At 40.8% G+C, this 127,914-nt stretch overlaps 1 protein-coding gene across 16 annotated transcripts; it reads left to right on the forward strand.

Moving 5' to 3' along the window:
- On the forward strand, positions 14,530 to 121,554 carry LOC109728471 (DNA repair protein REV1). Of its 16 annotated transcripts, none has more exons than XM_020258931.1 (23): positions 14,537 to 14,761; positions 14,850 to 14,982; positions 19,704 to 19,819; positions 19,894 to 19,970; positions 20,352 to 20,818; positions 21,499 to 21,642; positions 21,763 to 21,895; positions 21,972 to 22,060; positions 22,171 to 22,221; positions 38,533 to 38,736; positions 49,258 to 49,377; positions 61,972 to 62,064; positions 78,618 to 78,677; positions 78,760 to 78,846; positions 78,942 to 79,025; positions 85,446 to 85,518; positions 94,891 to 94,959; positions 108,381 to 108,485; positions 108,659 to 108,832; positions 108,920 to 108,993; positions 112,007 to 112,569; positions 119,820 to 119,880; positions 120,984 to 121,554. In XM_020258931.1, the coding sequence occupies exons 1-23, from the start codon at positions 14,559 to 14,561 to the stop codon at positions 121,035 to 121,037; spliced, it is 3,234 nt and encodes a 1,077-aa protein (XP_020114520.1). In that variant the 5' UTR covers positions 14,537 to 14,558; the 3' UTR covers positions 121,038 to 121,554. The 16 variants fall into 16 exon arrangements, with proteins under 16 accessions (XP_020114555.1, XP_020114487.1, XP_020114480.1 ...); XM_020258943.1 differs by having other exon boundaries at positions 108,725 to 108,832; XM_020258918.1 differs by having other exon boundaries at positions 14,536 to 14,761; positions 108,725 to 108,993.

Raw genomic sequence — 127,914 nt, forward strand, 5'->3', positions numbered from 1 at the left:
TCACCACCTCATCAAGATACACCTGCGCTAGCTTCTCACCTGCCCAAGTGTTGTGGATCGGCAGAAAGTGTGCCGATTTCGTCAAACGATCCATAATCACCCAAATCGCGTCGTGGCCACCCGTCGAGCAAGGTAAACCGACGACGAAGTCCATCGATACGTCCTCCCATTTTCAGACGGGAATAAATAAACTCTGTAGTTTCCCCGTTGGAAACCGACGCTCTGCTTTCACCTGTTGGCATACCAAACACTTTGCCACGAAGCGCCCAATATCAGCTTTCATTCCCGCCCACCAATAAAGCGTCTTCAACTCATGGAACATCTTGGTGCCGCCCGGGTGGCCGACGTCAGAAGACCAATGCGCTTCTTGCAAAATTAGCTTCCGAAGCTCCTCGTCGTTTGGCACACACCACCGGTTTCGAAACCGAAGTGCACCACTAGCATCTATGCTAAAATCTCCACCATGGCCACTCTCAACATTGTGCCGCACCTTCTGGAGAACTGGGTCCGCCGGTTGTAGACTTTTGATCCTCTCCAACAAGGTCGGTTGGATCACCAACATCATCAACCTAGCCGGAATTTCTGGAGCCACCACCTCAAGATCCATCTTCCCCATTTGTAATTGCAAGGGCGTCTGATTTGTAACCCACAAAGCTAGGTTCTCCGCGGATTTTCGGCTAAGTGCATCCGCGACCACATTTGCTTTTCCGGGGTGGTAAAGGATATCAACATCATAATCCTTAAGCAACTCCAACCACCGCCGTTGTCGCATATTCAGCTCCTTCTGGATAAATAAGTACTTTAGGCTTTTATGGTCGGTGTAGGTCTCGCAATGAGCACCATATAAATAGTGTCTCCAAAGCTTCAAAGTAAAGATCACCGCCACCAATTTCAAATCATGAATGGGGTAGTTCTTTTCATAGCTTTTCAACTGACGGGATGCATAAGCAATCACCCTCCCGCCTTGCATCAGCACACACCCCAAACCCAGATAGGATGCATCGCTATATACTACATAATCTTCACCCTGCACCGGCAAGGCGAGTACCAGAGTCGAAGTTAATCTTTCCTTCAACTCCTTAAAACTCCGGTCGCACTCATCGCTCCAAACGAATTTGGTGCCCTTCTGCGTCAGACGGGTGAGTGGAGTCACGATCTTCGAAAATTCCTCCACAAACCGTCGATAATAACCTGCTAGGCCCACAAAACTCCGGACCTCAGCAACATTCGTTGGGCACGGCAAACTCTCAATCGCCTCTACTTTCCTCGGGTCTACTGAAACACCGCCCTCGGAAATAACATGCCCGAGAAAAGTGACTTCTCGGATCCAGAAGTCACACTTCTTCAGCTTTGCGTACAATTTCTTCTCCCGAAGGATTTGAAGTACTACGCGCAAATGCTCCGCATGCTCTTCTTCACTGTGCGAATAGACCCAAATGTCGTCTATAAAGACTACGACAATTCGGTCTAGACACTCCCTGAACACTCGGTTCATCAAGCTCATGAACGCAGTCGGGGCATTTGTAAGCCCAAACGGCATCACAGTGAACTCGTAGTGTCCATACCGCGTACGGAATGCGGTCTTCGGAACATCCTCCGGCTTAATCTTCAACTGATGGTAGTCGGATTGAAGGTCAATCTTCGAGTACACTCGCGACCCCTGTAACTGATCAAACAAGTCGTCGATGCGGGTAACGGGTACTTGTTCTTCATGGTGACCTTATTCAACTCGCGATAATCCACACAGAGTCGAAAAGATTCATCCTTCTTGTGCACGAACAATACCAGGGCTCCCCATGGTGACACGCTCGGCCTGATGAACTCCTTGTCGGGAAGATCCTGCAACTGATCTCTCAACTCTCTTAACTCAGCCGGCGCCATACGATACGGGGCCTTTGATATCGGCACGGTTCCGGGAATCAAGTCTATCATGAACTCAATTTCCCGGTCCGGCGGCATCCCCGGTAACTCTGCCGGAAACACATTAGGGAATTCCCGCACAACCACCAACTCTTCGAGAGTCGGAACTACTCGATCAACTTCTACAACGGTCGCCAGGTAAGCCGTGCAACCGCTGTTAACCAGCTTCCTCGCTCTTGTCGCCGATATCGTCGCGGCGAAACACGAACTCTTGCAAACTCGATACGTGAATTCCTCATGTCCCGGCTCCCGAAATGTGATCACTCTAGTTTTGCAGTCAATAGACACATAATACTTCGAGAGCCAGTCCATGCCCAATATAACATCGAACTCCTTCAACCTTTTTAGCAGCAATAGGTCGACCGACATAATCCAGTCGCCTACTTGTACTGGGCACGCCAAACACCGCTTCCTAAGAAGGAATGATCGTCCGGGTCCTTCTACACGCCAAACATTCTCCCCCAGACGAAACTCAATGTCATGCACTTGTGCGAATGATCGATTAATGAAGGAGTGAGACGCGCCAGTATCAAAAAGAGCTCTTGCTCGAACACCGTTAACCAAAATCATACCTGCCACCACATTGCGCTCCTCAGCTTTGGTGGGCTCCTCTTCTTGCACTTGAGCGGCATACATCCTTCCGCTCGGAGCCGATCGTATAGGCTCGGGTTGACGTGGTGTTGTTGCACGCCCAGCCGACGCCGCAGCAGGCGGAACTCCATAACGGGCTGGAATTGCCGGAGCCGACGCAACAGATGGGGCCGGTGAGGCCCCTTCTTGAGTACAGTCACAGATGATATGCCCGGCTTGCCCGCACTTGAAGTACCTTCCTCGGCGCTGCTCACACACACCGGCTCAGTGGTCTCCGCCACAAAAGATACACCGCTGCGCTCCACGGCCCTTCGATTGCGATCGTGGATACTTCGGGGGCCTTCTAGAACTCGACTATCCCCCCGAACCATCGCCCGGCCGCTTCTTCCCTTTATCCTTCTCGTACGTCTCACGGTCCTCACGCTCGCAGGCGTTCCCGTGCTCGACCCACAAGGCATGGTCCAAAGCCTCTGCAAAAGTGTGAAACTTGAAGGCATGCACCGTCTTAAACACTTCGGGTCGAAGTCCTCTCACGAAGCAATCCGCTCGGTCTTGCTCCATTGTCGCCACGAGGACGCAGTTCAGAAGATGGGTGAACTCCCGCTCATACTCCTGAACCGTACGGTTGCCTTGCTTCAGCTTCCTGAAGTCTTCCCGCATCTTTTTCTTGCCGCTATCGTGGAAGTACTCCGCGAACATCAATCTTCGGAACTCCTCCCAATTAATTGGGGGAAGATCCGGAGATCGATCCTGCTTCACTCTTTTCTACCACACCCTGGCCCGCTTATCGAAATAATGAGCGGCCAAATTCACCTTATCCCGTTCCTCGGTATAAATTTCCTCGAACAGAGTCTCCATTGAGGCCAACCAAGTCTCCACTGTCCAAGGATCTATCACTTCTCCGTCGAATGTAGGCGGGTGGAACTTCGTAAACCTCGTGAGAGCCGTGTATCCACGCTCTCGCTCTGCCTTCTCAGCCGCTGCTCTGGGCGTAGGGGATCTAGACGCCGCAGGAGGAATATCCACCGGTGGTGGTTGCGCCGCCACCGGAACCGGCGCATCGTCCACACCCTCAGCCGCATTAGGAGCGCGAACCGAAGGCGCAGGTGGATCGCAGCCTTGACCAACTGCCGCAGCCACCGCCGCAGCTTGACGCTCCATAAGCTCCTGGAGCCGATCAAACCGCCCTGCTAGCGCAGCAACTTGCGCTCGCAACTCTTGTACCTCACTAGGCCCAGCTGGCACTTGCGCCACCGAAGGCACAGCTGACTCGGGCACCACTGGAGGTGGGGCCGGAGCAGTCCTACGCACGTAGTGTCTCTTCGGTGCCATAGCTCTTGAAACGCAAATAATCGGTTAATCACTTAACCCAACAACATCTTCGCAATTACGAAAACGACTTAGCTCAATTACATTAATCAGACGGAAGCTCATAAGTGCACTAGCTCTCGGCTCTCGGCATTGTATTGTCGGCCGCCAACACAACCGCCTCAAACCAAGGACTAGTATCACTAAATTCATTTCTAGCAACTACTAGAATATCAACACCAATTTCGACCTAATCTGTCAACTTCTGTCGCGTCACAGGTTCACGTCGCGCTCACGCACCTATAGCCTTATGGTTCACCATCCTAGAGTCTCCTAGGTCAGTCCTAGACTCTCTCTTTTGCTTGCTCGTACTCGCTCTGATACCATGACTGTCACGCCCCCGCCCCGAGACCGCTACCGATTTGGTCCGGTTCGGACGCGGCGAACGGACCGCCGAACGGACAACAACTCCCCTATCTGCCCAAGGCTTCAACAAAGAGATCATGTACACAAGTTCCCAGGAATCACACTTGTTTACATACATGATCTAACAATGACGACGGAGCACAAACAGTGCTTAACAACCAAGAGCAAGCAACACAGGTAAGCATACAAGTGATAAAAAGAGAGAAGTACCTAACTATTAAACTTATTTAACTTTATACAATTATTTCATCTTTTACAGTCTTCCAAAGCATATGTACAATCACTCTCAAATCCTCACCCTATACAACATTTACTCTCAAACATAAATACAGGGTAGAGCTAATGCCAAAGGAAGTAGAGCTAGCTATGTACATATGCCACTATGGCGCTAGGCCCTTGCCGTGATCCTCACCGGGGCTACTCGAACTCGAACCTGCAACAAAGTGGGATGAGAACTACGAATAGTTCCCAGTGGGTTCGGCCGCCGACTCCGCCGATCTTCCTACTAAGTCTAAGCAGGCACAGATAGATATGCAGATAGATAGATATAACTGAAAGCATTAACAAGGAATAAGCAAGTATAGGTATGAACATCTAACTATGCCTCAATATGGAATCATGCATGCATGTCATTCACACTGAATTCGTAGCTACCATACTACTATGCTCAATAATAAGGGTTGTTTATTATTTTACCCAATCATTCGATCAATCCGGCAACACAATCTCACATTAATAAGTCTAATAGGGAGAAGCCTCGCTGAACTATTCCCCGAGACCGCCTGCGGACAGATACACTGACTGTCCAGGCAGCGCATAGCGACTGCCCCTCGAGTGACAAATACTCCGGAGTGCACAGTTTGTGGGGAGCGACCCCGATAAGCGCAGACAGGCTGTGTGAGTATAATCTGAACTCACGAACTGGTCCTACAAACTAAGGTTGGTGTCAACATAGAATCAAGCGTTCCAATACCCAAGCTCATAGTGTTTTGCTACACTAGGGTTCTCATGTTCAATATCAACTAGATGCCACTCGTTTGTGTTTATGGTTAACTAGATGCCACTCGTTCTTTTGACAAGTTCTCAACAGGCTAGATCCTTATTCATCCAAGCATGTTCATCACATATAGGGTTAATCATCTCATATTCAGCTCATGCATCCTAGGTTCTCATTCACTATATCTGCGAAACTAAACTGACACTAGTATGCAATAATGTGTAATAACTGCATAAAACACCCTATAATGCTATATTACAATATGTAATGGATTGACGATAGAACTCAGACATAGAAAGCAGCTCGACTGCTTCGAGATGGCACTCTCCTACCTTTTGGTAGCGCCACGTAGTTAGCAGACTCGACGTCGCGGTCCCTGTGCGTCGCTTCAACTCCTCGGGGCAAAGCGAACCCTCAAGTATCAGTTTCGGCGATATCTTCGCGCTCACTCGTCGAATCGACGAACCGTCTTCGCCTACGCTTTTAGAGATCTAACAATTAGGTTTGCGACCTCTTAAACGAGATCAAAATACTAGATTTCCAAAAATCCCAAAACCGTGCCCTAGGTTGGCAACGGTGAGGAAATCTGTGGTGCGAGCTTCAAATGCGAGCTCGAACCGTCTCCTCAACCTCAATAGGTTCCAGTCGAACCATCTCTAAGCAAAAAAAACCCCAAACCCTAGAAATACCATTAAAGGGTTTAGAGCTTACCTCTATACAAAGCTCCAAGCTTGAGAGAGGAAGAGAAGAAGATACTCTTCTTCTTCTTCTTAGTCTTCCTCTTCCTTCTTCTTCTTCCTCTCCTTCTTCTTCTCCTTCTTTTCTTTCTAGAGAGAGAGGGAAAGAGTGTGAGAGGGAGAGAGAGCAAATGAAAGGGAGAGAGGGGTCCCCCAGCCTCTCTTATAAGCCATTTTGTAAATAAGCCCCTCAACTTTTCATCTATGAAACAGCCCTGCCTGTGCATTTCCCGCAGTGAGGGACCGGTCCTAGCTTGGGGAGACCGGTCCCCGAGAGCCTCACATTCTGGCAGAGGGGATTTCGCGTTCGGGAACTGGTCCTTACCTGAGAGACCGGTCCCCAAGAGACCGGTTCCCGAGAGTTGGATTTTCGGGACAGCCAAATTTCGGCCTATCTCACTGGGTTAACGTTTGGGAACCGGTTCCTACCTGCCAGAGACCGGTTGCATCAAGGATCCCCGCCGACCGAGCCTGATGGACCGGTCCCTCCCTGCCAGGGACCGGTCCCCGAGAGCAAATTCTGCATTGGTGCAGATTTTACACTGCTGCTCTCACGGACTCTTCCTTAATGCACTTTATGCATTCTAAGCATCTTCAGACTTTCCGAAGCTTATACCCTCGACGATTAGTCGATTCTAGACGAAGTCTAATCCTTGGATTTCGAGAATTCACTTCCTTACACGGATCTCTACTTTTCACATCATATTATGTCGAGGGCACGTGAGGCTTGATTTTTAAACCTATTTGCCATTTGCAACGTTGTAGCCTATGGTTGCCTAATTGAGCTTGACAAGTTCGCAACTATACTCGTTTAGGTCGAGCCCACAAGCGCTACTCTGAAGACTGGCTTTTGTGCATCACAGTGGTCGTGGTTGGGCACTGTACTTGGACCGTTCACTGCCGTGGGTTGTGTACAGTGTAGCATAGGCTGGATAGGCCAGTTGGCAATCCCTTGGATTAGATCAATATTAACTGTTTCTCAAATAGTGGTGTATATGTACACAAAAAACATGACATGAATAGTAGTAGGGTAGTAGCCTTACAGCTATAGAGTTTCTTCCAGCTTATTATCTTGTTTTCCTTACCCACCAGCTATATTGTTTGTCCGGTACACTTAATGGGTAGGTCATTGGGGTCAGCAACCGTACCCACTGATAACTATGTAAGTTATGAGGAGCCTAAGGATCTATCTAGATTGTATCAAATACCTAAAGGGGGGTGAATAAGTGAATAGGCCAAAACTACAAATTTCAATACGAGAAAATTAAATGTGAAAAATAGAAATCACATCGAGATTTACGTGGGAAAACTCTAACTCGAAGTAAAAACCCACGGGACCAACACGCGATAACAATCTACTAAGAAATAAAAGATTACAAGAAGATTTACCGAATCCACGGACTCAAACCTCTCTTCTATCTTCTCCGGATCTCGCGCACACCAACGGGTTGTCCACCCCCCACGTCCGACTCCACGAACGCCACGTCCCGAATCCACGAAACACCAACACTTCGAATCCACAAAGCTTTGATCACATCGAATCAACGACGCCCACTCGAATCCACGAGCGCACTCCGTCCGGAGCAAGAACAATATGATCGATGATGATTTATTGCTTAGATAATCATAAAGAACCGTAGAAGATATTTCTAAGCAATAGTCGGATCAATTCTCCATGAAGAACGAGAAGTTAGGATTTCAAGAATTGATCTGATAGAAACTTGTTATTGGAGAGAGAAAGAAAGCACCCAACAAGCTTCTAGTGTTTCAAAAAGATATTCTATGCTTAGCCCTTCTTTAGAAACACCTCTACATCTTATTTATAGGTTTAGAAGACTTAGAGATAGACTAGAATTTGAAAAACTGATTTTTAAAACAAAAAGACGGTCTCAGAGTTCGGTCCTCCCGAAGGGTCCGGTCTTTCAAGGTCCAATCCTCGAAGCCAGGGACCGGTCCCTCTCTGCGTATTAGAAAATACAAGCTATGGGTTCCGATCCCTCGCTCCAGGGACCTGTCCCTCACTGCGTAACAACAATTCCAACTTACGGGGACCGGTCCCTCTGCTTCAATGACCGGTCCTTCGCTGTCTTCACGCAGAGAGGACCTACGGGGTTCGGTCCCTCTGTCCAGGGACCAAACCCTGAACCTTGAAAGGCTCAGTTTTGTCCAGATATATATTTTAAAACCCTCTAAGTCTTCCAAATACTTGTAAATATATATAAATTATCATCAACAATATTTAAACTTACCGAGTATTGTGGATCTGTGTTTTGAGTTTTTGAATCTTCGATCTTCGTCTCTTCTTCTTTAAATCTTCAAGACTCCGACTTACTTCACGAAATTTGCCAACATAAAATCCGTAACAAACTACTCTGTTTTACAATAGTTCTCACACCTATTATTGCCATTTTTTCTTGTGGAGCCTTCAGTTGCTGCAGCTATTTTCAATCGAGGTAAGGGTGTCACAGCTAAATCCCTGTCTACCCCGATCAATGAGCGAGAGGAGTACTATTTTGGGATAGTAGTTGTTTTTAATAATGTTCATACAATTGTATTTTGTTTCTTCTATTAAGAATTTTGAGATGTTGTACTTTTGGGTTTATGTTATACACCTTGCATTACATGTATGTACAAGCGACTATTTACATGTATGCATTCTTTTGTATTGATCATCATGTTTAATTGCTCAATTGCATGTCTTCATATGAAATTTAAATTTAGAGCTTAATCTAATAATTTTAGATAAAGTTAATAGATTTAGCTTCGGAAGCTGGTTTCAGCTTGGTATTATCGTTATTCGTGAATCGTGGATACTTAGATTAGTGTAGGTTGAAATTACATTCGTGCTAAAATGTCGAGCCCACTTTTACAGCAGAGTTGAGACTGTTTCGTATCAACTGGTGCCGTTCGGATTGATAGTGGCCTCGGATCTCTACTTTTTGTATCAACGGGTGCTGTTTTGTATCAACGGGACAGTAGTTGTTTTTAGTTATATACATACAGTTGTATTTTTTTTCTCCCATTGAGAGTTGTAAGATGTTGCACTTTTGGGTTTATGTTATACACCTTGGATTACATGTATGTACAGATGACTATTTATTTCTGTTTTAATAGCTTTATTACTCTCTAGCAATAGTTCTTGTGTTGTTTACAGGTGCTTCCATCTCTTCGTGTATACATGGCTTTTGGTATATGCGGCATATTTGTTTGTGAGCCTGCTGGATAACTCTAGACCCCGGGGTGTGACATTCACCCTCTCCCGTCCCACCAAAAGAAAAAACACTACTAGCCACCCCCCTTCTCCTCCCCAACCCCAACACTTCCAACAAACAAATAACAGAGGATTTTTAATAGAGAGAGGTCTACCTGCACGTGGGAGAGATCTGGTCCGTGAGGTCGACTGTAAGGGCGAGGGCAAACAACGAAGCCGCACGTCGACGACGATTGGCATAATGTGGGACGGAAGAGAGAAAAAAAAGAGTAAGGTGCAATACAGGGCCGCAGAGGGACAACGCCGAGGCCGACGTTGCACGGCGAGGGTGAGCTGCATGGTTTCAGCGACGACGACTAAGGAGCACTGAGGGAGAGAGTGAGAGAGCAATGAGTGCTTTAAAGAGAGAGAGTGTAATATTCGAGATTTTGACAGTATAACTAAACCCTCTGTTGATGATGTTTTTGTGTGTAATGTAATTACATAAGGACTCGTCAAGTTTCAGGGGAAAACGAGTTAGCATGGAGAAGTTACGCAACTGGTATTAATCACTTAAAGTGAATAGTAACTTCAGTTTTCCGGAGAAGCCAATGACTGGAGAAGGCTTCTGGTGCGTATTGAACTCCGATCATAGTGATCCAATAGCTCGTTTTCAATGGTTCGACTATCCTAGACCCAATGGCACTGATGGATTGGGTTTTGATGCACGGTTTTCGAGAAAAAGAGTTTTATTGGATCTATATGTATAGGTTTGGTTTTTGAAGATTGGAGTGGGTTGGTTTGTCGCTAATCGGCGATCAAATCAGACAAAATGAAATGCTAGATTCGATGCCCTAGTCGTGCTGAACGCATTGGCGTGATACGATCGGAAATCCGACAGACGGATCTTCGGAAAATGTGAAAAGTTCGTTGAGGGGTCGAATTGGCAAAACGAAAATTTCGCGAAAGGTCCAATATTTTATGCGTTGTTTTGCGTGAATTCGAACGTCGGGGTGCATACGCGCGAAATACACGTGCAGTGAGGGACTGGACTAAAAATTTATAGCTTTGGAGGACTAAACTACAATTAAACCATCCTATATATAGTAGCTTTAGGGTTTCCATGCTAATCCTAACCCTTGTCGACTCCTCCACAGATGAGCTAAGCCCTAGCCGTCATCAGCAGACCCTTGCCCTAGCCGTTTGCGCACCCCAGCCGCCGGCAAGTGCTCCAGCCGCCGGAAAACTAGGTTTGGCCTCTCCTCCATCACCTTCTCCACCTATCCACCACCTCCTCAGCCTTTTGTCCTCGGGGAAGCCACCCCTTGGGTCGAGCCTGCAATCTCTGGCCGAGACTTCTCCTCCGACATTATCCTCGCCTGCCCCCGCCTTCCGCGCGCGCCGCCGGTGCCGCCAGAACTCGCTGCGGCCACCCAAACCTGGTGCAGGCCGGGCCGAGATCACCCTGGCCTCCGTGCGTTGCCTCTGCCTCTGATCGGCCTTGCCGCCCTTCGACGACCTCCAGCAACCCTCCGCTCGCCGTCTCGTCGTCTTGGAGCACCGCCGGCCGCCGCCCGTGCTCTCTGCAGCCGCCTAGACCCGAATCAGATCGAGGTCGAGTCCCCTCAGCCACCGCACGCCACGCCCACCCAACGTCGGGTGCACCCCCCTCCCTCGGCCTCCGGTGACGTGTCGCCGTCGCCTCGGAGCTCCCCCGGCCGCCGGCCCGACTGCCGTCGCCAGTGAACCCGAGATCAAACTCTCGAGTCTGATCTCTGCTGCCGCGCCACCGGCTGCCTCCCGCCGCCGGCCAGCAGGTACCCTGGCCCCCACTGACCAGCCGCACCCATCCTCTGCCGGAGCGCTCGCCGTCCGGCCACCGGTGACCAACCCATGCTCCCATTGGTCCGGTAAGCATTTATTTATGTTTGTTGTACACTTTTGGGGGTTCCAGTGACTATTCCGGCGACCCGAGGACACCCCGATAATCTCGGAACTGAGCACGATGATCCCTGCATCGTGCTGAACATCGTGCTTACCTTCGTTAAGGTCAGAGATGCCCCGGTTTGCGGGATTGACGCGATTAAGTAGCTGTGCGCGTTGTTTCGCTGAAGTTCGCATAGTTCGTGCCCTTGCCACAGCGGCCGGCAGTGCTCCGAAAGGCGAGCACGGCCCTTGGCACGCTGTGACCTGTCAGCAGGTGTCTCGGCTTGGCTGAAAGATTCTCGGTTTGCGATGTCGGACCATAAAAGCCTGAAAATCACTTAAAATAATGTGATTTTATGCAATCGGGAGGACTTTTATGCAATTGCTTTTTTCGTGGCTGCTGTTGGTAGCATGTGTAGGTAGTGGGTAACCTCTGGACTCGTTGTCCAAGGCTCCCGACCTTTTCAAAGATTGAAAACTAATTTTTAATGCGTTTGTCGGCGAAATCCGCCGATGGAACGTATTTTCGATTCAGAATTTTTCCAACGGTGCCTCGTGGTAAATTGTTTTGTCGCTGAGCCTTGTTGGCTGGTTACCTACGTCGTTTCGAGGTTCGAAAACGACGGGTGAGCGACGGTGGGTTCCAGTGTCGAAATTAACACTCCTGGAAACCCGGATCGGAACGATTATCCAACGATAATCGTTTCGATATGAGGCGATGTGTTTGCTGCCAAGTCCCATGAATATTGGTGTTTAGTGACAGCGGGTGACTCGTAGTATGAGTCGGTGAGTTTCGGGATAGTTCGTGGGTCCCGGCGGAGTCCCGGTGCAGTTTTTGGGACTCCTGGTGAGTTACGATAATCGGCTTTGGAAACCGATTTTCGTAGGTTTATTAGTGGGGATTTTGAGCTAGTGTTTGGTGATCATGGTTGGATTCTAACCCTGTTCGGTTGTTATTTCCTCCGCAGTCAGAAGATTCGTACCATATTCGTACAGGTGGGTACTTCGACCCGAAGTCGGTACAGTGGTGCATGCTCGGTGACGTTTCTTTCACCCCTTGTTGTTTATATTGCATATTATATATATTGAGACTTACATCCATGTTGTTCCCGTATTACTCTAGTCGGTTGTTTCCATGTTTAGTATCATGAGTAGGAGTAGAGTAGATTTATCTGCATATGATATCTATGACCTGGTTCGTCGGTTCTCGTATCTTGTATCTGTGACCTGGTTGGTCGGTTCTCATATCTTGTATCTATGACCTGGTTGGTCGATTTTCGTATCTTGTATTTGTGACCTGGTTGGTTGGTTTTCCTATACTGTATCTGTGACCTAGTTGGTCGGTTTTCCTATCGCGTGTCTGTGACCTATTTGGTCAGCTTATTACATGGTATTGTGACCTACTTGGTCGATTGGACTACTTGATGACCTATGCGGTCAGTGTGCCCTGAGGGGCAGGATTGTCGGCTGGTTGCCGACGGTTGGCCATTAAGCATATCAGCATTGATCGCCCGATACTCGTACGCATTTCATGAACACCAGCGATCTGTTCCACAGCAAGAGGGTGTTCTTTTTGGGAAAAGCGGTTGCAGGTGCCAACCCGTGAGCCCAAGAGGGGTTATATGCATGGTAGAGTAGCAGTGACACAGGCTTGAGGTTTGCGGTGCAGACCAACAGAGCATTGGTTTCAGATTGGATATTTTTGAACTAGTTATCCGATTGATGCATGCATACAGTAGTTGTAGTGTTTATATACACATATTGTTTTACTTGTTTATCATGGCTACTGTATTACTACTATCTATACCTATGTTTGTTCTCTGTGAATGGTGAGTACTCCTCGCCCTCGTCGGCTTGCAGTACCCACTGGGAGGGGAGACATATTTACATGTTCTCACCCCCCCGCCTCCATTACAGGTGACGTCGCTGGTCCTAGTGGGACAGTTTGTGAGGAGCGCTCATAGTGGTTCGGTAGAGCTTTCGGACCCGTCCATTGGTTTAAACTCTAAACTCTTGTTTCCTTTAATAATTGAAATTAGACAATTTATATGGTTTAGCATTTTATTACTTTTGAATTTGGGATTTCATGCATGTAATAAAGGATTTATGAATTTTCGTGAAATGAAAATGGTTTTCTGTCCCTCGTGGTAGCGTATTTTAAAAAGAAAAGAGTTTCCGTGTTGAAAACAGTTTTAAAAGGTTTTCTCATGGTTTTTCATGATTTAGTATTTCAAAACCAGTTTTCGGGTAGGAAACATTTTAAACTAATAGTCGTGGATTTATGATTAAGACTCTGAATGTGAAAATATTGGTGAATAGTGTATGAATGTATGATTGTTTATATATCAGTTATGGCGGTTGTGTTCTCTTATGTATCTCGTACTTGTGCAACGCCGTGCAAATATATGAGAGACTCTATCCGTGTGAACAGTGGACTCCCTATATTTGTGGCAAATCTGGCATACCCTGAGGGTCAGATTTTTATTTTTTTTTTAGACGTTTCCACTTTGTTTTTAAACAAAATGGGACCCCGGGACGTGACAGAGTGGGAGAGAGCGAAACGGTGCAGAGTTTGAATACTTAATGGATGAGGTGAATGGTTCACCGTCTTAACGAAGCGGTGAATCATTCATCGGATTCATAAGGCAGTGAACGGTTCACCGTCTTCATATTACTCCAGACTTTGTGTGCTAGTGATGGAAGTTTGTGGGTGGGCTAGTGGTATTGAAGGCAGTGAATGTTTCACCGCCTTTAGAAGGCGGTGAATCGTCCACCGCCTTAGGAAGTCATATTACAAAGAAGGTGAATAGTTTCAGAGAAGGCAGTAAACCATTCACCTTTTTTTTAATATGACTTACAAAGACGGTAAACGATTCACCGCCTTTAATTCACCACCTTTTTGTTCACCGCCTTAGTAAGTCATATTACAAAGAAGATGAATAGTTTACTGTCTTCTCTGAAAGCGGTGAACGATTCACCGTATTAAGAGTGATAATCGATGTGATTATTTTGCCGATTTTAGTTTTTATACGAATATTTTTTATAACTAATCCCATCAATTTTTGTAATTATAAAAATAATTTTCTTAAAAAAATAATTATAAAAATAGACCTTTAAGTGCGGTGAATGATTCACCGCATTCATAACTTCTATTTAGCAGGAGAAAAATAATAAAAGCGGTGAACCATTCACCGCTTTTACCATCGTAAAATTATAATAAAAAGGAAGAAAAAGAAAGAAAGCGGTGAATAGTTCACCTCTTTTAAAAGACTATATCTACAAATAAAATTTTAACAGGTTTATTTTTAAAATAAAATTTTAGAAGAGGACTATTGAACTAAAAACCTCTTTTTATATGGTTAATTTTTTAATTACCAAATTTTACAGGGTTATTTTTGAAAATGGCCCCCTGCTAATCGGTGTTCTCGAAAGTTTCTTCCTCGGCCCCGCCTTTCCCCCTAACATGTTACAATTCCATGCTTCATTTTTCCCCGACCTTGCGCAAGTTCGTACGGCGCGCGTGACCATGAGCTCCTTGGAAGGTCGTCATCCGTCCTCCGCTGCCACTATTTCTTCTTCTTTGGGAGACTCTCGTAAAAGGGGGAGACCCGATTCCGCACGCAGAAACCCTCGCAAGAGGAATTCCTCTTTTGCGGACTTTGGAAGGTTTTCGTCCTTCTTCTTCTTGATCTTAATTTTTCGTCGTCGGCGTCATCGTGGCTTCTCCTATTAATTTCGCCTTCTTTGATTCCAGTTACATGGCAGAGAAGAACAGGAAGCTGAGGGATCAGTTCGAGACGGACGCCTCCACCTCATCTGCAGACGGGAGGGGGATCTTCCGTGGTATCTCCATCTTTGTCGACGGATTTACCATCCCCTCCAGTCAGGTCTGCTTAAACTTCCTTATTCTCACCATTATGCTCTCTGCCTGTTTTGTCTTTCCACTTTCCACTTCTTAAACATTGTTTAGAGCTGTGAAATTCGTCTAATTAATTTAACAAAATATTCAATTCAATTAACTAAAATAACAAATTGAAGTCAAGACTTATCGGTATAATTTAGGTACCTATGTTTAAAAGGGCGAATGTCATCATCGGTCACCAAATTTCGGGAAAAGTTTTTATCTAGGTTATTGAACTCTAATTTGTTTCAATTAAGTTCTGTTGTATTCGGGTCATTTTACTATACTCTATATATAGTTCATCAACAAACGGCAAATTGATAGCTAATTCAGTTATCACATCATCTTCTAGTGATGACTGATGACATGACTACTAATTTTATATCTTGGAGATCATTAGACAGCTAATTTAATCGTCAAATCACTTTTTAAGATTATGTAATAGTTGAATAAAGAATATTTTGAGATGATATAGTAGTCTACATGACTAGAATTTACTGCCATTTGATGCAGCTTAAATTCGAGTTGTGATCAATTTTGAGTTATTTCTTGATCAACTTAGTTGATTTAGTGTTTTTTTTGAATCTATCAAGTGTCTAATTAGGTCGATCCTTTTGTTTTAAACTACTTTCAGATGATTTTTGTTCATATTTTTAGGGTAATTTTTTGGAACATCCTATTTGGTCTCTGTTAAGGCTAATTGGGACATTTAGGATGGGTTTGAACCTATTGGATCTTGTTTCTTTATAGGATCCCTAGTCCGGCTTATTTAATGTCAAGAAAGTCCTATATGATACAAGATAATTTGGGATAAGTTTTGAAGGATTAAAAATGTTCTTTTAGGTCCGATTTGGTGCTTTGACATATAGGACAGTAGGGATTTGGAATCAAAACTATAATGAAATTTGTTGCTGAGAATTAATTTTTCTTAGGGTCGTATGCATGTTTACGGTTTACCCCTCTCTTTCTTCTCTGTGCCTTGATTGGCCGTTCCTTCTTCTGTCCTGCGCACCTCTTGTCCTATCTTTCCTAACTCTAGATTGGGTTCTCTTCTTAATTTTGGTATCAGTATTAAGAATAGACCTAGTTGAATTTATGTTTGCACCTATTTAGTATTAGAGCAAGTTAGGAAATCCTGGACTATGTTTTATTATCCCGAATATTGATAGTTCTTCAGCTGAGCAGCAAGTTATGATCATGTTTTAGAGTTAGAAGATTTTGATGGTCAATTTTCACCCAAAAAAATCTTTTGAAGTGGTTTGACAACATAAGATATTACTTCTATTACCATATGTCGGATGAAAGAAAGTTAAAACTGTACAACAAAATTAATTGATGGAGTGTAGAAGTGGCGGAGGCAATTATTATTGAAGAGAATGTAAAAGAGAAAGATAAGATTAGTTCATGGGATCGCATAAGAATGCAAATGAAGGAGAAATTCTTACCAATTGAGTTCAAGCAGAAGCTTCTTCAAAATTTTTATAGTTTGAAACAAGACTCAAAGTGTTTAAAAATATACTGAAAAATTCTTTTATTTGCTTGAATTGAATGATTTTGAAGAAGATGCGATAGAAGATGCCAATTTCTGCATCAACAGGCTACAATATGGGATTCTAAAATTGCCCATTATGAGATCCCACATGTAGATGCTATTTATTCATATGCCATTGAAGCAGAAATTAAATTAACTGGACGAAAAATTAGAAATTGTTTCAAAATAGAGAAAGAAAAGATGGAACTACAAATTTCAATTAAGGTTTAGAGATTGACGCAGTTTTGCCTCAAGTCTGTAAATAATTGAAGAAGTTGTTGATTCCCCATCAGATAAGTTGATTGAAAAGACGCATAAAATTTCAACAGATCGATGTGATGAGGTATCTCCAACGAATTCAAATCAATATCAAAGATTCCCAAAGTGTTCTTTTTTTTTTCCTCTTCCGTATCGCCTCTACTGTTAAGCGAGAAGTTTTCAATTCCTTAATCACAAGGATTGCTTGTGCCGCCCTTGCTGTTAAGCGAGAAGTTTTCAATTCCTTAATCACATGGATTGCTTGTGCCGCCCTTGCTGTTCCATGCTGAGGCCGTGTTGGCACGTGGCATGAGGTCATGCTAAACTGTATTGAGAAAGGATGCTTTTTAACACTTGTTGGGTACTTTTTGGTTTTTTTTTTTGAGATAAAAATGTTATATAATGGTTCGTTTGACATTAAAACTTGTAGAGCTTACAAATCGACTAACCTTTTTGTGCAAATAGAGGGTCCATTACATAACTAGTCCAATTTGCTTTGAAGTAACACAAATTTGACGATTGCTTCTAATTTCTTTCATCATTTTTGATTTAGTGATGGTAGTGTCTTCCTGTAAGTTTTTCTTCATATGTGACTATAATTTTGCCTTTGTGAGTGCAATTTCATATCATGTTAATTTTTTATTCTTGATTTAGTAAGATATCTATTGTTCTATTCATGCTAAACTTTGTAAATATGAACATTTGGACTATTTTTTAAGGTAGTTGAGACATTAAAACACTCTAATAAACTATTTTTTCTTGACAAACTAATAAGACTAACCTATGCCAAATCATGCGAATGTGTCAATTACATGCCACTGGTACAAAGAGCTATGCCAACATTGGCACGGGGCGTGCTGTTGTGCTGTGCCCGTGCCGATCGCACGATGGCACACTCTGTGCCACTGGCATGCTTTGCATCATGGACTTGGGGTGGAAGGCCCGCTCGTTCGCGTCAGACTCGTGTTTGACGCAAATACACATCCATGGGGCATTGGCGCATCCCACCAAAATCATATTCTCACTGAAAAACATATTAAAATAAACAGTGATGTGTAAGATGAGGAAAAAACCGAGATCTACGAGGCCTATCTACGAGGCCTATTAAAATAAACCTGCGGGACGGGTAGGGTCTACGAGGCCTATTTACGGGGAGAAAAAAAATAACTTGAAAGAAAATTAAGAAAAAGAAAAAAATCATCCACCCTCCTCTCTTTTTTCTCTAGAATCTCCACTCTTCATGCTCTATGCACCAATACGATTCCTCTCTCGTCCTCTCACTTGAGCCTTTGGATGGTTTGAAATCTTCTAAAGGTAATCTTTCTCCACCTCTCTCTCACTCGTTCTCTATTTTGCATAGGGTTACATTGAAATCAGATAGAAATACAGTTTTTTTTTTCATTTTACTTTTTTTTGCGCACAAACAATATTTGACAGTAAACTTTTAGGCCTTTTGGGAAATGCTATGGACTCATTTTGGGTAATATCAATAAATCATATGTGGTGGAGAACTTCTAGAACTTCTTTCTTAAAATATGTAAACTATCAATGAGAATCGTATTAACTACCATTTGTATGAGAAATTTAGTAATATTTTTGCAAATTTAATATTTTTTGCATAATGAATATATATTGTCATATTAAAAATATTATATTTAATTAGTTGTGTTCCTGACATTTTTTTGGAGATGGCGAGTTGCCATGCCCATGTTGTGTTGTGTCCTATGTCCCGTGTTCGTGTCATGTCCTGTGTTCGTGTCCGTGATGCCTAGTTGGCATGACGATCCTTGCTCCATCAGAGTTGTTGTTTGCACCCAATTCTTTGCATTCACAATTGGAAGACCTCTATAATTTGCATATATTCTTTAACCCTTAACGTTCCACTGAAGAAAGTTGACCATGCTCTGATAGTTGGATTACATAATCTGGTTATAAAAATTTCAGAATTCTATCTAAGGCGTGAAAACATTGAGCTTGAGGGCAAGATCTTCACAGTGGAAGCAAACTTATTCTGTTCAAATATGACGGCGATTAATTTCGAGTTATTACTTGTTCAATTGAGTCGATTCACGTTTATTTGAGTGTTTTCGATGTTTAATTAGCCAAACCCTTAAATTTTTAAACAATTCTCTAATGATTTCAGTTCATATTTTAGTGTAATTTTTGAATATCCTATTTGGACTCTGTTAAGGCTGATTAGCACTTTAGGATGGTTTGATCCTATTTGATCTTGTTTCCTTAATAGGAGCCCTTATCTGGCCTATTTGGTGTCAACAGATTCTATTAAAATAGCAGATAAGTTTAAAGGTATTGAAGGATTAAAATTGTTCTTTTTGGCCCAATTCGGTGCTTTCACATGTAGGCTAAAATAGGGATTCAGAATTAGAACTATTATATAATAAAATTTGGTCAACAAGAATGATTTCTTCTTAGGGTTTTATCCTTGTTTACCCTTCTCTTTTCTTTGTGTTTGGATTGGCTGTTTCTTCTTCTTTCTGTCCCTGGATTGGGTAGCTCGTATCTATCTTTTCTAACTCTAGATTCGGTTCTCTTCTTAATTTAGTATCAGACTATCAAGAGGCGGCCTCTTTGAATTTAGGCATTGGCATCAGAGCATCAAGAAGCAATCTGATTGAATTTGGGTCTGCATCACCGTCTCATGCTGAATTAGTTGTCATGTCATTGGTTTATTAGAAAACTAATCGAAATTTTGGTAGTAATTTGATTGAAACAAAATTAATGTTCAATGACTTGATTGTAACAAATTAAACTTTGATTACCTAAATGAAATCTTACTAAGCGTTATATACCCATTACAAAATGACCCATAGTTGTGGGAAGCTCTATACGTTTTTACCTTTTACTTTCTTTTTTTTCCCTCCCCCTTTTCTCTATTGGCTGGTGTATTGGTCAATTAGGAGCTCAAGGAATTTATGCTGAAGCATGGGGGAGGCTTTGTGAACTACTTCTCGAGGCATACTGTCACCCACATCATCTGTGGCAATCTTCCCGACAGTAAGATGAAGAACCTGAGGTGAGGTGTGGCCTTCTCTGCCCAATGCTATTTTTGCTCTTGCTTTGACCTTGGATTTGGCATTGTTGTTTCAGGGCATTCAGCCGAGGTCTCCCGGTCGTTAGACCAGCATGGTTGGTGGATTCCATTGCTGCTAACAAACTTTTGAGCTGTGAGTTTTATTCCACTACAGACAGTACATTCATCTATTGGTATCATTTGCTTTCCGGCTTTTCAGTGTGTTGTATTTAATTATGAGGTCATTTAAATGATAATACTGTTGGTATTTATAGGTTGGAAATGGGGCATTTTAATTTATTAAAGTAACTAAGTGTGTCGGAAAAACTGTTATCAAGAATAAAAATGCTAGTGATAGGAGTACTAAGATTAGTATCCTAGACTGGGTGTATCTTCCTGTAACGTCCGTTTACATCTGAATTGCAGTAGCAACTTAGGTGTATTTCTGTTTATGCTTATTAGTTTGAAGTTGGATTTGGTAGAAGGTCAACTTTTTTTATGGATGTTAATGTCTTTCTTTCTTTCTTCATTGAAGGGTTTCCTTACCAACTGAGTGATGGTGTGAATGAAAGATGTAAACAACAGAAACTATCTACTTTCTTTACTCAAAAGAGCATTTCAAATTCAAAAAATGTTGAGACATCTGCAGATCAACAAGGGACTGTTGGTTTGGAAGGTTCATCGTCCAATGATGAGGTGCCTAAAAACATAATTTCATATGCACAACTTCAAGCGTCTACTGATGAAGGGCAAGATAGCGAAGAGTTTGGGTGTTATGAATCTGAGATTGACTTTGATGCAAAAAGTGTGGAGGCAAATGATGCTGTTTATGCTATCTCATGCAGTGTTCTAGGGGCATTTGATTCCAGCAAACCACATATACATAATACAAGTTGTTGTGGGAATACAAAAGAGGAAATATTGGATACAAAAGGTGCAAAAGCTTCCAATATGCCCCACTCAACTCTCACTGATCCAAAATTTGTTGAGAATTATTTTAAGGCAAGACTCTAGTATCTTTTTTGTCTACTATTATGTCACATTGCTGAAAATTGTCTTGTTATAAAGATTCGTTGGTTTTTTATTTTTATTTTTATTTTTTGACTTGTAGTTACATTTTGGGACTTTCTTTACTCTTAATGTCGAATTGATTCATTTGACGTTTCACAAAAAACATGTTATTTTGTCATCAATAGTGTCATAATGCAAAATATTTTTATTGCTTTTCTTTCCTGCACCATAAACTTGGATTGCAAATGGATCATTACATAAGTGATTCATTCTATTTGTTTGTTATGATTAGAAACACTTGTAGTTGTTGTTCAGCTTTAAACTTTCATTCCTCTCAATTTAGTTTAGCTCATGTTATCCCTCCTTATATCTCTCGTTTATTCACTTATGTTCCGATGATATATCTTTCTTATATTCTTTCTGGACTGAACCTACCGTTGGTTTTTTTTTCTTTTTTGAAAATTTACAATTTTTATTTTAAGTTTTATCCAATGTTTTGTGTATTTGTGCCATGCATTGCTTCTAATTAAATCTGTCAGATGGTATAACACTGTTTACAATGTGATTTACTGCTACACCATTTTGTTTTATACGTGGTCTCTTTAACTTTGTCATATAACTACTGTTTATGTTCCTTCTGATCTTTACATTCTATTTTTTGATATTAACAGAATTCGAGGCTGCATTTTATTGGAATATGGAGGAATCGGTATCGTCAACATTTTTCGGATTTCTTATGCGGAGCTAAAAGCAGCAATGCCAACATTGACTCCTTATCCGACAGGAAGAAAACCATTATTGTTCATATAGACATGGTAATTTTTTCTACCTGCAGAAAGCATCATGTAGCATGTAACTTCCTTTTAGGTTTGCTTATCAAGATATCTGGCTTAGGTTTCTTATTCCTGAAGTTAGAGCTTTCATTTGCCTTTTAGGACTGTTTTTTTGTCTCAGTCGTCATCCGGAACTTTCGTGATTTGTTTAATAAACCAGTAGCAGTATCTCACTCAGATAGTCTGAACGGAACTGCAGAAATATCATCTGCAAACTATCCTGCACGTGACTATGGTACGTATTCATTTCACCCTCAAAGGGAATATGATGAGTTCAATTTGCTCCCACCTAAACTTGTGCTTCCTTCCAGGTGTAAAAGCTGGCATGTTTGTTAGGGATGCCAAGGCTTGCTGTCCCCACCTAGTTATAGTTCCTTACAATTTTGAGGCATATGAGGAGGTAATGCTTGCTTATTGTTGTCAATTTGTTGGGTCATGTTCTCCTTTTACTCAGTACCGCCTTAGAATATTTATATATTCTTTGCAATATCTTGCCTTCTTATATTGCAGGTAGCAGATCAGTTTTATAGCATATTGCATAAATATTGCAACAAAGTTCAGGTATATTTTGGCTATCTTTTTATGCTCAAGTACTTCAGAAACCAGTGGAAATGCTACTGCAGAAACTTTATGTTATGTCCCGGGCCTAATTTAGAATTGGCTCAATTTTTAAAATTGAGGTCAATTTTTTTCCCTAGAAAGGGCTCAATTTTAAAAATTGTGTGGAAAAGCTGGATAAGGCGTGAATAGACCCGCCACATGCAAAAGATTTTGTCTACATGGACAGAGTCCTCTCTGTACATGCACGACGTCGTGATGCAAAGCAACCATATAGTACAACACATAACACATCCATATGAACAAAACATACAGAATAATTAAAACTTCCACTTTATTCCCCACAATCAAATAATAGACAACTTTTTCAATTCACCTTATTCTTGACAAATAAAATATTTGAAACCTCCATTTTATGAATTCTTTTAACATCATCAATCATAACACTGGAAGAAACATTAACCATACTTCAGTATAAAGTCATTTGAGGTATCATACAGTTATTTAACTAAAGAACTAGTTCCAACATCCACGACCAAAATTGGTTGATGTTTACTGAACTACTCTGTCACGCCCCAATCCCGGCCAATTTGGTCGGGTTCGGATCACGTCAACAGACGCCGAACGGACAGCATCTCTCCTGTCCGCCCAAGGCTCCAACAACTAGTATAATTAAGCAATCAACAAGGAGATATGCAATTATACAAGGCTTGCACGAGGGCAAGCAACAACGGAAGCGAAAGCTCTAAGCTAAGCATACAACCATACACAATATTTGATTACATTTAAACCAAATACTTGTAACTAAAACTATTACATTCATTTTGCTTTCATCCATATTTCTTTACATTTCTGTCATTCTCCAAAATACATGATATGTTTTCAACTGTACAATTCTAAATCAACAAAATAAAAGTTGATACATATAGGTAAAAGGAATGACTAATGCATAAGTCCCGGTGGCCACTAGCTATGGCGCAATACCCTTGCCACGGTCCTTCGTCGCCCCGCTCGCGCTCTGACCTGTAGGGTTAGTAGTGTGAGAACTACAACGAAGTTCCCAGTAGGTTCGGCAACCGACCTCGCCGACTTACCCACTAGGTCTAATTCAGGCATAAGTATTTCAAAGAAATAGAAAGGTAACCAATACTAATGCTAATACTATGCTTGCAAGAAAGATGTCAGTGGATATATAATCGAGCAATATTAAATATGCATGCATGCTTTTCCATGATTTTACTTTGGCTTTTATCTAATCTTACCGGTTAATCTTGTTAACCCAAATAACTTACAACCCAAAATTCCTTTTGTTCGGGGAGGCTCTAAGCATTACAAGACCCGAGGGACCGTCTTCGGGGACCGCTCTCCCCGTGGTGACAATTCCGGAATGCACCGCTTGAGGGGGAGCTACCACCCTCAAGCCAAGACTTATCGCGAGTATCGATCCAATTCCCACTTAGGGAATGTATAGCCACTAGTCACAATGCCACTATCATAATAGGTTTTTACCTATTTATTCATGCCACTCTCTAGGTCATTCTTGCCACAATGCTACAATTGGTTAAACTATGTTTAACAATTCATCTCTCAATGCCAATCATGTCTCTAATATCAATGTCACCTTTATTTACTATTGTCCAAGTTCAAGTCTCACATTCATACAAGTTTAGGGTCTCAACATACATGTCCATTATAATTCTATCATTCTCTATGTCCAACTACATTAGAAGTATACAAATGATGTCTAATCAAGTTTCACATGTAAAATTATCCTACATGCATGAATGAAGCTATATACAAATATGCTCAACAAGGTGAAAATAGACATAAAGGGGAATCCGATGATTCCGGCGTGCACCCCCCACCTCAAATAGTGTAGAAGGGTTGTAGTTCGACTCCCGGGATTTTAGGAAGCCTCTCCAGCAACCTAAACCCAAAATAAAGCCAAATTAGGTCCTATATACTAGATCTCATACTAAACCTTTTCGTAACGTTAAACCGAGTGGACGAATGCGTCGGGAATACCCCCAATTAGGTTTCTACACGATCAATTTTGATCTAAACCCCTCTAATGCAAAAGCCCCAATTTGGGTGCCCTAACAATGCCATATTCAAATTTCTCCTAGATTGATCTCATCTCTAAGCAAATGATAGCTTAGAATCATCTGGAAAGCTCTCTAATACCATTACCAAACCCCTAAAACCATTTCTAGGGCATCTACTTTGGATTCTAACAATCCACCATGAGAGCACCTTGAGAAAAACATGTTTTCATGGTGTTCAAGGCTTTATTACACTTCTAAAGCCTCTAAAGAGACCAAAACTCCAAAACCTAAGGTTAAAATCCAAACCCTAGAGCTCTACTTGCAAGAAACTCACCTTGGCCAAGAGTTATCCCAAGATCCTTCTTGTAGGAGAGCTCCAAGAACCACCAAAGCCACCCAAAATTCACTTCTCCAAGCTTCTTCTTTTTCTTCTCCTTCTTCTCCTTCTAGAGAGAGAGAGAGAGATATGAGAGGGTGTGTGTGAGGGAGAGAATGAGAGAGAAGACTCTCATAACCCTATACATAACCCAATTGATGCATAAATGCATTTAAGCCCCTCAACTCTCATCTCTTTGCACTGCCCAGACTGGGCCCTTTTCGGGCACGGGGACCGGTCTCTCTAGCAAGGGACCGGTCCCCGAGAGCATCCTTTGCAGTTTACGCAGCCGGGATCCGGTCTCACCCTGAGGGACCGGTCTCTCCTCGCAGGGACTGGTCCCCGACAGCAAAACTCTTAGGACTTAGCCGATTTTTTTCTCTTCTCGCTAGCTGCGCGTACGGGAACCGGTCTCTCCTTCAGGGACCGGTCCCCGAGAGCACAAAATCTGCAATGGTGCAGATTTGCTCCAGGTTGCTCTCCGAGACCTCCTATAATGCACTTTTGCTCTTTTTGACGCCTTCGGCCTTTTCGAAGCGTACCAGCCTCGCACTTTGGTCATTTTGACTAAAGTTCGATATTCGTTGATCGAGGTTTCGGTATATTACATACTCGGACACAGAAGAAAGTCAAAATTGGGCCACATAACTAGCTATTCGTCCTCACGACAAATTTTGAGCTACACCTCGAGCGTCATCTATAAAAATGGTGAGGTGAGAAACATACGAAACATCTCCAATTGGGTGCGACTGACCGACAAAGGCGGGCCGTACCAACTGGTCAACGGAAAAGGGGGTAACAATAAATATAATGTAACAACTGGATGAATAAATATAAAGTGAAGTATTGGTAACTGAAAAGAGTATGATATAAATAACTAGAATGAATAGTAAATACTGAACTAAAACAAAGACATGCATCAACTGTGGATATGTTACCAGATATATCTATCCAAACTGTTGGTCTTGGAGATCTTAGGTTAATACTACGTCTGAGCTTGATCACTTTGGTATATAACTTGTACCACAGGCTAGGCCGCTGTTGGCAAGGTCTAAGGTATTGCCCCGTGCCAGTACGACACGGGGCGATACATATCGTGCCCCTTATTAGGGGCCACGGTATAGGGGGGTCTCTGTTATACCCCCCCGTGCCACTTTAAGACCCGCGCGATACCCTTTGGTAGCGTTTGGTTCGGGAACAAAGGGGGAAATAAGCCTTTATTCCCCCTTTTGTTCCAAAATGCTATGTTTGGTTTTCGGGAACAATAGTTTCCGGGTTCCTGGAATAAGCTATAAGATTGGAACTGTTGTTCCACCTTTTTTTCTGGAACAAGCTTGTTCCCGGATGAGAACAATGTTAATTAAAGTCTAAATTTAATTTTAATGATAGTAAATCTTTAATTAATTTAATTAATATATTTAAATTATTACTTATTACTTAAATAATAAATAAATTAATTTATTATTTATAATTAAAAATTATTAATTAGATAATTGTTATTATTAATTTATTATTTATAATTAATTTATAATTAATTATTAATAATTATTATTCTCAAGAATTAGATAATCGATATTATTATTAATTTTATATTATTTATAATTAATTATTAATAATTTGATAATTAATATTATTAATTTATTATTTATAAATTAATTATTAATATTTTTTATAATTATTATTATTTATTAATAAATATTATTATTATTATTAATAATTAGATAATCGGTATTATTATTAATTAATAATTATTAATAATTAGATAATCAATATTATTATTAATTTATTATTTATAATTATTTATCAATAATTATTATTTAATAATAATTATTATTAATAATAACAATTATTAATTAGACAATCGATATTATTATTTTATTATTTATAATTAATATTAATAATTATTATTATTTATAATTAATTATTACTAATTTATTTATATTTATTTTTAAGTAATATTTTGATGTTAATTAATTAGATAATATAATTTTAATTTTAAAGTATAACTCTTATTCCTTTTGTTCCAATCTAACCATTCAAACACTATTTACTTTATTCGTAGGAACAACCCAATTTTCATCCAAATGCAAAGCTGGTCTAGTTCCTGCTTATACCTGAACTTGTACCTATCCCTGGAACAAGCAGTTCTTAGTTATACCCGATCAAACGCAGCCTTTGGGTTGCCGCACTATGCCACAAGGGCACGCATCGTTTTAAGTTTAACTTTTCTTTTTCCCTTAGCGCTTCTTTTGGTCCCCTCCCCTTACAAACATCTCTCTCATTCTCTTCTTTTTTTTTTTTTCTTCTCAACTCTCTTTTTAGTATTTTCTTTTCTTCTCACATCCATTCCTCTATTTTTTTTTCTTTCTATTTTTTCCTCTCTTTAATTATTATAATTTTTCTCTAATTTCTTCTTTCAATCTCTTTTATTTCCACTTTGATCACTTCGATCTTAAGAGAAAAGGCAAAAAAAAGCAACCGAAAATGTACTTGTTAGGTAAGTAAAAAAAATTTCAATTTAAATTTTTTTTCATATATTTTGAATATTTCTAACTTGTTAAGCTCATAGTTTGAAGAAATATGAAATTATGCAAATTTTTATTTATAGTTTACAAAAATTTAAAAATAGATCTACTTGATTAAGTCATTATATGGTCCGATTTTTAATTATTTTGGATAAATCTAGCATTTCGTATGAGATTTAAGACAAAAATATTTTAACTTCGAAAATTCTTCTTTGGATTTAGAAGATGGAAAATACTAATAAGATAAAAAACTAAATTGAAGCAATTGATACTTAGATTCGCTTATTTGTCTGTCATATGATTTGTTGTTGAAGTTTTATGAATAGATCTCACAATTTTTCTTGAAAATTTCAATAAAAAGTAACTTTTTTCAATTTTTAATAAATATTTTTAAAAGAGTCAAAATTAAAATAAATTATTGTGGCAATTATAGTGCTATTCTAATTAGTCTAGTTATCATGCAGTCTCTTGTCGAATCAATATGGATGAATGTTGCAAATTCCATAAAATTGTAAGGACTTTCAAAGTTATACGATTTTTAATTTTTATTATTATGAGCTATAGTTATATTTTACTTAACATATAAAAACAAAATCTATCACTATATTTATTGGTGTGTAGTAAGCTATACATAGCTGATATTCATAATTATTTTCCTAAATTTTTCAAAAAACATTATAAAAGTTTGTTGGGACCAAATAAACTTAAATAAGATTGTGTCAAAGCGTGCTATTAGGAGCTCATGCGTATCCATCGGCACCCAAGCGTGCCATGTATGGGCACGGAGGCGTGCCTGTGCCGTACCATGCCAGGCAACAACTAGCAAGACCTCGTGCCACGACACTTTAATTCTTGATGTTGGTACGCCAAAGTGCTCAAGGGTTGGAGTTTGATCACTTTTCAAAAAAGAATTCCTATGCGGTTGATCAGACCGCCGGTGTACATGGAAGGCGTAGTGATCGGTGTTGGTCATAATGTGATAATGCCCAAGCAATATGTAGCTAACCAGTGATGGCAAATCAATCTCATGAATGTGTCTTGAGTCCAATAATATAATAATATAATGTCCAGAGATTGTAAATCAATTATGTATCAAGGAGGTTATTAGACAATATTATCTAGTGATAGATGAACAGTCATAACTAGAGTAACTATCAATTGTGTCCTGTGATTATAATCTTGTGAATGCCTATCAATATATATTAGGTGCTGAATAGTAAAACAAGTACGATTGTAATCAAACATGCAGAATAAAGGAGCAATTAGGAAAGTGCTAGAGAAACCAAGTCACTAAAATTGTACCCACACCGGACTGAAGCACCCACCTATGCTTTGAAATAAGTCAAGCTGACGCAGGACGGGATATAGAGTCCTACGTTTTTAGAGGGCTCTAAAATATAATTTATGATTTTGAAAGCGTTTTGAAAATTTGAAAGTTTTGAAATACTTTTTTTTAAGAAATTTGTGTAATTAAAAAAAATAAATAAAAATTAAAGAAAAGGTAGAAGACAATGACGGTGGACACACTTGGCGACGGTAACAACAATGGGAGTTGAAGGAAGTGCGGATGGAGCCGGCGTTGCTATCAGCAGATAGCGTTGAAGGTGCTCGCAGTAGGTGTATCGAGTTCTTGATAACATTGGCAGTAGGCAACGGTGATGTGCTTGCAGTAGGCGTATTAATGGTGTCGGGTTTCAAGTCGGAGAAGAAATTGCAAAAGGAAAGAATAAAGATAAAGGGAATCGTTTCCTACGGACTCGCTCCGGTCGACACATAAATGCGAAGGAATATTAGAAGAAATTGCAAAAGGAGAAGATAAGATAAAGGGACTCGCTCCCTACGGACTAGCTCCGGTCGACGCATAAATGCGAAGGAATATTAGAGAACACATCTCATAGGAAATAATAAAATTCTTCTTCATTGATTAATTATCGTCGAATGCATAGAATATTTAAAGAACTTTCCTTACAGTGATAAGCTCAAAACAAAATCCTAACAATAAAATCTCTACTAAATTAACAACCTTCATAACAACTTCTAGATAAAATCCTAACAATAAAATCAACAACTTTTATATAAAATCTCTACCAAATTAATAACTTTCCTAACAACTTGATGAACTAAATCGGTTTAGTCCGATCAACATAGGTTCAAGTCTGTTCTGCATCATTCGCTTCCGCTGTGCAGGAGCTTGTCCTCGAGATTAGTTGGATTTGTAAAGAGATAGGAAACAACCAAGTGTGTAGAATAAAGTGATGCAGCCCAATACCTGCATGTCGAACCACTTGTATCATCTGAGCTTCCAGTTTGGTATTGAAGTAGAAAGGACAATTGACAACTTCATGAGATTTCGTAAGGTTTGATACCAATAAGAAATATGCTTTCAATAAAATCTGAAGCTCTAGTATAGTGGACTCATATTGCTGGGGCAATAAGAGTAAATCGATCTGTAATCTTACCTCCTCAACACACTGATTTACCTTATCTTCATGAATCAACTCTGGATTTTCTAAATCTAACTCGGGCTTGGCCACATCTGGAACTTCTTGGCAATTGGATGGTGTGATGAAACTGGATCAAAATTGTCGACTTCCAACTGTGCTATAGGTTGTGTACTCTGTTGAGCAACTAGGGTTTCCGGTTGAACTTTTAGTTGGATCCATCGATACTCATCTCTGACATTACCTATCCATCGAAAATCATCTTCAGCAATTTTAGCACCATTTTCAATATCTTTCAACCTTCTTTCTTTTTCCTTCACAAATATTATGTTAAAATCAAGATGAGATATTTGCCTTTGTCCATACCACCATCTCAAGTCATTTAGTATTTCCATCCGAATATCATTTCTTTTTCTCTCAAAATATGACCTTTTATTGTATAGCCATTCATCAAACTCTATTCCAGTCATCTCGCATATCTCTTTTAAAGACTCAATATGAATTTCTTTTATTCTATCATATTTTTGAAAAGCATTTTTAAGACATTCTTTTGCATCCATAATATTTTTTTTTTCCTTTTTTTTTCTTTTACACACTTTCCATTTTTTTTTTCTCCACACTTTTGTCATGCCCCGGGGTCCTTTTTTGATTTAAAAGCAAAGCGGAAGTGCCTAATTTTTTTTTTTTTGAAAACCCGACCCCCAGGGTATGCCAGATCCACCATAAATATAGGGAGTCCACTGTTCACACAGACAGAGCTCCCCTGTATTTGCACGGCTTTGCATAGTACAAGATACATAATACAGGATACAACCACTACATATGAATATACACACATTCATACACCATTCACATTCAGATTCACATTCAGAGTTTATCCATAAATCCACACCTCTTAGTTTAAAATGTTTCCTACCCGGAAACTCGTTTTAAAATACTAAGTCATGAAAATCAAGAGAAAACCTTTAAAAACTGTTTCCAATATGGAAACCTTTTCCTTTTAAAACACACTACCATGAGGGATAGAAAACCATTTTCATTTCACAAGATTCCACAAATTCTTTATTATATTCACAAGAACCCAACTATTCAATTCACATAAAAGTATTGAACTATAAATGCTGTCTAAGTTATTTAGATAAACTGAGTTTAGAGTTTAAACCAATGGACGGGTCCGTAAGCTCTACCGAACTGCTAAGTACGCTCATCGCGAACCGTCCCACTAGGACCTGCGATGTCACCTGTAATCGGGGTTAGGGGGTGAGAACATGTACACATGTCTCCCCTCCTAGTGGATACCGCAAGCCGACGAGGGCGAGGGGTACTCACCAGTCAAGGAGAATAACAAAGGTAGGGGTAAGTATAATATAGTAGCAACGATAATAAATGAACAAGAGATCTAATGAATAACTACCGCTATTGTATGTATGCATCAATCGGACTACAATTCCAAATACCCAATCTGAAATAGCCATATTGGACCGCAACACCTCAGGCCTGTGTCACAACTGCTCAACCTATACATGACCCTCGCATAAAGCACCAATAGTTCACAAGGATGTCATATCATACATCGGTAATATGCGTGCGAGCAGTGGCGATCAATGCTAATATGCTCAATAGCCAACCGTCGGCAACTAGCCGACAATCACCGCCCTTCGGGGCACACTGACCAATAGGTCATCGAACTATAAGGAACACATGTACTTACCACTCAGGTCAACTAGGATGGAACAACTCAATATCCCTTCGAAGACATGCAAGTATCGACCACTCAATGCCAACTAACATTTATATACACAAAAACCGACCAATAGGTCACAAGGATGCCACATTGTCACATCATACATCGGTATAATCTAGAACTAACCGATAGCCACTAGCCGACAATCCTGCCCCTCAGGGCACACCGACCGAAAAGGCCATCAAGTAGTCCAATCGACCAAGTAAGTCACGATAACAATGTAGTAAACCGACCGAACAGGTCACAGGTACGGAATACAGCAACCGACCAATTAGGTCACAAAACAGATGCAACGCACTGACCGACTAGGTCACAATCTTACAAATAATCACGAAACCGCTCTACTCTAAACATGATACAGGATATGCAAAACAGCTAAGTAGAGTAACAAGGAAACATAGTATAGGTGCTAGGCTCAACATATATTTTATGTATGTGGAGTAATAACGGGAGAACAAGGGTAAGAAGATATCACCGAGCGTGCACCAGTGTACCGACTTCGGATCGAAGTACCTGCCTGTACAAATATGGTATTGGCCTTCCAACTGCGGACGAAGTAACAACCGGACCTACGAAGGGTCCACCGGATTAGTGTCCAACCCACAACACGAATCACTAACTCACAAACCCCACCAATAACCCTACGGGAATCGGTTGTCAACACTGATTGTCGCAATACACCGGAAGTCCCGAAAATCACACCGGGACTCCACCGGGACCCAAGAACTGTCCCGGAACTCATCGACTTGTGCTACAAGTCTCCTGCTGCCATTAAACACATATATTCGTGTGACCTGGCAGTAAATACACTATCTTACTTTGAAACGATTATCATCGGATAATCGTTCTGATTTAGGTTCCCAAAAGTGTCCAATTCAACACCAGAACCTACCGTCGCTCACCCGTCGTTTTCGGACCCTTGAAACGATGCGAGTGCCCAGCCAACAAGGCTCAGCGACGACACAAATTACCGTGAGGCACCGTTGGAAGAATTCCGAACCGAAATCGCGTTCCGTCGGCGTATTTCGCCGAAAAATCAACATCTGATTTTCGAGAAGGCCTGGGGCGTTGGACAACCAGTTTAGAGGTCACCCGCTGCCCGCACACGTTGCCAACGGCAACCACGCAATGTACAATTGCCTTGCAACTACATAAAATCACATCATTTTATGTGATTTTTTGGGTTTTACGGCTCGTCAGCGCAAACCGAGGATTTTCAGACCGTGCCGAGACACCCTCTGTCAGGTATCGACGTGCCAGAGGCCATGCTCACATTTCGGAGCACGGCCGACCACTGTGGAGGGCGCGGATACGACATAGAATTCAGCAAATACCGCGCACAGCATGAAAGACATGCTTATCTCGTAAACCAGGGGCTCGCAGATCCCAACGAAGGTGATCACGATGATCAGCACTGATCCAAGATCATCGTGCTCACCTTCGAAAGTCTCGGGATAGCCTCAGGTCACCAGAACAGTGACCCGAACCTGAAACAGTGCACAGAAATAATAACTTAAGCTTACCGGAGCTAGGTGGAGCACGGGCAGCCGGCGACGGCTGGATAACGGGCGCACCGGCAGGGGATGGGTGCGGCCGGTCAGTAGGGGTTAGAGCTCGCGTCGGTAGGCGACGGGAGGCGGCGGCGACGGGAGGCGGTGGCGACGGTAGGCAACGATGCCCTAGCTGCAAGGGATCAAAGGAGGCTTCGGCTAGTTCCGGCCCGACAAGGGCTCCGGCGGCGGAGGCGTCGGCGGCAGCCGAGTGCGCCCGACCTTGGGGAGGCGGCGTGCGGGTCGGCGGGCAACGGAAGGCGGCGGCGGCTCTGGAGCAACCCGGGCCCGCTTGGGCTCGGCTCGGGTTCAACCGGTCACATTGCGGGACGACAGCGGAGGATCGCCTGAGGCCGGAGAAGTGCCGCGGGAGTGTCTCCGGGCTGCAGCGGCGAGGGGGAGGTGCGAGCTCAGCTTGGACCGAGCTTGTCCAGGGAGCCCGCACAGAAGCTGCGACGCGGTGGCGGCGCTTGGGGCGGCTGAGGCCGGTGGCGAAGGTCGCCGGGGCTTCGGGGGAGGGCAGCTTGGCCGACCCAAGGTGGCGGCGGCAACGCAAGAAGGGAGCTGAAGCTCCTAGGCCAGATTACCCAGATCCGGCTGCAGCCTGCTAGGGCGGTAGTGGCGGTGCTCGGGGGTGGCGGCGACGGACGGGGATGGTCGCCGGGATCGGGGCCTTTTGTCAGAAGTGGAGCTCGAAGGTCAGGGGCCTCCCTGGCTGCAGCACAAGCAGAGATGGGAGGGGGTGAAGTTGGAAACAAAGGTGGAGAGGGAGGAAAAGCCTCTCCGGCGGCCGGCGGCGTGCGTAGGTTGCCGAGGCGCGCGCGGCTATGGCAGAGGGAGGTGCTGAGGGTGGCAGGGAGGTCGGCTGAGGGAGGACGACATCTAGGGTTAGGGTTTCCACTTGAAAACCCTAGATGCCATATATATACAATATGGCCACATTGCAAAATAGTCCTCCGACACTCATTAATTTTTTTTGAGTACCTCACAGCGCGTGTAAAATGCGCGTACGCATCTCTACGTTCGATCTCACGCGATTCGGTACATAAAGTATAGGGGGTTTCGTGCGAAATTCGAAAATGATCCATTTGACCCTTCCTTGACAAACACGTGATATCTAGCGATCCGTCCGTTGGATTTTCGAACGGTTCACACCAGTGCGATCAGCACGACAGAGACATCAAATCCACAATTTTGTTTCGCCTGTTTTGGTCATAGATTTGCGACGAAACCCATCCTCTCTCCAACTAGCAAACTCACACGCAAATACATAAATTATATGCATCTCTAGTTTCCTCAAAAATCGTGCGTCAGATCTGAAATCCGTCAGCGCCAATGGTTTCAGAACAGTTGAACCATTGAAAACGAGCTCTTGGAGTGCTATGAACGGAGTTCGATACGCACCAGAAGCCATCTCCGCTGATCGGCCTCTCCGGAAAACAGAGTTACTATTCACTTTAAGTGATTAGTAATGATCGCATAACTTCTCCATTGTAACTCATTTTGTATTGAAACTTGACTGCTTTTGTAATTAAATTACACACAAAAATATCATCAACAGAGAGTTTGGCTACACTGCCAAAATCTCAATCCTTACAACTTTTCTTTCAACATTTTTTTTTTATTTTCCACTTTGTTTTCGTCGACAGGCCCAAAACGTTTGACAAGATAGAACCGTCAAATAGCTTAGGCTCTGATACCAAATCTGACGCAGGACGGGGTATAGGGTCCTACGTTTTTAGAGGGCTCTCAAATATAATTTATGGTTTTGAAAGCGTTTTGAAAATTTGAAAGTTTTGAAATACTTTTTTTTTTAGAAATTTTCGTAATTAAAAAAAAATAAAAATTAAAGAATAAGGTAGAAGAGAACGACGGTGGACACGCTTGGCGACGACAATAATAATGGGAGGTGAAGGAAGTGCAGATGGAGCCGGTGCTGCTATCAGCAGATAGCGTTGAAGGTGCTGGCAGTAGGTGTATCGAGTTCTTGATAACTGTTGGCAGTGCGTGACGGTGATGTGCTTGCAGCAGGCGTATTAATGGTGTCGGGTTTCAAGTCGGAGAAGAAATTGCAAAAGGAAAAGATAAGATAAAGGGACTCACTCCCCACAGACTCGCTCCGGTCGACGCATAAATGCGAAGGAAAATTAGAGAACACATCTCATAGGAAATAATAAAATTCTTCTTCATTGATTAACTATCGTCCAATGCATAGAATATTTAAAGCGCTTTCCTGATAGTGATAAGCTCAAAGCAAAATCCTAACAATAAAATCTCTACCAAATTAACAACATTCATAACAACTTCTAGATAAAATCCTAACAATAAATCAACAACTTTTATATAAAATCTCTACCAAATTAACAACTTTCCTAATAACTTGATGAACTAAATCGGTTTAATCCGATTAACATAGGTTCAAGTCTGTTCTGCATCACATGCCCTCAACTGGTCACAAGTCCACTACCACTACAAATTACCTAGACCTAACCAACAATAGGTATTTAAATCAGTCCTAAATTGTCAATGACCAATCATGGCGTGATCGGGGCATCGCTGAAGTAGCATAACCGCCGAAACTATCCCTGAGCGCTGTAACCACTGCCTGGATGACTAACTAAGGCTTCGCTGTCCAAACAACCCATAAACTGTTCCAAAATGCGCTCGTTGGGCATTGGGACAACAGCACACCAAGTACGTGATGACAAAGACTTTTGGTGCCAAACTACGTCGAAACAGATTTCGATTTTCACCGTTTCTTGTGTGGAAATGAACGATACCATACAAATCTTCTCGTTGTTGATTGTGAGTTGTGACTAACAAAGGCCCTTTGGGAGACCTCAAATGAGTTTCGGAGTTCGAGAGCACCCTGCGACGGTGAAATTCCACCCCAAAAACCTTCAAAAAGCTCGAAAACTGCTATTTACAGTTCCCAGACAGCAACTCACATTTAGCCCCGAGGGACTAAATATTCATGTAGCATGATGCTAACAAAGCCTCGGCCATTAATAAACACGGCGGGAGCCCTATTCTAATCAATATTCATGTAGCATGATGCTAACAAAGCCTCGACCATTAATAAACACGGCCGGGAGCCCTATTCTAATCGCTTCAGCCATAACAGCCCTAAATCGATATTCGGCATCACTTTGGTGTCTGAATGTGAACACAACCTATGCCAATATTCATGTAGCATGATGCTAACAAAGCCTCGGCCATTAATAAACACGGCCGGGAGCCCTATTCTAATCGCTTCGGCCATAACAGCCCTAAATCAATATTCTGCATCACTTTGGTGTTTTAATGTGAACACAACCCATGCTTCACGTCGTGATGCTTCCAACAAGCCCTCTAACCATGCTGGGGCATCAAGACATCATCTTGTGCAACTGCAATCAGCGACACACCCAAAAGTCTTGAATCCTTATAAATTTTTCCGTTTTCGGTATCAGGAAAGTGATAACCTTCCAATCAGGCCTCGTAGTCTTTACATGCCATTTAGTGAGTTGGGATAGCGAGATAATAATCTCACTCGCACATGGAGTGTTGCTCCGTTACGAAAAAAAGCCGCTGAAATCTCGAAATTCATCGATTTTGGCTTTGAGGACATCACAAGCATACTTCAGCCCATTTGGGCTTAATCGATGCCACATTTGCACTCGTGGGATACTACGGGACAACATTAATGCTTTCTCAACCCTTCACAACCAGCGGCTTGCCTGAATCAGTTCCGTTTTGAAAGCCGCCGTTTCACACTTAGCTTCGATACCAGGTAGCAGCCTCCCAAAACCGATTTTCGGAGATTTTCGACATCGCAAGTTATGGCCATTAGGCCCTATTAGCACACAACCGACCGGCAAAGAGCTTGGCCAAGACTTTTGGTCAGATCCGACGCGGATCAACCATCCGATTTCTACAACAAAAATAAAAGCTGACAAATGTGAAAAAACCAAAATTAATGAAACTTCCTCTTTACCTTAATCTCGTTCCTGCGACCAGAGAGTGAATGGAGGTTTGGAGGTTCGGCACAGACTTTGCCACTTTGGATAGCAAGGGAGGCACGCGAAGGGTCGCCATCCGCTGGAGATTGAGATTTGGCAAGTTTGAGAAATCTCAGTCCAATTTTCTCGATCTCGACTGCAGCGAAGAGGCTGCGATCGTGGTTGAGGGGATCACGGAGGTGCAGGGAGGTTATCGGAGTAGTTGACCGGTAGCGAGGCTTATGGTTAAGAGAGCTCGGCTGAAGAGAAACAGAGGGGGAAAGACGTATGTATAGATCTTGGTTCCAGGTAGATCTCTTCAAGGTGGCCAGCGGCGAGGGAGATGATCGGTGGTGGTTGGGATTGTTCAGGTGAGGGGAGAGGATGGCGGAGGAGAGGGAGAGAATGGGAGAGAGATCGTGGGAGAGAGATTTGTGTATGTGATTCTTGGGTGAACCCGCTTGGTGGTTGGGTTTAGTCCGTCAAACCTTGGTTTTTGGTCAGGACGATTGCGCGACGATCCTCGGACTAGACCTTCATTGTGACGACTCGCATACTAGCTACTTCTATGGCAAAATTTTGCGAAAACATTAAAAAATTATCGGGTTTTAGCTGCAGTCTCCCAAACTGCGCACGTAAATCAACTTTAGGATGCCGTGGTTTCACAAAGAGAAGTCCAATTTCGGCGAAACTTGGTCTTGCTTGTTTGTCTTTGAGTGTAGATATTGGGCTTTTTTATAAAACGACCCTCTAATAATTCGAAATTGGCAAAATAATCCTGTCAAAATTTTATTTGGAAAACTAACTCTCCTTTCGCCACGTGGGTGCCACGTCAGAATTTTGCTATAAAGACGATGAATGATTCACCCGTCTTCACATATATATTATGAAGGCGGTGAAAGACAAATTTCGATTAATTTGGGGTGTTTTACACTAAAGGCGAGGATTCACCGCTTTCACTTCACACCCCAAATTAATTGAAATTTGTCTTTCACCGCCTTCATAATATATATGTGAAGACCAGTGAATCATTCACCGCCCTTATAGCAAAATTCCAACGTGGCGCCCACATGGCGAAAATAGGGTTACTTTTCGAAATAAAATTTTGACAAGGTCATTTTCCAAATTTCAAAATTTTGGAAGGTTCTTTTATAAAAAAGCCCGTAGATATTCATAGTCCTTTTTCTAAATTCCGTGGAATATTTTGCAAGAAATCGCATTCTGAAAACGAAGTGGTCAGTGTCCTGCAGAAAACTGCGCGCATAGTACCGATTTTGGAAACCCGTAATTTAGTGCTCACAATTTTGATTTCAACGAAACATGACTTCAGAAGTTCGTCTTTGAGTGTACTTGCGCAAGGATTTTTTGTTTCCATAAGATGTGGCAAATTCACATAAAATGATTACTTGATCGTGAGATGGTCGATTTTCCGAATTTTCTCTGCTTTAGGGGAAAACTTTGAAATTCTGAAAATGCACGAAGGTGGTTATTAGACCTCGCAGACAAGTGCCCATGAGCACTAGAGACCCTCATTTACCAAGAAACTTAAATTCGTTGAATTTTGGGTTGCTTTTTTACTTGAGAAAAGAAAAATTATAAGTTAGTCCCAGAATTATTGCAATTTAATTTTTTTTTATTTGATGGAAATTGCAGGCGATAAGCTGTGACGAAGCATTTCTCGATATGACTGAATGCAGCAGAGATGATCCCAGGAAACTCGCATTAATGATTAGAGAGGAGATTTCTAAGAAAACTAGATGTACTGCCAGTGCAGGGATTGCTGACAACATGCTCTTGGCTCGTTTGGCAACTAGATCAGCTAAACCAAATGGTCAATGTTTCATCCCATCTGAGAAGGTGACATCTTAGCAAAATTTTGGATTTGTTATTTCTTACGACTTGGTTAATCAACTTTCATAGTTGCAGTTTCGTTAATGTTCATCCTTTTGTTGCAGTTGCAGTTGCAGTTAGGTGTGTGCATAAGGGGCTGTTTGGTTTGACGTAAAACTGGGAACAAAAATTTTCGGTGGAAAAAAATTTCTACGTAGCTTAGTGTTTGGTTTGTAGGAAAAGAAAAATTGTTTTCCATGATGATTGTTTGGTTGAAAGGAAAAGAAAAATAGATGAAAACATGTTTAATATATTTTTTATTTTATATATTATTATTATATAATAATTAATATACTATATATATTATTATTATTATAATTTTTATATAGAGATTAAAATATATTTAAAATTATAATAAATATATTACATAATATATAAGAGTTATATATTTAAAAATATTAATAAATATTACAATTTATAAATAAAATACTATAATAATAATTTTCTATATAAAAATAAATGAATATATAATAAATAAATATATATTTATAACTAATATATATATATATATATATATATATATATATAGAGTAGGGCTAGAATACTTGTAAAAGTATCATGGGTGATACTTGTGTGTTTTAGCCTTGGATGGAGAGATGTGAGGTTGCGATGATGGTGGTGGGTGGTGGTAGGTGAATAGTGTTTAATCCAAGGGCTATTAATAATCAAAAAGTAGATCCAATGACTTAAATCTAATAGCACATGATGGTGATATTGTAAAAGTATCATAGCTCACTCTATAATATATATATATATATAGAACTAGGCTGGAATACTATTAAAGTACCAATGACTTGGTGCTATTTAGTTTTCCACCATTAGATCAAAAGGATGTGCGGTTAGGATGATGTGGGCCCCCTAGGGTTGAGTGGTGGTTGTTAATAGTATAATCTACGGGTAACAATAATCAAAGGGTTAATCTAACGACAGAAAACTTGATAGCACCAAGTAGCATAGTGCCGGACTCTATATATATAATATATAATATATATATATATATATATATTATATATATATATATAGAGCTAGGCTGGTACTATACTATCGTAGCACGGAGGCCTCCGTGCTACCAAGTTGTTTTCAATGATGCGGCTTCTAAATCGACGATTGGCTCCGTTAGAATTGATCTACACTATTAAAAGTATTTGTAACTAAATTTCATAATTTTTCGGCATCATTACTTATCAACGAGTAGTCTAAAAATGAACCGTTGAAAATAAAAATCTAATAAAAACAGTGATAAGAATTCAAATTTTAAATCGGAAGTATTGTCTTGCTATTGATGTTAAGTAGAATTTTCTATTAAATTTTCATCTAATTTGGATACTTCTACACCTTGAACTTAAAAACGCATCATATCTACCATTAAAATTGTTAATTTTGGAACCTTTTGATCACTAGCCAAATGATGTCAAAAAATTATGAAATTAGTTTCCAAATACTATTAATAGTGTAGACAAGTCTAAATGGAGCCGATCGTCGTTTTAGAAGCCGCATCATTGAAACAACTTGGTTAGCACGGAGGCCTCCGTGTACGATAGTATACCAGCCTACTCTATATATATATATATATATATATATATATATATTATATATAATCTATAATATATGAGTGAGCTACTATGCTATCGAAGCACGGAGCCTTTCGTTAAACTTGATCTAGAGTATTTGAAGTACCTAAAAATAAATTTTATGATTTTACGATATCATTTGCCTTGTGAACGAAGAGGCTCAAAATCAACGGCTGAAAATAAAATCTTACAAAATGTAATAATATGACATAAAATTATAAATCAAAGATATTGATCTTGTTTTATATAGTATAAAGAATTTTCTATCAAAATTTCAGGTGATTGTGATATTTCTACACCGTTTAAACTTGCAAACCGGTCACTGACGGCCATTGAAATTTGTTGATTTTGAGCCCATTCGATTACTAGGCAAATGATATCGAAAATAATAAAATTTATTTTCTAGGTACTCCAAATACTCTAGATCCAGTTGAGAGAAGCCGATCGACGATTCGAAAGTCGCAACATCGAAAAAGAGCTGGAAGCACGGAAGGCTCCGTGCTTCATAGCATAGTAGCCTCACTCTATATATATATACTATTATAATATATATATATATATATATATATATAACTAGGCTGGAATACTATCAATAGCACCAAGTTATTGGTGCTATTAATTTTTTTGCCCTTGAATTGAGAAATGTGTGGTTAGGATGATGTGGACCCCTAGGGTTGAGTGAGTGGTTGGTTGAATAGTATAATCTAACGGGTAAAATTAATCAAGGGGTTAAATCTAACGGTGAAAAACTCGATAGCACCAAATCATTGGTGCTATTGATAGTACCCCAACCGGACTCTATATATATATATATATATGGCCATGGCTACTATACTATTATGAGTATTGGAGCCCTCGTACTCATAAGTTGTTTTCAATGATGGAGCTTCCGAATCGACGATCCACTCCGTTAAATATGATCTAGAGTATTTGAAACTTCTAGAAAATAAATTTCGTAAATTTTCGAAATCATAATAAAGTCCATCAAGTGGGTATAAAATGAACGGTCAAAATCGAACGACGTCCTAAAAAAGGATGATCGGATCCTTCAATTCAAGATCGGAGTTATTGATCTTTATCTATGTAGTGAATAGAATTTTCTATCAAAAATTCAATAAATTCCGATTCTTTTACACCGTTAAACTAGCAAGTATCCCATACCGGCCGTTAGAAATTGTCAAATTTGTGACCTCTTGATCGTAAGGTAAATGATATCGAAAATTTATAAAATTTGATTTCTAGAAGTTTTAAATGCTGTAAATAACGTTTAACGGTGTCGATCGTCGATTCGGAAACTCTATAATTGAAAACAACTTATGAGTACGAGGGCGATCGTACTCATAATAGTATAGTAGCCGGACCCTATATATATATATATATATATATATATATATATATAATGAGAGGGACACGCGGTCCGCGAGGCCGACCGCGCTATTCCACTGCTCCCCTCCGCGCCAAATGCTGCACCATTTCCATCTTGCTTTTCGTTTTCCGCGGACGGAACGTGAAAAACAGAAACTCGATTTTTTCCGAGAAATTTGTAAAATAACTTTTCGAAAAAAAATGTTACGGACAACCAAACAATGGAAAAAAAAGGTTTTACAGGGATCAAAACACACCCTTAAGCTGAAACCGAATAACCGAACAGAACTGATATTATTCGATTAATATAATTTGTGGTAATTTGGTTTTGTTTTAGAAACCAAGTGTTCTATTTTCGGGTTTTTGTTTGGTTTTTGAAGAATGACCCGATTTAACAGAACTAACCAAAATAAACATATATTTTTTGAGAAAATTTCATGTACTTTTAAGTGTAGTATTATACTCTTACATATCTAAGGGTATGCACTAATATTACGTCCATTAGATGTCAATTTGTATGTTTTATTGTTTATTTAAACATCATAATAATCAAGTGCCAATGATTACGATCAAGGATTGCCGCTAGCACTTCCCGTGCCGTTGTGCCAGTGGCACGGCATTGGCATGGCCCATGCCGGTGGCACTTAGGCAAGACGGCACGGATTTATTTTATTAAAGTATCTTGAACAATTAGTTTTTTATAGTGTTTTCACAGCTCTAATTGTTATAAAATAGTTTATATATGATATCCCATGCTATTTAGTAGAAATGGTCATAAAAATAGTAATAACTAATGATATTATTTATATATATTATGAAAGTATGAGCATTAAACAAATACCAATAAAAGGTTTGTAGGAAAGCACTACCACGGGTAAATTCATTAGATCTAAAATAATAAAGAGATTGGAGGAAATTTTATTATTTGTATTTTTTTATTTCAAGCAGGTCTTATTATGCAATGGAGTTTGCTAATTGCTTCAAATGTAAGTAGCTTTACAATATCTACATATTTAAGTATGAAAAAACATTTATATAACTTTTGACCTCAAAACTCAATTAAAAAAAAACAAAAAAATGCAAAAAAAAACCATTTTGTTGACATGTTGTTGGGTTGACCTCGTGACACGTGTTAGCACGACCACGGCATAGTACGGCAGTGGCAATCCTTGATGAAAGTAATTGAATATAGGCCAAAAAGCTAGGTAAAGAATAATTCAAAGGCACTTAAATCAAACCAAGCCTAATTTTCTCAACTCAGTTCAATTTAGATAATTTAGGTTATGTAGCAATTCATTCGTTGTAGTCTATCATCATAGAGTTTGATTATTTGGTGTCATGCCTTGGGTCCTATTTGGAAAAGTTATTTTTTTTGGTAATAATTTTTCTTTTTACATCAATTGCAGTGGAAAAACTAATTTCAAATATTTATAGAATCTGGCCCAAGATGTGACAAATCCACTGCACGCACAAGGTTTCCAGTCCACATGAAAAGAGTCTTCCTTGTACCTGCACGTCATTGGATTATAGAGCATACACAAATAACCTAAACAGAGATGATATATACATCCTACACCGGTTACTATAACAACAGTAAACAATTAAAACTAATATTGGAATCATACATCAACTAATAGAGCACCAAGTAAACCTTGATATATCCAATATAAAAAATATCACTGTACAACAATTAATCCAAATGATTCATACGTTCAGTCGATAAATTGACGATAAGAGATAACCAGAATACTAGAATAAAAGATGAACTAAACAAACGGGTAGCTACAACCCCGATCGATGCTAGCTAATAAGCTATATCTAGGCGCAAACCTCTCACCATGTCCTGTATTTTAATGATTGCCGTATCGTCTCAATAAAGTTCAAAAGATTTGATAAAAATATATAACAAATAATTTGCATATTTTGTTGCCAAAGAAAATAAATATTTCATGCCATTACGTGTCGGCACACATATACCTTTTGTGACCGCCACTCATTGGCGCGGCCCGACACTCACCGTACTGTATCGTGCCGGCAAGTTTTCGGCACGACCCCGTGCTACGACACTTAAATCCTTGCTGTATTTCACCACCCAAGTTGCCTGTAAAAATACAGTGTGAGCGCATAAAATGTTTTCCAGTGTGTACAACATTGACAAAGTGATGCAGCAAATAAACCTAATTTTATTTTCGAATGCGATTATCTTTTATTTTGTAGGTTCGTGTTTGATTCGGACTTAAATCATTTAGTTTTCGTTGATTTGGCTAACCCAAACCCTTTTCTCCAATAAACAAAGAAACAATTCCAAAAGGACCTTTGGGATTCCCCAAAAAGATCTTTGGAATTCCAAAATTGCTTCTTCTTCTATGCATGACCCTTTTGTGTTGAAAACGAAAGGACAATAATTTATTATAGGAGGGCTCTCAACACTATAAATATGTGGTTCTTGAAGCTTTAAGGGCATATATATTGATGAATAGAAATTTCTAATCTTGTTCTTTATCCTTGGTGTTCTACTTCCCGGTGAAATCATCGACGCTTCTTCCTCGCGCCGAGATCGACTTCTTCCTTGACTTGATCATTGTCGCTTCTTTCTCGTGACATGATTGACTTCTACTTCTGCGTCTCCTCTTCTTTCGGATCTCTGCCTCATATCCTTCTTCCCTATTGCCGAAGTTCTACTCGTGGTGCATCGCCCTCCTCGTTGATCGTGGATCCCCCACAATTATGTAAATGGTGCAGTTTTTATATCTCTCATCTTTTGGTATCCTATTATCTCCTTCATTCTAGCCTTAAACCATTACCAACCATATTTGCCAAACAACCAAATCTAAAAGCTTTTAAGTCTGATAAAGCTGAATTTACCTTTTGGAACTATTATATGTATTTTCAGTTGATGTATTTTCAGTTGGTTGTTCTTATCTCATATATTGAAGTTTTATCATCATCTTAGTATTGCTTCAATTTGATTTTAATTTGTCTTGCTGAAATTTTTGCTTCCTTGCTTAAATTATAGTAAAGTTCGTTGGAATCCATAAATTGAATATAGTTTGTTTCAAGGAATACCTTTAAAACAAAAGCAAACTTGAAAATTTAGTTTTGGCAACCTCTCTGTTTGCATCACGAAGGCAAGCCGCACCTACTGGTTAACAAGGATAAGGACTTGTAATAAATAGACGCATGATTATAACAATGAAAGATCTGGGTACCTAGGTCATAATCTGATAAATGAACTAGGATCTGCAGAAGTTAAAACAAGAAATGGCATGATATCAATGCAATATAATAAAATCATAATTGGAGCAGAGCAATGCCGCTGCAATACAAGATAAAGTCATAGTATATGTGTCAAGGTAACGAAGTTGCTCTACACAACTATTATAATGAGAGTAATCAATAGAAATGTCTCAAGTCATAGATATATATCCATAGAGCTACAGTTCACCAAGTTAATCATTGCCGCTACTATAGGATAGTGGGCCTCTAATAAACTATAAGGTTACGATATGCTATTATGCATCAATTAGCTAGTAGAAACCAAATAACCTAATCAGTGCTCGTTATCATAGGATCTTGGGCTGCCCGTTATCATAGGATCTTGGGTGAGCGTGATATCCGTTATTGTAGGATTTTGGGCAAACGCTAAGCAGCTGGCGTAAACTGTATCTAACTGATCTAGGCTCGCGGGTCGGATCCCAACCATATTTTTTATAAAAGAGCACCTTTGGCCACGGGGTTGATCAAATCGCGGTGCTGGTGTACGTGAAATGCGCAGTAGTGTTAAATGCGACGTGATCAAATACAGTAGCGTCCAACATTGACATATAGTTGAAGAAAGTGCAAAGGAGTGGCAGCGAACCCAAACAAGGTCTATATCATACGTATATGTCGAACAATAGAAGATACATCTAGACTCTACTTCTCATGTAATCTAGCAAAGCAATGCAACATATACGAGTAAACGACATGTATGAAATAACCTAAGTAAATCAACATGAGAGGTAAGAAGTAAAGGACATGTGAAGTAGGTACAAATAAAGTGAATCATGTATAACAAGTATGGAAAGGACAACCGAAAGTGACTATATTACCAATTTTGGATCGAAGCACCGACCTATACTGTGAAGCACTAGAGCCCACGACTTATCCCAAGTCCATGACCATTAAGTGTTGCTTGAACCTAACCAACAACAAACATGTCACGAACAACTCTGATAAGCTATCGATCGACGACAACACGTCTGAAGCCTGGTTTTCGCAAAACGACCTTCGATATCAACACGAGTCAACAAACTGACTACCAGGTTGACAATGCAACTAGGCACATACGTGACAATCCCCCTACGCTATCCTAAAACTCACCAATGTAGGTGTTGGGATAGCTGCACACATAGTGTGACAACAGAGGCAACAGCCACCAAACTAAGCCGTAACAGATTCCAGTGTACGCCGATTTTGGAATAGGAACCAAAGAGACATCATACACGCTCTAGCTACTGATTTTAACTAGCGTAGGCTCTTCGGAACAACTCCCACAAGTTTTGGAGCCAACGAGGCTCCACCTACATGATCAGTCGGACGAAGATTCCACCAAATCAAAGCTAATCCATGTGAAAATGGTCATATTTAGCCTTAGCGTGTTTGATTCGCACCAAATCTGTGATATACTTGACCTTACCAAATAAGCAAGGTTGCAATATGGATTGTTAGTCAGCATTTCTTTTATAGTGCTTGACTGAGTTGGAGACGTTTTGGTACGAAATGGATGCGAAAACGAACTCAAAAACCCAAGATTTAGCTTATGGGGGACTAAAGTTAAAGTACTTGAAGGGTGAGGGACCTTTTGGCATTTGTGCATATTATTGGATTCCACCTAAACATACTTAACCTTTACATTGAAGCTTTAGAGAGAGAGAGAGAGAGGGAGAGAGAGATTGAGTTTGGTTGGGAAAAAAAAGAAGCAAGCACCGGTCGATCGTATCCACTAGGGACTATTGAGTATAGTTCTCATATCCTCTTCATTGTTATTTTATTTTAGAGCCTTCAGCATCAGTGACTGATCGAGATAAGGGGATCGAGGTAAGGGGATCGCGGATAGTTAGCATCTCCTATTCTTATTGTGTATGTAGTTGGACCACTCATCAGTGTATATAGCAACGTGTACTATATTTTGAGGTTTGGACTGGTCAGAGACATTGTACCCTTTTGAGGATTGGTGTTGTGATGATCACATATTTACAGTGTTGTAGTACATAGTTTTTATTCTACTCTGATGCCTATTGTTGTTGGTTTTTTGTAAACTTTTTGGGCAGGTTTTGTTGACGTTTCGTATGTATAAAATGTATCCTTTGTGCATGCGGTGTGTCTGTTGACGTAACCCGGGCTTTTGTTGTAATTCGGGGCGTTACAAAATCAGCCTTGAGGGTTTAGGGTTTAGTCTACACATCAAACAATGGTAATTAACACCAACCAACACCCAACGCAACGCGAAAAGAATCGACACGTCCAAATCACACTATAATTGCATATTACTTAACAAATCGACAACAAAAAGGATTTCGGGTTAATTTACCAAACTTTTGCAATTAGGAAGTAAATCAATGGCGAAAAGGGTCAATGACGTGCCTCAAGTCGCAACATACCAATACTTCGCTCACGACGATGATCGCATCGATCGGGAAGTGAGAAATCAAAAGTGCGGAGAGGATTCGGGTATTACTCGATTGCACGCTCTAGCAAGGTGAGCATGACGTCGGCGATGGCCAAAGAATCGCCGTACTCCCAAGAACAAAGTTCATCGACAACAGATTACCCAGTCTCTCGAGGACTCACATAAAGTAAAATCCTAGCTTGCGTCGTGCCTCATGGTCCCGTGGTAGTCAATATCTCCACCCTTGAGATGAGCCTCTCCTATGACATCCCAATTGGTATTCAATCAAGCATGGGTGATCATTGTGTCGCAATGGCTATACCTCTGGATCAAGGTTTAAAGTGCCGTGGCACGGGGGCGTGCCGTTATGTCTCTGGCACGGTACGGCACAGGCACGCTTGCGTGTCGATAGATACGCGTGACCTCCTACTGGCACGCTTTGGCATGGACCTATTTCAGTTTTTTTGGTTCTAATAAACTCTTATAATATTATTTGAAAGATTTATATAAATAATTATGGATATTTATTATATATACCTTACTACACTCAACAATTAATATGCATGTAAGCTTTTTTTAAATAAAATACAACTATACCTGATGTAGAATAGAAATTAAAATACAATAATAAATTTCACAAGTACAATAATTATTTAAATTTACATCTTTATATAGAGATGACTGTTTAATTCGACATAGATCGTCACGCTTGATCATATGGCGTATTGTCATCTGCAGATACAAGATTTATTTGACAATATTGATATAAGCATTGCTGGTATTGTGAGAAAGTCATATATTCCAGATATTACATCCATATTTTGTTCTTTTATTCTTTTTAAAATTATCTGATCAAAACTTGTTTAGGAGATCGATTTTTATTCCCTTGATTCACCGAAAGCTTCGTGGTGTGACAATTTTTGACAAAATATTTTGCGAAGAAAAAATGGATGTCTGTGGTGGAAGCAGAGGGCTCGGGCAATAAAGTGAAAAAAAAAGTCAAAAAAAAAGTTGACAAAAAGACAATAAAGTGAAAAAAAAAAGACAATATAGGTGGCCTTGGACGGGGGCTCGATACCCCAGAGAACAAAAGAAAAAAGAAAAAGCCAAAAAAAAAAAAAAAAAAAAAGACACTAATTTCTATTCCAAGTAAGCATAATTTGTACACCTGCGATTAATACTGTTTCTTGACCAGAGAAAAAAGAAGATCGAATNGGCCTTGTGCCGCGGCACCCGGGGGGGTCCGAGACCCCTCTTGTACCGTGCCCCCTTCTTGAGGGCACGGTATGGCACGGCACGGGGCGGCACTTGAATCCTTGCTCTGGATGTCCTCGGCTTGAAGGAAGAGACCCTCTCAAGTCTCAAGCATATGTGGATTAGCTCTTGCAAGTTTTGGTCTCCTGCATCATGTCTAAAGAGAGTCTCAATCTTCGACCCTTTGGTCATATTCATTTTCAATTTTGCCATTCCTTTTGCCTCAACTCGTTTTTCCAGGAGATGCTATAAGTACCATGAGGGAGAAAGAGAGGAAGATGGAGATAGAGAAAGTAGATGAGTTTGGGGCTGTTTTTGGTCGCCAGTGGCGACCGAGGTAAACACGAGCTTGAGAGTATCCTGGTAGAGGTGATGGCTGGGCGTAGGGAATGAGTAGTTAAGTGCAACATTCTGAACCACGGGGTGGCAAGGTGACAATGTGGGGCAAATTGAAGTTTACCCTATTCTTCTGTCATCTATCTAGTAGATGGACCGTAATTGTGGTGGCTTCTTGACATTCTACTTTTAATTGATCAAGCTTGTAGTTAATTCTTGGTTCAATTTTGTTGTTCACTTTCCTTGCTTCATCATTATTCGATGGTTATTTGGTCGTTTATGTCCTTACCCAATGTTTTACCTTGATTTTAGGTTCGAGACTTTTTGAATGATCTTCCTGTCAAGGCTCTTCCGGGCATTGGGCATAGCCTAGACGAGAAGCTAAAAAGTAGGCAAATTCAGAGTTGTGGTCAATTGCAAAAGATTTCAAAGGTCTCTCTAATTGATGCATAAATATATGTTAGCTGCTTTTAATTCAGTTTATCAAATATTTGTTATAAAACTTATTGTACTTTTACGCATTTTATATTCTTTTTTCTAAATTTCTTTTCCTTGTGAAGTGATTATTGGTACAAATGGTACATTATATCTAACATGAACTTTTGTGCAATTATACTCTTCTTCTTATTTCATTCTTAGCTAAATTTTTGGATGGCTCTATGGCTTCTAGTTCAAAATGCATGCTTCAATGGCACCCCAGTAGCGATTGCTGATGTATCCTTATTTTGAATTCTTCTAGAACACATGAATGGTGCAGCCTTTTGCTATGGTCCCTCTTCGGCTTCTTTGCTTTATGTAGTTTACTTTATCTTGTCTTTTTTATTTATTTATTTTTACTTTAAGCTAGGGAAAAATAGTTTGTCTGGGCTAAACATTGTATTGATGGAAATTGATTTTGTGACGCTGATGAATGAAAGGCTCAACTTGATGGCAAGATGATGCCTAATAGAAGCAACATTAGACCTTATGGTGGTTTATTTAGGCTCTTTTTGTTTTGCTTCTAAAGATGTTGACTTTTGAGGACTTCTTTAATTAAGTTTGACGTTATTTACTCTTATTCTAAAACTACCATATATTTTCTATCAAGAAACCGTAAGTAACAAACTCTATCTAAGTGATTATTATGATTTGAGGGTCAACACTTAGCATGTAGTCTTGAAAACAAGCTTCTTATAGCATAAAAATTAGGCAAATTGTTAAACTGAAAGTGCTTTGTAAAATGACAATATTATCCTAATCTATTGCTAAAAACCAGTATAGTTTTTGCATCAAGCTTTGACCGTCAACTTGTTTGTGTTGGAAAAAACCGTTGTATTATTACGATAATTGTACATTTCAAAGTATCTTTCCAATTTAAAACTCCTAATCTTTTTGGGCAGGCAGTAGTCAAATCCAATTTGCATTCAGCTTATTAATGAAATAAAAAGTGAAGTTAATTTATGATTAGGGAGATAGGACGTTGTAACCACAACTTATATGTCACACCTCGAGCCCGCAACGAAAGCTTTAGGGGGCACGCGCACAGACCTGCCAAACGGGCAGAGTTTTTCCTGTCCTCCGAAGGCGTCATAACTTGTATGTGTGTGTGTATATATATAGATAGATAGATAGATAGATAGATAGAGAGAGAGCTAGGCTGGTATACTATCGGTAGTACGGAGGCCTCTGTGCTACCAAGTTGTTTTCAATGATGTGGCTTTCAAATCGACGATCGGCTCCGTTAGAATTATTAAAAGTATTTGGAAATTAAATTTCATAATTTTTCGATATTATTTGGCTAGTGATCAAAAGGTCTCGAAATTCGACAATTTTAATGGTAGGTGTGATGCGTTTGTGAATTTAACGGTGTAAAACAATTGAAATATGATGAAATTTTTATAGAAATTTTTTTTCACTATTTAGAGTAAAATCAGTACCTCTGATCTTAAATTCATTTTTTATGAGATTTTTATTTTCAGCCGTTCATTTTTAGACTACTCATTTGATAGGTAAATGATTTCGAAAATTTATAAAATTTAGTTTCTATATACTTTCAAGTTTGAATAGTGTAGATCAAGTCTAACAGAGCCGATCGTCGATTTGGAAGCCGCATCATTGAAAACAACTTGGTAGCACGGAGACCTCCGTGCTATCGATAATATACCAGCCTAGCTCTCTCTCTCTCTTTCTCTCTCTCTCTTTCTCTCTCTCTATATATATATATGTTACGATATATTTTATCTATATTAGGATGTTACGATATATTAGGATATTGTGTGTTATTACCTTATATAGAGTAGTATCATTGCCTTCTATAGAGTAGGATTATATAGTATGTAATTCTAGTTATACTCTTACTATAGTAGTCATTGTTACTATAGTAAGACAATCTCTTCTACTATATATATTCATTAATACAACTCAAGACGGTATGCACTTTAGCCCTTCTTTCATGGTATCAGAGCGGGAACCCTAATGTGGGGATATCGATCCATAGCCACCATCCACCATAAATCTCACCTTTTTCTATAGGTGTCTTTTCTTTTGGTTTTCTATCTTCCCAGTGCTGCTACAGTACTATTGCTACAGTACTGCTACAGTACTAGCGCTACAGTATCAGTGCTACAGTACTGACTCTACAGTACCGGTGCTACAGTGCCTCTGCTACAGTATTTTCAGCCTTTCTGTGATTCCTCTTTGCTCCTCTGGTGCCGTTCGGACTGTCCTACTGTTGGTTGCTCGTATCGTTCGGTTCTTTCCTTGGTGCAGTCGATCTTATTTGGTGATAAGTGGTTCCTCTCATGTGATAGAATTCAGGTTCTTTTTTTATTCACATCCGCTACATTCCGATTTATCTTTCTTTCTTATCTAGTGGTGGATCCTTATCTTAAGGTAGTAAACATGTCTTCTTCTACCTCAAATTTGCCAATTGTTAATATCAAAACTCTCATACCACTAGAACTCACCGATTCCACATATCTTGTGTGGAAACAAGTCTTTCTTAATGTTCTAGAAAGTTTTGGTGTTACAAAACATGTGGACGGAACTAGTGTTATGCCTTCTCAGACTATCGATACTGTTGATAAGGAGGTTATAAATCCTGAATATGTGAGTTGGAAAAAGAACGATACTACTATACTTTCATGGATTAATGCCACTTTATCTCTTAGCATATTACATATGGTTGTTTCTAGCTCATCTAAAACTGCATATGATGCTTGGAGAATTATTGAGGCATATTTTCTTGATAAGACTGCTTCTACGGCTTTTTCTCTGAAATCTGAATTGTGGAGCATCAAGAAAAGCTCAATGAGCATGAGTGATTACATGCAAAAGATCAAGACGATTGGTAATGCTCTTCAGGCGATTGGTGAAATCGAGTCAGACCATAATTTGGTCATGATTGTTCTTCTAGGGCTACCAGGAATATCGAGGTTTTGTTAGTGCTCTAAACACACACAGAAATAAGCCAACTTTTGAACAACTTCGTCCACTCTTGATGCAAGAAGAAACAGAAGTTCAGCGTCGCACTAGTGTGACTACGTCCTCTGCTATTCCCACTATTGACGGTGAAGCTTTTTATGCCAATCGTGGACGTGGTAATCGTGGAGGCCGTGGAGGTAGATATCGTGGAGGCCGAAGACAACGTGGTAGACACTATTCTGGTCGTGGATCTCCTGGAATCTACCCACAGTCTCAACCCAATTATCCTCAACAATCTTACACTCCAAATCAACAACCATACATTCCGAAGTCCGGCATATAATGTCAGATATGTGGAAAGTTCAATCATTCTGCTCTTCAGTGCAAACAACGCTTCAATCATTCTTTCGTTGCTGATGAAGTTCCTCAGACCTTTGCTGCTATGAACCTTCACGAACCCGGTGAGGAAGTCTGGTATCCGGATACCGGAGCATCAAATCATATAATCGCAAACTCTGGTATTCTCTCATCTTCTAAATCTTATAGTGGGTATGAAAAAATTCTTGTTGGTAATGAAAATTTACTTGATATGACTCATACAGGTGAAATTCAATTGAATACATCTTCTAACTCTTTTGCTCTAAAAAATGTTCTTGTTGTTCTACTATTAAGAGAAATTTACTTTCAGTGCGTAAATTCTGTCAAGATAATAATTCTCTTTTTGAATTTGACTCTACTGGTTTCTCTGTGAAGGACAAGGAAACAGGGAAGGAGCTTCTTCGATGTCCTAGCTCGGGAACATCACTTTATCCAATTTCTTCTAGACTTGCAAGTGTAGGGAATAAGCAACAACTAGCTCTTATTGCATCTAGATTTAGTGGAGATGTCTGGCATAGACGGTTAGGTCATCCTAGTCTTCCTGTTCTTTCTACATTTATTAAAAATAATAAAATTGTTTCTGATTCTGCACTGAAATTATCTGTCTGCAATGCTTGTAATATGGGAAAACATGTTAAACTCTCATTTCATGATTCAGAATCTCAATCTGCTTTTCCTTTTCATATTGTTCATTCTGATGTTTGGCAATCACCTGTGCCCTCGGTTTCTGGATACAAATATTATGTTATTTTTATCGACGATTATTCTAGATTTTCCTGGCTTTATCTTTTAAAATTTAAACATGAAGTTTTTGACAAATTTTTCGAGTTCAAGAAGATGGTTGAAAATATATTTCATAGCTCAATAAAAATTTTTCAATCTGACAATGGTACGGAATTTGTAAATGACAAGTTTTCTAGTTTTTGCTCACAAAATGGAATTATTCACCGATTTTCTTGTCCTTACACTCCTCAACAAAATGGCCTTGCTGAGAGAAAACATAGGCATTTATCTAACATTGTTAGAAGTCTACTATTCCAAGCTGGCTTGCCTCCTCGTTTTTGGGCTGAGGCCATTCAAACTGCTGTTTTTCTTGTAAATCGACTTCCGTCTCTTACTGTTTTAAATGGGCGGTCACCATATGACATTCTCCATGGTTGTGCTTCTCCTGACTTGCAACTTATCAGAGTCTTTGGATGTTTGTGTTATCCCGATGTTCAGGACATTGCAGATCACAAGCTCTCTCCCCGATCACTTCCTTGTATTTTCTTGGGTCTTTCTGACAAACATAAGGGCTTTCGCTGCCTCTATCCGAGCACTGGTAAAGTTTTTATTTCTCGCCATGTTACTTTTGTTGAAACTGTTTTTCCTTACTCTTGTCTGTCCAAATTTTCTTCCTCATCTTCCCCCACTACCTCAAATTTTCAAATGTTTCAACATTTTCTTTCTAATCCTCCCTTATTGGGCGAAAGTCCTTCCTCTCTTGATGCCATCTCTGGTTTTTCCTTCACACGCCTTTCTCCGGATGTTAGTTCAAATGCATCTGTTTCACCATCTGAGACTGTATCGACTTTTCCTTCCACCTTGAATCATGATGCCACACAGGTTAGTGATGAACATGCTGCCACTGTTGCTGGTCCACCTGAACTCCGAGTCTATACCAGACGACACACCCTCCGACCTTCTGCTGCTACAGCTTTACCTTCTCCTGTTGAGTTGACGCCTTCCACATCGGACAGGCCACCTTCACCTCAGCCTGCAGAGCCTTCCTTACCAATCCGGACACACTCTATGCTTACTCGATCTATGGCTAAGAATTTTGCTGGGTCTACCTCCTTCCTAGCTTCTACACATACTACTCTTCCTACTGAGCCTATCACTTTTCATGAAGCTTTTCAGGATGCAGATTGGCGTGCTGCCATGGCTGAAGAATTTGATGCATTACTCACCAATGATACTTGGGAGCTTGTTCCTGCTCCTCCTTCTGTCAATCTTATTGGCTGTAAATGGGTCTACAAAGTCAAACAGAAGGCGGATGGCTCTCTTGAGCGTCTCAAAGCTCGACTAGTGGCTCAGGGTTACAAACAACAACAAGGCATTGATTTTGATGAGACTTTTTCTCCGGTTGTCAAGTCGACCACTATTCGTACTGTTCTTTCAGTCGCTCTCTCCTCTGGATGGTCTCTCCGACAACTTGATGTGAAGAATGCCTTTCTTCATGGCACTCTCTCTGAGGAGGTTTATATGAAACAACCACCTGGCTTTGTGCATCCTTCGCTTCCTAGTCACGTTTGCCGCCTACGTAAAGCGATATATGGTCTCAAACAAGCTCCTCGGGCTTGGTTTCAGCGTTTCACTTCTTTTCTTTCTGAGATTGGTTTTGTTGGCAGCACTGCTGATCCCTCAATGTTTGTTTGTCATTCTTCCTCTGGCACTCTTGTTCTCCTCTTGTATGTTGATGATATTATTGTCACCGGCAGTTCCTCATCTCTTCTCGATGCTCTTATCGTTACTTTACAACGCGAATTTGCCATGAAGGATCTCGGACCGCTGCATTATTTTTTGGGTATTGAGGTTCATCGCTCTCCATCTGGTCTTCATCTATCTCAACAAAAATATGCGCATCAATTGCTTCAGCGACATGGTTTTCTTGACAGTAAGCCCGTTTCTACTCCTCTTTCGCCAACATCTCGTCTCTCTTCCCATGAAGGGCATCTTCTTGAGGATCCATACACTTATCGTCAGATCGTTGGTGCTCTCCAGTATCTCACTTTCACCAGACCGGACATTTCATATGCCGTCAACTCTGTTGCCCAGTATCTTCATGCACCTCGTGAACCACACATGCAAGCGGTCAAACGTATTCTGCGTTATATTCGGGGGACGCTGACTTATGGCCTTCCTATCTCTCGCTGTGACAATCCTTCTCTTGTGGCCTTCGCTGATGCTGATTGGGCTGGTTGCCCCGATACACGTCGCTCTACTTCTGGATATTGCATTTTTCTTGGGCCAAATCTTATCTCCTGGTCCGCTAAGAAACAACCCACCATTTCTCGTTCTAGTTCTGAAGCAGAGTATCGTGCTGTAGCCTACACACTTGCTGAGACAGTCTGGATTCGTCGTCTCCTTCGTGACCTTCGTGTTTTCTTATGGCGCTCTCTATCAGTATTTATTGCGATAATCTCAGCACCACCTACCTTGCGGCCAATCCTGTTCTCCATGCTCGCACGAAGCACATTGAACTTGATCATCAATTTTTGCGGGAAAAAGTTCAGTCTGGTGATTTGGCCTTAATTCATATCCCTTCTGACAAGCAACTTGCCGACATTTTCACCAAGCCCCTGTCATCCTCTTGGTTTTCGATATTGCGGCTCAATCTTCGCATCCGACCACCGGATGCTTAGCTTGCAAGGGGATGTTACGATATATTTTATCTATATTAGGATGTTACGATATATTAGGATATTGTGTATTATTACCTTATATGGAGTAGTATCATTGCCTTCTATAGAGTAGGATTATATAGTATGTAATCCTAGTTATACTCTTACTATAGTAGTCATTGTTACTATAGTAAGACAATCTCTTCTACTATATATATTCATTAATACAACTCAAGACGGTATGCACTTTAGCCCTTCTTTCAATATATATTTATCACATACCAAATAGGAATAATACACAAGGATTGTATAAGGAAGATATCAACATGACATAAAATAAAATTATTTATTACATCATTTCCATTTCATTACATTGTTTCCAAATGCAACCAAAATGTGCTTTGCATTTTCTTTTTCATTTCTATTCATTTCCAAAATGGTTTTTCTATCGGGTACATCAAAAGCGGAGAGGATCGCTTATCTACTGCGCTACACCCTTTCCTCGCTCCGTTGCATCTCCCTCGGATGGACCTGAAAAATATAGAGGTGAGAGCTATAAATATAGTTCCTAATAGGTACGGCCACCCAAGGGAAGAGCGCAACGTACCAGGTCTAAAAGAGGCAACATAATTTTATGATATACTGAATAATCAATTGAAGCATGTAAACGTATATCTCTACTGTATGCAAAGAAAATCAACTATGCTTATGGCTCAATCATATGATAATAAAATCTAATCATGTAATGTAAACCATGCTATATTCACTATTTTATTATCCGGTCCATATCACGACTCCGGTTATAGGTAGCGGACTCGCCGCTCTTGATCTCATACAAGGTGCACAAGCATACACTCGGAAAGTCTAGTGGAATCGCAGTTTGGATCTCTATAGAGTGCACATATCTACAACCAAGAAGTCTTGCGGAATTGCTCCATTTGATCTCATACAAAGTGCACATGTAATACTCGAGAAGTTTAGGGGAATTGCCCCTTTTGATCTTGTACAAAGTGCACATATCTACACCTGATAAGTCTCCATCCAGTTCTCAACCCTGATTGTCAACCCTCTTAGGTTCCACAACGTTGATGTTCAAGTAGCGCCCAAGTCTTTCGACTACCCTTAGACCTTTTCCTCTCTGGATCGTTCTCCGTCGCTCTTCTTGATCGTTCGCTTGGCCCTCTTCGCACCTCCTCTCTTCCATAGTGTCACCCCTTGTTCGCTATTCTACTTGTCCCTCGCCTCTTCTCCCTTTTTCCCATCCTCTGCTAGAGCAACGGTTGTTCTCAGCTCGGCGAGGGCTGCCTCCACTCCTCTTCGCTTCACCTTTCCAAGGTCTCTGGCGACAACACCCTTACACGAGTCATCGACTCCGAGATCGACGGTGGCCTCATTGCATTGTCCATTTACGAGAAGAAAAGAAAGGAGGGAGTGAGAGAGAGAAAGTGGGGAGGAGACAGAGAGGGCAATTTGGTCATTCAGTCATCATAATTAACACCGTAACCCCTTGTGAAAATTTTTAATTTTTGAGAGGGTAAAATGTAAGTTTTTAAAAGTCGGGAAAGGAAAGTGAAAAAGCGGGTGGGGTTTCTGTAATTTAGCCTATATTTAATTACTCTTGAGGGAAGTGACCAATCCACTTTGGTAATGCACAATCTATCTCGATTGATCTTTAATTGCTCATAGACACTTGCAATTAGAAAGCTATGGACGAATTGCCCCTCCTCGAGTCAATCTGCCAACAATCTCCAAATCGGCCAGAATCCTCTAATTGGCCGCCAAGACCTCGTCGTTCCTCAACTTGTTATTGTCCCGCTAGTTTCTTTAATCTTCAATTAGAATTCTCAAGAGCAAAATTATTTTAAAACCTCAAAACACAAAAATCCTAATTTTTGATCTAGACCTCTAGGGTTTCCAAAACATCGAAAAAAGCCCAATACAATGGCTAATCCATACAATTTGTAGCTTAGATTAGCTTAGGGCTTGTGAAAATCCTATTTTCTAGGATTAAATCCAAGGTCTAACTCAAAATCCCAAAGACACACCTTAGCCTTTTGCCTCCCCTAGCTTCTTCTTGCCAAGAAGCTAGCTCTCCACCCCCAAATCTTCTCCTAGCTTGATCTCTTCCAAGCAGGTAGGAGAAGGCTAGAAGGGTTCTAGAGATGGGGAGAAAGAGAGTGAGAAGGAGTGTTTCTTTTGTGGCTGTACAAGCGAGGAAAAGGGACTGAGGTCCCCTTAAATATAGGGTTGTAACATTTGCAACTAAGTCCCCTAACACCCCACACTTGCTCAAAATCTGCACCTCATAGTGTTGAGCACCTGTACTCAACTTCCTAGTATTGGTACACGACCAATAGTACCAGTACTCCAAACCAGTTCTGTAGAACCTGAATGTTGGTTTTTGCTGCATTCTAATGCGTACTAGTACTCATCCAAATCAGTATTGGTACTCGACGAGAGTTCCGCAAAACTTGAACATGGGTTTTAACACTTCGCAATTGGGTACAAACACCCTTTTTTAGTATTGGTATTCAGTGTAGAATCTACAGTTCCAACATAATTGACTCTCCAAAGTCCATNGAAGATTTAGAATTTTCTGTGAGAGACAGGGCAGACGAAAAATATCTGTACCGTGCTGCTAAACCGAATGTGAATAGTGTTCTTGGTAACTTGGAGGCCAAGTTTCCTAGGAAACTTGGAGGCCAAGTTTCCTAGGAAACTTGGAGGCAGAAACTTGGCCTCCAAGTTTCCTAGGAGGCCAAGTTTCCTATATATATATATATAGGGGACTTGAGCCTTTTCTTTCTTTCTTCCTCACACTTGCAACCAAAGAGAAATATCTCTCTCTCTCCAACAATTTCTCCACCAAAGAGAGGAATTGGAGGTGCATTTGGAGAAGAAAAAGGTTGCTTGGAGGTGAAGTCTTCATCCTCTTCATTACTTGGTTTGAGGAAAAGCTTGTGTTTGACGTGCTTAAATGCGTGTGAAGCGTCGGTTCGTCGATTCGTCGAGCAGGTGCGACGTTCTGGCAAAAACAAGCGCAGGCGGCCTTGTGTAGACCGATGAGTAAAGCGGCGACTAGGGAACGTGCAATTGAGAACCTAGCCTCGTGATAGCGGTAAAAGGTGGGGGGTGTCATCCCGAAGTATCCGGGTTTCCTTTTATGTCTAAGTTTTATTTTGATCATATTCATATATTGATATTGTGCACTATAGGATTAGTAGATGATTACATTCCATTTCCTTGCATGTTTCCTATGGTAGTGTAGCATTGTGGGCTTGACACTAGAACTTAGGTTGCATGAGGATTGGGGCATGCGACAAGAATCCTATGAGTTGCGGTGATTTCATGCTTAGTATGAGGGATGATGATCCATGATTGCATGATACTGGTAGGAATATCTATTTGCATGATGTTGAGGTAGATGTGGACATGTATATTGCATGAGAACTTTTATATGATGCCAATATAGATGTACTTATGCATGTTGCATTGAGTTGCTAGCGGACATATGCATGAGGATATGATGTGAGAATAGACTAGATCATGAAGAGCTAGTATGTGAACCAATGACATTGTAAAATTAGAAACCATTGCATATGTGGCCGACTTGAACATAGCATGCCTTGTGATTGTTTGGGGTGTGCGATCCCCGATGTCCTCGGGCGGGAGGACTAGATCATACTCGTTTCGTCTGTTGTATTTGAGGAGGTCGCGCCTCCCATTTCTGTGAGCTCCGGAGTTGTATCACAGTGAGATTGAGACGGGGGAGGTGGTCACCACGGTGTGCCCCCGGCAGACGGTCACGGTGGCGTGACGGTGTGGACCGAGTCGTGGTTCGACCTTTGGGCGAACCGATTGGATTGAATCCAGGCATGTTCATGGCATTACACAGAGTGCATACATGGTAGAACTTATACTTGTTGTCATGATTAGTAAAGGCATAGCTACACATTTGAGCATGATATAGATGTAGATGAGCAGAGTAGGCTTGTTGTTATATCTATTATTCCTTTGACATGTTGACCTCTGTATTATTTCTATGCCTTTCTTAGACCTAGTGGGAAAACCGGCGGCGTCGGCGGCCGAACCCACTGGGAACTATATTTATATAGTTCTCACCCCGTGTGGTTTTGGGGTACAGGTACACATAGAGGCGAGCCGAGCGAGGACCGCGGCAAGGGCATAGCGCCCTAAGTGAGCCTAGTTAGTAGCTTTTCCTTATGCATTAGAATAACCTCGTGTACTAGTTGATATTTTGGATAGATATCAGAGAGCTACTTGTATTTTGAAGAAAACATGTACTTACATTTTGGAAGATGAAAATATAATATATTCAAATAATGTAAATGTTGAATGATTGTGATAGTTAGACTATCTCTCTTTATACACTTGTATATCACTTGTGGTTCTTGCTCTTAGATGTATTGCACTTGTGTGCATCGTATTTGATCATGTATGTTATTTAAGCAAATTCCTGGGTGCTTAATTGTACATGATCTGGTTGCTTGGCCTTGGGCGGACAGGAGAGGTACTGTCTGTTCGGCGGTCCGTCTGATGTGCCCGAACCGTGCCAAATTGGTAGTGGATTCGGGGCGGGGCGTGACAATTATTCTGGCACGTGGTTCATTTAGAATGTCTATAGATCGACATATATTGAAATGTCAGTAACTTGTTACTGTAATGTTCTTTTCTCTCGTTAAGGTTGGATTGGATAATCTCTATGCTAATAAAGAACAGCTTAATTTTTTCCTATATGATATGGCTCTTTTGTAATATTCTATTTAGTAAAACACATTTCTTTCAGATAGCTAAACAACTTAGATCTAGAAAAATCGAAGTACTTCTCAACTATTCTGGTTTGCACTTATTTTTTTTATCCAGATCAAGAACCCACCATGAATCGATACGTGCGATTTGGATAGCAGTTCGGAGAGGCGGTCTGCGATCTTGGTAACTATGCAACTAAACACAAAATTACTTCTGAAAAATCACTTTCTTCTATAGTCCGCCAAACGCTTTACAACTTTTAACCCAATAGCGATTCTCCAAACCAAAATCAATTTAGTAGAAATAACTTATCCAACAGCTAGGCCAAACAGGCCCTCAGTCTAGAAAAATTATTTGGTGAAATTCTAAGTTTAAATGTTATGTTTATGGCACAGTGTGCTTGCAATTAAGTAGCTGGTAATTTATGTCACCAAACTATGTCAGGTGAGACCTCTTCACTAATTCATTTAGGATCTTCTTCCTTGTGTCTGAACTTATAAGTAATTTACAGGATCAGTTACTCCTAGGATCTGATCATCCATTTGTTTAAAATCTCTCACTTCATTTGTGAGCTACTCGCATCTCTTATTGAGGGTCATAGATGAATACACTCTCTTCTCTTCAATGGCAAGGGCTTCCTTGGGTTCAGCTTAGGTATTAGTTGATTCCTTCTGTATTCTGTGCCAAGGCAAATTTGGGCATGAGGCGTTTGTCAGGGTTTGCTGATTTACGATGATGCTCCATCAATTTGAATTTCTGGCTCGTATGATTATCATTCAATTTTTTACCATACGCGGATCTAGAGGTAAAGGGGAAGGATTGACGGATTGTTAGTTTTTGTTTGTAGTTATTGCCATTTGAAGGGAATAGATGAAGGAAGAAGCTTTCAAGTTGTAGCAGTGTGTGGTCGTATAAATTATTGTTAGTTACTGTTAATGATTATTCTGCATGAAATAGAATGGTTGCATCTGTCTGATTCCTGTTGCTAGATGTATACTTCTCTCTTGCTACAGGTCATTCTTTCTTGTATTTTTCAAATATTGTTCTGCTTTACATAAGAGAAACTTAATTGTTGCATTTTATTCTTTTATAGGAAGAACTTCAGAATGAGTTTGGTAAAATGACTGGTGATATGTTGTGGAGTTATTGCCGCGGAATCGATAATCGAGCAGTTAAAACTGTCCAGGTTTGCCAGCAGGATTCTGTCCGAATTTTCTTTATTTTCTTTGCAGTACTTGTTGACTTGTTTGTTTGTGATAAGCAATCTATTTCCTGAACAGTTCTAACTGTTATGTTATTTACTTTATGAAGTGTGTCATCGTTTCGTAAGTGCTCATCCATGAACAGAAAAGAAAGTCATAATTTTAGGGAGAAAGGAATAAAGAATGGTTCATAGCAGATAGAGAACGCTGTCAAGGTATAATTAGAATGGACTTTTTGCTGAAAGTTCTACAAGAAGCAAAGAGTCTGTCTGAATAAAACCCGACTTGATATAATTGAATAAATAGCAGTTTATAATGGAGCATTTAGGTAGTGCCTCGTTTGGCCTGGCTTCGACTTGTATAGCTTACACAAGCTGACCATTTATGGCCGTTAGACAGGGGAAGCCTTGACTGCTTCTGCCTCAACAGAGCTCCCAATGGCACCCACTTCATGGCCCCCAAGTTAAGTACACAAGCTCCTTGTAAGGTATCAAAATATGCCTAACTAATCAGAATGCCCCTAATTTCTGCTCAAGAAAAATTATTGCCTTTACCCAGGCATTAGTATGTTCATGCGCTCCACTATCGACCTTTTTCCTAGCTTAATGTTTTAAATCCAGCCAGTCAATTGCGTTCACATCCGCTAAATGTTGTTGTTTGAAATAACACACGCACAACAATCTTCTTTAAATGCTTTGATGATCCACAATATTGTAGTCACCACTCAGCTATTCAATTAAAAATTAGAATTATATCAAAATAGATTTATTGTCAGATATGAAATATTCAAATTATTGAGTTACTGGGATCGGTGGTGTCTCCCATTGATTGCGCTCGCTTCGCCAAAGGTCCCAGAGAATTTACGAAATATGTTTTTCTTTATTGTGATATTATAATAATGAGCAATCAGCATATTAACATATAAATTAATACTACATAGAAAAAAGTAATTGTAACCTCATGTATGGCAAGAGCGGCATGCGTTGGATGCCTCTCCAATCTATTAATGACATTTAGTAATGCCTTCATCAGTACATCATCAAACTTAAGATTATAACAATGGCGGTACGACAGATTAAGATAATAACCTACCATTAAGAAAGAAATCACTCCATCAGCAAAGCAAGAATACAATGAAATCATCCATCAGCAGTGCAAGAAAACAATTGAACAATTACCGATAAATAGTTTTTTATACTTTATACTTACCTGCTAGATGGAGATCCCTACCCATTTGAACACCCCAACGTTTGTCGATAATCTTTAGATAAGATTGACACCGCAGTAAATCTGCTTTCTTAATATTCTCTTTAGCCATCCTCGGTTTATAACAGACATGTCCTATTTGAGGTTTTTTTTTTTGGTCCACCAATCGAAGGGTCATGTATAGCTGCTTTACAGTCTCAACAATCTCTTCCACATAATCCCAAAATTTGGTGGACAAAATTATTTGCTCAGTTGATTTTCCATCAGCTGTGGAGGCATAACAAGATGTTTGCCATTCATTTGATGCAAACATGGACACTAAACCATTTTTATTTTGAAGGATACTATTTAGAGCGATAAAGTTTGTGGCAAATCGTCTGATACCAGGACGTGCGAGCTCCCGTCCAGTGAATTTCTCTACTAAAGCATGAACCTTAAAGATAATCTATACAGATACTTAGATACATATTGTGCAGTATCGACAATCTTTATCACTCGATTTATCTTACCAAAGTCAGACATCATTAGGGTGATGCATATGTCCAAAGTAAGTGCGGATGCCTGTGCATCAGTAGTTTGTGGGCTTGTTTATAAAATGATCTTTTAAAATTTTATTATTTGCGAAATAACTATGTCAAAATTATATTTAAAAAATTAATCTTTTAAAGACGGTGAATGATTCACCGCTTTTATAGAGCCTAATTTCTGAGAAAAGCGGTGAATAATTCACTGCCTTTCACTTGTTTATTATTCTTTTTCTATAATCCTAATAACCACATAAATATTTCAACAAATCACATATAATCTTAACAACCTGAAAATTTTAATAATTTATCCATACAATCCTAACAATCAAAAAGATCCTAATAATCTATCCGTGCAATCGTAATAATCAAACATCACATATAATCTTAACAAATTGAAAATCCTAATAATATATCAATATAATCCTAATAATCAAAAAATTTTACTAATCTCTCCATACAATTCTAACAATCAAACAAAAATTCTAATATTCCACACACAATCCTAAGAACCACAATTCTAACAACCTCACTATTTTTATTTCCCGTATAATCTACGTACAATTTTAACAATCTCATTTTTTTTGTCTCTCCCAAAAAATTATGAAGAAGACGGTGAATGATTCACAGCCTTTAAAAGACCTTAGAGCCTTTCAGAAGGCGGTGAATGATTCACCGCATTTTGAGAGTTAATTTGCCAAATACAAATTTGATAGGGTTATTTCGCAAATTATAAAATTTTTGATTGTTATTTTGTAAAAAAGTCCGTAGTTTGTCTACTTTCTTGAAGTGTCCTCCATTGTCCGATACTACTTGCACCACAAATTTCTCATCAACCTCTTCTAGAACTTGCTCCAGTAATCCATATATGTATTCAACATCTTCAAATTGACCGGTCGTATTTACTGACTTGTGGAAGACGGAAGATTACCTTGCCATTGCAGTCAATTAAGAAATTTATGTTGATAAATTTTGTCAGCCCTGTCCAAGCATCACACATCAAGTTAACGCCATTCATCTCCTATTGATATTTGAAGTTTTTATCCATGCATTGATATCATTGACCTCCGTGTTAAGATATTTGTCGATGATCTCGAAAGGCTTTGGGGGTTCAAATCTTGGACCTCCTTTTGTACGACAGTGATCGTTGATCTATAATATGGATTGCTTGTTGCATGGGAAGGAATATGACTGAGGAGAAAAAACTTCGATATTGCTCGACCAATTTTGCCTTTTTTATTTTTATTTTAGCCTTGTATCTATGCGTGATTGTTCAGCATTTGGGTAGGGAAATGTTATTAGGTCTATATCTATAATATTTGGAGCTTTTCCACTTTTTTCTTTTGGCCCATTTTAAATCTGTCGAACATGTGGCCAACAGAACTATTTCGAGCTAAACCTTATGGTGCATAACCAGATTCGGACCACAATTGGCATCAAACTGAGAGGGCCCAAATTGTGCTCTATGTTGTTGGACTTCATCTTGCTTCCATCTTTCTTGTAGAGATCTTCCATGGCAGCTTTAGTATCAAAATTTGCCCAAATTGTGCTCTATGTTGTTGGACTTCATCTTGCTTCCATCTTTCTTGTAGAGATCTTCCATGGCAGCTTTAGTATCAAAATTTGCCCAAATTGTGCTCTATGTTGTTGGACTTCATCTTGCTTCCATCTTTCTTGTAGAGATCTTCCATGGCAGCTTTAGTATCAAAATTTGCCCAAATTGTGCTCTATGTTGTTGGACTTCATCTTGCTTCCATCTTTCTTGTAGAGATCTTCCATGGCAGCTTTAGTATCAAAATTTGCCCAAATTGTGCTCTATGTTGTTGGACTTCATCTTGCTTCCATCTTTCTTGTAGAGATCTTCCATGGCAGCTTTAGTATCAAAATTTGCCCAAATTGTGCTCTATGTTGTTGGACTTCATCTTGCTTCCATCTTTCTTGTAGAGATCTTCCATGGCTGCTTTAGTATCAAAATCCAATTCATCACCTATATCTTTATATAGGTCAACATCAGCCGTTCGTTTATCTAGTTCATCTTGATTGTCCTTTGCTTTCGTTTTTGCTGTCTTTGTTGATTCTAATTCAATTTTCATTGCATGTCTTATCTCATAAGGAACTTTAGGGCATTTGGTTACTCCAGAAAAACCGCCAGCGACATGTTTCTTTAGGTGAGTGAAACCTTTACCCATTCTGACCATTTTACAATAATTACACTTTCAATGAAATTTATTCCCACCTACTACTTGTCCGTGCTGCCAACCATAATCCTCTATTCTCTTCTAGTCTTAGGTGGCACAATGATCTACACAATATTTTTACATGAAGACAAGTATTGTAAAAGAAAATTAGAAAAAGGACTACATGATAAGAAAATTGTCTATCAACTTTGAAAATTCTTTGATTTTATCTTTTCCTTTTTCAAATTTTTAAAAATTATAAGTATAAAATAATAGAAAATTATATTTTTTTTCCTCAAATTTTATGAAAATTTGCAAGATCCATATATTGATTCGACGAGGATCGTACAATGACTAGAGCAACTAGAATAAAACCGTTACAGCGATAATTTCTTTATATATTTATTAAAAATTTGGACAAAATAATTTTTTTGTCATAATTTTGAGAAAAATTGGGAGAATTGATTAACTTCAAAAATTCTTTTGATTTTACCTTTCTTTTCTTAAAATTTTTAACAAAGGGTTAATTGCATATAGCTCCCTGTAAACATCGCGGATTGCAAATATATCTCTGCAAAGTTCAACTTTCTTATGTTAACCCTACAAAAGTCTTGTGATATTCATATTTGTCTCTTTGGTTTGTTACCGTTTTAGAGAATTGTTTATTTTTTAATAGCAGATAAGTGAAATGTCAATTTTGCCATCACAAATATGTTCCTATAAAAGCCCTAACTACTATAATCGTGCAGAAATGGCCCCCCAAAAAAATTTTCAATGGTTATCTTCTTTCTCATCTTCTTCCTCTTTAAAACTCAACCTAATCTACCATTGTTGCAACTTATTCTCTCGCTCATTTTCTTCCAAACCACTGTTTTTGAGCAAAATAAGAAAAAATCATATAGGAAATTGAATGGCGAAGCAACATGCGTTCGATTTGGCGAAGCAACATGCGTCGTGGATGAATGAGGATGGAGAAAATTTAGTTATGTGTTCGAAACTAGCATGAAGGAGAGAGAGAAGAGGAAGAAGAGGAATTCCCATTGCTAGGGTTTTGATTGAGAGAAGGTATAATATAAGAGGGGTAAAAATGTTAATTTACCTCATTGACTAATTTGGGTTAAGTATTTTATCTATGATTAACTAAAATTTTCTAACGAATCCTAACGGCAGGGGCATATTTGAATTTTGAAAACATCAGGACTTTTGCAGGGACAATATAAGAAAGTTGAATTTTGTAGGGATATATTTATAATTCGTTATGTTTACAGAGAGCTGTATGCAATTAACCCAAAAAAATATATAAAATACAAAATTAGAGAATCATTTTTTCTCTATATTTTAACGAGCATTTGCAAGATTGATCTATATTGCTTTGACGAGGGATCACATGATAATTAGGTTAAGTAAAATAGGACCGCAGTTCCTTCAATTTCTCCTTCCATTTTGAATCTTTTAAAACTATTTATCAAAGATTTGAACTTTGAAGAAAATTATTTTTTTCAGTAAAATTTTTAAGATCTATCCATGAAGTTTTGACAATAAATTATATAACAAAAAATTAAGTAAATTTAAGTATCAATTGATTTAATTTAGTTTTTGATTTTTTCAGTATTTTTAATTTTCTAAACCAAAAAGCCGAATTTGCAAAGTTGAGAATATTTTTGTCGCAAATCTCATATAAAATACTAGATCTATCCAAAATAATTAAAAATTTGACCATATAATAAATAAATCAAGTAGATCTATTTTCAACCTTTTTGTAAACTATTGATAAAAACTTGCCTAATTTTATATTTCTTCAAAATAAGCTTTACAAATTAGAAATATTCAAAATAATACGAAAAAAATAAATTGTTAATTTTTTACTTAATAAGTAGATATTCTATTTGCTATTTCATTTTCTTTTCTTTTTTTTTTAAGATCAAATCGCTGAAAGAGGAGAAAGAAGGTAGTGAAAAATATAAAGAAAAAAAGAGAAGAAGATATCTAAGAAGGGAAAGAAAGAGAGGAGTTTGTTTAGGGAAAAAAAAGAGTAGAAAATGAGAGAGATGTTTAGGGGAAAAAAATATAAAAGAAAGCCCAAAGGCCAACCAAAAAAAAGAAGCAAAGTGTGCTCGTGATTGCACACTGTCGAGATATCCTTTGGGGTATCACGCTATCCAAAGGGTATTGAGGCAGCGGGAGTCACGTGAGACGCCCTAATTTGGGGGCATGGTACGTACTGCTGTAAGGACTGAGATTTTTGCAGTATAGTTAAACTCTCAGTTGACGATGTTTATGTGTGTAATTTAATTACATAAGCACTCGTCAAGTTTCAGAAGAAATTGAGCTAAAATGGAGAAGATACGTGATTTTTAGTTTTCACTTAAGTGAATAGTAACTCCGGTTTTCCGGAGAAGCCACGGAGTAGAGTTGGCTTCTGGTGCGTATCGGACTCCGTTCATAGCAGTCCAATAGCTCGTTTCGACCGGTTCAGCTATTCTGGAACTACTGGCACTGACGGATTTTGAGTTTGACGCTCGGATTTCGAGAAAATCTGAAAATACGTGTTTTATATGTAATTGTGCGTCATTGCGGCCTTTTGGAAGAGAGTGGATTTCGTCGTGAATCTGTGGTCGATCGAGGTGAACCAAAATCGTAGCTTTGTTGTCTCTGAGGTGCTGATCGCACTGGTGCAATCCGTTCGCAAATCTGACGGACGGATCTACGGAGATCGCACGTTGATCGAGGAGAGGTCGGTGTGGGCAAAATGGTATTTTCGCAAAAGTCGCGACATTTTATGTACCGTTTTGCGTGAGATCGCACGTGGAGGGGTATTCTCGGGTTTTACACGCGCTGTGGAGGACTCGTTATGTAATACTGAGGTTTGGTGGACTTATTTGCAAAGTTGCACCTTGGTATTTATAGCTCTCTAGGGTTTGCTCATTGGAAACCCTAAACCTAGCCCGAGCTAAACCCCCCAGCCGCCTCCTTCTCTCTCCCCTGCCCCTGCCGCACGCCCCCGGCCGCCGCTGACTGAACCCCGGCCGGCTAGCCACCGCGGCAGCCACCTTTCTTCCTCCCTCTCCATCTCCCTCTCAATCTATCCCTCATTTTCTCTCGGGTTGGAGCCAGGCCGAGGCTGCAGTTGCCTCCCGGCCCTTCACCGGCGCGCCATCGAGCCGCCGTCGCCGCCTCGGCCAGCCTGTGGCAGCCCAGGTCTGATCGGGCCGAGCAGACTTTGGGGCTTCTTCCTCGCGCCGCCACCGCCCGGAGCCATCCGTGCCGCCTCCTGCCGACCTCGGGCGACCCTCCTCCGCCGTCCCCGACCGGCCCCGGCCGCCGCCGTGGCCGCCATTGCCCGTGGAACCCGTGCCCTAGCCGTGCGGGCTTGGTTTGTTCCACAGCTGCCGCCGCCGCTTTCAGTCGCCAACTGAGGTGAGCACCTCACTCTTCACCTCCCCCGCACCGGTTCCTGGCCGTCGGGCGCGCCGCCGTGCCGCCGAAGGCCGGCCAGAGCAAGCTTGCTTCGGCCAAGCCCGAAATAGGGTTAGGATGGTTTACTGTTCCGAGCTTCCCGGGGCTTCCCGATCTCTACGGAAGGGAGCACGATGATCCTGGCAAGTTGCTGATCATCGTGCTCACCTTGGTTTCTGTCGGGGAGGCCCCGTTTCGCTGTTTCGGCGATGTCGCTTCGTTTCAGCCTTTTTGGCTGTGGTTCTGTGTTTGTGCGTGTTTTGCCGGCGATCCGAGGTTGTTCTGATGCCTCCGGAGGTGAGCACGGTGACCGCTGGTCAGTGCTGATCACGGTGCTCACTTTTTTTTGGATCAACAGTGTCCGGTTAGTCTGTTCGGTGCGTTTTTCCGTGGCTGCGCGCTGTTCGCTGAACCTTCGGGTTGCTCCCGCGCTTCCCACAGCGAGCCGTTGTGCTCCGGATCGTGAGCATGGCCTCCGGTACGTTGAGACCTGTCAGTACGTGTCTCTGTGGACCTTGGGAGTTCTCGGTTTACGTGAACGAGCCACTTGATCGCTCAATTTACATGAAATAATAGGATTTTATGTAAATTGAGGGTCTTTTATGCATTTGTGCTCCTTGTGGCTACTGTGGGCAGTGTGTATGAGCGTGTTTGACCTTTGGACTGATTGTCCATGATCTTATAGCTTTCGCGGAAATCGAAAAGTCGATTCCGGTGCGTTTTTCGGCGAAATTCGCCGAAAGAACACGGTTTCGGTTCGGATTTCTTCCGACGTGGATTGGTTATCCTGTAAATTGCCGCTGAGCCTTGTTGGCTGGTCACCATCATCATTTTGTGGGTTCGATGATGATGGGTGAGTGACGGTGGGTTCCGGTGTCGAAATAGACACTTTCGGGAACCCGGATTCGTACAATTATCCGACAGTAATGGTGTAGTTGCGCTATCTTGTGTTTGCTGCCAAAACATCCAAATTGGAGTGTTTTGGGGCAGCAGGTGACTCGTGACACGAGTCGGTGAGTTTCGGGACACTTAGTGGGTCCCGACGGCGTCCCGGTGTGGTTTGCTGGACTTCCGGTGAGTTACGATGATCGGTTTTGGGAAACCGATTCGAGGATCTGTGTGGGGGTTTGTGAGATAGTGTACTTCAGGTGAGTGGGTTGGTTACTGACCCGTTGGATCTTCGTAGGTCCGGCCGACTTGTGCGTACCCAGTGTTTCGACACGACAGTGACAGGTGGGTGTTTCGAGCTGGTAGTCGGTGAGATATAGGCAATTATCCCTACTATTTAATGTGGGGTAAAAGGAAACTCAAAACGAAAAACAAAATAAAAAAAAATCTGAAATCAAACTAAACAAAAGCTAAAGTAATGAAAAGATCAAAACAAAAGACATGAAAAATAGATCCATGCCCAATTAAGCCCCGAGTTCTTCCTATTTTGTAGGATTCATAGTCATACCGATGGCTTTACGAAGGTGAATGAAACGTTTTTGATCAAGTAGTTTGTTAGGATGTCGGCTAGTTTTTCGATGGAGATGTAATCAAGGTAGTGTGTAGCATACTGAGCAAATTGTATGGTTCTAGTGTAAGTGTCACGCCCCGGGACTCAGCGGATGCCCGCCCGCGCGTGCCCAGACCCGCTGTATGTCTAAAACATACAAGACGTCTAAAACAAAACGATAAAGAAATAACGAAGCGATAAATAAAGCAACAAAAGGAGAATATCTAGAAGTATCAGAGCAAAGTATATCTATAAGCTACAATAAGGGAAAAGAACATAAGGCTAAATCCACTATGTAAAAATATAAAGTAATACAATAGGAGTCCCAAATATAAGAGCTAAACAAGGTACATAGGTGGTCTCTATACATGGTACAAAACCTCCCTCTCACAAAAACACAAAAAGAGAGTAACCACCTAGGAGCAAAAGCGAGCTCCGCTATCTATCAAGCTAGGCGACACCCTTGCCGCGATCCCGTGCCTCCGCCGGTGCCGAAGGCTTTGAAAAGAAAATATAGAAACAGGGGCGTGAGAACTATTAAATAATAGTTCTCAGTGGGCAATTACTGACTTCAGTGAAATGCACCACTAGGCCCAGAAGCTACAAAAAGGGGGTCAGTAAACAAGTAGGAGTAAGAGCGATATGTACAACAGGTAAATAAACATGAATGCTTGCTACCACAAGATGTCTCTACTTAGCATGACTTAGCATAAGTAAGAAAGCTATTCTACCAAGAATACGAGCGAATATGTAACCTACATAAAGTCCACAATGTAATAGTAAAATGTCCAGTCTACTATTCTAGTCAATGTCCACATGTCATGATGAATGCTCAAAGTCAAATCTGAAGAGACCCGCTCGAAGGCTGTCTGGCCGGTGCCGAGCCTAATGGCCCCGTGGTAGTCAACATCCCCACCCTAGGGATGAGCCTAGCCTACGGCAATCCACTTCGGCGCCCAATCCCACATGGCGAATATGTATCGCGATGGCTATCTCCGAAGTGCCGTCTTGTAGGGAGCGACCCTCACAAGCATGTGCGAATGAGCACAATGGCAAGTAACGTAAGATCCGTCTCAAGTACCAAGTCCTCATGTCTAACAACATGGAATATGTCACATATCTCAATGGCCTATCTTTAAGTCATCATGTCTAAAACATGGAAGTAATAGATATCAATGGCCTATCACTATGTCTCACTATAGCAGTTTCATAGTTACTAAGTCAAGTGCCCCTTTATGACACTTTATTCACTAAGTCCAATCATAGTGTAGTGTTTACAATTACACAATTATGAGTTAACATAAGGGACATGATTCCTATTGCTATCTCGAACACTTCTCACATGCATGAAAATTACCCAGTATGCTCTACTATATAGAGTGAAATTTATTTTACACATAGCACATGCATTTTAAGTGTTCTAAAATTCACATAAATTCTATCTAGCATGGATTTGCATTCAAAAAGACTTTACGATAAGTATAGGAAGTATAGGGGCCATTTTGTCCCGTTTTCATGAAGTCAAACCCACCAAAAACGGAACTCTTCGTTTCGCCGAATGGAGGTGTCCACTAGTCTCCTAGCACCCTAAAGATGTAGGAACAAGAGTTACACAAACGAAACGAATATCGAAAAGCTCAATCTTTAATCATCTAGGCATAGAGGGCTTAACTCACCTCTTGTGTAAAAATCTCTTCTCAAGCTTTCAAAGAGAGCAAGAACCCTTTCAATCCAACCTAGAGGAAGGTTCTAAACCAATCAATTGGGTCCCAAAACCCTCAAATCAAAAATCCCCAAAATAAATCCTAAAATCCAAATCTAGGGTTTCATCTAGTGTAAAGCTTCAAAACTAAGATCTAGAGGAAGGAAGCTAGTCACTTACCTCTAGGATGCTCCAAACCAAGCTCAAAATCCTCAAGGGTTGAAGATTGATTCTCTACAAAGCTCCAAGTCCAAGCTCCAAGCCTCCAATGGTGAGAGGAGAGGTTGAGGAAGAAGTCCCAAGTCCACAAAGCAAGCTCTCCTTCTTCTCCTCTTGTTTCTCCTTCTTCTTCTCTTGTTTCTCCTTATTTTTCTCTTTCTAGAGAGTGTGAGAGAGTGAGAAGTGAGGGAAAGAGAGAGAGGAAATGGCCTAAAAGCCCTCTCATGTAACAAAATCCACTTAGGTCCCTCAAAAATCCAATATGTGCATCAGCCCGAACTGGGCAATTTTTGCCCAGAGGGACCTGTCTCTCCCAGTTGGGACCCTCCCGCAGAACACGCTCTCGGGAACCGGTCTCTCCCTGCCAGGGACCGGTTGCCTCAAGTCTGCCGCAATGTTCCGGGAGGGGACCGGTCTCTCCCACCAGGGACCGGTCCCCGAGAGTGAAAACTCTCAGGACTGAGCCGAAATCGAACTTTTAGGTCGGAATACCATCCACGACCTTCCACCAAGTGTGGAAAAGCTCGGAATCTAACTCAAACACTCGAACCTCGCAATTGCACAGGTCCAGTGTGTTACAGTAAGAGTAGCAATTCAAGCTATTCTAAAGTTTTGATGGTTGTCTAGAGAGTGTTGGCTTATTTCCGAAGCTTATTGAGCGTGAGAACGGACTTCGACATAAAAATCTGTGAAATTTCAGTTTTTGGTGTTGAGTACCAGTACTGGATTTGAGGTACCGGAACTCGGTAGAGAGCAAATTTGGGCAGCTCTTGGGTTTTGCGTAACCAGGTTGTGTGTACCGGTACTGAGCCGAGTAACCGATACTACATCGGGCGGGTACCGGAACGTAGTAGAAAATAGAATTTCCAACATTCGGGTTTTGCGGAACTGGACCCTGGTACTAGTACTCAATGCTGCAGAGACTGTTTTGTACAGTTTGTAATTTCTGAGTTTGTGAGGGGCCTTAGGGGATATTGTTACATCATATAATATACCCCTTCACCCCTCTCATTTCTCTTGGGATTTCATCTTCAACACCTCTCTAATCCTTGAATTTTTCTTCTCTTCATCTCCACCATGGGTACATGCATCTAGGACCTTGAAGGGAGGTTGAAATTGAAGGAAGGAACTTATTTGAGGCTTGGACTTCAATCCTAGCATTTTGTAGCTTGTTTTGCTAGTTTGGAGGAAACTGGGGTTTGTTTTGGGGTTTCTTTATTTTGAGCTTTTGGGGTTGAATTGATGGGTGTAAAACTCTCCTCTTGGTTGGATTTGAAGTATTCAACAAAATAATTAATAGTATTCACTTTCTCATGTAAAAAAGCACACCAGATAAAGCGACTAAAATCATCAACAATAAAAAAGATGTACTATTTTCCACCAATGCTTTGCATCTTAGTTGTTCCCATCAAGTCCATGTGAAGTTGCTCTAAAGATCGATTTGTCCCTAAGTTGTTCAAGTTTTTGTGTGCGTAGCTAATTTGTTCTTCCTTGTCTCCGCAAGTGTTGCAAATGAGTAAGAAAGATGTTGGAAAGGTGAGGTGTTGACAATCGATTGGAAGTAGACAGTTGAGCTTCATTTACAATTTGCTCGCAATGCATCTTGAGTTCATGTCGAAGACACACCTTGTTAGCCATTATGCGCGAATTTGCAGTGGAAGTAGATGAAATAGATGTAATGACTTTGGGTACCACGATTTGTTCTCTGCGTAGGTGCGCTCGTACTCAAACAACAAGCCAATGCGATTGACCAAAACCAAGCATGTGATCCAACTTGTTGGACCTCGATGAGAATTTTTGAACATTGGACTTGAGTTGAAAGATTTGTTTCGTCAATTCGACTCACGCACCTTGGTGTACTGTTTTCGAAGGAAATTGATCTTGTCGCCGTCCTGACTAAATAAGCTTTTTTTGGAGAGGAGTTATTCTTTACTAACGTATGACGTTCCTCGAGTGTTTTTGCAATGAAGTCATCACTTTGTTCTTCTCTTCGAGCTCTAGAAGCCGCTTCTGAAGTTTCTTGTTATGATTCGTCATCTTCTTTGATTCTATAGGCTACTGTTGATATGCGGTAGCAAGATCCTCATCATCTGACAGCTCGTTGCTAGAAGTGCTGTAACAAAGAAGAACTAGGACAAGTAGAGGTTAAGCACATAAAAGAAGCTGGTGCATAAGTAGTAGCTAGAAGTGCCGTAGCGAAAGCATCCTCATCACTTGTGGTTGACCCTTCAGAAGAAAAGTTATCCCAAGTGATGGTTTGCATAGCCTTCTTTTCGAGGTTTTCTTATTTGGACAATTCGAGGCATCTTTTTCGAGGTTTCTTATTTGGACAATTCGAGGCAATATGCCGAAAGCCCTTGCATTTGTAATATTTGATTTGTGTATCAAAATTCTTCTTTTCTTTTGAAGACTTCACATTTTTCTTAGGAGTTTGAACGTGAACCTTCTTTCAAGTAGAATTTTTTGCTTTGAAGATGAAGAAGATTTAATGGCTCTATTTTTTTTTTTTTTGAAGTTTCGACAAAATTTCTTTGTAAGAAGAGCCAATTGCTTCTCGAGTTCCACCAAGGAAATCCGAACTTGTTTCTGAAGAATCCATGTCTTCTGTCTTGATCAATTTGAGCGCCATACTTTCACTTTTAGAAGACTTGGAGAAAATACAGTAGTAGGGTACGACATTTCATAAGTTTGTAAGGAGCCTACTAATTTTTTTACTTTCATTGTGTCCGGATATTTTACTTCTTTTATGGCCGCAACCTTCGGTCTAAATCGTTTAGGAAGAGTTATCAAGATTTTCCTAATAACCTTATGTTCCAAGATCTTTTCTCCCCAGTCAACATGCGTGTTTAAAATATCTTGAAGTCACGTGTAATATTCAGTGAAGGTTTTATGTTCTTCCATTCTAATAGAATCGAATTTATTAGTAAGCATTTGGAGATTTTGAACCTTAATTAAATCTGTTTCTTCGTGTGTAACTTTAAAAGTATCCTAAATCTCCTTAGCCAACTCACACACGGAGACACGTGAGCATAGTTGAAGAAAGAGCATTAAACAAAGCGTTTATGTCCTTACCACTATAGGATGATGCATCCATTTTTTCCTTAGACCATTTAGTCTGTGGTTTAAGGATCTTAATATTATTAGCTTCCTCGTTCCGTTGCGTCCATCCTAATTCGACACTTTGCCAAACTTGCTCATTCATTGCGATGAGAACCACTCTCATCCAAACTTTCCTATAGGCATAATTCGTGCAATCAAAAAGTAGAGGCCTTTTAATATTACCACCCTTGCCCATAGTTGTGTTAAAATTCTCTCTGATACGTCTTGGAAGTTATATAACCTTAGGATCTAATAGGTAATATTATGATGCTGCAAATAAACCTTTATATTATTTTTAAATGCAATTTTCTTTTATTTCGTAAGCTCGTGTTTGATTTGGGCTTAAATCGTTTAGTTTTAGTTGATTTTGCTACCCAAACCTTAATCTCCAATAAATGTTGAAACAATCCCAAAAAGACCTTTCGATTCTCCAAAATTGCTTCGTCATCCATGCATGACCCTTGGATGACTGTGTCGTGTTGAAGACGAAAGGACAATAATTTATTATAGGATGAGTTCTCAACACTTTAAATACTTGGTTCTTGATGCTTTGAGAGTGGATTTTGATGAATAAAAATTTCTACTCTTGTTCTTCAACCTTTCTATGGTGTTCTTCTTCTCGGTGTGATCATCGACGCTTCTTCCTCACGTCTAGATCGTTTTCTTCCTCAACTTAATTGTTGTCGCTTCTTCCTCATGACAAGATTGGCTTCTACTTCTGCTTTTCTTTCTCTTTCGGGTTCCTGTCTCATCTTCTTCTTTCCCATTGCCGAAATTCTACCCGTTGGGTACCGCTTTCCTTGTCGGTCTTGGATCCTTCGCAATCGTGTGATCGGTGCACTTCTTGTAATTCTCATCTCCTGATATCCCAATATCCTTTTCAATCTAGCCTTCTTACCATTACCAATCATATTTGCCAAAACAACCAAATCTAAAAGCTTTTAGTTTGATAAAACCGAAATTGTTTTTCAGTTAGTTGTTATTATCTCATATATTGAAGGTTTATTACATATTAGTATTCCTTCACTTCTATTTTAATTTTCTGTCTTGCTAAAATTTTTTGCTTTCTTGTTTTAATCAAAATAAAGTTCGCCGGAATTGATAAATTGAACCTTGTTTATTTCAAGAAATACATTTAAACGAAAACAAAGTTAGAAATTTAGTTTTGCCATCCTCTCGGTTTGTATCAGACTAATACATAGAGGTGGATGAATAGGCGAGACATTTATAACATGATAAACTTGACAAATAAAAATTAAATGCGGAAAAGTAAAGGAGCACACTGAGATCTAACGTGGGAAGACCTTCAAAAAGGAGTAAAAATTCATGTCACCAATCATGCGAAATAATCCACTATAAAAAAGTTGAGCACAAAGTGATTTACCAAATCTATGAGACTATGAGACTATGCTTGTAGAAGATCTCCTCTCGTGGAAGATCTCCTCTGGCCCCAATCGATCAAAATCCTTTGATCGACCATGATTTGCCTCCACGTCGCGTCGCTACTCTAAATCCACAAAACTTTCACTGAGTCCATGGCCTCCACATGAATCCTTGTGCCCAACACTTCGTCTGGAGCAAGATGAAATGTGTTGGTGATGATTCGTTGCTTAGAGTAGCATGAAAATACTAGGGAAGTGGACTCTTAAACAATTGCCTGATCAATTCTCCATGAAAAAGAAACTTGCTTTCGTAGATGAGAGGAATTGCAACCAACAAGTTTCTAGGATTTCTAAAGGCAGTAATCTCTTAATTCCATGTTTTGGAGAATCTCCATATCTTTTTTATAGCTTTGGAACAGATAGAATTTGTATTAGAAGTCAAAATCACAAATTTGAAAGTTTGACTCAGGTTGAAACTCCGAAGTTTGACTCAGGTTGACTGAGGTTGGAAGGGGAATTCAGAGTCTGACGTTTAGAAAAAACTTCAAACTCTGGAGTTTGAATGGGAACTCCGGAATTTCAATGCGAAACTCCTAAGAAAATCTTTCGGGTTCTGGAGTTTGATGGGAAACTCCGGACTTTTATGTAAAATTATGAAAATCCATTGTTCGAAGTTCCAAAGCCAACTTAACTCTTATAAAATAGTTCAGGAAGGTATAAATAATTGTTAAGGTCACCTCAAACACTATAATAATTCACCAAGCGTCGTAAACTTGAATTTTGGGTCTTTGAGTCTTCAAAATTTGATCTTCTCATCACAGACACTTTAAGACTCCCACTTGACCACTCACAAATACGCCAACATGCAAATGCGTAACACTGTGAGTTGTGCTTCATGCTGATTGACTCGAAGAATGTTGTTTTAGTAAGTCCTGCTACGCCATACAAATACAAGAGAAAGTGGGCTTAGCTTTCTGCATTGTTGTTATGCCAGTTCAATCATATTTGCCTCTCTATATCAAACAATATATGCAATCTAAACTAATCTTCCATTTTCCCTTCTTGTAGTTCCTAATTTTGCAATTGCAAATACTTCTTCCCTTCTATTATGTAATCTCTTTCTATAGATCGTCACCTCTGTCGAACCTGTGTCGTCAATCTAATATCATCATTTTTACGAACTAAACTGTTGTGTTCTGTGCTGATTTTTGCTGTTTTTACTGTAATCGTGTGCACTTTCTGCTCATTCTTTATTCGGTTGCTCATGTGCACAGGAAACAAAATCGGTTGGTGCTGAAGTGAATTGGGGAGTTAGATTCAATGACAACACAGATGTCAGTCTAGTTAATGTTCCTATTCTTCAGATTCTGTTGCATCACATACTGCAAATCTGTAACTTTTACATTGCTATTTCAGTTTGAAAATTTTCTTGTGAACCTCTGTAAGGAGGTCTCGTTAAGACTGCAAGGGTGTCGAGTGCAAGGCCGCACCGTAACACTGAAGGTATTTTTGCGCTGCTAGTTTTTCTTTATAATGGAATAAACCTTCGATGCTCAGAGTCTTGGTATTAGATGTATGTTTTCAATATGTTTTCTTAGGTGAAGAAGAGAAGGAAAGGAGCTGAAGAGCCAGCAAAGTTTCTGGGATGTGGGGACTGTGAAACTATGAGCCGCTCTATGACGGTATGCACAAAATAATGTTCAATCTTATTTGTACTAGTGGTCGTGCATGTGGAAATAGAATCTTGATCTTGAATTTAAGAAGAAAGCTGCTAAACATATCGAATTCATTCTATAACGCAGCGACATTACAATCTAGGGCTTTGTTAGATCCTTACCGAATTCATTCTATAATTTGAGTATTTTTCTCGTTCATTCCCAGCTAAAATAGTTGATTAGCTTTAACGAGGGGTTCAACCAATGTCATGGCCTCGGCATAACCGCAACACGCACAAGCTATTTCCTGTCCACATGGACAGAGTCTCCCTGTACATGTACACCATACGGCGTAGGAGCATAAGCAATATAACTACTGCACAATCATGACAAACAACAACATGAACAACCTTTGTAGGGACAGTTTGATAAGCAGCAAATAGAACAATTACATCACTACACCAAGTACAACCGGAAGAGAGAGAGAGAGAGAGAGAGAGAGAGAGAGAGAGAGAGAACCAAAACCAAATAATTACAACTGATTTACAACTGATTTCAAAATCCAAGCCCAAAATGTTTTATCATAAGAAAACCAGAACCGGACAAAATCCCAATCCAAGGGTTACAATTCACATCATGAAAGCATAACTACATTATGATATTGTACAACATTAAATAAAGTTTCGAAATTATTGGAGTTCGAAGTTAACTAGGGAAGCTACCGAGGTCTAGATAGTCTATCTATCACACCCTCACATATCGTCTTAACCTTTGCCACCCTCATCACTTGTAAAAAAAAAAAAAAAAAGAGAGGTGAGAATCATACAACAAGCTGTTGAGGGCAAGTCACACTTATCGGTCAATAGAAAAGGAAAACAAGATAACTATATGGTAACCAACTACAATAGTACAAGAGTAAGCAAGTAAGAAACATGCAAGGCAATAAGCAAGAAATGTCGCTACTGTACTCAAATCAGAATAGTAAGTATGCCATGCGTTAATTGGACAAACAATCCATCAAGTAACCAATCCATAGCCACCATGTTGGTCCACAGACATCGGGTAAACGCCAAAACTATACGAACGTAACTTACGGGTCATTTTCGACCTTTTTTTTGAAAAAGAACACCTTATCCATTGCCAAACCGACTGGTTTACGTGAATGCCCATTGAGTGGTGGCAAGTCATGTTGTATACTCAAATAACCAAACCATGCTAGAAAGCCGCAAAGCTCACGAGAAACAATTTGCCGATTAAGAAAGTTAAATCTAATGATAGTATCCAGCTGTGATGCCTTGCTTCCCAAGGGTCACCAATCTTGAAACTACTCTATTTCTAGCACGCTTAACGCTCTTAACCTCTTGGGCCTACCCACTGACCAAAATTTATAGTCGGATTAAGAGGTTTAGCCCTATTATATCTGATATATAAGACTATTCAAAATCTAGGAGTGTCGTAGTCCTCTCTTCTTTAAGCCCTGATATTCTCATCAGGCTCAAGCATACTCACAAGCACTAGGCAATGAAAGACTCATCTCGCTAGCCTTAGCCAACCTTATAGGGAGTCACACTTTCAACCACAACGGTTGTCAAATGGGGAGCCATGCTCTACCTGCTATATGACCCTAACTCAGTTGAACTCATTCTCACATTCTGGCTAGTGATTGGCTGGCTCTGATACCAAGTGTGGCGCGTCGCTTCCTAGGAGGTCACCCATCCTAAAACTAGTCTCACTAGCATGCTTTACCCAATTAAATTTGTCGCGCCTTGGGGTTTACATTTTTAATTGGAAAGGGTTTTGAAGAAGAATACCATGAAGAAGAGAATACCCTATTCTTCTTATTCATTCAATGATGAATTACAAAGATATATATATATATATATATATATATATATATATATATATATGTTTCTATAATGAGAAATTTAATAAGGAAAGATTCCTAAGGAAAGATGCCTAAAACTATGCTAACTAAATAAGAATATAATATATACAATTTTGACTTTCCATAACTGTTAAATATAAAAATGTTTAAACACCGTTCTCTAACAGCTTAAGCTTTTAGAGTACAATGGTTGTTTCACATGGTATTAGAGTAGGAGGTCCCGAGTTCGAGTCACGCCAGACTCCTAGCATATTAATTTCCTCCCATTTAATTCAAACTCACGTCATGGGCCGACTAAAAAGTCTTGAGCTCAGACATGAGCGGGAGTGTTAAATATAAAAATATTTAAACACCGTTCTCTAACAGCTTAAGCTTTTAGAGTACAATGGTTGTTTCACAATAACACTCGACTTTTCGTAACACTCCCCCTCAAGTTGGAGCATAGATATTAATCATGCCCAACTTGTTACAAATTTAGTCAACTCGAGCCCCATTCAAAGCTTTTGTGAAAATATCCCTCAATTGGTCTCCAGTTTTGATATACCCTATTGAAATGATCTTCTGTTGTATTTTTTCACGAATAAAGTGACAATCAATCTCAATATGTTTAGTTCGCTCATGAAATATAGGATTAGAGGCAATATGGAGAGTAGCTTGATTATCACACCATAATTTAATAGATTGTGGATTCTAAAGACCAACCTCATCCAATAATTGTTGTATCCACATTACTTCACGCACAGATTGTGCTATATCTCTCTGTATTCCGATTTAGCACTAGAACGGGAGACAACACTCTGCTTCTTACTTCTCCATGACACCAAGTTACCTCCAACAAAAACACAATAATCTGTAGTCGATCTCCTATCAACCTTTGAACCCGCCCAATCTGCGTCTGAAAAGCATTTAATATTTGAATGTCCATGGTTCTTGTATAAGATACCACGTCCTGGAGCTCCCTTCAGATAGCACAAAATTTGTCCCAAAGCTTCCCAATGAGTAATAGTCGGAGAAGACATAAACTGACTTAACACACTGACGGAGTATGCAATATCTTGCCGAGTCACTGTAAGATAGATCAATTTTTTTAATACTTTTTAAAATAATTTTTTCAAATAATTTTTAAAATTATTTTTTGTATTTTATAAAAGAAAAACTATTATATGGTCAAAAGAAAAAAATAAAAAAGATGTCTTTGTATTTTAAAATCTCTAACCTATAAAAATTTCTATTCTGTATCAGGTATGTTATACTTTACATACAAAAAGACTTACAATTATATTAATTGATGTGTATAGTAAGATATATATAGTAAATATTCATAATTATTTGATTAAATCTTTTAAAATAATATTATAAGAAATTATTGGAAGAAAAAAAAAAACTGAAATAAGTCTATGCCAAAACGTGCCAGTAGGAAGTCATGCGTCTCCAATGACACGCAAGCGTACCATGTGCCGGCACGGAAGCGGGCATGTGTGGTACCATGCCAGGTGGATAGTGGCACTCCCCTATGCCACGATGCTTTAAACCTTGATATATAGCATAACATGCCTTTGATTACCAATGTGGGACTAGACCTCACATGTAGAAACTTTAGCACCGGCTCCCAGGCAAGGCCCATAGCATATTGGGCTGCCCAGGAACATGAAGTTTTAAATAATAAAAACCCAATTAATACTAACATTTCAAAAGTCTTGGGCTGCACCAATCGCAGCAATTAATACTAACATTTCAAAAGTCTAGCGTCAACCCTTAGACAGCAAGAGGTCAAGCCCCAAATTTTGGTCAGATCCAAAAAGGATCGACGCAACTGAAGCCTCGAAGAAAGCAAATTTCACGTTTGGATAGCATATAGTGATTAATCTGTCCGGAGGGCTTCTGTTGTTCTATCTTGCCGCCTAAAGGGCTCCATTGTTCACAAATGGCCAGGAAATAGTCTGGCCTTGTGTTCCGACATGATCCAGCATGGATCGACACCCCGATAAGGACCAACTACCGAAATAATGCGACAACGAGCAAGTTTAGGCCTTAGTTTGGGAAAATCAACCAACAGCATGGGTAGGTTGGCAATGATATACTGGTTGTCACGCTCGCGTTTTGGAATCTTTGCAACGATTGAAGGCGATGGGAACTGCTGGTTCAGGCCGCACAGGAAGTCACCCCGGAGCGACGCACTGGATCCGGCTTCTACAGTAAGTTCCGGTCGCACTTAAGGTGAGCACAGACCTCACAGAGATTAGCTGAGTGGAGGTTGAGGGAGATGGTGCTCAGCCTATGGAGGTGGAAGAACCTGCAGCAAGGCATCGCCAAAACCCCGCGTCCTACACGTGGTTGAGAGAAGAGGAAATCCCGTTCTTAGGCTGGAAACCGCGAGGAGAGGAAATACCATTTTGAGGTCTATTTCTGGCCGATGATCGCGGAATGGTCGCTGCGCTGAGGTAGAGGCGGCAGCCAGATGAGGATGTGCGTGAGGGGAAGAGAGAGAGACAAGAGGGAAGAAAAGGGACCCTCAAAAGGGAGGGAGAGATCATGAAATGGGGGGCGGACCGGTTCTGGACACCTCGTTGGCGGCTCAGTTTGAGTCAGCCAACTTCGTGTTCCGCGTTGCAAAATTGCGTGATGACCTTCCAACTGAACCTTTCTCGTGATGCCTTGTTTTTAGGTCCCTAGATGATGACAAAATCGCGTGAAAATTGGGGTTCGTTGTGTTTTTGCTGCAGTCCGGCAGACAGCATGTGAAATGCTGATTTCAAGATGCAACAGTTTCACAACTGAAGATCCAATTTGTGCGAAACTTGGTTTACCGCGTTTGTCTTCGAGCATAGATTCCAGAGTCTTTCAAATTCCGTTGAATTTTTTGCGAGAAGTTGCATCTTGAATGTGAAGTGGTCAGCTCGCCACAGATAACTGCCAGCATAAACTACTTTCAAGATCTCATAACTTCACGGAAACTCCATTTTTAGTGAAATTTGGTTCCAAACGTTCGCCTCTGATTGTATTTTAATGCTGCATTTTTTTTATTTTTTTGAAACTTCCAAAAAATTCACATAAAATGTTGCACCGACCGCGGCCTGTGCAGAAAATTTTAGTTTAGCCCTCTTTTTATCGCAGTTTTCGATCAGTTTTCACTCCATATCCCCCCATAAACTTCTCACAAGTTTAAATTACCTTTGAATCAACACAATGGATCATATCAAAAACTCACAGAGAGTGAAATTTACATAAAAGCCCTCAAAATTATTAATTCTCATAATTAAAACCTTGGGTTCTACATTAGCCAACCAACAAGGTCAATCTCAACCAATGAGAAATCATGCATAATCCAATCCTACTCTACATCTCATGTGTCCAATGACTATATAGTCCAACATTGTAATCATAGTGCATGTGAAGAGATAAATAATAGTAGAGCCAACATGTGGAGTAATTAAGCATGTAAGGGAGACATGTCATAATAATCTAACTAGAGCCTCTCTACCAATTATGTATTATCCAATTCATAAGTTATATCAATAATAAAAGCCGAATAGTAGAGAAAATAACATGAAGAGTAAGGATTCAAGCGTAAATGGATCTACTTAACAAGTAAGATGTATCATAATAGAGCAAGTGGGTTTCCATTCTTTCTCGTATCTCGAGAGAGATCAAGAACCCATATCTCTCCTTTTTTTTTGTCTACAAATATTCTGCAGTTAGGTCGTGTTTGTTTTGCGATCATCATTGGAAAGATAATTAGAATGACTTGGGGTCCAAATAGGAAAGGCCAACTCCATTAGCTTTGGATTTACATTTAAGAATTGGAATAAATGATTCCTGTTCCTCCTTGGAATGAGAACTCGCTACCATCTGCTTGGCAGGATTCAAAATATGGAATTAAATATTCCTCTTCCTCCTGGAAATGGGAACACCTTTTCCACCTTGTAATGGGAACTAAAGGGGTTCCCTTCTGACCAAACAATTGGGATAAAAGTCATTCGTTTCTGTCCTAATTACAACCCCAAAACTTTCCCAGTCAATCATGATCTTAATCTTTCCCCCACAATGTGACGACCATTTTCCATATCCTCCTGATCCAATCTACCTAGAAAATATAGAAAAATTGATTTGGGTGTTGAAGACTGGTTTTAGAGATTTTCAGCACAACAGTTGGTTGGTCGGCCTTCCAGGCTAATTTCTCAACTGTATCTGTACAATCTTCACTAGATGGATGAACAATTGCTGACAGGCTGATGTTTGCCTTTTGCCTAAGCAGTGAGAAGCAAATTTGTGTAAGTATTTGCTTGCCCTTATCTACTTTCACCAATTTCATCGTTTATCCCTCCTAATTTTCGGGACCTACCACACATCCTGTGTAAAAATGATAACAGCTGTGAGTGTTAATTATTCTACCTCTTGACTTTAAAAATTGTGCTGTTTATATTAATATTTACCGATGCTTTTGTTGCTTGAATTTATATCTCCTGAGTTCTGGCTTGCATGAACTTGTGGATATCTGTAATATCAATTCCTTTGGAAAGTGTCCGTCTCTTGTTAGTTGTTGATAAATTTTCCTTGTGTAGATTCCTGTTGCTACAGATGATTTAATCTCTCTTCGGCGAATATCCAAACAAATTTTTGTATCTTTTCATATTGGTAAGTTCAACCCCAAACTGGCTTTCTTTCTAATTTGTAGTTTTCTATGTAGATGTTCAAGTCATGCTAAACTAATGATGTCTTGTTGTACTTAACATTTAACTTTGATACGATTTTTTCTCCATTTTATGTTAGCTGGAGTTCCAGACTTGAACATTATATTCCAACTTTATTCAACGGTGATAATCTGATTATTACTTTTCTAGATCATAAGTGCTTGTGGACATCTGGAGCAATCTTCAATTCTCTGTTTATTCACTACCACTTGATTTAATTATGCAATAGGACCGAATAGTTGCTTCAAAAGTCACACACACACAAACACACACACACACACACACACACACATATATATATATGTACATATATGAATTAACTAATCTACTATTAATTGTATATGAATAGTGGTTACCATCCATTTTTAACCTTTGGATCATTACTATTCCACAAACCCCCTACTCAACGGTAGGCATCAATGGTGAAAAAGTGGATAGTAAACACTATTCGCATATTAATAGTATTTCAGCACGCACACATGCACGCGCGCGCACACACACACATATAGAGGAGGACTACTGTGCTATTAGGAGCACAGCAGTCCTTGTGCTCCTAAGTTTCTAACTATCCATGGTTAGGGTGAGAGTAAGAAGAGAAATTGGAGAGAATTCAAAGAGGAGAGAAATTGAGAAACCCAATTTCTCTTTTCTCTCTCACTCTAGCCACCAATTGAAATTGATTGATGGTTAGAAACTTAGGAGCACACGAACTGCTGTGCTCCTAATAGCATAGTAGCTCTGCTCCATATATATATATGTATATATATACATATATATATATAGCTACTATGCTATCGGAAGAATAGAGGATCTGGTACTTTTGATTTTTTGGCCCTTAGATCGACCCCTTAAATCATTTCTAACCTTTGGATTAATACTATTAGCCTGTGGGGACCACTTGTAAGGAAGTGAATTCTCGAAATCCGAGAGTTGAACTTCGTTTAGAATTGACTTGTTGTCGACTTGGTTTGCTTCGGAGAGTCCGAATGCGATGAAAATGCGAAAAGCGCATTGAGGGAGGACCTTGGAGAGTTGGAGTTGCAAAATTTGCATTTTCGCATGTTTTCCACTCTCGGGGTCCGGACCCTAGCTGTAGGGTCCGGACCCCGTAGCTGTGAAAGGCTTGTGAAGTTGCAATCTGCAACTTTGCAGAATTTACCAACTCTCGGGGTCCGGACCCTGGCTCGAGGGTCTAGACCCCGTACCACGAAAATGCCCAGAATGGGCTGGGTGAAGTTCGGTGAAGTTTGGGAGCATACGGGCGTTTCGGTGCGCGCTGGGCGCGAAAACGGAACCCGAAAGGCTATGTTGTGCCGTGATTAAATCCGGCATTAGCGTAGATAAAAAGATGATGTAATTACGCTCGAAAACCTGTTTTGGGGGTCTCGGTTCGATTAGAAGTGAATCGGAGACCCACAGAGTGAAAACGGACCAAAACGGAGCAAAATCGGCGAAAGCTGAAATTTGCAGTTTTTCGGGACCCTCGGGGTCAGGACCCTGACTCCAAGGTCCAAACCCCGAGAGCGAAAAACGCCCAGTTCGGGCTGTTGCAAGGTTGGAGAAGTTGAGGGGCTTATTTGCATATGTGCAAATGGTAATAGAGAGAGGGTTGCTTCTCCCTCTCTTTCTCTCGTCTCTTTTGAGCCCAACCCCCAAAACCTCTCTCTCTCTCTAGAAAGGAAGAGAAGAAAAGAGAAGAAGAAGAAGAAAAAGAAAATGAAGGAGAAGAAGAAGAAGCAAGCTAGGAGAAGAGCCCTTGTCATCTTCATCTTCTTCTCCCTCTCACCATTGGAGGTAAGCTCCTAAGCCCTACCAATGGTAGGATCCTAGGGTTTTGTTCTTAGGCTCTAGAAATGGATTTGGTGGAACCCATTGATGCTAGATAGATGTTTATTGCACGAATCGAAGATCGATTTGGGGTATTCTTGCAATAGTGATCATCTAGGGCTTAAATGGGATTTTGCTTTAGGATAGGGTTTGATCTCGATTAACCCTCTGTAAACCTAATTGCTAGGTCTGTGAACGCGTTGGCAAAGTCGGTTCGACGATTCGTCGAGCCGGTACGAAGATATTGAAGAAACGGGCGTTCGGAGCTTCGTTTCCGCCTGTAGGGCCGAGGCGGCATCCAAAAATCGTGAAAACGGATTCCGGGCATCGTGGTAACTAATTGAAGATCTATAATTCCCGGAACTGCAAAGCGACGCACGGTTGGTGTGCAACTGCGACATCGGGCCAAACTGGGTGCCGAGTGCCGCGGGAGGCCGATTGCAAGTGTCGACAAGCAATCGGAGAGCGAATCAAGGTGGGTTGTGCTTACCGAAGCAGCTAGGTCGCCTGTATGTCTAAGTGAGTTAAGAATCCATATTGATGCATATAAGTGTAAATGAGGCATGTAGATGATGCATGTAACTAATGCCAAATAATGCATGTTGATATTATGATGCAAAATGCTAAGTAGATGTATATAAAATGATATTGAGATCATAGAATGCTTGATATGTAAACGCTAGATAACTGCATAAATGCATGATTAGCATTGTGAGAATAGGCATGTGAATGGGTCGATAACCCTAGAGTGAATGTAGAACTCGACATTGGACAACTAGAGTGTCGAATAGATCGAGTGGCACCTAACCTAGTGTTAAAGAACATAGGTTGAACAAGTGAACCTAGAGTCGAACAAGTCTAGGTGTGTGGCATCGAACCTAGTGTTAGTAAACATAGGTCGAACAAGTGAACCTAGAAGTTGACCTCTAGGTAGAGATGATATAGAATCTAGTGATTGTACCTAGGTTATGTGACGGAGACATAGGACCTAGAGTGTTAAAACCTAGGTTATGACATGTAGTAAACTTAGAGTGGCAAGGTTGTTGGGCATAGTGGTAGCAACCATTAGGATGTTCTAGGTCGACAGCATAGGGTTGGTTATGGACCCTCGACCTGTGGAAGTGGATTCCGGAATCCCAGGATCTGTCTAAATTGTCTTCCTCACTTTCCCCCACTACCTCAAATTTTCAAATGTTTCAACACTTTTATTTCTAATCCTCCCTTATTTGGCGAAAGTCCTTTCTATCTTGATGCCATCTCTGGTTTTTTTTCCTCACGCCCTTCTATGGACGTTGGTTAACATGCACTTTTTTCACTGTATGAGACTGTATCGCCTTTTCCTTCCACCTTGAATCATGATGCCACACAGGTTAGTGATGAACATGCTGCCACTGTTGCTGGTCCGCCTGAACTCCGAGTCTATACCAGACGACGCACCCTCCGACCTACTACTGCTACAGCTCCACCTTCTCCTGTTGAGTTGACGCCTTCCATATCTGACAGGCCGCCGCCACCTTCACCTCAGCCTGCTGAGCCTTCTTTACCAATCCGAACACACTCTATGCTTACTCGATCTGGCTAAGAATTTTGCCGGGACTACCTCCTTCCTAGCTTCTACACATACTGCTCTTCTTACTAAGCCTATCACTTTTCATGAAGCATTTCAGGATACAGGTTGGCGTTCTGCCATGGCTGAAGAATTTGATGCATTACTCACCAATGATACTTGGGAGCTTCTTCCTGCTCCTCCTTCTGTCAATCTTATTGGTTGTAAATGGGCCTACGAAGTCCAACAGAAGGCGGATGGCTCTCTTGAGCATCTCAAAGCTCGACTAGTGGCTCAGGGAACAAGGCATTGATTTTGATGAGACTTTTTCTCCGGTTGTCAAGTCGACCACTATTCGTACTGTTCTTTCAATCGTTCTCTCATCTGGATGGTCTCTTCGACAACTTGATGTGAAAAATGCCTTTCTTTATGGCACTCTCTCTGAGGAGGTTTATATGAAACAACCACCTGGCTTTGTGCATCCTTCGCTTCCTAGTCACGTTTGCCGTCTACACAAAGCGATATATGGTCTCAAACAAGCTCCTCGGGCTTGGTTTTAGCGCTTCACTTCCTTTATTTCTGAGATTGGTTTTGTTGGCAGCATTGCTCATCCCTCGTTGTTTGTGTGTCATTCCTCTTCTGGCACTCTTGTTCTCCTTTTGTATGTTGATGATATTATTCTCACCGGCAGTTCCTTATCTCTTCTCGATGCTTTTATCGTCACTTTACAACGCGAAATTGCCATGAAGAATCTCGTACCGCTGCATTATTTTTTGCGTAATGGGGTTCATCGCTCCCCTTCTGGTCTTCATTTATCTGAACAAAAATATGCGCATCAACTGCTTCAGCGACATGGTTTTCTTGACAGTAAGCCCTTTTCTACCCCTCTTTCCCCAATTTCTCGTCTCTCTTCCCATGAGGGGCATCTTATTGAGGATCCATACATTTATCGTCAGATAGTTGGTGCTCTTCAGTATCTCACTTTCACCAGATCGGACGTTTCATATGCCATCAACTCTGTTGCCTAGTATCTCCATGCACCTCGTGAACCGCACATGCAAGCGGTCAAGCGTATTCTGCATTATATTCGGGGAACGCTGTCTTATGGCCTTCCTATCTCTCGCTGCGACAATCCTTCTCTTGTGGCCTTCGCTGATGCTGATTGGGCTAGTTGCTCGGATACACGTCGCGCTACTTCTGGATATTGCATTTTTCTCGAGCCAAATCTGATCTCCTGGTCCGCTAAGAAACAACCCACCATTTCTCGTTCTTGTTCTGAAGCAGAGTATCATGCTGTAGCCTACACACTTGCTGAGACAGTCTGGATTCGTCGTCTCCTTCGTGACCTTCGTGTTTTCTTATGGCATTCTATCAGTATTTATTGCGATAATCTTAGCACCACCTACATTGCGGCCAATCTTGTTCTCCATGCTCGCACGAAGCACATTGAACTTGACCATCAGTTCTTGCGGGAAAAAGTTCAGTCTGGTGATTTGGCCTTAATTCATATCCCTTCTGACAAGCAACTTGCTGACATTTTCACCAAGCCCCTGTCACCCTCTCGGTTTTCGATATTGCGGCTCAATCTTCGCATCCGACTACCGGATGCTTAGCTTGCGGGGGGATGTTACGATATATTAGGATACTGTATATCATTGCCTTCTATAGAGTAGGATTATATAGTATGTAATTCTAGTTATACTCTTACTATAATAGTCATTGTTACTATAGTAAAACAATCTCTTGTTGTCACGCCCCGCGACCCGCCAATTTGGCCAGATCCGGGCACGTCGATCAGACGCCGAACGGACAGCACCTCTCCTGTCCGCCCAAGGCTCAACGACAATATCATGTACAAGAATTTGCCCAGGAGAAATTCATTCAACATACATGATACGACGAAGCACCACTAGTGCTATACAATTAAGAGCAAGAATCACAAGTAACATACAAGTGAAATAAAGAGAGATACATCTAGCTATTACATTCATTCAACCTCATTTTTCATATTGATTTACATTTTCATCTTCCCAAATGAATACATATTCTTCTCATAATACAAAATGGCTCTCCAAATGCATAAGTAACTTCCAAATACATTTACATCTCTATGTACACGAGGGCACTCTAATGCATAAGGAAAGCTACTAGCTACTAGGGCGCTGTGCCCTTACCACGGTCCTCTGCCGGTACGCTCTCGTGTGTACCTATACCCCAAAACCACACGGGGTGAGAACTATATGAATATAGTTCCCAGTGGGTTCGGCCGCCGACTCCGCCGATCTTCCCACTAGGTCCAAGCTGGCACAGATAGATAGATAGAAAGGTAGATAGAAATACATTGCTACTATATCTACTATGCCATCAAATGCAAAGAATGCATGGAACATCATCTAGCAATAACCTACTATCATGCTAGTATGCTTCAACAGTGTAATAAATACAACTACAACATAGTTATGCAGTCTACTATGTCCAATCATGGCATGAATGCAATCCACTTATGCTATTCATGTTACAACCCAATCGACTAGGCTAACTTGCCTAAGATCTCAAATCTCAAAGGTCCTAGACAAAGAGCTACCCCGCTCCTTGCCCGACTCAATCTCGAAGGTCCTAGGCAAAGAGCTACCCCGCTCCTCGCCCGACTCAATCTCGCTCTACTAGGTACGAGCCGCTACATAGTAATGGAATATACACATGCTACTATGCCTCTGTAATCATGGAATGCATGAACATAGCAATGATATTCTACTAATCATGATACTATGCTTCAACAATAATGGAAATGAGCTACTACATAGTGATGTATCTACAACATGCTACTATGTCTCAATGTCAACTCAAGGTATGAATGCAAATCTGCTATGCCATTCATATTCTTTACCCAATCTGCTTGGAAATGAGCTACTATATAGTGATGTATTTGCACATGCTACTATGCCTTAATAATCCGAATGAACGAGCTACTACATAGTGCGTCGTGCAACTATGCCTCGATAGTATCCAATCTCATGGCTAACCCGAAGGTTGCCACCCCGGGGTCAACCCCGACTCACTCTCAATCTCATAGGTGAGGAGAATCTGCACTCGCACACCGAGACCGTCTGCGGGACAACTACGTCTGCCCCTAGTGAAGTACTCCGGAGACTCGTGCCTCGGTGGAGCGACCACCGACAAGCAAAAACAGACTAGTGAGTATGATCCAATCCTCACAAGAGGATACCCTATCTACCAGGGTCAATGTGCCTCTGCTGCACAATACCAAATGCATAATCAATGCCTCAAATGCACTAATGCCAAATGCATAATGTCTACAACATGACAATCGGGAAAATCTACTATCCCTAGGTTCAAATGCCATAGTGTTTCACTACACTAGATTTGATGCCACTCGTTTATGTCATGATGTTATATGTGTCTTAATACACTAAATCGACATGCCACTCGTCAATATTATAGTGTCTTTGTTACACTAGTCCAAATGCCACTCGTCTAGGCCAATTACATGTCCAAGTTCATCATCATTCTTGTCACTAGGATTCTTGTCACAAGACCCCATTCTCATGCAACCTAAGATCAAGTGTCAAGCCCACAATGCTACACAACCTAGGTAACATGCAAGGAATGGAAATGTAATCATCTACTAATCCTATAATGCACAATATATCAACATATAGGAATATGATCAAGATATAGAACTTAGACATAAAAGGAAGCTCAGTTGTTCGGAATGACACCCCCTACCTTTTATCGCATTCCGATTGCTTGTCGACACTTGCAATCGGCCTCCGCCGCACCCGGCACCCGGTTTGGCCCGATCTCTCGCGCGACCACCCGAACGGCTTCCAATTCAAGATCCGAAAATTAAAGGTCTTCGGTTATGTGCCACGATGCTTCAAATCCGTTTTCATGAGTATACGATGTCGCCTCGGCCCACCAGGCGGAAACGAAGCCTAAACGACCGTTTCTTTAATAACTTTACAACGGCTCGACGAATGGCCGAGCCGACTTTACCAACGCGTTAGAAAACCTAGCAATTAGGTTTATACATGATCAATTTAGATCAAACCCTCACGTATTGCAAAATCCCATTTTTGAGCCCTAACATGCAATTAGCCCCAAATAATCCAAATTAAATGGAGCAACATGCTAAGAATGCTCATTAGAGGCTACTAGAACACTTAAGGTTAAGGATTAAGCCAAATCCCAAAAGGTTACCCCAATGTGAACGCCGCAACGAAAACACGTCGCTCCAACGGGCGTACGAAAGCTCAATCCGTCGCCTCCAACGCGTTCGCAAGCTCGATCTCCACCAACGCCGCGAATTTGGGCGAAAGATCTAGAGAGATGAGAGAGATATTTAGAGAGAGAAAGAGAGGGTTTCTCTCTCCTTCACCATGTGCGTGTGATGCTTGGTGCTGGCTGCAGCTGAGGAGGAAGAAGCCTAGTAGCTTCTACTTATAGTCAACACCTCAATAGTAGCATACACTATTCACATCAGGCAGCTCCAAATCTGATATCTTTCGCCGGAGCTCCCTGAATATCCGTTTGAGCTCAAATTTGACAGGCACGCTCGGTTTTACTTAATAAGTCCAAAGAAATTTTAATATTTCAGTTTCGACCCCGTTTGGTCACCGAGAGCTGTACCAAACTGTAATCTTTATTAGATCACTATCGGATTTTATTTTCTACCTTCCGGGTGTCAGAATGATATGAAACTTTAAATCTAGCCTCATAAGAATAATTCTGGCTTATCCTCCAGTTTTCAGAATTTTCTGACACTACGCATTTTCTGCTAATTTATCTGCCCCGTTTCACACAGAAAATTCTAAATCTTCTGTTTTCGCTCCAATTTCAACACGGGCCATTCCAGACTTATATTTTATGTCTATAAGTCCAATAAAATAGTATTTCACACTATTTTCATTTATATTTATTTTTATATTAAAATTTCAGCATATTACACCCCACTGCAACTTCATAATTTAAGAAGTTCGGTACCTTACATCCTCCCCTCCAAAAAAAAGTTTCGTCCTCGAAACGAATTCAATAACTTAATCAACTCATACCTCAACACATTTTTTCGAAGAGATGAGGATAATGCACTTTCATCGTTTCCTCAAGTTCCCTATGTGAAGATTCGTTGGACCAACCACGATGATCGTGAGGCCACACCGCATATTACATCCCACCGTAACTTCATAATTTTAGAAGTTCGGTATCCGACACTTGTACTATATATATTCGTTAATACAACTCAAGAGGGTATACTTTTTTGCCCTTCTTTCAGTAACCAACCTTCCGATAGGGTGGATCAAAGGGTTTAAAGTGGGATCATGGGGGTGATTGTTCAAGATCAATGTAAATATTTCAATTATCATCATTATTTTTGCTTTTCTTCTCTTTCATGTGTCAAAGTCATGAACTTGTTTAACTGTTGGGGACATAGCTTCTTTTTTTTTCCCTTTATATTCTTTTACTTTTCCTTAAGTAACTTTAGGATTTCAATTTTGAATCCATATAGGTGGATCGAAGGGTTTAGAGTGGGATCATGTATGCGATTGTTTGGGATCAATACAAATAGTGCCATTATCATCGTTGTTTCTGCTTTTCTTCAGTTTCATTTGTCACGGTGATAAACTTGTTCAACTCTTTGGGACATAACTTCTGTTTTTTCCCCTTACATTCCTATATTTTTCGTAAACTAAGTATTTCTATTTTGAATCCATGTTACCTTAAGATTTTGGGAACTTGTTTTATTGTTGCATTGAACTGTGATATTGTTTACTTTTTAAACTGTTCTCTTAGCTGCATCAGTAAAATGCACGGTTTATTTTATACAAAAGAATCATCTGATGATTTGTTCCTGTATACCTTACATTCTTCCCCTTTTTGTTTTTCATTGTATTTCAAGAATAACTGAATAATATCCTATTTTAGATGTCAAGGAAGTTCGTGGTGTTGGATTAAAATTATCAAGACTTGAGAGTGCTGACTTACATCGGAAAGGTACCATTCTACGGTTCTTCTATTTTCTATTTACCTATATTACAAACACTTCTGTTGTATATCTTGTTGGCCTAGTGGCCTTAATCAATAATTAAATTTTGATGATTACAAATCGGAGTAACAAAATGGAACATGATCTAATTTGTGCTAAAAGAAAATGCCAAAAATTGTATTTGTCAAAATCCAAATGCATTTAAATCAATCCAAAATCAAAATTCAGCAAAATAGCTGCTTTTGGGCTACGGACCGGGCGCCCAGAAGTAGGGTTCGGAAGTGTTCCGACTTCGGACCCTTCTGTCTGGGCATTCGGATTGCACGAAGATGCATCCAAAAGTGTTTCCGGGCGCTCGAATCCTATTTTGAGTGCCCAGATAAAAGGAAAAATACCAGACGCGTCTGGGCGTTTGAATCATACAAATAAGCGCCCGAAATGAATCATACAAATAAGCGCCCGAAAGTGTTCGGGCGCCCAAAGGTTGTTTTGGGCCCTTAGAAACCTTGAAGTTTGAATGGCTTGCATGTTTTGTACTCCATTGTTCAAAATCGAAATCGTGATTTCGGCAGTTTCGGACGCTCGAAAGATGATCTGGGAGCCCAAGTTTCAAAAGGTTGCGTATTGTTACTTATTGTGCAGAGCATGTGGGAGTTGGTCGCCAGACCGGGCGCCCGAAACCTATTCTGGGCGTTCGGAAATAGTCTGAGGAGAAGATTTAGAACGTTGGTGCTGTATCATTGCAGAAGCGGATGCCTGAAATCCTGTTAGGGCACCGGAAAAGCATTATGTCTGAGACTGCTAGTTTTTGAATTTTGGCTATAAATAGAGGGCTTTGGTTGTTCAAATCCACATCCATACTGTCACGCCCCCCGCCCCAAGACCGCTACCAATTTGGTCTGGTTTGGGCGCGGCGAACGGACACCGAACGGACAGCACCTCCCCTGTCCGCCCAAGGCCCAAACGACGAGATCATGTACACAAGTTCCCAGGAAATACACTTGATTACATACATTATCAAACAATGACAACGTAGCACAAACAGTGCTACACAATCCAAGAGCAAGCAACACGAGTAAAACATACAAGTGAATAAAAGAGAGAGATACTTAACTATCGAATTCATTAGACTTTGATACATTTAATACAATTTGCATTCTTCCAGACCTGCATAATATATACAATCCTCTCAGAACCTCACCCTATACATCATCTACTCTCAAAATTGGTACAGGGTAACTCTAGTGCAAATAGGAAAGTAAACTGCTACAACCTCTAGGGCGCTACGTCCTTACTGCGATCCTCGCCAGGGGCGCTAGCTCGGACCTGCAACAAGGTGGGGTGAGAACTACGAATAGTTCCCAGTGGGTTCGGCCGCCGACTCCACCGATCTCCCCACTAGGTCTAAGCAGGCACGGATAGATATGCAGATAGATAGGTATATGGAATTGAAAGCACTAACGGTGATAAGCAGATATAAAAATCAAGATCTATCAATGCCTCAATCCAATATAATGAATGGATGAAACTCATAGTAAAAGGTTAGCTACCGTACTACTATGTTCAACAATGAAGCTATTTATTAGATCACCCAATCTCTCGGCTAAACCGAGGCTCTCTCTCTTTTAGTCTCACGCGTGTAAGTCTCCTAGGGGAGGAGGTCAACTACTCAACAACCCCCGAGACCGCCTGTGGACAGCTAGCGGCTGCCCGGGCAGCTAGCGGCTGCCCCTCAAGTGACCAATACTCCGGAGTGCACAACTTGTGTGGGGCTACCACTACAAGTGCAGACAGGCTACGTGAGCTCGATCCAATCTCATGAACTAAGAACATCCTACCAACCAGGTTTGATAACAATATAGAATCAAGTGTTCTAGTAGTTAATCACAGTGTCTCAACTATACTAATGTTCTCATGCCACTCTTTCTCATGTTTAATGTCATTAGATGCCACTCGTTCTGTGTTTAAGGTTAACTAGATGCCACTCGTTCCCTTGACAAGTTCTCAATACACTATTTTGCACTTTACTAGGTTCTCGTCCTCAAGCACGTTCATTCTTTATCAACTATCCTTTCATTATAGGGTCTCAAGTCATTTGACACTATCTTAAGCATACTAGATTTAGGTGTTAAGCAACTCAACTCTACACTACTCTACTAGCATGCAAGAATGTGTAACAATTACATTTAGCACCCTATAATGCAACTTTACAATATGCAATTGATCGACTTGATAGACTTAGACATAGGGAGCAGTTCAACTGCTTCGGGATGGTCACCACCCACCTCGTGGCGATGTCGCGACTCTTCGAATACGATTCGCCGACTCTATGACGCCTCGTTGGCCTTCTAGGCCGGAACGAAGCTCCGAGGGTCTCTTTTCGACGATAACTTCGCACTCACTCGACGGATCCTCGAACCGTCTTCGCCTGCGCGTTTAGAGACCTAGCAATTAGGTTTCCGACCTATCAAAATAGATCAAAACCCTAGATTTCCAAAAATCCCAAAACGTGCCCTAGGTTCGCAACAATGGAGAAATCCATGGTTCAAGCCTCAAATCTATACTAGAACCATCTATTTAACTCCATTAGACTCCATTCGAACCGTTTCTAAGCTATAAAACCCTATCACAAAAAAATCCACCATTGAAGGGCTAGAAGCTTACCTCTTCAAGCTTGCTCCAACAAGAGGAAGATGATGAAGAAGATGATCTTCTTCTTCTTCCACTTCTTCTCCTTCCTCTTCTTCTCTTTCTTTTTCTCCTTCTTCTTCTTTCTAGAGAGAGAGAGAGAGTGTGTGTGAGGGTGTGGGAGAGGGGAAATGAGAGGGTGTGAGTGAGAGGAGGGGTCCCCCAAGCCTCTCATATAGGCACTTTGCAAATAAGCCCCTCAACTTTCCTTCTATGAAGCAACCTTCACTGGGCCATTTTCGGGTACGGGGACCGGGCCATTTTCGGGTACGGGGACCGGTCCCTCTGAGGGGAGGACAAAAATTACCCGTACGGGAACCGGTCCCCACCCTGAGGGACCGGTCCCCGAGAGCTTTCTCCGGAAACAAGGCTACGGGAACCGGTCACCTCCCAGAGGGACCGGTCCCCGAGAGCATGAAATCTGCTCACTCCAAGCTTTCGTGGGTCCGTCCGAAATGCACTTTTTGTGTTTTTGATGTTCTCGGACTTTCCGAAGCACACCAACTCGACGATTAGTCAATTTTAAACGTAGTTTAGCTCCCGAACTTCGAGAATTCACTTCTCTTACACATACTCTTAGCTCTTTACTCTTTCTCTAAGCTTGAGTGAATATTGTAGTGAGATACAATTTGTAAAAGAGAGAAAAGAATGAATAATTGTGTGACCTTCTTGCAAGAAAGTTTCTTGGTGTGAAGGCATGGTGCTTGCCTACAAAAGCATCTAGTAGAGATCCAACATTCTCTTGTGTTGCGAAGTTGGTGGGGACGTTGGCAAAGTGCTGAACCTCGAAATAAATTGATCGCATGCTTCTTTGAGTTTGAATTTCTCCAACTCTTCTCATTTTTATTTATTGCGGATATTTTGGATTGATTTTATTGCATTTTTATTTTAGAAATCTAATTCACCCTCTTTCTTAGGTTGCCATTTTGACCCTCATATCTTACTGTTGTACATGTGTCACACCTTGGGATCCAACAAAAGCTTACCTGACACGTGGACAGACTTGCCGTGTGCACAAGGAACCCCGGTGTACACATGGCGTCTACAATAAATAATGCGGAAAAGAAGATATATACACATCCTAAACAAGGTAATCGGAGTATATGAAGATAAACTAAACTAAAACAAGAATAGTAACTACAACTATCCAATTATAGAATATACAAAAATGATTGTCCTTTCAAAGTGATACATCTCATGAACGCAAGGCGGTCACTACAAAATACAAAAATATAAGTATGCCTCTCACAACAAAAACCAAAAGAAAAGTGCCCAGATGCGACTCCACCGGTATGCACTGACTGTTAGCTAGATGCGATTCTCTTGCCATAGTCCCTAGCCTCTCCCGTTGTGGAAGGCTCTAAAATGAAAACTAATAACTAATGGGGGTGAGAATTATTAAACAATAGTTTCTAATGGGTTACCTGCCGAGAGGGGCGATATACTACTAGGTCAACTTAGGCATAAATAATATAATTGCAGAAATTAAAAGCGTAAATAAATACTGAAATGAAGTAGCTTTACTACTATCATCCCTTAGTGCAGCTATACCAAATGAACATGTATGTAGCTCTACTACTATCAGGTATACAAGCATATAATAACCAACATGTATGTCTAACTACCATGTATGCATCAACTAGTCGCGATGTCCAATATCAAGTTTAACTTTTATCCAATCATCGAGGACTTACACAAGGTAACGTCTCGACTTGTACCGTGCCTAATGGCCCTATGGTAGTTAACATTCCTCCTCTACGAATGAGCCTCCCCCACAGCGTCCCATTTCGGCGTTCAATTCCGCATGGGCGAGCATGGTGTCGTGATGGCTAAAATCCGAAGAGTCGGCTTGTAGGGAGCGACCCTCGCAAGCATATACGAATAAGTTTAGGCAAGCAAGCATATGACATGGAATCTCAATTATCATGTCTAAACCATGGAATCTCAATCTTCGATCCTTAGGTCGGATGTTGTCACGCCCCAATCCTCGCTAATTTTGTCGGGTTCGGGTCACGTCAACAGACGCCGAACGGACAGCATCTCCCCTGTCCGCCCAAGGCTCTAACAATAAGTATAGTTAAGCAATCAAACAAAGGGATATGCAATTATACAAGACTTGCACGAGGGCAAGCAACAACGAGAGCGAAAGCTCTAAGCTAAACATACAACCATACATGATATTTGTTTAGATTTAAATCAAATACAAGTGAACTAAAACTATTACGTCTTTTTCCATTCAATCATAATTCTTTACATTTTTGTCATTCTCCAAAATACATAATATGTTTTCAACTTTACAATTCTAAATCAACAAAATAAAAGTTGATATATGTAGGCAAAAGGAATGACTAATGCACAAGTCCCAGTGGCCACTCGCTATGGCGCAATACCCTTGCCACGGTCCTCCGCTGCCCCGCTCGCGCTCGGACCTGTAGGGTTAGTGGTGTGAGAACTACAACGAAGTTCCCAGTGAGTTCGGCAACCGACCTCGCCGACTTACCCACTAGGTCTATTCAGACATAAGTATTTCAAAGGAAAGGAAACTGTAACCAATGCAAATGATAATACTATGCCTGCAAGAAAGATGTCAGTGGATATATAATCGAATAATGAATGCTCATGCATGCATGCTTGTTCTACACTTTACTTTGGCTTTTGCCCAATCTTGCCGGTTAACCTTGTTAACCCCAATAACTCGCAACCCAAAATCCCTTAATAACGGGGGACTCGAACCACCCTAGGGACCGTCCTCTGGGGGAACTTTACCACGCCCAGTGGTGACCAACTCCGGAGCGCATCGCTCGAGGTGGAGCTACCTCCCTCAAGCCAAGACTTATCGTGAGTATCGATCTAATCCTCAACTTGAGGATACATAGCCACTAGTCACAATACCATTGTCATAATAGATTTCTACCTATTTGTTCATGCTACTTTCCAAGTCATACTTGTCACAATGCCACTATGGTTAAAATATGTTTAACAATCAATTTCTCAATGCCAATCATGTCTTTATTGTCAATGTCACCTTTGTTTACTATTGTCCAAGTCCAAGCCTCACATTCATACGACTTTAGGGTTCTACCATACATGTCCATTATGGTTCTATCATTCTCTATGTTCAACTACGTTAGAAGTATGTAAATGAAATCAAACCAAGGTTCACATGTAATTTAACCCTACTATGCATGAATGACTATACATCAATATGCTCAACAAAAAGTGAAATAGACATAAAGGGGAATTCGATGTTTCCGGTGTGCACCCCCCACCTTGAATATTGTGGAAGGGTTGTAGTTCGACTCGTGATTTTAGGACGCCTCTCCCGCGACCTATACCCAAAATTGTAACACACTGGACCTTTGCAAATTGCGAGGTTCGAGTGATTGGATGTGTTCTGAGCTTTTCCAGACTTGCTGGTAGATCGTTGACTGTGTTCCGACCTATGGCACGTGTCCCGAGGAGTGTGGTACGAGGCCTTGCACCAAAACCCAAAAATTTGGATTTTGGNACCAAAATAGTGCCGAATTAGGCCCTATATACAAGATCTCATATCTAGACTTTTCGTAATATTAAACGGAGTTGTCCCACGCGTTGGGAATAACTCTAATTAGGTTGCCAAAAGGTCAATTTGCCTCGGAAACGACCGAAGGCAAAAGCCCCAATTTCCAAGCCCTAACAATGTCATATAGGGTTTTCTTCTAGATTGATCTTATCTCTAAGCAAATGATAGCTTAGAATCACCTAGGAAGCTCTCTAATACTATTACCAAGCCTCTAGAACCATTCCTAGGGCATATACTTTGGATTCTAACAATCCACCATGAGAGGGTTCCAAGAAAACCATGTTTTCATGGTGTTCAAGGCTCTAGCATGCTTCTAAAGCCTCTAAAGAGACCAAATCTCCAAAACCTAAGGTAAGAATCCTAACCCTAGAGGAGTTCATGCACAAAACTCACCTTAGTCACGAGCTCACCCAAGTCCACCTTGTTGGAGAGCCCTAAACCTTCAAATCCTCCAAAATCCACCTTCAATGTCTTCTTTTTCTTCTTCTCCTTGCTCTAGGTCAAGCTTTCTAAAGAGAGAGAGGGAAATGAGAGAGGGAGAGAGTGGAGAGGTGTTTGCTGTGAAGGAGAGGGTTTGGGTCATATAAGGGTTACAACAATAGCAACTAAGCCCCCCGGACATTCTTATTTGCAGCAGGTCAATTTGGTGCTGCTAGACCAAAGTGCACTGGTACACGGGTTGCTGTCACCGGTAACACGATTACGCAGAGGCAAAACCCGAGAGTAGCTCTCTCGGTTACGCAGCATTTGTACCGGTACACTTCGGATTTTTCTCAAAACCCGAGAGTTACTCTTCTCGGGCTGCAATGCTGTACCGGTGACAACTCACTGGTTGTACCGGTACACTATGCTCCAGAATGCAATTGTGCGCCGTTTTCTATTCTGTTTCTCGCCGTTCGATGCTAAAACCTTTCTACACCTCTTAAACTCATTTTAGCCCTTCCAACTTTGTTGGAATGCCAATTGGAACTTATCCAACTTTTTCTTTTGACAACTTTAACCAACTTGGCTAAAGTTCGACAATTTCTTCCGGGTTTCAATATGTTACATTCTCCACCCCATAAAATTAGTTTCGTCTGTGAAACTAACTTAATTGTAATCTAACTCATATCTCATTCCAGCTCCTCGAAGAGATGAGGATGACGCTCTTTCATTACGTCCTCAAGTTCCCACGTTTTTTCCTGATCGTCGTGTTCACTCCAATGAATTTTAACATACGGAATTTCACGGTTCCGTAGTTTTCGCACCTCCCGATCAACGATGTATGCCGGGAACTCGTAAATCATATCCTCTAGAAGCTCTATCGGCGGCACATACGAGAGAATATGCTTCGGATCATGGACATACTTGCGTAGATTGGATACATGAAATACGTCGTGCACCCCTGCAAGCCTCGGTGGTAATGCCACTTTGTAAGCCACCGCACCAACTCTTTCCAAGATCTCAAAGGGTCCGACATATCGGGGACTTAGCTTCCCCCGACACGGAACAGCTTAACTCCTCGCATTGGCGATACTTTTAAGAATTCGCGGTCTCCAACCGCGAGCTCGATGTCTTTCCTTCGCTTGTCGGCATAGCTCTTGTGCCGAGATTGCGCCGTTACAAGTCTTTGGCGGGCAAGGCGAACTTTCTCCTCCGCCTCCCACACAACCTCGGGGCCAAGGCAACCTTCTCGCCCACATCTCTCCAATGAATCGGCGAGTGACATTTTTTTCCATAAAGGGCCTCGAATGGCTCCATCGCAATACTTTCTTGATAGCTATTGTTGTATGCGAATTCCGCCATCGGCAAATGATCGTGCCATCCGCCCTTATAATCAAGTACACACGCTCGAAGCATATCCTCAAGTATTTGAATAGTCCTCTCCGATTGACCGTCACTTTGAGGATGGAATGCCGTACTAAAGTCGAGCCGTGTGCCCAATGCATCTTGCAAGCTCTTCCAATCCCGATCCGATAAAATAGATACCGGAACCCCGTAAAATCTCACAATCTCGTCGATATAAACTTGAGCTAACTTGTCTCCCGACTATGTAGTGTGGATAGGCAAAAAGTGTGTCGATTTCGTCAACCGGTCCACCACTATCCAAATCGCATCATGTCCGCCTTGAGATCTAAGCAAACCCGTCACAAAGTCTATTGCTATGTTTTCCCATTTCCACACGGGTATTTGTAGACTTTGCAACTTTCCCGCCGGAAATCGCCGTTCCGCCTTTACTTGTTGGCACGTGAGACATTGTGCCACGAACTCCCCTATGTCATTTTTCATACCCGGCCCTCCACGAACCGTCGATAATAGCCCGCAAGTCCAAGAAAGCTTCGAATCTCCGTTACACTTGTCGGGCGAGGCCAATCTTTAGTTGCCTCAACTTTCTTTGGGTCTACCGAGATGTCGTCACCGGATATAACGTGACCCAAGAAAGTAACCTCCGAAAGCCAAAATTCACATTTCTTTAACTTTGCATATAGCTTTTTTTTTCGGAGTGTCTCCAACACGATCCTCAAATGCTCCCCGTGTTCTTCCTCGGTCCGAGAAATATACCAATACGTCGTCAATGAACACCACGACGCACCGGTCCAATAGCTGACGGAAGTCTCGATTCATTAAGTCCATAAAAGCCGCCGGGGCATTTGTAAGCCCGAATGGCATTACTGTGAACTCATAGTGGCCATACGGCGTACGGTACGCCGTTTTGTGCACATACTTGGGCCGTATCTTCAACTGATGATACCTCGATTGAAGATCGATTTTAGAATATACCCTTAACCCTTGCAACTGATCGAATAGATTATCAATCCTCGGCAACGGGTATTTGTTCTTAATCGTTATTTTGTTCAACTCGCGATAATCAATGCAAAGTCGAAGCGTGCCATCCTTTTTCTTCACAAATAGCACCGGAGCTCCCCACGGAGACACGCTCGGCCGCACAAAGCCTTTATCGATCAAGTCTTGCAACTGGGCCTTTAGCTCCTTTAGCTCAACCGGCGCCATTCTATATGGAGCCTTCGAAATTGGCGCTGCCCCGGGAATTAAGTTAATGACGAACTCGACTTCCCGGTCCGGTGGCAATCCCGGTAACTCCGCCGGAAACACATCCGGATACTCGCATACTACCCGAATACCCTCAAGTTCCGGGTGCTCTCTTTGGGCTTCAACCATTGTCACCAAGTAGGCTACACATCCACCTTTTATCATTTTCCTCGCCGCCGATATGGTCGCCGCGAAGCGCCTACTTTTACACGCCTGGTATACTAATTCTTTTTGGTTAGGCTCACGAAATGTGATCACCTTACTTTCGCAACCGATGACCGCGTAATATTAGGAGAGCCAGTTGATCCCCAAGATTATATCGAAGCCCCACATTTGCTTTAATACCAAAAGGTCAATCAGCATGATCCAATTGCCTATTTGTATCGGACAATCCAAACACTCGTCATGTACATGGAACGAATGCCCAGGTGTATTCACCGTCCAATAGTCCTCATTATGTGTGACCTCTATGTCATGAGCTAGTGCAAATGATGTCGATATGCATGAATGCGATGCACCTGTGTCAAATAATGCTCTAGCTCGAGTGCCTCTGATCAAGATAATACCTGCCACGACGTCGTCGAGGACTGGAATCGGCTGCTCCACCTGAGTGGCAAAAACCCGCCCACTAGGTGCTCGAGAAGCCTCCGGCTGACGAGGCGCTGATGATCGCCCAGCTGACACCGCGGGTGGCAGTCCCGCCAGCTGTCGCTGAGTATACTGAACCGAAGCTGACGACGGAGCTGGGGATGCGTCGCCCGGGCACTCTCGGCTCGTGCCCCGGTTGGCCGCATCAGAAACATCGCCCCTCCCGCTGTGGGCATGTAGCGACTCTATGATCCCCGCCGCATATCACGCACGGGTTGGTAGTCGTCTGGCTCCTGCCTCCCCGCCACTGTAATCGCTGAGGTCGAGGGGGTCGCTTAGAGCTCGACTGCCCCGCAGACCCGCTAGTTGCCCTTTTCTTGGACTTATAACTTTTCTTGTCCTTCTCGAATGCTTCGCGCTCCTCTCGCGCAATAGCATTACCGCGCTCCACCCAAAGCGCGCGGTCAAGTACCTCATAGGTCTTTAACCGAAAGGCGTGAATGACCTTGAAAATCTCGGGTCGCAACTCGCGCTCAAACGCCTCCGCCTGGTCCCTATCGCCGTGAACCAAGCTCGGCACACAATTGACAAGGTGCGTGAACTCCCTTTCGATCCTTAGGTCGGATGCTGTCACGCCCCAATCCCCGCCAATTTGGTCGGGTTCGGGCAGACACCGAACAGACAACATCTCCCCTGTCCGCCCAAGGCTCTAACAACAAGTATAGTTAAGCAATCAAACAAAGGGATATGCAATTATACAAGGCTTGCACGAGGGCAAGCAACAACGGAAGCGAAAGCTCTAAGCTAAACATACAACCATACATGATATTTGTTTAGATTTAAACCAAATACAAGTGAACTAAAACTATTACGTCTTTTTCCATTCAACCATAATTCTTTACATTTTTGTCATTCTCCAAAATACATGATATGTTTTCAACTTTACAATTCTAAATCAACAAAATAAAAGTTTATACATGTAGGCAAAAGGAATGACTAATGCACAAGTCCCGGTGGCCACTAGCTATGGTGTTGCCACGGTCCTCCGCCGCCCCGCTCGCGCTCGGACCTGTAGGGTTAGTGGTGTGAGAACTACAACGAAGTTCCCAGTGGGTTCGGCAACCGACCTCGCCGACTTACCCACTAGGTCTATTTAGGCTTAAGTATTTCAAAGAAAAGGAAACTGTAACCAATGCAAATGATAATACTCTGCCTGCAAGAAATATGTTAGTGGATATATAATCGAATAATGAATGCTCATGCATGCATGCTTGTTCCACACTTTACTTTGGTTTTTGCCCAATCTTACCGGTTAACCTTGTTAACCCCAATAACTCGCAACCCAAAATCCCTTAATAACGGGGGACTCGAAGCACCCTAGGGACCGTCCTCTGGGGGGACTTTACCACGCCCAGTGGTGACCAACTCCGGAGCGTATCGCTCGAGGGGGAGCTACCTCCCTCAAGCCAAGACTTATCGTGAGTATCGATCCAATCCTCAACATGAGGATACATAGTCACTAGTCATAATGCCATTGTCATAATAGGTTCTACCTATTTGTTCATGCTACTTTTCAAGTCATACTTGTCACAATGCCACTATGGTTAAACTATGTTTAACAATCAATTTCTCAATGCCAATCATGTCTCTATTGTCAATGTCACTTTTGTTTACTATTGTCCAAGTCCAAGTCTCACATTCATTCGACTTTAGGGTTCTACCATATATGTCCATTATGGTTCTATCATTCTCTATGTTCAACTACGTTAGAAGTATGTAAATGAAATCAAACCAAGGTTCACATGTAATTTAACCCTACTATGCATGAATGACTATACATTAATATGCTCAACAAAAAGTGAAATAGACATAAAGGGGAATCCGATGATTCCGGTGTGCACCCCCCATCTTGAATATTGTAGAAGGGTTGTAGTTCAACTCTCGTGATTTTAGGACGCCTCTCCCGCGACCTATACCCAAAATAGTGCCGAATTAGGCCATATATACAAGATCTCATATCTAGACTTTTCGTAACGTTAAACGGAGTTGTCCCACGTGTCGGGAATACCCCCAACTTGCTACGACGTCATCTTGGCCTCCAAGGCGGAAACGAAGCTCAATCAGTCTCTTTTCGCCGATATCTTTTCACCAACTCGACGAATCGCGAATCCGTCTTTGCCCATGTGTTTAGACACCTAACAATTAGGTTTAAATGCCATCAATTGAGATCATACCCATCGATTTCCAAAAACCCCAATTTGGAGCCCTAGGTTTGCATCTATGCAAAACACTCCATCAAAGCTCTAGATTCTAGCATTAAACATCTATTAAGCTTGCTAGAGTTCTACTCAAACCATTTTTAGAGCTAAAAACCCAAACCCTAGGTTTCTACCGTGGTTGGGCTTAGAAGCTTACCTCCGAGCTAGCTCCAATGGTGTGGAGAGGAAGAAGGAGATGACAAGAGCCCTTCTTCTAGCTTGCTCCTCCTTCTTTTCCTTATTCTCCTTCTTCTTCTTCTTCTTCTCCTTCTAGAGAGAGAGAGGGAAAGCTATTTGGTTGCAAAGATGTGAGCGAGAGAAGCAAATGAGCTCTCTAGAGCTCATATACACTCTCCACATTTGCACAAAGGCCCCTCAACAATGTAAGTTGTGCACAGCCCGAACTGGGCCATTTTCGCTCTTGGGGATCGGTCCCTGGGCTTGAGTGATCGGACCTCGTAGGTCCAGAAAAACTGCATTTTCAGACTTAGCCAAAATTTCAGCATTTTCAGCTTTTGGGGTCCGTTTTCTCTCGTTTGGCCTCCGATTCTTTTCAAATCGAACTGCAGACTCTTCAAACATGTTTTCGAGCGTATTTCATCATCTTTTCATCCACGCTAAGGTCGGATTTAGTTCATGGTCCAACATAGCCTGTTAGGTTCCGTTTTTGCGCCTACGCGCACCGAAAACGCCCGAATGCTTTCGAACTTCACCGGAACCATTCCTATGGCTTTCCAACCCATTACACACCGCAACTTCATAATTTTTGAAGTCTAGTAAGGACATATCGAGGTTCTCATTCCTTACAGTTAGTTTGTCTAGTGAGAGTACCCTTTTTTGGTTAATGGAACTTTGTAATATTTTGGGATGAAACAAATGTTGTAAAACTTTAAAAGAAAGATTAAATTTAGTAGTAATACTCTGATGCTTCATGTATTCATATCATGTATGATTTGTACATGTATATGCTTCGCTTTATGCGGGTAGGTAAAGTCTTGTCCATTCGGCGTGTCTATTGCATGTGCCCGAGCGGGTCCAATAGGCTGTCTTGGGGTGTTTCATACTCCATATCCTAATTTTTGGCCTTACTTTTTTTTTTGTTTCCGGGCAATCTTTACCACTAAAAGTAGCTGCATTAAACTAATTGTATGTTATAATAAGAAAGAAGGAATCTGTTGGCAAATTGTGATAGCACTTGGTTAACAAAGAAGGTTATCTTTCCTGATTGTGTTAGCTCATTTTTTTCGGTTTGGTGTGAGTTGAATTGACTCTAATTCTTTTTTCTGTTAATACCTTTCTAAAGGGTTTGAGGAAAATGCAATCAAATCATGGCTTGCTAGTCCGTCTGAGAAGGTTATGAAGCAATCTAACAAAATCGCATCTTCTCTAAAAAAGGGCAATAATGAAGGTAGTAAACATCCTGCCATATCAAGTAGTAGATTTTTTTTCTTGAAGTCCACCCAATAAATGGACTGTTGTGTTGTGTGGTATACATTATATGATAGGTTTTGTAGAACTGTTCTTCTGTACCATTCATTTTTTTTAATAACACATCCTGGATTTGTGCAAATACTACCTTAGGATTGCCGCCATTATGCTCTCTCGATGTAGAGGTTGTGAAGTACCTTCCCCCTGAAATAATTTCAGAAATTAATGACATATACATGGGTGAGCTACATCACTTTATGGAAGCACATGAAGACGAGAACAGAAGTATAAAGTCTTGCAAGCGTACCATTTCATTGCCTGAGCAAGGTGATAATTCTTTAGCCTCATCAGGGCAGGCAGCGATCTCTGATGTTGGGGGACACACAGCTTATGAATTAAATGACTCTGTAGCAGGTCCCTTAAAGAAAGGCAAACTCCCAGGTGGTTACTCTGCAGTTGCCATCTCTAGTATTTCAACTCAGAGAAAGGTGAGTTGTTTGAGTTGTACATTATGTATAAATTAATTACTTTGGTGAATTACTTTTACTAGGTTCATCTCAAATTGATGAAATTATTCACATGTTACTGGAGGAGCTAGTTTTATGTTTCATCTGTTTAGATTGCAATGCCGACTGTAGACAACTTAAGTAGTAAACTTTATGTATACCTCTGGCACTTTAGTAAACTTTTTTTATATCTCTGGTTGATGCAGAATCGGGTGTGGATAGGATTGATTCGTTTAGGTTTTAAATTATTTTCTAATTTTACTTGCTAATTTGTTTTAGTCGTTTTGTGAAAATTTTTAGGATTTATCGTATGGAATAAATCCCTAAAAATTAGGGATATGGTTTAGATTTTTAGATATACTCGAATTATGAAAATATCCCTAAAATCTTGGGATTTGAATTGGATTAGGATTACGGTTGGAAGGTTATAAATATAGCCTATAATTTGTAATTTGGGGACGAGTTACGAAATTCAGTTTAATGTTTATGATTTGACTGCGGTCGTGGTATCTTCTTCCTTTTCTCTCTCTTGTTGTGTGCGCCGACAAAATTTTTCTTCCTAAAAGGTTCTACTTTCTCCTTCCTCATCTTTTCTCTTTCATCTATTTCTTTCTTATCTTTCTTCTAAATTTGCTTTCCTTTATTATTAGCTATTTTAAAAAAAAAATTACAACAAAAAAAAATCTGAAAATTAATCTGAAATTTTAGAAAATTCTAAATCTGTTTTTAAATTGATTTTGGGCTTCATCATTTGCAAGATAGATTAGGGTTTTCTTAATCTATCTTGCATTAGTTGGTATCAGAGACAAAGGTTGATCAATAAATTAATTTTCGAAGTGCCGACAAACGCAGAACTTAGTTCAATGCTTGAAGGATTTAAACTTTCTACCAACACTCGTTTTGAAAAGTTAGAAACTAATTTGCAATCAACTAATAACCAACAATTAGCGGAAATCAAACAACTTCTTGAAAACCTAATTCATTCTAAACCTTCACCGCTCACGGGCTCTTCTATAACATCTGCAACTTTTGTCCCACCTTTGTCCCACCAGAACATCATTTTTATTTCTTTTACCTCTTCTTTCCAAACTGTTATGAGATTTGATGGTGTTCATTCTTGAGTGCAAATTAATCAGCAATTTTCTCGTAATCTTATTTCAAGAAAATTGGTAGAAAAATTAAATCTTATGCCCTGCCGTTGTTCTTCTCCTTATCTTATTTCTTATGGTGGCACTATTATCAAATCTAACTATATTAAATCCGGCATACTCGCATGAATCAAAACATGCTTTTCTAGCCACAGAGGAAAATAAGTATATCTTTCATGATGATGGCATTCAATATGCTATTTTTCCAAAGTCAAGAAGTCGAAGTCGATGCAGCCACATCCAATCACATCCGACTTTTCACCACCTTCATCAACTCCTCCAACTTTGGAGTCATCTAGGCAGATTACGGAGCCGCCTGTTATTTCACCTTCGTTACCACCACCGAAGACTCCTTTTCTACTACAAGTTGAGTTTCAAACTGCAATCGTGGCTGAGATGGTGCTAACAAAGATTATTCGCATTCAGGCGATGGACTATATCATCATATCTGTGTTATGGTTTGGTGCTATCAACTTCTTCTTCTAATTATGTTGATCTCGAGGACGAGATCCTGTGCAGCGAAAGCGAATGATGCAGAATCGGGTGTGGATAGGATTGATTCGTTTAGGTTTTAAATTTTTTTCTAATTTTCGGAATTATTTTACTTGTTAATTTGTTTTAGTCGTTTTGTGAAGATTTTTAGGATATATCATATTGAATACATCCCTAAAAATTAGGGATATGGTTTAGATTTTTAGATATACTCGAATTAGGAAAATATCCCTAAAATCTTGGGATTTGAATTAGATTAGGATTACGGTTGGAAAGTTATAAATATAGCCTATAATTTGTAATTTGGGGTCGAGTTATGAAAATCAGTTTAATGTTTATGATTTGACTGCGGTCGTGGTATCTTCTTCCTTTCCTCTCTCTTGTCGTGTGCGCCGACAAAATTCTTCCTCCTAAAAGACTTTCTCCTTCCTCATCTTTTCTCTTTCATCTATTTCTTTCTTATCTTTCTTCTAAATTTGCGTTTCTTTATTATTAGCTATTTTTTAAAAAAAAAAATTACGACATAAAAAAAATCTGAAAATTAATCTGAAATTTTAGAAAATTCTAAATTTGGTTTTAAATTGATTTTGGGCTCATCACTTGCAAGATAGATTAGGATTTTCTTAATCTGTCCTGCATCAGTTTTGGGCTCAAGCATTGAACTATGTTCTGCGTTTGTCGGCATTTTAAAAATTAATTTATTGATCAACCTGGCTCTGATACCAAAAATTATGCAAGATAGATAAGGGTTTTCCTAATCTGTCCTGCATCACTTGTCATTCTTAAATTTGCTATTATCACTCGTTGGAATCAAGTTCCCTGGAGTTCATGTTAAAGGGATAGCTGATCATTCAAATTCATCAATTCCTTCAAGCATTGTACTATTTGAATTGCTCTCACCAACATATGTTATCATATGAAGTCTGGCATGATGATTCTGTCTCATTTATTCTTTAGGTCCATCACTTATTGGTATTTGAAGACATCTTACTTTATAGTCAAATTGTCTCTATTAACTTGCCTATTAACAAAGTCGAGAGGATGTATTCAATGCCTTTTACTGTGGCCAACCTGTTGAGATATTAACTACTTTCTCGTGCTTCTTCATTGCAATTTGATAGCTACCAAAGATTATCTGGTAATTCATTCAACTTGTCCCTTTATCTAATCATTAATCCAGGCCCAAGCTCTCTATATAGGAGATGTGCCAAACAAATGCAATGAGCTCAATGCAAAGATACAATGTCGATATTTGTCTTTTGAAAGATATGTGATATTTTTTTAACTACATTATCTATCGTATCTTTCGTAGATTCCCGCAAAGAATTTCATACTTATTTTCTTGATTTTTCCAGATGACGAAGGAGAGAAAACAAGTTGAAACTCCATATGCTTTTTGCTCAAGATCTAATGAATTGGGTAGTAACTTACCAAGGAGTAATGAGAATATGGATTTGATGCCGGGTTCTTGGAGTCAGGCGGATATTTCAATTCTGCAACAGTTACCTGAAGATGTTAGAACTGACTCATATGAGTTGACTCCGCAGAGGGCAAGAATAAGCAATGATTCATATGATTTGACAAGTGAATTGCTTAAATCTAGTGGAAATCAGAATTTGAAATGTTCTAAAATATCTCTTTTTTCAGGAAGCCCTCCAAAATGGGTTGAAAAGTTTAAAGTTAGCAATTGCTTGATTTTAAATGTTATTGCTGAATTCTACGCTAAAAGTAGAGCCGATGCTCTTCTATCTTCGATTTTACAGTCAGTAATCTCTTTCCTCCCTTTGGCTTCGGAAAAAAGCAGTGAAGAAAGGGATGAAGCTATTTCATGCCTGTGCGAGCTTCTTACGCAGTATATTATCCTGAAGATTGAGTCTGATATTGAGGAGCTCTACAATTGTTTTTGCCTTTTGAAAAGGTATCTTTTTCTAATAGTTACTTTTGTAGGTATATGGCAAATTACTTCTTTTAAACAAATGTTCTTTGCCATAATAGTTTGGATTTGGTAAATATTTTCATTATACCATACTGGCATCTATTGATATTTACATTAGATATTTCTATTATAAATTATGCTACTATATATCAATAGTACCAAACACTTGATGCTATCGAGTTTTCGGCCATTGGATGAAAGGATATATGGTTAGGACGATAGTGGTCTCCTAGGGTTGAGTGGGTGGTTTAGTTGAACAGTATAATCTAATGGGTGGAAATGATCATAGAGTAAATCTAACAGTAGAAACTAATCTAATGGGTGGAAATGATCATAGAGTAAATCTAACGGCAGAAAACTCGATAGTACTAAGAGCTTGGTACTATCGATAGTATAGTAGCTGGACTCTTCTATTATTCAATTGCTAAGACAACATTTTTACTGTATATCCGCCAAGACAAATTAGACTATTGTCAATCGATTGCGCAGTTTAATTGGCTTTTGAGGGCATGAAGATACTTGTACAATGGAAGTAAAGATCATTGAAAGGGTGTGCCAAGACTTGCAACTCTAAACATTATCATCATTAATTTTGCTACATTTATTGGTCAGAAGCTACGGGTACCATTTGCTCTTTGTATGTCATATTAGATGCAATATAATGTGTAAATAATGGAATAAAGTCAAATTGAATTTGAGAATTAAGTTGGTCAAATATTGACATCAGTATGATTGATTTTCAATGAACTATCTAGTAAAATCTACTTTTACCTATGGTCATATTAAGTAGTTCCTATTGGCATAACATCTGTAATGATTGGGAAGATATATAAGAGGAGCTTTGACCTTTTATGTGGGCCAAATGCATTTGTTCACAAAGTGTCATCCGTCTAGCCCTTTTTTACTGAAAACACTACAGAAGCTCATTTGAAAATTCTCAGTGTGCATAGATTTTGCTACAAACATAAGTCCATTATGCTTACACGGCGTCAGGACAAAAGAACTAACATGTTCATTTTACTCTTGTATTATATAGAACAGCGAAAATCAAGTCTACATATACTCAACTGAACTTTTACAAATCTTTAATTTATACGCATCTTAAAATATTTCCTGATTCAATATAAGGTATGAGTAACTGATGTGGAACCCATGGTTTCAAGTGCCGGCCTGTGCCATGGTTTCTGATTCGGAATTGTCTTTCATTCCAAGGCATAACTTGTTTGTATCCATGCGCTTCATATTAGCCTGGAGTTCGCTCCCAGCAATATAGCCATCCCTACCCTATCACGTCAATCCCCCAAGCCTTTTATCCATTCTCATTCGATCATGAAGGAGGAGCAAGTCAACATAGAAGAAACTCACACTGTGTTTTTGGATTTTTCAAAACTCCTTAGACATGCAGAAGAGAAATGCTACCCCTACTCGGACCAAGACATAACTTATACCAAAACTTTATTGCCATCACTACCAAATCCACCAATCGACCTATGATTTGGGGATAAACCATCAAAATAGCATGCTAGGATTCCAAACAAACCATCTCTAGGGTTTAAAAACCTATCACAAGAGATCTACCATGAGAGGTTTGGAAGCTTACCTCTCCAAGAGCTCCAAGATGAAGAAGAAGATGAAGATGAAGATGAGGAAGAGGATCTCCTCCTTGGTCCTCTTCTTCTTTTCCTTTCCTTTCTCTTTTTCTTCTTCTCTTTTCTCCTTTCTTTCCTTTCTTCTTTTCCCCCTTCGCACGATCAGAGGGAGAGGGAGAGGCTGAGGGAGTGAGAGAGAGAGAGAGAGGAAAAGGTCTCTCTCTAATACCCTCTCTCATTTTGTAACAATATCCCCAAAGGCCCCTTCATTTTTCATCTCTTACACAGCCCTCACTGGGCATTCTGCGCGCGGAGGGACCGGTCTCCCCGACCAGGGACCGGTCCCCGAGAGCTCTCCCAGACAGCATGCGTACGGGAACCGGTCTTTCCCTGAGGGACCGGTTCCCAGGAGACCGGTCTGCCCACCAGAGACCGGTCCCCGAGAGCTCGTCTCGCGGGACTTAGCCGATTTTCGGCTATTTCCGCTGGGATCACCTACGGGGACCGGTCCCTCCCTGACCAGGGACCGGTCGCACCAGCGACCCCAGCCTCTGCTGATAGGACCGGTCTCTCCTACCAGAGACCGGTCCCCTAGGGCAACTTCAGCCCAATAATGCAATTTGCATGATTTGCCCTCGCGGACTCCATTCCAATGCACTTCTTGGACTTTGTGCATCCTAAGCTTTTCCAAAGCTTATCCAATCGACCGTTAGTCGATTCTGGACGAGTTGCAACTCTCGGATTTCGAGAATTCATATTGTTACAGCCTCGGCCCTCCAGGCGGAAACGAATGCCGGAAGATCCTTTTCTTCAATATCTTTGCATCGGCTCGACGAATCGCCAAACCGACTTCACCAACACGTTAGAATACCTAGCAATTAGGTTTACAACCACCCAAATGAGATCAAAACCCTAGATTTTCCAAAACCCCATTTTGGAGCCCTAGGTTGCAACTAGGCAAAAATCCACTAATTGATCTCTAGATTCAAGCATTAATCAACTATTTAGCATGCTAGGATTCCAATCAAACCCATTCTAGAAATTAAAACCCATAATCTAGAAAGCTACCATCATTGAGCATCGAAAGCTCACCTCTAAGTTTGCTCCAATGGCCCAAAGAGGAAGAAGAAGAAGTAGAGCTCCTTCTTTAGACCTTCTCCTCCACCTTCTCCTTCTTTGTTCCACTTCTTAGAGAGAGAGAAAGAGATCTTAGAGAGAGAGAGAGAGGGAGCTAGGGTTGAGAGAAAGTGAGAAAGAGAGATAGCCATCCCCTCTCTTTATCTCCCATTCATGTAACAAGTGCAATTAAGCCCCTCAACTCTTAGCCTCACCAACAGCCCAAAATGGGCATTTTTCGCTCTCGGGGACCGGTCTCTCCCTGCCTGGGACCGGTCCTAGAGGGACCTCCAGCCCAGACTTAGCCAAATTTCAGCTTTCGTCCGTTTTCGCTCGTTTTCGCTCGTTTGACCTCCGATTCTTTTCAAATCAAACCGAGACTCCCCAAACATATTTTCGAGCATGTTTTCATCATCTTTTCATCCATGCTAATACCGAATTTAGTTCACGGCCCAACATAGCCTTTCGGGTTCCGTTTTCGCGCCTACGCGCACCGAAACGCCCGAATACTCTCGAACTTCACCGAACTTCACCGGAACCATTCAAATGGCTTTCCAACCAAACGTACACCGTAACTTCATAATCTTAGTGTCACGCCCCGGATTACATGTTCCCCAGGCACGCCGACAAATCCGTCGTATACAAAGAAATTTTTCCTGTAACGAAGCGATAGCTGTCTCTGTAAAATATACAATACTATAAACAATAGTGTAGAGCTGAAAAGAACTAAGCAGGTAGAACGAATAAATCTCATATACATACAAACTAACAAGTACAAAAACACTCGCTCCAGCGAGTTCTAGTATCAGTATGTACATAAGCTCAAAATAAAAACACTACTACCTGCAGCTAGTGATCCTCTAGCACGACGCTTCGTCGGGTGGGGCTCTAGTTCGCGACGCCCTTGCCTCGATCCGCCTCTGAAGACGCAGTAGCCGGAACAGCAGGCTCTGCAAAACACAGGGTAACAACTGGGCGTGAGAACCACTGTAAAAATAAGTAGTCCTCAGTGGGTACCGCCCTCAAAATCATCGGCTCACCCACTAAGACTACAGTAGGAAATAAGGCTAAAAGGTAAACCTGGAAAGAAATCCACAGCTACATGCCACTACACTATCCCACTGTGACTACTATCAATTCTAACCCAATCTCATTAGGGACTGTGTACGCACTCGTCCCGTCTGTCTAAGTCGCGCTACCTCCACGCTAAACAGTCCGTGGATAGCAACTAATCAGCGACATCAACGCGAAAGCACAAAGCCAGACTCCGGAACGGCACTCGTGGGCGCGACCCAACCGAGTATGCAAGCGTATCTCTGTCGAGCTCAATCAGGCTCTCACAGGCTAAAGTCAAGAAAATAGGTCTAACAGTACTACCAACCCCTAGTCACGTGCTCTCGGCACAATCTGATATCGGAACGATCAAATCCGGGTCCGCCGTCAACCACTACGGCACCCACTAATCCGGAACACTGTAAACACTACTGTAAAAATCGGCTCGGCATCCCAGCACGAGCGTAACTGAAATCTGAATTATCTGGGATACTCACTATGAGGATACTGTAACAGTATAAAAATATAACGGCCCCTAGGGCTAAATCAGGTAGTTCAACATATGCCAGGTCCCGAATGCTGGTTTTCTCCTATGTTTTATCCAAGTCCTACATGTATGATTAATAACAATTAATAACATGCTCCCAATTCAGTTTATATGTCTAAAACATACCTACTCATGAATTTGAGCTAAACAATAACAATTTGTAATATTAACGATACATGTCGACCAACAATACTATAGGAGTAGGATTTCGATGATAAACCCACCTCAAACGTTAATCACAATCCGGTGTGACATTGAAAACGACGGAATCGGACCCTTGCCCAGCCTCCCCATGCAGCGACTAAGATGCTCGCGTGCTCGAACGGCTCCGCGGCGCAACGTAGGTGTCGATCCGAGCTCCAACGGCACTCCACCCGAGTTCCACATCAATGGACCAAGCTAAAGAGATGAACGAGATAATTAATTCTCTCTAAAGTCTCAGGTGGATATATATATTGGTTGAGTAGGTGGGTGGATAACCATAAAAAAAAATTTACAATTACACCCCCCACCAACTCAATCAAGGATATTACACTTAGAAGTCCGGCACCTTACAGTTTACTACTGCTTTGTCTGGGCAACCCTCTTCCTCGCATCAGAAAGAACCCTCTTCCTCGCATCAGAAAGAGAAGGCACGCCAGGCATCTAGAGGGCGAGTGAATGCGGTGACTTAACAGAACATAGCTTGTACCTCTTTCCTTGGTTGCCCACCAGTGAAATCCCGATTTCAAACTGAGATTGAGGGTATTTAGCTCGCTTCTTGCTATTTGATGATCCAACCTCGGATATAGTTTATGGCCGCTTTTTTTCCTTTCCTTTGCTCGTAGCTTCTCTCTCGACATGGGCCACCACTGCTCCATGCTTAACTAAAAAGGCTCAGTCCGCCACCTCTTGGCAGGTTTGGAGGATCGATAGTTGGACCAGCCATTAGATGTTCTGTCGTAACCCTCTCTCAAATTTTCAAGCTTTGTGTTGGTCATCTCGAATTACATATAGTATACAGTTGACGATTCGAGAGAATTCTCGCTTGTATTTTAGCATTGTCTTCTTCCTTAATTAGAGTTCCAAATCGCTTTCCAACTGTTGCTTCAGACTCTTTGGTAAGAAGAAGAGTCACTCCTTTAAAGCCTTGTATGTAGGGGGAGAAAGGTCAACAGCTCAATCAGCTCATTGATTCCTGCCATCAATAAGCTGCCTCGTCTAGAAAATGAGTAGCTAATGATACCTTTTGCTCCATAATATACGAGCCTCCTACAGCTTTTTCATGGTGTTAACCCACTTCTCGACCATCTGCCTTAAAGTGGGCGGATTGAATCTCTTGAACTTTGCCAAATTTGCACTAGCCGAGGCCCACTTTGCTGTGAGTCTTGTCGTCAATTGTAGAGGTGGAGCTACCCCAGTGTTGCTCGGTAGCCTGCCGCAACCGGTTCAATAATTACAAGTGTTGCGATCGTAGTCAATGGATTGGCTGCCACGGCAACCCTAGGTGGCACCCCAAAAGTAGCAGTAGTGGCACTAGCTGCAATAGTTGGAACATCCGCAGGAGGGTTTGCAGCCACTCCCGATGTTTGCATAGGAGATAGGGCCCGACTAGTTTAAGCAGTTGCCTGCTGTTGTGCCAACTATTGACCAAGCCTAGTTAGGGTCACCATCTGATCGTTGAGTCGTTGGAACAGATCAGCGTTGAATGTTTGGGTAAAAGTCACAACAACTCTCTAGAGTTTTGTATTATATATATATATATATATATATATATATATATATATATATATATATATGAACAGGTGTATGTAAGGTATAGGTCAATTGTCATACAACTAGATTAGTAACAAATTTGTAATAAATATTGGTTAATTTGGACTAACTTCAATTCAATCACCCCCAATATAGGGCTTTTTTTGCAAATAGCCCCCTGAGAAATTTTTATTTTAAAACTAGCCCTATCAAAATTGAAATTGCAAAAATGGCCCTGGCCCTGCCATGAAGGCACCACGTTAGCGCCATGCGGGCAGGGCTGGGACCAGGTAATTAAGTTGAACACGGTGAACTATTCACCGTGTCTAAACACGGTAGTTCACCGTGTCTGAACACGATGAACCATTCACCGTGTTTGAACATGGTGAATGGTTCATCGTGTCCTACGTAAGCCCGTGTCCATAATACACTGGACACGGTGAATGGTTCACCGTGTTCAGACACGGTGAATGGATCACCGTGTCCAATTTATTATATACACATCACTTGGCCTTGCGTCCAAGCCAGTCGGAGAGAGCCCGTGTATAATACATGAAAGACGGGGAACCATTCACCGTGTCTTTAACACGGTGAATGAATCACCGTGTCTAGACAGGGTGAACCATTCACCGTGTTCAATAGAACTGCCAGGGACTTAGCCATTTTTGTTAGCGCAAAAAACTAGATCAACAATACAATACAACATCACAACAAGATCATCACAACAGTACAATACAACATCACAACGCAACAACAAATTCAATGCAACAATACAAGTAATTCAGCATTAACAATACAACAACAAATCCAACAGAATATCAATGAAGTATCAATACTAGATAATCACAACAAAATATCAAAAATTAAAGCAAGTTTTTCAATAATATAGAAATATAATATCATGTCTGTGGGTCTAAAATGTAGAGTAGTTCTAAAATGGGTAACCTTTTAGAAAGTAGGGCGTCACATTTGGTCTTAATCATTTATCTATCTGAAACATTTAAAGATTTTTTTTAAAAAAAACAAATGAATAATTAAAAAAAAATAAAGTGAACAGAGATAAGGTCTGTGGTCTACATATGGTTAGGGGTGTCAACGAGCCGAACATGAGAGAGCTCTGGAGCCGGATTTTACGTAAAGTAAATGATTTTATCTTGAACTTGGGTGATTTACTTACAATTGCATATTTGTAGGTTTTCATCTGTGTCAAAGTTGTTCCTTGAAGTACACAAAGGAGTGTTTCCTTTTCTACAGGTATTGGTAACAGTTATACCTTTCAACTGCTAAAAATGTTATGGGTGATTCTGTTCTCTTTCAGTACGATGCTACTATCTATGTATGAAGCAACTAAATATTCTTATTGCTATTGATTATTTGGCTAAAATAGTGCTTTTCAATGTTTCCTGTCGAATTACAGCCAAATGCACTTATAATCATCCCATTGGATATTATTTCTATTGGTTTCCTGGCACTTCATTTCATTATATACTCTTCATTTTTTTTTTATTTGTGATGCTGCATAGCCTTTGTACTGATGATTGAATATGTTATGCTCACTTCTTTCTTTTCTTTGAAAGGAAAGCATAGAGTGGAGTTCGCTACATAAATGTTCTAGGTGAAATAAGTGTCAAAGTAGATGATCTTCTACTGACATGCGGGTAAAATAATTGATTAAGTTGGTAGAAATATGTCGATAGGATACCAGGATATGGCTGGCTTGTTCTACAAGTCATATAATATCTATTAATTTTGCTTGCAACAGTCCAAGCCAATAGTAATCCTTTTCATGTTAAATTGTAGAAATATGTCGATAGGATATCAAGATATGGCTGGCATGTTCTACAAGACAAATAGCTATTAATTTTACTTGCCACAGTCCAAGACAGTAGTGACCCTTTTAATGTTAAATTATGAATTTTGGCTCTTATTACTGGATATGTTCCTCAGATGAAGGATAAAAGAAATTGAATTAGAATCTGCAAAATGGATTGAAGATTGATCAATTGATATTTAGAGTGTGGTTTACTGCCCTATATACCCTATGACAATAGCACATCAAAAATTAAATCTATTATTGAGTGGCAGACGCTAAAAAGTATGTAATCCATATCCTAATTGACTGTTCTTTAGCCTAGAAACAAACTCGAATTTTGTCATTCAGTATCTTTTTGTTTATGTATCATTTTACACCAAATAGTTTTAACATAATTGTCTAGTGTATTGCAGTATTCGTGTTACTGGGGATTTTGTACTTAAGCTGCTGGTTTTCAGAATCATAACTCTACATTTCACTCTACTCGACGACGCTATTTTATAGCTATTACTTAACAAATTTCTTCCTATATAAACTGTTGCAGGCTTCTACTGATGCGTATTATGGTGGAAACTTCTATCTCCCGATTGTCGAATAGTTCTACTTCAAATGAAGGTTGTTTTACAAACCTTGGATGGATCATGTGGTAAATTTCTTGCTATATCAGCTGGAAACGGGAAGAAAATAAGTGCGGATGGAAACAACAGCAGCGACTCTTGTTTCTCCCTATCCTGTGATTTTGGGCTATTTAAAGTTGTCTAAAAACAGTGCTCTAATTTACACTCCGGAAGATTGATGGAACTGCGGTGTGCTTGTTTTCAAATCATATTTCTTTCATTGGAGTTCTCGAAAACTGTAGTACAAACGAATGCTAGCTCTTTAATATCATTATGTGATGCAGGATTCTTTTGTGCTGTGAGAAGCCAAAGTTACGTAACTATTATAGTGTTAAATGCTAGTGACATACTTTACGAAGTTCTCTGGCACAAACTATCTCTAGGGATGCTGGAAGACTTGATGTTCACTAACTTTTCATTTGGCAGGATAACAGAGTTTTCTGGGTATAGACTTGTGCAGTAAATTGTTTTTAGTATTGGAATTCTACACAGTGCTTCCTGAGATTGTTGCTCCTCGTATAGTTGTGTCAGTAATGAAGTTTGGCATTAGGGCCATTATTCCTTCTAGATTAAATTTGAACTCTTGGACATTGAGATGTGGGCTCAAGTTTTAAGGGTTTTTTGTAATTTAGCCAAAAATTGTACCAAGAGCTCAAGATCGAACAATCTAAGTCTGTGTTCTTGACGTTGAGACACAGGCTCAAATTTAGGGGTTTTTTGTAATCTAGCCAAAAATTGTACCAAGAGCTCGGGCGTTGAACAATCTAAGGCTGTCCCCTTACCATTGACAAACACTAGGCAGATTAAGTTTGTCAAATATTTATTTTGGTGTTGTATAATGCATATTCTCTGTGAAAGTAATGTGCAAACCACGAACGTTTTTTGCTATCTTATTTTTCTCCTCTAAAATAATATTTTCTTTCCGCTTGGATTAAAAGTTTTTGTTCTCTTGAATTTGTGTCGTTCTGGAGGAGAACAACTTTAGGGTTTGCTCATGCCACACATATTTCTCGTCTTCATTTGGTTTGGAGTATTACCAGTCAAATTGTTAATTATGCCTTTCCTCCGATCAAGTAATTCAGCGCCGCAGATTTTACATGAGATTATATTAAACAAAAAGGCCTTTTTGTGTAAAAAATTGATTGGTTTTATATTTTTGTAAAATCAAACCTTCTTTTCCGATTTTGTAGATTGCGAATGGATGTTGAGAAACTGATCAAAGTAGCAGTTCTCTCTCTCCTTTCTTTCTCCCTCTTGTAGATTGCGAATAAATTTTGAGAAACTGATCAAAGTGGCAGTTCTCTCTCCTTTCTTTCTCCCTCGCCTCCCTCTTTTGCGGATTGTGAACGGATATTGAGAAACCGATCAAAGTGGTGGTTCTGTCTCTCCTCCCTATTTTGTAGATTGCGAATGTATTTTGAGAAATTGATCGAAGTGGTGGTTCTCTCTCCTCCGCACCCCCCAAGTGACGGTTCTCCCCTCTCCCTCTGCCACCACGCTCCTACCTTGCTAACTTGTTTGTTGTTGCAAAATTGATCGAAGTGGTGGTTCTCTCTCCTCCGCACCCCCCAAGTGGCGGTTCTCCCCTCTCCCTCTGCCACCACGCTCCTACCTTGCTAACTTGTTTGTTGTTGCTGACGGTGTCGGTATCGTTTCAAATGCAGCACGGATTGCGGAGATGAGGGATGACGGTGCCGGTAGCGGCACAACGTGGCGGGGTGTAGAAGCTAGAGGGGCGAGGGAGAGGAAGGACATTAATGTACTCTTTTTATTTTTTTTTCTTTTCTTGTAAAAGAGAATAAAATATTACACTATTCGATTGTGTTGCACTAGCTAATTAGTTCAGCAGACCGCAATAGTACAACATATAGTAGTCAGCTGGTGTAACCTTTTTTCAATATTGCACTATTTGATAATATATTGCATTATCTACAGTACATGGTTCTATTTTACAGTTTTTTGTACTTATAAAATAATACAATATACATTCAAATAATGTGTTACTTATATTCCTCCTTAATGGAGCAAGAACAAAAGAAGAAAAAGGACATCGATACTCCTTTCCTCTCCCTCCTCCGCTTGCACGTCGTCGTCGTTGCAATCTCAGCCTCCTCGACCTTCACCTACCCATTGTTAGGGGTAACACCTCCAAGCTCATCGCCTTTGTGTTTGCATCCCAAACCTGTGACAGCAGTTGCTGAGGAAGAAAAGGGAGAGGATGGGGGAGGAAGATAGTAAACGAGAAGAAAAAGGAGGGGGGCGATGATGGCACAATGGCATCGTCGGAGATAAAAGGAATGAGAGAGAAAGGGGAGAGGAATAAAGTTATGTAGGTTAAATTTCTAAAATTCTAAACCAAATTAGTAAAATCCAAAAAAGCAGCCTGATATTGCAAAAACATAAAATACGAAAATTATGAAAATAATAAATTTTTTACGCAGCTCTTGCTTATATACCCCTCATTATAATTCAGAATTTCAAATCTAGCCCTCTATTTCTAAAATACCTTTCTAAACTCGAAATCTTATTAGCAAACCCTAGGGTTAAAGGCATATTTGAAGGAATTTTTGAAAATCAACAAGAACATTTTGGTCCATTAGGGCTATATTAGATATTTTTAAAGTTTTGAAGGGTATATTAGATATTATCCCAAATTATATTCTTACCGGTCTGTGGAAAAGATTTATTGAATTGATTGAATTTAACTTAATTAATCTTTTAACTCAATAAATCTGGTGTGCACCTAATAAATGATTAATGTATACTATCTACTCCTTTTGGAAAAGGAAAACGCTACTGGTACACCCCTATTTGGGATGTATATTTTACATTCCAAACAAGGGTGATAGAGATTAACTCAATTTAAATTAGCCTTTTATTCTCACTCATTATTTTATTAAACCTACTACTATTTTCCTCCCCCTCCTCCACTCTCTCTCTCTTTCTAAAATGTGCGCTTGCCTTCTCTCTCGTTGATTTTTCTGCTCCGTCATGCTCGTCTTTGCTCGCTCGCTTCGCTTGCTCGCCTCTACTTTCCTCTTGTGTTCCTTTCTCATTGCTCTCTCTTGCTTGCATGATGTCCCTCTCTTTTTCTCAGGTGTCCCCCTCTCGTTCATCCGTTCATAGGTTAACTCTCGCCCAAAATGTAGGGCGAATTTCCATCTCTCACCTACTTCCTTCCTCTTGACTCATTCTTCTCGTCTCTTGCTGCTATTGCCTTTGCCTCACCGTCCTTGTCACGCCCCGCCCCGAGTTCGCTACCTATTTGGCACGATTCGGGCGCGGCGAACGGACCGCCGAACGGACAGCACCTCCTCTGTCCGCCCAAGGCTCGAACTACTAGATTGTGTACAACAAGTTCCCAGGAAACAACTTGGATACATACACAATCAATCAACCATAACAATTACGAGAGCACAACAGTGCATATCAACAAGAGCAAGCAACACGTGTAAAGCTTACAAGTGAAAAAGAGAGATGTACTTAACTATTAACTCATTTAAACTTATACAATTATTTTATCCTTTACATTCTTCCAAAAATATAGGTACAATACATACGATCCTCTCAAACCTTACCCTATACATCAATCTACACTCAAACATAAGTACAGGGTAGGGCTAATGCAAAAGGAGGTAAGCTAGCTATATACATATACCGCTAGGGCGCTACGCCCTTGCCACGATCCTCCCCGAGGGCGCTCGAACTCGGACCTGCAACATGGTGGAGTGAGAACTACGAATAGTTCCCAGTGGGTTCGGCCGCCGACTCCGCCGATCTCCCCACTAGGTCTTAAGCAGGCACAGATAGATATGCAGATAGAGAGACATATAACTAAAAGCAGTAACAGTAATGAACAACTATGATCTATCTGTCACGCCCCAAGACCGCTACCAATTTGGTCCGGCCCCGGGCGCGTCGAACAGACGCCGAACGGACAGGACCTCCCCTGTCCGTCCAAGGCTGACCAACAGATCATGTATAAGAATTTACCCAGGAATTAATTCATAAATACACGATCAAAAAGCACCACCAGTGCTACCAAGACGAGAGCAAGATACAAGTATGGAAATATACAGGTACATAAAGAGAGAAGATGCTATCTATTACATTCATTGACTTAATACATTCGATTACATCTTTTACTTTCTTCCCAAAATATAAATACCATCGCTCGACCTCACCCTATACAACATCTACTCTCAAATACAAAAGGGTGACGGCTAATGCAAAAAGGGAGGTAGCTAATGCGACTAGAGCGCCGGGCCCTTACCGCGATCCTCACGCTCACCGGGGACACCCGAACTCGAACCTGTGGTGAAAATGGGGGTGAGAACTAACTTCCTTAGTTCCCAGTGGGTTCGGCCGCCGACTCCGCCGATCTCCCCACTAGGTCCAAGTCGGGCACAAGTAGATAATCGATAGATAGATAGATAAGGAAAGCGGTAAATGACAGAAGTAAAGCTACGCTACTATGCCCAATCATAAATATATGAATGCATGTACAATGAAATAGATAAACAACTAACCCATTATCATGTCCAAAGGTAAAGCTATTTACTCGTTCATCAATCTCATTTACTTGTTTCTTAATCTCGTGGCTTCCCTGAAGGAGCCTACTGCTCACTAGCCATCTCGAAGGTAGGGAGGGTCAACTCGCACTACGAACCGAGACCGTCTGCCGGGGCCTAAATAGGCAAACCCTTGGGACCCAAAATAGGCGATCCCACGTGACCAACATCCGGAGCGCACTACTTGTGTGGGGCTTCCATCACAAGATTTAGAAACAGACCGTGAGCATGATCCAATCCTCGTCTCGAGAATACCCTATCCTCTAGGGTTACAATCATCATATAGTCCATAGGTTTCACATACACTACGACTCATATGTGTCGTTTGTTCTTTTGCTTACTATCAACTAAATTGCCACTCGTCCATTGTTTACTATCGACTAGATGCCACTCGTTCTTTGTTTAACATTAGACCAACCATTGAGCCCATCACTTTCTCTGCACTATAGGATTCCCAAGTCTCGACCCAATCCTTATCAATCCACTATATCAAATATTCAATACATGCTACGATATCATCAAGGAAGGCATAAGGAAAGGCAATGCATAATCATCCTATAATGCAATAATACAAGATGCAAGGATCGACATGTACTAAGACATAGAAGGGAGCCCGATTGCTTCGGGATGGACACCACCCACCTCTTGGCGATGCCGCGAAGGTAGAAAACTCGACGTTGCGGTTCTTGTACGCCGCTTCAACTCCTCGGGGCAAAGCGAGCCCTCGAGTACCCGATTCGGCGATAACTCCGCACTCACTCGTCGGATCGGCAAACCATCTTCGCCGACGCGTTCCGAGACCTAGCAATTTGGTTTACGACCTATTAAAATAGATCAAAACCCTAGATTTACCAAAATCCCAAATCCGTGCCCTAGAATGGCAACGGGGAAGAAATCCGTGGTGCGAGCTTCGATTTCGAGCTCGAACCATCTACTTATCCCCAATAGGTTCCATTTGAACCAATCCTGATCAACAAAACCCAACCCTAAGAAATCTACCATGAGTGGGTTTGGAGCTTACCTCTAAGCCAAGCTCCAAGCTTGCCCTAGGTTGGAGGAGAGAGGGAAGAATATGATCTTCTTCTTCTTCTTGGACTTCTCCTTCTACTTCTTCATCTTTTCCTTCTTTTCTTTCTTCTCCTTCTTCTTCTCCTTCTTTTCTTTCTTTTCTAGAGAGAGAGGGAAAGGGTGTGAAAGAGAGAGAGAAAGAGCAACTGAGGGAGAGAGAGGGGTCCCCCACCTTTATTAAAGGCCATTTTGTAGATAGCCCCCTCAACTTTTCATTTCCTGAAACAGCCCTCCCTGGGCCATTTTCGCAGCGAGGGACCGGTCCCTGCTCGGGGAGACCGGTCCCCGAAAGCTGCACAACCAGGCAGAGGGGATTTCGCGTTCGGGAACCGGTTCTTGCTTGAGAGACCGGTCCCCGGGAAACCGGTCCTTGTCCGAGAGACCGGTTCCCGAAAGCTGAGTTTTCGGGACTTAGCCAAATTTTGGCTATTTTTGGCTAGGCCAACGTTCGGGAACCGGTGTATCATAGAATTGTTCAATAGGACGAGTGGCATCTGTTAACCTTAATATTGAACGATGGATTAAGTAGATGCATAGAGTGGCTATGAGAAATTATATAGTTGAATATATTTGCTATCACCCCTGGCTTGGGGCTAGGGTCGTTCCTAATTCATGAGATTGGATCGAGCCTCACTTAGCTGTCTGCACCTGTGGCAAGGTTAGCTTACTCGCAGGTAGTGCACTCCGAAGATTTGGACGCGAGGGGGGCCGGGATGTAGTGCCCTTGGATCAGTTTGTGTGTCCGCTAGGCCCGGTCTCGGGGGTGGCCCGTTGAATAGCTAGCCACCTCCCCTATGAGCTTTGAGACGTGAGCTGTGAGCGAGCCCTTGACGTTCGCTGAGATAGATTGGGTAATCAGAGCAGTGCATTGTTGTTGAGCATAATAGATTAGCAGCCAGCTTCTTATTATGAGTTCCAATGATTGCATCGCACTTGCGATTGAGGCATTGATAGTGTTAAGGAAGTGATTCTTGAACTCGAGGATTAGACTTCAACTAGAATCGACTATCCGTCGACAGGTGCGTAGGATTCGGAAGTCCGAATAGGTGTATTAATAATTATAAAGGGCATTAAAGAAGGGTCCTGTGGGCAGCTACCCAGTCTGCAAAATCTGCACTTGGCAGAATTGTCTACGGGACCGGGTCCTGGCAGGAGGGCCGGTTCCATAAGGCTGGGCTGCGGGTCTCTGATTGGAGACCTCGGTCCTAGTAGTAGCGGA

This window comes from Ananas comosus, linkage group 2, assembly GCF_001540865.1.
Source record: "Ananas comosus cultivar F153 linkage group 2, ASM154086v1, whole genome shotgun sequence".
NCBI classification, from domain to species: domain Eukaryota; kingdom Viridiplantae; phylum Streptophyta; class Magnoliopsida; order Poales; family Bromeliaceae; genus Ananas; species Ananas comosus.

Coding starts and splice junctions, on each gene's coding strand:
- LOC109728471 (XM_020258882.1), top strand. CDS start 14,559: ATGTTACAATTCCATGCTTCATTTTTCCCCGACCTTGCGCAAGTTCGT. Junction 14,983..19,703: donor TTACCATCCCCTCCAGTCAG/GTCTGCTTAAAC, acceptor TTGGTCAATTAG/GAGCTCAAGGAATTTATGCT. Junction 20,819..21,498: donor TTGTTGAGAATTATTTTAAG/GCAAGACTCTAG, acceptor TGATATTAACAG/AATTCGAGGCTGCATTTTAT.